General features: G+C 44.6%; 1 protein-coding gene across 4 annotated transcripts; it reads right to left on the bottom strand.

Annotated features, from left to right (window-relative positions):
- Positions 1-34,233: 34,233 nt before the first annotated feature.
- On the bottom strand, positions 34,234-108,104 carry LOC121003834 (V-type proton ATPase 116 kDa subunit a3-like). Of its 4 annotated transcripts, none has more exons than XM_040435751.1 (20): positions 107,985-108,104; positions 107,415-107,550; positions 104,439-104,517; positions 104,133-104,362; positions 97,069-97,154; positions 88,108-88,234; positions 87,244-87,326; positions 87,050-87,143; positions 78,861-79,067; positions 77,168-77,318; positions 76,368-76,507; positions 76,133-76,290; positions 75,959-76,049; positions 67,850-67,968; positions 67,088-67,301; positions 65,541-65,666; positions 58,773-58,868; positions 57,238-57,355; positions 56,848-57,019; positions 34,234-34,412 (listed from the first exon to the last, which is right to left on the bottom strand). In XM_040435751.1, the coding sequence occupies exons 2-20, from the start codon at positions 107,529-107,531 to the stop codon at positions 34,337-34,339; spliced, it is 2,484 nt and encodes an 827-aa protein (XP_040291685.1). In that variant the 5' UTR covers positions 107,532-107,550; positions 107,985-108,104; the 3' UTR covers positions 34,234-34,336. The 4 variants fall into 4 exon arrangements, with proteins under 4 accessions (XP_040291685.1, XP_040291687.1, XP_040291684.1 ...); XM_040435753.1 differs by having other exon boundaries at positions 107,415-107,539; positions 107,966-108,010; XM_040435750.1 differs by lacking the exon at positions 107,985-108,104 and adding an exon at positions 107,645-107,678 and having other exon boundaries at positions 107,415-107,539.
- Positions 108,105-144,179: the final 36,075 nt, after the last annotated feature.

The raw sequence follows: 144,179 nt of genomic DNA, 5'->3' as shown, positions 1-144,179 counted from the left end.
TATCTTGCAGAGGGATGCAGCACTCTTAAAATTGCAAAGCTTCTGAAGCGTGATCATCGAACAATCAAGCGTTTCATTCAAAATAGTCAACAGGGTCGCAAGAAGCATGTGGAAAAACCAAGGCGCAAAATAACTGCCCATGAACTGAGAAAAGTCAAGCGTGCAGCTGCCAAGATGCCACTTGCCACCAGTTTGGCCATATTTCAGAGCTGCAACATCACTGGAGTGCCCAAAAGCACAAGGTGTGCAATACTCAGAGAAATGGCCAAGGTAAGAAAGGCTGAAAGACGACCACCACTGAACAAGACACACAAGCTGAAACATCAAGACTGGGCCAAGAAATATCTCAAGACTGATTTTTCTAAGGTTTTATGGACTGATGAAATGAGAGTGAGTCTTGATGGGCCAGATGGATGGGCCCGTGGCTGGATTGGTAAAGGGCAGAGAGCTCCAGTCCGACTCAGACGCCAGCAAGGTGGAGGTGGAGTACTGGTTTGGGCTGGTATCATCAAAGATGAGCTTGTGGGGCCTTTTCGGGTTGAGGATGGAGTCAAGCTCAACTCCCAGTCCTACTGCCAGTTTCTGGAAGACACCTTCTTCAAGCAGTGGTACAGGAAGAAGTCTGCATCCTTCAAGAAAAACATGATTTTCATGCAGGACAATGCTCCATCACACGCGTCCAAGTACTCCACAGCGTGGCTGGCAATAAAGGGTATAAAAGAAGAAAATCTAATGACATGGCCTCCTTGTTCACCTGATCTGAACCCCATTGAGAACCTGTGGTCCATCATCAAATGTGAGATTTACAAGGAGGGAAAACAGTACACCTCTCTGAACAGTGTCTGGGAGGCTGTGGTTGCTGCTGCACGCAATGTTGATGGTGAACAGATCAAAACACTGACAGAATCCATGGATGGCAGGCTTTTGAGTGTCCTTGCAAAGAAAGGTGGCTATATTGGTCACTGATTTGTTTTTGTTTTGTTTTTGAATGTCAGAAATGTATATTTGTGAATGTTGAGATGTTATATTGGTTTCACTGGTAAAAATAAATAATTGAAATGGGTATATATTTGTTTTTTGTTAAGTTGCCTAATAATTATGCACAGTAATAGTCACCTGCACACACAGATATCCCCCTAAAATAGCTAAAACTAAAAACAAACTAAAAACTACTTCCAAAAATATTCAGCTTTGATATTAATGAGTTTTTTAAGTTCATTGAGAACATGGTTGTTGTTCAATAATAAAATTAATACCTCAAAAATACAACTTGCCTAATAATTCTGCACTCCCTGTATACATAACAAACAAGTGTGAAACAACTGAAAATATGTCATATTCTAGGTTCTACAAAGTAGCCACCTTTTGCTTTGATTACTGCTTTGCACACTATTGGCATTCTCTTGATGAGCATCAAAAGGTAGTCCCCTGAAATGGTCTTCAAACAGTCTTAAAGGAGTTCCCAGAGATGCTTAGCACTTGTTGGCCCTTTTGCCTTCACTCAGCGGTCCAGCTCACCCCAAACCATCTCGATTGGGTTCAGGTCCGGTGACTGTGGAGGCCAGGTCATCTGGCGCAGCACCCCATCACTCTCCTTCATGGTCAAATAGCCCTTACTTTCAAAGTTTTCCCAATTTTTCGGCTGACTGACTGACCTTCATTTCTTAAAGTAATGATGGCCACTCGTTTTTCTTTACTTAGCTGCTTTTTTCTTGCCATAATACAAATTCTAACAGTCTATTCAGTAGGACTATCAGCTGTGTATCCACCTGACTTCTCCTCAATGCCACTGATGTTCCCGCCCACATTTATAAGGCAAGAAATCCCACTTATTAAACCTGACAGGGCACACCTGTGAAGTGAAAACCATTTCAGGGGACTACCTCTTGAAGCTCATCAAGAGAATGCCAAGAGTGTGCAAAGCAGTAATCAAAGCAAAAGGTGGCTACTTTGAAGAACCTAGAATATGACATATTTTCAGTTGTTTCACACTTGTTTGTTATGTATATAATTCCACATGTGTTAATTCATAGTTTTGATGCCTTTAGTGTGAATCTACAATTTTCATAGTCATCAAAATAAAGAAAACTCTTTAAATGAGAAGGTGTGTCCAAACCTTTGGTCTGTACTGTAGGTAATTAAAAGTGTCAGGAAAAGACCTTCTTCAACGATTTATATTAAGAAGGTCAAGCAGGTCATGAGAACGTATTATTAGATATTTAATTTTAATGCTTAAAAGTTGTGATGTTCATCTGCAGTACTGCAGTGCCATCTGGAGGCAGATGGACAATATTATATTATTTCATTATTTGTTCTATACCATATTAGGAGTTAATATTACATCATGGTGTTATTAGCATGCGAATACACCCACTTTACATGATTGGGAATCCCTAATCTAAAGGGGATGATTCTTAGATAAGGGGGGGTAATAATTACTTGTGTGCGGAGTAGCAGAAGAGATGCAGAGAGCCAAAAATCCATATAGATCCAGGGATCCATATTAAGTCATAGATCCATCCATCCATTTATTCAATCAATCAAAAAGAAGAACTTTACCAGAAGAAATTTGGATTATTCTTTTTGGATTACTAGGAAAGTTCTTCAGAACTGATTCCATCTGAACTCTGTCTACCTTTGACCCGGTAACGTATATTTTGTTTACTACTCGTGATATTAATAAGATATTTCTCTCGGTATATAGCCAAGAGTTCCCATACTGTGGGAATACATAGTGTTAGGTGCCTCCATAATGCTGATTATTCTCTTAGCAAAGATGCATATTGTTAATGGAAGATCTGACATTATTTGAAAAGAGGACTAAACCCTTGGAAAGTTATTTTCCTTAGTCTGATTGCCGAGCTGAATATTTTATCATATTAATAATATCATATATTTTTGATTGGTCATAGGAAAACAGAGTCAAGGGATAACAGTTATTTTCCTGTATATCCGTATTTTATTGTTATAGCCTGTTTGATAACAGAAGATCCTAAGTTTCTCTTGGTATAGGAGTCTGTTTGTTAAAAGTAGAGGTGGGACGAATCCAATTTTTTTCGAATCCGAAAAGGTTCTCGAATATATCAAATCTTTCGAATCTCGAATCCTACGAATCCTGTACATAATTGTGTGAACGCACGGTGTAAGAAACAAAGTCAGACCGCGTCAGTTTGTCTGAACCTTCACCTCCCAGTCACGGTCGCACCCTATATGACCGCGATGACCCCTGCTATGACCCCTGCTCCTATCACTACAGAACATACAGGGTAATACAGCCCCATACCGCTTACATCCAGTGACGTCTCCTTTGATGTACAGTCGTGGCCAAAAGTTTTGAGAATGACAAAAATATTAGTTTTCACAAAGTTTGCTGCTAAACTGCTTTTAGATCTTTGTTTCAGTTGTTTCTGTGATGTAGTGAAATATAATTACACACACTTCATATGTTTCAAAGGCTTTTATCGACAATTACATGACATTTATGCAAAGAGTCAGTATTTGCAGTGTTGGCCCTTCATTTTCAGGACCTCTGTAGTTCGACTGGGCATGCTCTCAATCAACTTCTGGGCCAATTCCTGACTGATAGCAACCCATTCTTTCATAATCACTTCTTGGAGTTTGTCAGAATTAGTGTGTTTTTGTTTGTCCACCCGCCTCTTGAGGCTTGACCACAAGTTCTCATTGGGATTAAGATCTGGGGAGTTTCCAGGCCATGGACCCAAAATTTAAACGTTTTGGTCCCCGAGCCACTTAGTTATCACTTTTGCCTTATGACACTGTGCTCCATCGTGCTGGAAAATGCATTGTTCTTCACCAAACTGTTGTTGGATTGTTGGAAGAAGTTGCTGTTGGAGGGTGTTTTGGTACCATTCTTTATTCATGGCTGTGTTTTTGGGCAAAATTGTGAGGGAGCCCACTCCCTTGGATGAGAAGCAACCCCACACATGAATGGTCTCAGGATGCTTTACTGTTGGCATGACACAGGACTGATGGTAGCGCTCACCTTTTCTTCTCCGGACAAGCCTTTTTCCAGATGCCCCAAACAATTGGAAAGAGGCTTCATCGGAGAATATGACTTTGCCCCAGTCCTCAGCAGTCCATTCACCATACTTTCTGCAGAAGATCAATCTGTCCCTGATGTTTTTTTGGGAGAGAAGTGGCTTCTTTGCTGGCCTTCTTGACACCAGGCCATCTTCCAAAAGTCTTCTCCTCACTGTGCGTGTAGATGCGCTCACACCTGCCTGCTGCCATTCCTGAGCAAGCTCTGCACTGGTGGCACTCCGATCCCGCAGCTGAATCCTCTCTAGGAGACTATCCTGGCGCCTGCTGGACTTTCTTGGACGCCCTGAAGCCTTCTTAACAAGAATTGAACCTCTTCCCTTGAAGTTCTTGATGATCCTATAAATTGTTGATTGAGGTGCAATGTTAGTAGCCACAATATCCTTGCCTGTGAAGCCATTTTTATGCAACGCAATGATGGCTGCACGCGTTTCTTTGCAGGTCACCATGGTTAACAATGGAAGAACAATGATTTCAAGCATCACCCTCCTTTTAACATGTCAAGTCAGCCATTTTAACCCAATCAGCCTGGCATAATGATCTCCAGCCTTGTGCTCCTCAACATTCTCACCTGAGTTAACAAGACGATTACTGAAATGATCTCAGCAGGTCTTTTAATGACAGCAATGAAATGCAGTGGAAAGGTGTTTTTGGGATTAAGATAATTTTCATGGCAAAGAAGTACTATGCAATTCATCTGATCACTCTTCATAACATTCTGGAGTATATGCAAATTGCTATTATAAAAACTTAAGCAGCAACTTTTCCAATTTCCAATATTTATGTAATTCTCAAAACTTTTGGCCACGACTGTAGATGTTCTCTTTCCTCATCTTCTCCTTTCAGACCTTCAGACCAGACAACATTTTTTGGCCATTTTTCGTCTCTGCAGTTTGACAAAAAAAAATCTTAGTTTACTACTTTTCCATCATCCTCCCATTTTCTGGACAAATCATCCTAACACCCCCAATACTGTTCCGCTGTGCTCCCCAATACTATACTGCAGAAACAGATAATACCCCTGATAATACTAGTACCACACAGAGCCCCCCATATAAAATACCCCTTCTTTGTGGCCTCAGTAGATGCCCCCATAGTGCCCCCCAATACTGTGCCAATAAGAAGTGGCCCCACAGTGCCACCCAATAATGTGACAGTAAGTGTCCCTATAGATGCCCCCCTAATCATGTGCCAGTATCAAGTGCGGAGTGCCTCTCTCCTCCCCCCCATGTGCCGGTATCAGAGTGCCATCTCCCCCCATAATGTGCCAGTATCATAGTGCCATCTCCCCCCATAATGTGCCAGTATCATAGTGCCATCTCCCCCATAATGTGCCAGTATTATAGTGCCACCTCCCCCCATAATGTGCCAGTATCATAGTGCCATCTCCCTCCATAATGTGCCAGTATCATAGTGCCATCTCCCCTCATAATGTGCCAGTATCATAGTGCCTCCCCCCCCCAATGTGCCAGTAGTATCATAGTGCCTCTCACCTCTCCACCTGGCATCCACAGATCCCCCATCCTATAACAGTGCCATCCACAGACCCCCCACCCCATAACAGTGCCATCTACAGACCCCCCCACCCCATAACAGTGCCATCCACAGACCCCCCCACCCCATAACAGTGCCATCCACGGATCCCCCCATAACAGTGCCATCCACAGACCTCCCCCCCACCCCTTAACAGTGTAATCCACAGACCCCCCATTGCCGCTCCAGTACAGTTATAAAATGTGTAATTCTATTAATAATGATTCATGCTGCCCCCTCTGTAGTATAACATTCAATATATCCTACTTACAGGGCTACTGATATCGTAATGCAGGCCGGCCGGGCAGACGAGCGGCAGAGTGACTGACTGACGTCACATGCCTGCGCCGCCTACTTTATGAATGAAGCAGGCGGCGCAGGCAGGTGACGTCAGTCAGTCACTCTGCCGCTCGTCTGCCCGGCCAGCCTGCATTACGATATCAGTAGCCGTGTAAGTAGGATATATTGAATGTTATACTACAGAGGGGGCAGCATGAATCATTATTAATAGAATTACACATTTTATAACTGTACTGGAGCGGAGGGGCCGGAGCACAGTGAACGCACCGGCCCCCAGCTCCTCCTCCCAGTCCCTCCCACCGGGATTCGTCGGATTCGTATCAGGTAAATTACGTCGGGATCAGAGTCCACGAATCCCACGAATCCAGCAAGATTCGAGGGATTTTGTGGATTCGACGAATCCCCCGTCCCATCTCCAGTTAAAAGAATGACACTGGTTGTCATAAATCACTAAATCATACTCTGCTGATCAGAAAAGGGTGTGTTAACACCACCGTGTGGTACATTTTGGGCATTATTTTGTAATTTCATCATTTGTTTTGCAATTGTATTGTTTTTATATTCTTTGTTTTTATAATAAACGATTATATATTTTTGCATATACAATTGTCCCTTTGTTTCACTGCTTGCACAAATCAAATTAAGATACTTGATAAAAAGAACTTAGAGGCGTGTTTATGTCTGCCTGAAGGATAATATCATAATATCATTTGATTTATTTTTTTTTATCCTCTCTTTTATATGAAGATTCTTTCATATAGAAGATATATGACAATACCCAGAGAGTGGAGAGACCCAGAAAAAAGATCGCCCGTAACTAATTCCTTCAAAAGAAAATACACTTTCTCAGAGTCTGACTCTAATCTGTGGGATAGAACACTTAAAGTAGATGCCCCAGTGACATGTATTTCTAAAAGAACTCCCCCCCCCCCGTTTGAAGACACGGGTCTCCTAAGAGATCCTATGGATAAAAAAAATTGGAAAATTTATTGAAAATATCATGGGAAACAAATACTACCATGTTACGTCCCAGCATAGCATCTACTTGTACAGCTAGAACATTGTCTGTCTGGCTAGACCAATTATAGGAACACCAAGGGTTTGGCTTTGTCTCACATGTTAGCTCTCGTTGGAATGGAAAAGAACTGTACAAGAAAGATGGTTTGCATCTTTCTCTCAAGGGAACAAATGTCCTCAGTGAATAGTTCAAAGTATTTTCTAAGGAGCATTTAAACTAGGAAAGGGGGGCAAAAGAGTGATAATCCAGCAGTCCGACTGCCCCCCGGAACAATGCCAGAAGATGCCAGTAGCACATAGGTTAAGAAATGACAAGCTCAGAGTCTTTTCTACAAATGCTCGCAGTTTAGGGAATAAGATCAATGAACTTGAGTCTATAATGGCATCTGAGAATATAGATTTAGTGTCTGTTACTGAGACATGGTTCAATGAGATTAATTAATGGGATATAACAATACCAGGGTTCTCTCTATATATACAAAAGACAGAGAAGGCAAGAAAGGGGGAGGGGTGGCCTTGTATGTGAAAGAAAGCATAAAATCTAACTTAATACAAGTTAACGAGACCAATTTAGAGTCAGTTTGGGTTACGTTGCTGCTTGATAATCATAAGGTAACTCGTGTAGGTGTGATATATAGACCACCTAGCCAAGTCAAAGAATTAGATGATCTACTAGTTGAGGAAATAGCTAAAATTACATTGAAAGGGAAAACCAAAATAGCTAGTTCTGCCAGGAGTACAGATATTCTAAATTCCCTACTGGGATTATCTTCACAGCAAGTAGTGGAGGAGCCAACCCGGAAGAAGACCATTTTAGATTTAGTATTTACAAATGGGAATTTGGTATCCGATATTACTGTAGGGGAAAGCTTGGGATCTAGTGATCACCAGTCAGTGTGGTTTACTATAAGTACAGTGAGTTGGTCACACCACACAAAAAGTTTTAGATTTTAGAAAAACTGACTTTTCTAAAATTAGATTAGTGGTATACGAGTCCCTATCAGATTGGAACAGTTTCAATGGAGTCCAGGAGAAATGGGACTACTTAAAAGTGGCACTATTGAAAGCAACAGATAATTGCATTAGGCTTGTCAGTAAAAGCAAAAAAAGGAAGAGACCACTGTGGTACTCAGCAGAAGCGGACAAAATCATTAAAAACAAAAAGATAGCATTTAGTAATTATAAAAAAATAAATAAAAAAAATATGATGACAGGCAAATTTATAAGATTAGGCAGAGAGATGGCAAGCAAGTTATAAGAGCTTCTAAAGCACAGGCAGAAGAGAAATTAGCTCAGTCAGTGAAAAAGGGCGATAAGACATTCTTCAGATACATAAATGAAAAAAGGAAACTAAAACAAGGAATTACCAAATTAAAAACAAAAGAAGGAAGGTATATGGAAGAAGATAAAGAACTAGCTGACTGCCTCAATGAATACTTCTGTTCAGTTTTTACAAAAGGAAAATGAAGGAAAAGGAGCTCAGTTAGGAAGGAAGACTAATGAATCTTTTGATACATGTGTATTTACAGAGGAAGAGGTTCCAAGTCAGCTGTCTAAAATCAATACAAATAAGTCACAGGGGCCTGATGGGATACACCCAAAGCTATTTAAAGAGCTTAGTGGTGAACTAGCAAAACCATTAACAGATTTATTTAACCAATTACTGGTAACAGGAGTCGTCCCAAAAGATTGGAAATTAGCAAATGTTGTGCCCATTCACAAGAAAGGTAGTAGGGAGGAATCGGTCAACTATAGGCCAGTAAGCCTGACATCAATAGTGGGGAAATTAATGCAAACCATACTTAAGGAGAGGATTGTGGAACATCTAAAATTCCATGGATTGAAAGATAAAAAACAGCATGGGTTTACTTAAGGGAGATCATGTCAAACTAATCTTATTGATTTTTTTGATTGGGTGACTAAAATAATAGATGGCAGAGGTGCAGTAGACATCGCTTATGTAGACTTTAGTAAGGCTTTTGATACTGTCCCACATGGAAGGCTTATCAATAAATTGCAGTCTTTGTGCTTGGACTCCCATATTGTTGAATGGATTAGGCAGTGGCTAAGGGACAGACAACAGAGGGGTGTAGTCAATGGAGTATATTCAGACCAAGGTCTTGTTACCAGTGGGGTACCTCAGGGATATGTTCTGGGACCCATATTGTTTCATATCTTTATCAGCGAAATTACAGAAGGCCTCGACGGTAAGGTGCGTCTTTTTGCTGATGAGACAAAGATTTGTAAAAGGGTTGATGTTCCTGGAGGGATGCACCAAATGGAAAAGGATTTAGGAAAACTAGAGGAATGGTCAAAAATCTGGCAACTAAAATTTCATGTTGATAAGTGCAAGATAATGCACCTGGGGTGTAAAAACCCAAGAGCAGAATATAAAATCAATGATACAGTCCTAACCTCAGTATGGGAGGAAAGGGATTTAAGGGTCATTATTTCAGAAGACTTAAAAGGTAGGCAGACAATGTCATAGAGTAGCAGGAAATGCTAGCAGAATGCTTGGGTGTATAGGGAGAGGCATTAACAGTAGAAAGAGGGAGGTGCTCATGCCGCTCTACAGAGCACTAGTGAGACCTAATTTGGAGTATTGGAGACCATATCTCCAGAAGGATATTGATACTTTGGAGAGAGTTCAGAGAAGAGCTACTAAACTGGTACATGGATTGCAGAATAAAACTTACCAGGAAAGATTAAAGGACCTTTACATGTATAGCTTGGAAGAAAGACGAGATAGAGGGGATATGATAGAAACTTTTAAATACATAAAGGGAATCAACAAGGTAAAAGAGGAGAAAATATTTAAAAGAAGAAAAACGGCTACAAGAGGACATAGTTTTAAATTCGTGGGGCAAAGGTTTAAAAGTAATATCAGGAAGTATTACTTTACTGAGAGAGTAGTGGATGCATGGAACAGCCTTCCTGCAGAAGTGGTAGCTGCAATTACAGTGAAGGAGTTTAAGCATGCATGGGGTAGGCATAATGCCATCCTTCAGATAAGATAGGGCCAGGGGCTATTCATAGTATTCAGTATATTGGGCAGACTAGATGGGCCAAATGGTTCTTATCTGCCAACACATTCTATGTTACTATCAGAGCCTCCCCATGGGTGGTAAATACTCTAGTCTTAGACCTTGTTTTAGAGTTTCTATCTTATCCCCCAGACCGATTCTTGGTAAACAAAAAATTGCCTCAGAAGATAAAGCAAGCCTGTCTGGAATCAGAGTTACTATCCCTGGTACACAAAAATGTAATCCAGCCAGTTCCAAAAGATCAACAGGAAAAAGGGTATTATTCTCCAGTATTCCTTATACAAAAACCGAATGGATCATTCCATTTAATAATACATTTAAAGTCCTTAAACAAGTCTATAATCTACAAAAAATTCAAGATGGAATCAATAAAATCAACAATAAATGTTCTCCCACAGGACTGCTTTATGGCGACCATAGATCTTCAGGATGCATACTATCACGTCCCAATATACTACCACCACCAAAAATTTCGGAGAATTGCTGTCTTCATAAAGGATCAACTATGCAATTTCCAATTCACAGCCCTCCCATTCGGGCTCTCTTCTGCCCCAAGAGTATTCTCAAAAATGATGTCAGAGGTAACAAAATACCTACACTTACAGGGGATCCAAATCATCCCATATTTGGATGACTTCCTGATTGCCTCACCATCACAGAAAATCCTAGTCCCACCTTTCCCCAAATCCAAAGATGTTTCACCACCTTGGGTTGGGTGATAAATTTAAAAAAGTCAGACTTTGTTCCAGACCAGAGAAAAATCTTTTTAGGAGTACTCCTAGACTCCGGTCATCTGATGTCTTTTCTTCCCCTAGAAAAACAGAAATGTCTTCTTCAGAAAATTTATCAATTCTGCAGCCAGAAGACCTCCTCCAAAAGGAACATAATGACCATCCTAGGTCTCCTGACCGCCACAACCCCGTCAGTCAGATGGGCCCAAAGCCACACCAGGATCCTCCAATCGTTCCTTCCTATCCTCCTGGGACAGCACTAACTCTATGCTGGACAAACGTGTCTTCATTCCCAGGTCAGTAAAGAAATCCCTGATGTGGTGGAGAATACAAAACAAATCTGCATACGGGGGTGTATTGGCATCAAGAAAGACAGATGATTGTCACCACGGATGCCAGCAGGTCAGGGTGGGGGGTCACTCAGAAGGGAGAATAGTTCAAGGTACTTGGGGAGAAGACATGAAAGATGCTTCATCCAACCCAAGGGAACTTACAGCCATTTACCATGTCGTCGTCTCCCTTCATACTCCATCTCCAAAAGACATAAAGGTATTCTCAGACAATACCACGGCAGTCGCCTATTTAAACAAGCAGGGAGGAACCAGAAGTCGTTCTTTAGCAGCTGTGGCAAGAGACATCTTTCTTTGGGCGGAGAAAAACCTCACATCTCTATCAGCAATACATGTCAGAGGAGAAGAAAAAAATAGAATAGCCGATTTCCTCAGTCACCAGACATTAAAAGAAGGAGAATGGTTTCTGAATCACCAGATTTTTCAACAGATCTGCAAAAGATGGGGAGTTCCAGACTTAGACCTTTTTGCCACGAAAAACAACAGACAGACTATGAGGTTTTGCTCCCTGTCCCAACAGGATCAGCCACTATGGGTGGATGCGCTTTCCCAGCCATGGCCGAAGTCCCTTCTTTATGCATTCCCTCCCTTCAGTTTGATCCGAAAGTCACTGATGCAGATAGAGGAGGAAAGGGCCGAGGTAATATTTATTGCTCCCTTCTGGCCAAGAAGATCGTGGTTTCCACTCCTACTCAGACTATCGGCAGGAATATTCTGGACTCTCCCGTCATCACCAGACCTTCTCCGGCAAGGGCCGATACATCATCCCAAAGTAAGGTTTCCTCAGAAATTCCAAAAATTATTTTTTCTTACAGGAAGGACTGGATAAAGGCCTACGACCTGCAACACTTAAGGTACAGGTATTAGCCCTAAGCGCATTTTTAGACATAAAGCTTGCTGATTCTCCATTAAACACTTTTTGAAAAGTGCTATGAGAAGTATGCCCATCTCCCAGTCGATGGTTCCACCTTGGGATCTTAACCTGGTTCTTTCGGTCCTGATGGAACCTCCGTTTGAACCCGTTGAAAAGCTTTCTCTGGTTTAAACTGATGATCTAGTCCTCTGGATAGATCATCAGCATCTGATCGGCGGGGGTCCGACACCCGAGACCCCCGTCGATCAGCTGTTTGAGAAGGCAGCGGTGCTCCAGCAGCGCCGCGGCCTTCTCACTGTTTACATCAGGCTCAGTGACGTCACGACTAGTATCACTGGCCTGGGCGCGGCTAAGCTCCGTTCCCTTGAATGGAGCTTAGCCCCGCCCAGGCCAGTTGACACAAGTCGTGACGTCACTCGGCCAGCGGTAAACAGTGAGAAGGCCGCGGCGCTGCTGGAGCGCCGCTGTCTTCTCAAACAGCTGATCGGTAGAGATGTCCCGAACTATTCGCCGGAGAATAGTTCCCGGCGAACATAGCTTGTTCGCATTCGCAGCGGCGGGCGAACATATGCGATGTTCGGTCCGCCCCTATACGTCATCATTGAGCAAACTTTGACCCTGTACCTCACAGTCAGCAGACACATTCCAGCCAATCAGCATACCCTCCCAGACCCTCCCACCTCCTACCAAATATACAGGACAGCATCCATTTTAGGGACAGCATCCATCTTAGATTCATTCTGAAGCTGCAGTGTCACAAATTTGACTAAGTTGTAATCGCAATGCGATTAATACGGGTTATATTTTTTAAAATTTTTTATTTTTTTTCTCTCTTTAGGACTAGTTTTTTTTAATAGCGTTTATTTAACACTTTTCAAGTTAATACAACAATCCCAAAGGGAAAAAAACAATTCTGCATGACAGTCACACACGTAAGCAAGACCAGACAATTCCATCAATGTCATAATGTACGACAGTAAGAGACATAAATGTATTTAATTACAGAAACATCACTGTTGTCGCAAAAAAGGAAGGAAACAGAGGTCTGCACTCACTTACTCACATCCGCACACACAAACACACACTTGGGTGACGCAGTCCCAACCAGTAATGGGCCTCAAACCGTACCCTCCGCCTGCACCCATATACCCCAAATTTTGTCAAATCGATCAGGGATCCCTCTCGCTTCATAAGTCAATTTGTACATCTGAAGATCTTTGTTAATAAGTTGCACCCATTGGTTTACCGTGGGACACTTGGGAGGCTTCCAGTTCAATAGTATGTTCTTCCTACGATAGAACATTAAAAGTCGTAGCAATATTCTACTATACTTGGATGGAGTCGCATCAGCAACTAGCCCCATAACACAAACTATAGGATCACAGATCCCTGGTAGACCCAGCTTAACATTAATGAAATTACACACCCCCTTCCAGTATATTTGTAAAGTCGGACATAACCAAACCATGTGAAAAAAGGATCCGCTATCACCTCCACACCTGTCGCACCCAGGACTCGGTATCTGTCGCATCTGATATAGACGCACCGGGGTCAGATATACCCTATGCATCCATTTGACCTGAATGAGTTGATCTCGAGAGCTCAGGACAGACCTCCTCCACCCCAGACGCCATTCCTCCAAATGAGAGTCCTCCAACTCTGGGATATCCGCCGACCATCTAACAAATGATCGCTGGATAGGAGACTCCTGCATCTTAATGATTTCACCATAAAAGGAAGAAATTGGTTTATATGATTGTTCCCTCCTAGCTACTGATTCTAGAGGACCACACTCCAAGCCCAGGGTCAAGGAGTGGAACTGTTTATCACAACCGTGTCTCAGTTGGAGGAACCGGTAAAAACTCGTCCGAGGTAACAGGAAGTCCGACCGCAAACTCCCAAAGGAGCGAAAGACCCCATCCTGGAATAGCTGCGTCAAGTACTTAAGCCCCTTCCTAGGCCAAAATTCGAAATCTGGCAAGTGTAAAAGCTCAGGGAGATGCTTGTTACGCCATAGTGGGATATACGGAGACCAGATGTCCCCTGCTTGAGTATCCATATGTGTATTCACAAACCTCGCCCAAGCTTCTATAACCGTCACCATAGTCTCTGTGTATCTCCCACCAACCAGAACTCCACCTCCCCTATAAACCAAGTTCGTTAGAGCTTCATATGAACCAACTAGCGCAGCCTCCAGCACCACCGCCGGATTATTGGGATCTGCTCTAATCCACCAGGAAGCATAGATCAGGCGTGTCGCTATATAGTAAACATATAAGTCAGGAAGTTGCAAACCTCCCTGTGAGTAGGAGGCTTTCAACGTCTTCCTTGCTATCCTAGGGACCCGGTGGCACCATAAGAATCGGGACATAACTTTATCTAAGACATCAAAATGGGACTTCGGGACCCTCACTGGAGCCGCTCTATATTCATATAATAGTTTTGGTAGCAACACCATTTTAAAGATGTTAATCCTGCCTATTAAGGTCAAGGGGAGATTTTCCCAGGCTTCTAACTTGCGTGTGACATATTCCATAGTGGGTCTCAGATTCAGATGGCAGAATTGCCGAGGGTCTCTATGTATGTGAGTCCCCAAATAAAGAAAGCTATCTACCACCTTCAAGGGGGATACCGGAGAGATATCTATCCCTTCCTCTATGTCCACCATACATAGACTGGATTTAGCCCAGTTCACTCACAATCCTGAATACCTCCCATATCCATTCACCACATCTAGCAGGGTTTCTAAGGAAGGGCCAGGGTCAGCTAAGTACACCAACAGGTCGTCCGCGTACAGCGATACCTTCTCTTGTATCCCAGCTATCGTCCACCCCTCTATCAAGGAGCTATTATTAATCAATTGAGTAAGAGGTTCCATTATCAGAGCGAACAACAACGGGGACAGGGGACAACCCTGCCTTGTACCTCTGTATAACCTAAATGGCCGGGAAAGAAAGCCATTTACTCTGATGCGTGCTGTAGGCGCCCGATACAATAATTGGACCCATTGAATGAAGGAGGGAGGGAAGCTAAGGCGGGACATTGTCTCCCAAATAAAATGCCACTCTACCGAGTCAAAGGCTTTCTCATTATCGAGAGATGCCAGGACCCTTGAACCCGCATTATCATGCCTGACCTGCAAGTTCGTAAATAATCTCCTAAGGTTGAAATCAGTTGTCTTTCCAGGCATAAAGCCAGATTGGTCAGGGTCAATAATGGATAAGACTACCCTACTAAGTCTCTTGGCCAAGATTTTAGCTAAGATTTTGGCGTCAGTATTCAGTAGGGAAATAGGTCTATATGACGCACAGTGGTCCGGAGACTTCCCAGTTTTATGAATTACCACAATGGTAGCCTCTCCAAAAGGATAAAGGCAACCCACCGGAGTCATATGCGTAATTAAAAAGTTTCAGTAGACGTGTAGAGTGCAACTCAACATCTAATCTGTACCATTCGACTGGGAACCCATCCGGACCAGGTGACTTCCCTACTGCCATATCTCCAATCGCAGCTTTAATTTCTTCTACATCAATAGCTGCCTCCAAAAACTTACTATCCGCCCTTGCCAATGGTGTGAGGGGGATGGTCTGAAGGAAAGATCGGATCTCATCCGGGGACACCCCAATTTTGGAGCTATACAGGTCCGCATAAAATTGAACAAATTGCTCACATATGCCTTTCGGTCGGTATACCCTTGAGCCATCCCCACAGGTAATGTGTGGGACCACCGTCTGAGGCGACTCAGTCCTAGCCAGGAACGCCAAAGCACTCCCATTCTTATCCCCATCAGCAAATATTACACGCCTTTGATACAATAACTTCTTCTGGGTATATTCTGTTAGGTGTAAACTAAGTTTCTCTGAGCCTCATCCCATAATCTACGGCCCTCTCCATCCGGATTTGTAATAAAAGCCTGCTCTTTCTCTACCACCTCCCCCTCTAACTTAGTCCTAGTAGCACTCATCTCCTTCCTATTGTCACAACTAGACAGCTGAGAAGCTCTGACAGGAGCTTTCCAGATCCTCCTCCTTGAGTTTCTTTGTTTTGGTTAAGTTCCTCATCTCGTTAGTCTATCTCAGCTGTCATGCAGTTGGACTGATTGCTTCCCTTTAAGTTCCTCCCCAGGATGCATTAGGTTGCGGCTTATACAACTTCCTGGAGTGTGTGTGCATGCTGTTTCTATTCCCCAGTCCTCTGCAAGATAAGTGCTGTTCCTTTATTTGTGATTTTCTGTCTGCTGGATTTTCAGGTGACCCTGACTCCCTCTGTGTCTTGTGTAGGGAGCCGGTGGTCGTGTCCCCTCACTATTGTAGGGTCTTCAGGTATTAGATAGCCGAGGTACGTGGATATGCGCCCATCCACCTTTGGGGTGTTCGCATAGGCTGAGCAATTAGGGAGAGTGGCAGGTCTCATGTAGGGGTCTCCCTTTTGTTCCTTAGTTGTGGATCCAGTGAGTCATTAATTGTATTGCATTGTCTTGTTTCCTGTACACCATCCGCGACATTATAAGCCGCCAAAACAGTCTCAAGCATGGATCCGGTTTCACTTTTGGCTGAGCGCTTCCAGGGTCTTTCATTGGAGGTAGCTGATCTCCGTAAGACTTTTTCTCAGTTTCAAGTGATCGGTTCAGTTTGCGTTCATGGAGTTTGTTCTGAGCCTAAGATCTCGCTCCCGGATACGTTCTCCGGGGGTAGTGAGTATTTTGTGCGTTTTAGAGAGGCTTGCAAACTCCATTTTCGCCTTCTTCCCCATTCCTCTGGTGATGAAGAACGGAGGGTGGGGATCATTATATCGCTGCTCGGGGGTAACGCTCAATCCTGGGCCTTTTCGCTGCCGGAGGGGGCACGGCCCCTCCGTTCAGTGGATGAATTCTTTTTAGCCCTGGGTCAGATATATGATGATCCGGATCGTATTGCTCTGGCTGAGTCTAGACTACGTCTGTTATGCCAGGGTAAACAATCCGCAGAGATATACTGCTCAGAATTTTGGAGATGGGCAGCTGATACTGGTTGGAATGATGCTGCACTCCGAAGTCAATTTTGCCATGGTCTTTCAGAGGGATTGAAAGATGCATTTGCCTTTCATGAGAGACCTACCTCCTTGGATTCTGCTATGTCTCAGGCCGTTCGTATTGACAGGCGTCTTAGAGAGAGAGGAGAGATCTCTCCTTCCTGTCATAAGTGAGATAAACAAAAAAGCAACACCCAACTTCCCCGTCAGTGCACGTCACAAATGTGGGCGTGGCCTAGCGACCCGTCCTAACGTATCACCTCCCTCTGCCGCTCTCTATTTATATCCATCACTGGGGCATAATTCACACTCCAGTGACTATGTTTGTTGTCACCAATATAGTAGGTATTATCTTAAACTCATGCTCGTTTACATGTATATTAACTCCGCCCATAGCCCCGCCCCCCCAGCGCTTCTATTACTGAGTAAAAGCCCAACTTCCCCCTCAGTGTTGCGTCACAAATGTGGGCGTGGCCTAGCGACCCGTCCTGACGCATCACCTCCCCCTGCTGCTCTGTGTTTTCATCCATCACTGGTACATATTTTCCACTCCAGTGATTACCGGACGTCCTTGTGAAGTGTCTCTAAGTTTGCTTTTACTTATATAGTAACGATTATTTTAATTCATGTTTGTTTATATGCACATTAACTCCGCCCATAGCCCCGCCCCCTAAATCGAGGTTAGGCGCCAAAAACAAGTGTATAAATAAATGTTTACTGTCCTGTATTGTATGATTGTCCTGAGGAAGAGGGTCCAATTCCCTCGAAACGCGTAGACCAATAAATACTTTTTTATTCACCTTCTGCGTTATATATCCAGCCGAGCAGCGCCCAAGGAGCAAATACTATTTGCAGTTCCAGTTTTTTCTTCCTTTTTTGTTTATCTCACTTCGCTTTCGCATTTAATTTTTAAATGCGCCCTGGAACCTAGGCTGCAGCAAGGCACCCCTGGCCGCTGGTCCATTTTCCAGCAAGGCTCGTCAAAGGCGTTGTGACTCTTCACAACAGACTCTGGTAAGCGCATTACTTTTTTCATTACTGTAATCGTTTTATACCTTACTACACATTTGGCGCTGCCTCTCTCTTCTCCCCTCCCTTTTACGTTTTTTTCCTTCCTGTCATACTCAGTCCCGGGACAGTGCAGCGGTCTCTTTCTGTGCGCAGGGGTCTCAGTCGCTGTCAGCCCCTTCTGAGCAGGAGCCCATGCAGCTGGGGTTGATTGCCTCTGACAATAGAAGATTCAGCCCGCATGGGAGGGTTTGTTTTTGTTGTGGAGGTATAAATCATTTGGCAAATGTTTGTCCCTCTAGGAGATTCAGGCAGTCTTCTGGGAGTAATAAAGAAACAAAAAGGAAAAAATCTTTTAAAAATGTTCCGTCTGTTACTATTGGCAAGGTTGAGGCGGAAATTGAAGGTTTTCCGTTTGCTTGTAGTTCCCGTTTTGTCCTGCCTGCTAGGGTGGCGCTAGAGAGCAAGAGCATTTTTTGTGAGATTTTTGTGGATAGTGGAGCAGCTGTCAATCTCATTGATAATCAATTTGCAATAACTCATGGTTTCCAGGTATGCACTTTGGGAAAGGATATTCCTGTTTTTGCTATTGATTCCGCTCCACTTTCTCAGAAATCATTAAAGGGCATAGTTCACAATATTCGTTTAATTGTGAGTGATGCTCATGTTGAGGATGTGTCATGTTTCGTCCTTAGCGGTTTGCCTACTCCTCTAGTGTTGGGGCTACCCTGGCTCACTAAACATAACCCCACCATTGATTGGCAAGCTAGGCAAATAAATGGTTGGAGTGACTTTTGCAGAGAGAATTGCCTCATGACATCTGTTTCTGAGATTTCTACTAAGACTGTACCACCTTTCCTCTCTGAATTTTCGGATGTCTTCTCTGAGAGTGGAGTTCAGGATTTGCCCCCGTACAGGGAGTACGATTGCCCTATTAACCTCATCCCAGGCGCCAAACTGCCTAAATCTCGTTTATACAATCTTTCCCAACCTGAGAGGGTCGCTATGCGTGCTTATATCTCTGAGAGTCTGAGAAAAGGACACATACGACCCTCGAAGTCACCTGTTGCCGCTGGTTTTTTCTTTGTTAAGAAAAAAGATGGTTCTTTAAGACCTTGTCTGGATTTCAGGGAGCTGAACAGTATCACTATTCGTGACCCTTATCCGCTTCCTCTGATCCCGGACCTGTTTAACCAGGTTGTTGGGGCTAAAGTCTTTTCCAAATTAGACCTAAGAGGGGCATACAACCTGGTCAGGGTCAGAGAAGGAGACGAATGGAAGACGGCTTTCAATACCCCTGAGGGCCATTTTGAGAATTTGGTTATGCCTTTTGGTTTGATGAATGCCCCAGCCATTTTTCAGCATTTCGTGAACAGCATTTTTTATCATTTAATGGGAAAATTTGTATTAGTGTATTTGGATGACATTTTGATTTTTTCTCCTGATTTCAAGACTCATAAGGAACACTTACGTCAGGTCTTGCTCATCCTGCGGGAGAATAAATTATACGCGAAACTGGAAAAATGTGTGTTTGCGGTTCCAGAAATTAAATTTCTGGGGTTTCTTCTCTCCGCTTCTGGTTTTCGCATGGACCCCGAGAAGGTCCGCGCTGTGCTTGAGTGGGAGCTTCCTGAGAATCAGAAGGCGCTGATGCGTTTTTTGGGCTTTGCCAATTATTACAGGAAATTTATTTTGAATTATTCCTCTGTTGTTAAACCACTCACTGATATGACCAGAAAGGGGGTAGATTTTTCTTCCTGGTCGGTAGAGGCGCGTAAGGCCTTTTCTAATATCAAGGAGAGTTTTGCTTCCGCTCCCATCCTGGTACAACCTGATATTTCGTTACCCTTCATAGTTGAGGTTGATGCTTCTGAGGTAGGGGTGGGTGCGGTCTTGTCTCAGGGTTCCTCTCCTGCCAAATGGCAACCGTGTGCCTTTTTCTCAAAGAAACTCTCCTCCGCAGAGAGAAATTATGATGTGGGAAATAGGGAATTATTGGCCATCAAGTTGGCTTTTGAGGAATGGCGCCATTGGCTAGAGGGAGCCAGACACCCTATTACCGTGTTTACTAACCATAAAAATCTGGCCTACTTGGAGTCAGCCAAGCGTCTGAACCCGAGACAGGCCAGATGGTCTTTGTTCTTTTCAAGGTTTAATTTTGTTGTCACGTTCCGCTCTGGGGTTAAGAATGTGGAGGCAGATGCCCTGTCACGTTGTTTTCCGGGAGGTGGGAATTTTGAAGACCCGGGTCCCATTTTGGCTGAAGGTGTGGTGGTCTCTGCTCTTTTTCCTGAATTGGAGGCAGAGGTGCAGGCAGCCCAGTCAGAGGCTCCTGATCTTTGTCCTCCTGGGAGGTTGTTTGTGCCTCTCGCTTTGAGACACAAGATTTTTAAGGAACACCACGATACGGTCCTTGCTGGGCACCCGGGGGCAAGAGCCACACTGGATCTCATTGCTCGGAGATTCTGGTGGCCTGCGCTTCGTAAGTCGGTTGAGGGTTTTGTGGCAGCTTGCGAGACTTGCGCTCGTGCCAAAGTCCCTCATTCACGGCCATCAGGTCCTCTCCTTCCCTTACCCATTCCTTCCCGTCCTTGGACACATCTGTCCATGGACTTCATAACGGACTTGCCTCGTTCCTCGGGGAAGACTGTGATTCTGGTGGTGGTGGACCGTTTTAGCAAAATGGTGCATTTCATCCCTTTTCCTGGTTTGCCCAATGCTAAGACGCTGGCGCAGGCATTTATTGACCACATTGTCAAATTGCATGGTATTCCTTCAGACATAGTCTCTGATAGGGGCATGCAGTTTGTTTCCAGATTCTGGAAGGCTTTCTGTTCTCGCTTGGGGGTTCGGTTGTCATTCTCTTCCGCTTTCCACCCGCAGTCGAATGGCCAGACAGAGCGCGTCAATCAGAATCTGGAGACATATCTGCGCTGTTTTGTGGCGGAGAATACGGAGGATTGGTCTTTGATAAGTCACCATTTTTTGGTGCATATGGGTTTCATCCGCAGTTTGGGACTTTCTCGGGAGAGGGGTCTTCTGGTTTACCTGATGAGGACAGATTCTCCTCGTCTTTGTCATCTATTTGGCAAAAGATTCAGGATAATCTAAAGACCATGAGTGAGAGATATAAGCGTGTGGCAGATAAGAGACGTGTGCCTGGTCCGGACCTGAATGTTGGTGATCTGGTGTGGTTGTCTACCAAGAATATCAAATTGAAGGTTCCCTCCTGGAAGTTGGGTCCTAGGTTTATTGGGCCTTACAAGATCCTGTCTGTCATCAATCCTGTTGCCTACCGTCTTGATCTTCCTCAGACTTGGAAGATCCATAATGTTTTTCATAAGTCCTTATTGAAACCTTATGTTCAACCTATTGTACCCTCGCCTTTGCCTCCTCCTCCGATTATGGTTGATGGAAATCTTGAATTTCAGGTCTCTAGGATTGTGGATTCTCGTCTTGTCCGCGGTTCCCTCCAGTACCTCGTTCATTGGGAGGGTTATGGTCCTGAGGAGAGGATGTGGGTCCCAGTGATGGACATTAAGGCCACTCGTCTCATCAGGGCTTTCCATAGGTCCCATCCTGAGAAGGTGGGCCCTGAGTGTCCGGAGTCCACTCGTAGAGGGAGGGGTACTGTCACAACTAGACAGCTGAGAAGCTCTGACAGGAGCTTTCCAGATCCTCCTCCTTGAGTTTCTTTGTTTTGGTTAAGTTCCTCATCTCGTTAGTCTATCTCAGCTGTCATGCAGTTGGACTGATTGCTTCCCTTTAAGTTCCTCCCCAGGATGCATTAGGTTGCGGCTTATACAACTTCCTGGAGTGTGTGTGCATGCTGTTTCTATTCCCCAGTCCTCTGCAAGATAAGTGCTGTTCCTTTATTTGTGATTTTCTGTCTGCTGGATTTTCAGGTGACCCTGACTCCCTCCGTGTCTTGTGTAGGGAGCCGGTGGTCGTGTCCCCTCACTATTGTAGGGTCTTCAGGTATTAGATAGCCGAGGTACGTGGATATGCGCCCATCCACCTTTGGGGTGTTCGCATAGGCTGAGCAATTAGGGAGAGTGGCAGGTCTCATGTAGGGGTCTCCCTTTTGTTCCTTAGTTGTGGATCCAGTGAGTCATTAATTGTATTGCATTGTCTTGTTTCCTGTACACCATCCGCGACACCTATACGTAGCTATCGCTTGAATCAGAGTACCCCTCATCACAACTTTGAAGGCTTCCCACTCTATCAACGGGTTAGTTGAGCCCTCATTGAAGTCCCAATAGTCCTTCATACCTTGCTGTACAGCCCAAACAACAGGCAGGACCTCCAGCCATTTACTATTGAGTCTCCATATTCTCTCAGCCGGTGCCAGGGGTTGTTTCAGAATTACTAATAGAGGGGCATGGTCAGAGATACCTCGTGGCAAGTAGTCAGCCACCACCAGAGAGGGCAATAGATCTCTACTAAGGAATACTAAGTCTATCCGTGAGAGCGTAACGTGTGAAGCAGAGTAACAGGAATATTGGCGTAATCCCGAATGCAAGTACCTCCAACCCTCCGTTAAATCGAATACATCAGCCCAGGAGCTTAACGCCTCATTATGGGTATCACTAGGGCGAAGTCGATCCAACGACCGGTCCAGAGTCGCGTTGTAATCCCCAAATGCAATCAGAGGCACCGGGGGCATAGATGCTACTTTTCTCATAATCTCATCCAGTATTTCCCTCCGAAAGGAGGGGGGGACATAAAGACCCACCACAAGGTAGTCAATGCCCCTGACTGCAACGTGGAGAATCACAAAACGCCCCATCGTATCAGTATGCACAGAATATGATCGGAAGGGAAGGGACTTTGCCACCAGAATTGACACACCTCTGGCCCTAGAATTATATACAGCGTGGTATGCTGAACCTACCCAGGGTCTCTTTAACGCTAAAAGCTTCCGCCCCTGCAAATGTGTCTCCTGCAATATCAGAACGTCAGGATTGTGATTTCGCAGAAAATTAAAGACCAGAGATCGTTTAATTTTGTCATTGAGACCCCTGACATTCCAGGAGACAAACCGACAGACCGACATCATGGCGGCTTGTTAAGACAATAACCCCAGAAGCAACTGCACCACCCAAGCCATACACTCACACATTCATACCAACTTCCAAAGTTTAGAGCAAGAGCTCCTAAATATGCCCGTAACCTCAGGCAATACCCCCCACCCTGCCCAGATGACCCCAACTTATCCAAGCCTAAAAGCCCTCCCCCCATTTGCCTCGTTAGTAGAAAAAGGGGAACGGAGAACCCGTTCTTAACCCCACTGCTCTAGGTAAACCTAAAACTGAACCTATGCAGCAGGTTACCACAACCATCACACATTCAGCTCCGTTGATATTACGATCATCTGAAACATATGATGAGACACCCAAAACATCAGATATGTAGCACTCCTGCCTCTTCAGGGGTAGCGAAGAACTTCACCTGCTCTCCCTCCTGCACTCTGAGCCGTGCCAGATACATCATGGCATAGACAAGTCCCTTCTCTCTTAGCCGGGTTCTCACCGCCGTGAACTGCCTACGTTGCTTCTGCACTTCTGTAGAAAAGTCTGGGTAGAAGGAGATCCGGGTGTTGTCAAAATGAATGTCCTTTAGTCGGCGAGCTGCTGCCAGAATAGCATCTCGGTCTCTGTAATTTAGGACCTTAAAGATAAAAGGACGAGATGGGGCTCCAGGAGGCAGGGGACGAGTGGGGATCCTGTGAGCACGTTCCACTGCAAAAGTCCCTGATAGATTTATAGGATCAAAGACTTGTTTTATAAGACGTTCCACAAACTCTTCAGGAGAGGGCCCTTCTGCTCTTTCAGGTAAACCCATAATGCGGATGTTGTTCCGTCTGTTACGGTTCTCGGCGTCTTCTACCTTCGCCATCAGAGTCTTGACTTGATTCTGCAGAGCATTTATCGCAGAGTCATCACTCTGTCCTCCACATCACTCACCCTCCTTTCCACCTCAGTTGTTCTCTCTCTAATCTTATCAATATCATGTCTGAGGAGAGTAAGATCAGCCTGGACATGGTCAATTTTGACCGTAAGCGCCGTCTGGCAGTTAGTGATGGCCGCCATAAATTTTGCAAGGTCCACTTCTGGGCGCTCAGAGGAGGTCCCGACCTCTCGATCCTCTGTCTGGCTCATATTGTCCAGCATTAGTTTAGGTGGATTAGCTGGCCCTGAGGTGCCCGTTTTCCGGCCCATAAGGTGATCTCCCTTCCACCAGTAGTAGGAGTACTGGCCCTTTAAACAGCACCCTCACACAGGGGCAACAGGTTAGCAGTCGCACCACTCTCTATATAGATTCTTTTCCTGGAGTCAGGATGTACTTGCCCTACAACTCAGTTGAGCCGCAGTTTCAACCCAATACAATTGTCAGATGGGTCAGATGGATGTAGACAGGAGAGCCAAGATCCCGCGCCAGTCCTGGAGCATGAAGATGACTGTTCCCAGCGTCACAGGTAAGATGGCGCCCGCACCGCCAGACACGTGGGGGACTTCAAACCGGCAGTCCAGCAGGGAGAGAGCTGGGGGGCCACACCGATCTGCAGCTCCAGGCCCCACCCGACCACCACTACCGGTGAGTAAGATATTCGTGCGTCCCCACCTCTCCCGCTCTCACTGAGGGGTCCGCCGTGCAGGATAACGCTCCGCTCACAGGCCTCGCTCAAAAAGATCCAGCAGACAGCGACCGCAGCAGCCACAGAGCAGAAACTCCGGTTACCGGTAAACCGTGAGTTGCGGATCACATAGGGGTGTTTCTATCAGGCCAAATGCTCAGACAATCAGGATACTGCAGGATAATGTCGGAGCTGAAACAACTTGCGTCCTCACACCATGACGGCTAGGCCACGCCAATACGGGTTATATTAATCGCATTGCGAATTCAACTTAGAGCTGGGTTCCTAATGGTTGTATTGCTAGAATATAACGAAGATTGAGAATATAGTGCTATATCCGTTATATTTGTCAATTCTAGCAATACAATCATTAAGAACTCAAATCTAAGTTGTAATCGTAATGCGATTAATACAGGTTATATTAATCGCATTGCGAATTCAACTTAGAGCTGGGTTCCTAATGGTTACAGTGGCGTTGCTATGGCTGGTGTCACCCGGTGCGGTAGAAAATGGTGTCACCCCCGCCCCCCCCCCCCCGAAGCCATAATAAAGAGATAAAAGAGAGAAAAAAAGAAGTCACTAAGTCAGTTCCAATCAGATATCTGCATAGACCCAGAGTCTTGGTCTATGTGCAGATATCTGATTGGAGCTGACTTCTTATTTTCTCTTTTGCACAAAAACGTTTAAACTATATTCCTTAGTAAAAAGGACCAGTCCACACCATGTGGGTATATATTTATGAGGGCCGCCCTGAGCAAAGATTAGTAAATGTGGCTGGGTGGCCCCAGCCCACAGTTCAACCCAACCCCTTATGTCTCCTGGCCTGGGGCCGTCTCTATAATAATCCACAGTAATTTATGAATGGGGTTAGGTTATTAACTTATTATTGGGGTATTATTAAAATAATTTGGTCTATAAAGTCAGAGCCGCTCTACCTACCTCCTCCTCCCGGCACCAGAGACTCCTGCAGGGCAGCTGCCGCGGCGCCCCACCACTCACCAGGCTGCAGTGAGTCACACCCCCGTCCCCCTTTACCACATGACGGCGCGACCAATACAACCATTATGAACTCAGACCTAAGTTGTAATCGCAATGCGATTAATACAGGTTATATTAATCGCATTGTGAATTCAACTTAGATCTGAGTTCCTAATGGTTGTATTGCTAGAATATAACGAAGATTGAGAATATAGTGCTAGAATAGTTATATTCGGAATCGTCAATTCTAGCAATACAACCATTATGAACTCAGATCTAAGTTGTAATCCCAATGCGATTAATACAGGTTATATTAATCGCATTGCGAATTCAACTTACCACACTCTGCGTCAACTACGTAATTTTCCATGGGAGTTTTGCCATGGATCCCCCTCCGGCATGCCACAGTCCAGGTGTTAGTCCCCTTGAAACAACTTTTCCATCACTATTGTGGCCAGAAAGAGTCCCTGTGGGTTTTAAAATTCGCCTGTCTATTGAAGTCTATGGCGGTTCGCCCGTTCGCAAACATTTGCGAAAATTCGCGTTCGCCGTTCGCGAACGGAAAATTTTATGTTCGCAAAATCTCTACTGATCGGCGGGGGTCCCAGGTGTCGGACCCTAGCCAATCAGATGCTGATGATCTATCCAGAGGATAGATTATCAGTTTAAACAAAGTGCCGAACCCTTTAAATTTCTCACCTTGATGACGGTTTTTCTAGTAGCTATTACAACTGCCAGAAGAGTGGGGGAGATGCAAGCTTTTTCCTGCAAACCTCCATATCTGGTAGTTCTAGAAGATCGCATTGTACTCAGACACTGCCCTTCTTTTCTTCCAAAGGTCATTTCCAGGTTTCACTGCGAACAAGAGGTCTCATTACCTTCTTTCTGCTCATCTCCATCCTCAGAAAAGGAAAACAAGTACCATAATCTGGACGTCAGAAGAATCGTTTTATCCTACCTTGATGCTACCAGTACCTTCAGGCGATCTGATCAACTCTTCCTCCAGTACCAGGGTCCTAACAAAGGACGAGCAGCCAGAAAATCCTCCATTGCAAGGGATAAGAAATTTAATTAGCTCTGCCTATATTCAAAAGGATCTTGTTCCTCCTGCCAGTATAAGGGCTCACTCTACTAGAGCGATATCATCCTCGTGGCTGGAATCTGCATCCGTCTCTTTGGATCAAATTTGCAAGGCAGCCACATGGGCCAACCCTATGACTTTCTTCGATCATTATAACTTAGATATCCATCACAAAAAAGAATTGTCCTTTGGCCATAGAGTTCTTTCAGCTGCTGTCCCCCCCTAGAATGACTACTTTGTCAATCCTCCTGTGAGTGCTGTTGTGGAGGCTTGACGGTAATTGGTTTTTCCAATAGCCCCCACAATGGCACTGGGATTTCCTACCCTTTTATTCTTGTTGTTATATAATGATGTAATTGTTTTTGGTTAATACATATTTTTTTCTTGCATCACTTCCATGTCCTCTCTTATTGACTGAATAGGGAAGGGGAGGAGGCCTTTTAAATCTTGGGCTTCTACGTAGTTTCCTGTCCTGGGGGTGGGGACAGCCTCCTGTGAGAGTGCCGTTGTGGAGGCTATTGGAAAAACTAATTACCGGTAAGAGTAATTATCTCTTTTTCTTCTATGTTTCTAATCGAAAGGGTCCATCGGATTCCCGGAAGGCAGCCTAGGGCACTACTGGCAAAGATGTTTGCCTCTTGTGACAAAGATATGATCTTAAAGTGAGCACGGGAGTGTTTCTGCATGGGAAACTTTGTGGTAGATTATGTACTTTAGCTTTTATTTATATTCCCCCTCCCTTCTCTTTTGATGTACTCGTTTTCCTAATTTTCATGGAGAAGTGGCCAGACTGCCTGACCCTAGTAAATGGGGACTTCAATTGTGTTATTAATCCCAAGATTGATCGGATCAAGCATCCGGTTACCTGAGGGTATTATTACTGTAAATCAGGAAAAAAATAAAAGGGAGCTTTTGTAGATCACTTTTTGGAAATATATAGAACTAGTAATGATAGCATGGATGATAAGATTGAGTCCTACTTGAACTCCATCAAATTTCCGGCTCTCACTGAAGTACAGAGGAACTCCCTTGATGTAGGCTGCATTGAAGGCCTGTTCTGGAAACTCCTCTCCTGGTTCAGATGGCCTCCCCTATGAGATCTATCGCAAATATGGTGATGTGACACTCCCAAATTTACTGAGTGTAATTGATAACTCTTTGGAGGAGGGTATATTACCTGACTCAATGGGTGAAGCAGTAATCGTATTAATATTAAAAAAGGGAAAGGATCCATTAGATATAGAGTCCTACAGACCGATATCGCTCCTAAATACAGATGTTAAACTTCTTGCAAAAATGTTGGCTATTAGGCTCTCTAAAGTTATTTCTTCGGTCATTCACCCTGATCAGAATGAGTTCATCCCTAACAAAGTTACCCATCATAATCTCCATCGTCTCTTTACAAATATACAGTCCCCTGGGGGGGATTCCCGCTCCATCCTGTCCTTGGATGCCTATAAGGTGTTCGACAGGGTGGAGTGGAAATTCCTTTGGAAGGTGTTAGAAAGCATGGGATTTGGACCTAGATTTATTGGCATGGTTAGGCTTTTATATAGCTCTCCTACTGCGAGATTGAACTTAATGGTAGCTTGTCCCCTAGTTTTTTGTTGTCTAGAGGCACCTGTCAAGGTTGTCCCCTGTCACCCTTATTATTTGAAATTTACATTGAGCATTTAGTATTAGACAAGAAATAATTATTTAAGGTTTTCGAGTATCGGGACCAGAGGATCAGTGGCGTCTCTAGCTTTAAAATTGTGGGGGGGCACACTGGGGGCCAGGACAAAAGTAGGGGGGGCAGCTATAACAACGATACATTTACACAAGTATGCTTAGAAATGCTGCTATACTTTACCCAATACCCAAAACTGCAACAGGGAAGAAAAGTCCTGCTGTCTGTGGTTAAAAAAAAAAAAAAAAAAAACAATCACTCAGATTTCAACATGTCCTAGTTGCCTGTTGATGACACTTTTATAGGGAGGGGGATCTGTGGATGACACTGCTATGGGGGGGGGGGATCTGTGGATGACACTGATGGAGGGGGATCTGTGAATGACACATACCGTATATAGCATCTTACGCTATATGTGTCATCCACAGATCCACCCCATGACCGTGTCATCCCCATTTCCCCGTCCATAACAGTGTCATCCACAGATCCCCATTTCCCCGTTCATAACAGTGTCATCCACAGATCCCCCTCCCTATAACAGTGTCATCCACAGTTCCCCCTCCCTATAACCGTGCCATCCACAGATCCCCCTACCTATAACAGTGTCATCCACAGATCCCCCTCCCTGCCGCTCACAGGAGTGTACATTTGACATTTCTAAACTGTCCATATCCTGCAGCAACTTTAACTTTAAATCAGGATTCAGCCGCCGCTCATCTTTACTAGTACCTTAACCATACACAACTCAGCTAGCTTCGGTAACAGGGCCAGGCTACAGCCTACAGGCACTGCCTGTTAGTTGTTACCGAGCGAGTGTTGATTTCTGCAGGTCTGAGGATACGGATTACAGTTTAGAAGAAATGTACACTCCTGTGAGCGGTCCAGTGGAGGATCCAGAGCCTGGTCTCGGGAGGGGCACTTCCAGATTATTTTCTGTCCGCCACCACAAAACAATAGTGCTTACAGAACAGACTACACAGTGTAGAGGTATACTGTATATTGTGTGGCACAGTGTATGCTATATGTGTATAACAAACATATTTCACATGAAAACTTACAGTTACTTGGCTTGGCCCTTGGGGATCTCGGACACCACTTCAACACTTGGCTGGGGGGCTCGGTGGAGCCGATGTTGTGTTTTATCCTAATGAGAAAGATTTCATAATAAAGATTTGGAGAAGGGGCAGAGGGATAGCAGAGCAGGGAGAGGCTGGTGCTGCTACTAGGAGGTTCATACCATGGGGAGTAATAAAGCCCACCATTATGCCCCCCCAGTAGAAATAATTCTCCTTATAATGTGACAGTGCAAAAAATACCCCCTTGTAATGCCTCCAGTTGAGCTAATGTCCCCATAATGTGCCAGTATAAAATACCCCTATATAGTGCCCCAATAAATGCCCCATAGTACTCCTCTCCCCCCTTCCTCCTAGTGCCCCCGTTGATGACTCCATAGTACTCCTATGCTACTGTACAGAGCCCCCATATAAAATACCCCTTCTTTGTGGCCTCAGTAGATGCCCCTATAGTGCCCACCAATAACGTGCCAGTAACAAGTGCCCCCAATCACGTGCCAGTAACAAGAGCCCCCATCACGTGCCATTAACCAGAGCCCCCATCACGTGCCAGGAACAAGAGCCCCCATCACGTGCCAGTAATAAGAGCACCTCAATGTGCCAGTAACAAGAGCCCCCCCCCATCATGTGCCGGTAACAAGAGCCCCCCATCATGTGCCAGTAATAAGCCCCCCCATCATGTGCCAGTAAGAAGAGCCATCATGTGCCAATAACAAGAGCCCCCCCCCATGTGCCAGTAAGAGCCCCCCATCATGTGCCAGCCCAGTGACAAGAGCTTAGAGCCCCCCCAATGTGCCAGTAACAAGAGACCCCCATGTGCCAGTAATAAGTGCCCCCCATCATGTGCCAGTAACAAGAGCCCCCCCATGTGCCAGTAACAAGAGCCCCCTTCATGTGCCAGTAACAAGAGCTCCCCATGTGACAGTGAGAGCCCCCATCATGTGCCAGCCCAGTAACAAGAGCTTAGAGCCCCCCTATGTGCCAGTAACAAGAGCCCCCCAATGTGCCAGTAACAAGAGCCCCCCCATGTGCCAGTAACAAGAGCCCCCCCATGTGCCAGTAATAAGTGCCCCCCCCATGTGCCAGTAACAAGAGCCCCCCCCCATGTGCCAGTAACAAGAGCCCCCCATGTGCCAGTAACAAGAGCCCCCCCATGTGCCAGTAAGAGCCCCCATCATGTGCCAGCCCAGTAACAAGATCTTAGAGCCCCCCAATGTGCCAGTAACAAGAGCCCCCCCATGTGCCAGTAATAAGTGCCCCCTTATCATGTGCCAGTAACAAGAGCCCCCCCCCATCATGTGCCAGCCCAGTAACAAGAGCTTAGAGCCCCTCCAATGTGCCAGTAACAAGAGCCCCCCCATGTGCCAGTAATAAGTGCCCCCTTATCATGTGCCAGTAACAAGAGCCCCCCCCCCATCATGTGCCAGCCCAGTAACAAGAGCTTAGAGCCCCCCCCCCAATGTGCCAGTAACAAGAGCCCCCCCATGTGCCAGTAATAAGTGCCCCCTTATCATGTGCCAGTAACAAGAGCCCCCCCCATCATGTGCCAGCCCAGTAACAAGAGCTTAGAGCCCCCCCCCCCAATGTGCCAGTAACAAGAGCCCCCCTAAAGTGCCTGTAAAACTATTGAAAAAAGAAATAAAAAGCATTATTATATTATTACCTCCATGTCAGCGATGCGATGCAGACCTCTTCCGGCCTGTGTCCCGCGCTGTATGGCTCAGGCGGCGCGATGACGTCATCGTGCCGCCTGCGCCGGCCTCTGATAGGCTGCAGGCACTAGGCCGGCAGCCTATCAGAGGAAGGGGAAGGGACACGCCTCTCCCTCCCCTGCCCCGCCGCACTAGAACAGATCAGATGACTATGGAGATGAGCGCAATGGAAGCGCTCATCTCCCTGTGCCCGGCTGCGGCCGCTAAGTTGGGGGGGCACAGCGTGATGTAGGGGGGGCCGTGGCCCCCTCTGGCCCCCCCTTGGCGACGCCACTGCAGAGGATCGGATCTCCTTATACGCGGATGATGTATTATTCTACATGAATAAAACCAACACTACTCTCCCAAGAGTTATCCATTTGGTAAACTTTTTTGGTGATGTCTCTGGTCTAGATATTAATTGGGCAAAAACCACCCTTATGCTATTAGATAACTTAGTATTTGAGTGAGGTCCCTCTCACTATGTTAAAGGTAGTTGAAACAGTAGAATATCTTGGCATGATGATATCACCCAGCGTTGAGGATTATGCTCAGCTTAATATGATATTATTGATAAGCAAGTCTAGATAAAAAAAATTGCAATATGGTCGCGATTATTTTTAACCAGATCCTGACAGAATTTCTTTAATTAAGATGGTGGTTTTGCCCCAACTTCTTTATGTTCTCAGGAATTCCCCGGTTTGGATTGAGGACAAGTTTTATAAATTTCTTGAGAGGATGATGAACGACCTGTTTTGGGGAAGAAAGCGAGTGAGGTGGAAATTAGTGCATATACCATTGGAACAGCGGAGGATTGAATCTTCCCTAATTCAAGGGTTATTTTATAGCTGGGCAGTTATTGTTATTTTGTCATTGGGAGGAAAGTCCTTTGTGTAAAGCTTTAATAAATTGTTCAACCTTTGATAGCATGTTCACACTTCTGGAATCTGGGTGATTGATTAATGTTGAAAAAGAGTATAGAGTAACTGGGAAGTTATTTTCTAGAGCCTGGACAACTATCAGAGGATGGATGGGGATAAAAGGGTCTCTTCAGTGCACTCCTCTTTGGCACAATTTATTTTTACAGGAGATAGATAAATTACTAGGTGATAGATTCTGGCAAAAAAAGCAATATTATTTATCTTTCACAAGTGGTGAAGCACGGAGATGTACTTCCTCTTTCGCGTTTGGCACTATTGGGGAACTTAGGTAATCTAAGTTGGTTTCGGTACTGTCAGGTACGTTCAGCCCTTTTAAGAGTTAAGCAGGTTTCACTTTTAGAGATAGATACTTCTTCACTTCTGAATGTTGCGTTTGGAACCTCTGGTTATAGGGGTAAGATCTCCCAATTATCCAAATTATTAATTAAGACACTTTTCCTTAATGTTCTTTCACCGGGTCAGAGGGCTTAGGAAAATGATTGTCCGGTAGTCACATCATTGGTGTGGGGAAATAAATTCATACAATGACTCAATTTAATATTACACATAGAGTCTATATCACTCCGACTTGGCTCAATAAATGTGGTTTACGAGAATCCTCAATCTGCCCTCGGTGTGGATCACATGGGGCAGACTTCATGCACATCCTTGGGTCGTGTCCAGATTTAGACTACTTTCACACTGGCGTTTTGGCTTTCCGTTTGCGAGATCTGTTTAGGGCTCTCACAAGCGCTCCAAAACTGATTAGTTTGGCACTAATGCATTCTGAATGGAAAAGGATCTGCTCACAATGCATCAGTTTGCCTCTGTTCCATCTCCATTCCGCTTTTGTGTCCGTCTGACGAAACTGAGCCAAACAGATCTGTTCTGACACACAATGTAAGTCAATGGGGACGGATCTGTTTTCTATGACACAATAGAAAACAGATCCGTCCTCCATTGAGTTTCAATGGTGTTCAGGACAGATCAGTCTTGGCTATGTTGAAGATAATACAAATGGATCTGTTCTTAACGGATGCAGACGTTTGTATTATCTGAACAGATCCATCTGTGCAGATCCATGATGGATCCGCACCAAACGAGAGTGTGAAAGTAGCCTTAAAAGTATAATGGGACTCAATTTGTAATTGTAGGAGCTCTAAAGAAAAATGGTTCAAGATATGGGTAGATTGGAAATGGTAGGTTCCCTCCTTTGAGACTTTTCCCCCCTTTCCTTACCCTCTCCATTTATTTATTTTTACAATTTTTATTAAAAAAAGAATTATCTTTATCCAATAATGGTAAATACCCAGCAATTTTCTTTCAAGGAGTATAACAATTGTTCTTACACCTTTGTGTATATATGTGATCCTCTGTGTTGCATGTGATAATATATACATTGGCAGTATCAGAAAATCATTGAAAGTTTAACTTTTAGCTAACACTTTTCCTGTTGGCTGTGATGGCCCAGTTTACAAGACAGTGTAGTGAAAAATCTCACTGTATGGGTCCATTCACATGTCCGTATGTGTTTTGCGGACCGCACATCGCCCGCACTCTCATAGAAAATGCCTTTTCTTGTCTGCAATTGCAGACAAGAATAGGACATATTCAATTTTTTTGCGGAACGGAAGTGCAGATCCGCAAATGCGGACAGCACATTCCGGCCCCAATGAAAATGAATGGGTCCGGACCTATTTCGCAAAATTGCGGAATGGATGCGGACGTGTGAATGGACCCTAAATTGTTGGTGCTACTGTGCAAAATCATCTTTATGTGTGGTGTGTCAGGTTTGTTTTTCCTTGACCCTCTTTATGCTCTACAACATTGACTTTTATATGTTACATAGAGAGTACTGGCTTAACTGGGTGAGAGGCCCAAGTCAAGATTTGGGGGGTACTATCTCTCCTTGGAGAGAGAGCACTTTAATCGGCATGAGGAGACTTTTAGGCCATACATGCTCCTCTGGGGTCAAACATTGACTAATAGGATAGCTGCCTTACATCTTGTGGCATTAGAGGAAGAGCTTATTAAGAGCTCATTTGCAAACCTTTTTTCCCCAGATTTCTAGAGGAGCATGTATGGCCTATAAGGCTCCTCACGCCGATTAAGGCGCGCTCTTGCCCCAAGAAGAGATAGTACCCCCCAAATAGTATAATGTAGACATGATGCTGGGCAGTAACAATTGTTGTGTTGCCAAAGAAGCAGAGATGTGCAATTACAGCATGATATCTAATGCACATCATAAAAGGCTACAATGCAATGCTTAAAATAAGTTTATTTTGCGCAGCAGACTACATAGAAGAATTCCCCAATTCACTAATTCCCTTTGGTCAGAAGTGTATAGAGTCTTTGGAAGTCTTAGAAGAGCATCTCAAAGCAGAACGGAGTAAACTTGTACCCACTGCCAGTGTAGAATTTGTTCTGGAACTCCACCCTGCAGAAGACACAATTTTTTCATTTTTAAGTTCTTTGTTATAAAATAATTGTATAACTGATAATACAGAATCACACACATGTATGAATAATAAAACAAGGGAAAAAAGACAAACATAATGAGTACTACAAATACAGTATTTTGAAATAAAAATGCCAGGCTGCCATGTCCAAATATATCTTATCCATTTACTAATGGAGAAACAACATCCATTCAGGTTGTGAAACATCTCTGCAGCTAAACCATTTTTATGTATGTCTCATTACATCAAGGTAGCCTCGTTTGTGTGGCTCCCTACTGTAATTTGGCTCAGGGCAACCACCGCCACCCAGCAACCCATAAACACCCCTGCTGTCAGGGTAATGCAGTACCCCAGAACAGGGGGTATCTGCAAATGGTTTGTTATTTAATGTTATGCAATATTATGCTATGTATTGTCATGTTATTTATTATGACCAACATAACTGTGTATGGATGGCACACCCAGGGTTAATAATCCTGGCTCAGCCCTTTGCAGGAGATTGAGTGGGGATCCCAGTCCACTCTCAGCTAAGTTAGTTTGTTTAGACTAGAGTTCAGAGATGAAGAAAGCTGTGCCTTATGCTCCCTCTTCTTAGGCCCAGAAAGCACTTCAAGATCCACAGAGAGAAAATAAAGAATGAGGAAAATTTTTAATCTGCATGGCCAAGCATTGGAGTCAGCAAGGTAACCTGCTATTACAGCCATTCTTTTCCACTGTGGGGGACACTGTTAAGACACCCTTAACACCTGGACGGATACTGGCCAGATGTGCCTCCAAGACCCTGTATCCTGCAGGACATGAAGTAGTGGAATTAAATCGTTCATCCCGTAGTCCTGGCGACTGACAAATAACGTGGCCTCCTCAAAGGGCCTGAGCAAACGGCAGGTGTCACGCATGAGCTGCCACTGGCTGACATCAAAGTTACACAGGGGACTACTCCTGTCCACTTGGATCATCAGGAAATTGTTTATGGCCTTTCTCTGTTCGTACAGTCGGTCCAACATATGGAGGGTAGAATTCCAATGGTTGGAAACGTCACATATCAGCCTATGTTGGGGGATACTGTTCTGCCACTGCATGCAACATTTCCTGGCCATTTTTAGGATGTCTTGCAGATGGGTGAAGACTTCAGGAACTGCTTGACAACCAGATTGAACACGTGTGCCATGCAGGACGCATGGCTCAGCCATCCTTGACGAAGCGCCGATACCATGTCTCTCCTGTTGTCGTCACAATGGTTCCGATTTTTAGTTGTCGCGGAGAAAGCCAGGATTCGATTTCTTGCTGAATGACACAGAGCAGTTCCTCCCCTGTGTGACTCCATTCGCCCAGGCAAACCAGGTGCAGAACAGCGTGAGAGCGATGAGAGGGGTCACACATGGCTTGCATACACTACATGCCTTCAACATAATTGTTGGATCTGTACATGAAAATAATGTATTTGGTGTAAATCGCAAGAGGGGCATTGCTGGAGACATTGACTTCATAAGAGATACAGAGCAGCGGAGTTTACTTTGAAATTTAAGATTTCAACACTGCGTAATTTTGGACCATACCACAAAAGGAGGAGTGCATTCACTCATACTTTTTCCGAAAAAAAAGCCAATGTCACAGAAAGAATTTCACCACTAAGTACGTCGGTCTATACTGCAATAGGAGGTTACATTCACCCATACATTTTCCAAAAAAGAGCCAGTGTCACAGAAAGAATTTCACCACTTAGGGTACTTTCACACTTGCGTTAGAGGATTCCAGCAGGCAGTTCCGTTGCCGGAAGTGCCTGCCGGATCCGGAAATCTGTATGCAAACGGATAGCATTTGTTTTCGGATCTGGATGTGGATCCGTCTGACAAATACATTGAAATACCGGATCTGTCTCTCCGGTGTCATCTAGAAAAACGGATCCGGTATTTATTTTTTTCACATTTTTAAAAGGTCTGCGCATGTGCAGACCCAGAAACCGGATCCGGCATGTGTTCCGGAATTTGGGCCGGAGAAAATACTGCAGCATGCTGCGGTATTTTCTCCGGCCACATACCGTAAGAGGGACTGAACTGAAGACATTCTGATGCATACTGAATGGTAAGCATCCTGATGCATACTGAATGCATTAGGATAAAACTAAAACATTTTTTTCCAGTATTGAGCCCCTGTGACGGAACTCAATACCGGAAAACTTTAACGCTAGTGTGAAAGTACCCTAAGTAAGTCGTTCCATACCGCAAAAGGAGGTGTACATTCACCCATACATTTTGCGAAAAAGAGCCAGTGTCACATAACAAATTTCATTGCAAAAAGGGCTTTACCACATAACTGCACCGCTGAACGACAAGTAGGCCCTTAATTGAGAGTGGTCGCACATGGCTTGCATACAATACATGCCTCCCACATAACTTTTAGATCTCTACATGAAAATAATGTATTTACTGTAAATAACAAGAGGGGCATTGCTGGAGACATTGACTTCACAAGAGATACAGAGCAGCGGAGTTCAGCCACCTCTATTTGCTTCCCGCTGTTTATTGCTCCTGAATTAAAATTGGGGCAACCAGCTTCAGCTTCCTCTGATGTGTATGCCTATGGACAGGGGCGTACACAAAAATCATTGGGCCCCATAGCAAGAGTCAGAATTGGGCCCCCTAACTCTGCCCATTACCCACCCCTGGCCCTGGCCCCTCCGCTGCCACACCCATTTGCTAATAAGTAAAGAAATACAATGTATAAATAACCTTTTAAAACTGTTACGGATAGATTTATTATTTTTTTTTTTAATAGAGGGAACCGCATTCCTCCGCCTTCACTCACAGGTGCCGCGATTGATCGTGGCACCTGGGGGGTTAAATGATGGGGGCTGTGCACTGTCCAGAGACATTTACATCCTGTGACTGATATCAGCCACTCCTCTTATAACGCTCCAGCACAGATATAACTTCCAGAGACATTACATCCTGTGTGACTGATATCAGCCGCTCCTCTTATAACGCTCCAGTGCTTATATAACCTCCAGAGACATTACCGTACATCATATGTGACTGATATCAGCTGCTCCTCTTATAACGCTCCAGCAATGATATAACCTCCAGAGACATTACATCATATGCAGGGGCGTAGCTAAAAGCTTATGGGCCCTAGTGCAAGAGTTTAGCTTGGGCCCCCCTTCCCTCAGTGCTCTGTGGCCAGGGGTAGGGGAGCACGTAGCCTTCCTGCTGCCTGAGGCAAACATTGAAAGGGCACCCCCTCATGCCAAATTCTTGACCTAACCCCTTCCCTCCAGCCAGAGGTGTAAATTGACCAGCATGCACTTTCTATAATGCCAGTGTCTTATGTGGCACAAGGGTCTTTGGGCCCTTCAGGCGTCTGGGCCCGGTAGCGACTGCTACCTCTGCACCGCCTATAGCTACGCCCCTGATCATATGTGACTGATACCAGCCACTCCTCTTATAACACTCCAGCACTGATCTAACCTCCAGAGACATTACATCATATGTGACTGTTATCAGCCGCTCCTCTTACAACGCTCCAGCGCTGATATACAGTCAGGTCCATAAATATTGATACATCGACACAATTCTAACATTTTTGGTTCTGTACACCACCACAATGGATTTGAAAAGAAACAAACAAGATGTGCTTTAACTGCAGACTGTCAGCTTTGATTTGAGGGTAGTTATATCCAAATCAGGTGAACGGTGTAGGAATTCCAACAGTTTGCATATGTGCCTCCCACTTGTTAAGGGGCCAAAAGTAATGGGACAGAATAATAATCATAAATCAAACTTTCACTTTTTAATACTTGGTTGCAAATCCTTTGCAGTCAATTACAGCCTGAAGTCTGGAACGCATAGACATCACCAGATGCTGGGTTTCATCCCTGGTGATGCTCTGCCAGGCCTCTACTGCAACGGTCTTCAGTTCCTGCTTGTTCTTGGGGCATTTTCCCTTCAGTTTTGTCTTCAGCAAGTGAAATGCATGCTCAATCGGATTCAGGTCAGGTGACTGACTTGACCATTGCATAACATTCCACTTCTTTCCCTTAAAAAACTCTTTGGTTGCTTTTGCAGTATGCTTTGGGTCATTATCCATCTGCACTGTGAAGCGCCGTCCAATGAGTTCTGAAGCATTTGGCTGAATATGAGCAGATAATATTGCCCGAAACACTTCAGAATTCATCCTGCTGCTTTTGTCAGCAGTCACATCATCAATAAATACAAGAGAGCCAGTTCCATTTGCAGCCATACATGCCCACGCCATGACACTACCACGACCATGCTTTACTGATGAGGTGGTATGCTTAGGATCATGAGCAGTTCCTTTCCTTCTCCATACTCTTCTCTTCCCATCACTCTGGTACAAGTTGATCTTGGTCTCATCTGTCCATAGGATGTTGTAAAGGCTTTTTTAGATGTCGTTTGGCAAACTCTAATCTGGCCTTCCTGTTTTTGAGGCTCACCAATGGTTTACATCTTGTGGTGAACCCTCTGTATTCACTCTGGTGAGGTCTTCTCTTGATTGTTGACGTTGACACACATACACCTACCTCCTGGAGAGTATTCTTGATCTGGCCAACGGTTGTGAAGAAGGTTTTCTTCACCAGGGAAAGAATTCATCGCTCATCCACCACAGTTGTTTTCCGTGGTCTTCCAGGTCTTTTGGTGTTGCTGAGCTCACCGGTGCGTTCCTTCTTTTTAAGAATGTTCCAAACAGCTGTTTTGGCCACACCCACTGTTTTTGCTATCTCTCTGAAGGGTTTGTTTTGTTTTTTCAGCCTAATGATGGCTTGCTTCACTGATAGTGACAGCTCTTTGGATCTCATCTTGAGAGTTGACAGCAACAGAATCCAAATGCAAATAGCACACTTGAAATTAACTCTGGACCTTTTATCTGCTCATTGTAATGAGGGGATAACACATACCTGGGCATGGAACAGCTGAGAAGCCAATTGTCCCATTACTTTTGGTCCCTCAATAAGTGGGAGTCACATATGCAAACTGTTGTAATTCCTACACCGTTCACCTGATTTGGATGTAAATAACCTCAAATTAAAGCTGACAGTCTGCAGTTAAAGCAAATCTTGTTCATTTCATTTCAAATCCATTGTGGTGGTGTATAGAGCCCAAAATGTTAGAATTGTGTCGATGTCCTAATATTTATGGACCTGACTGTATCTTCCAGAGATATTACATCATATGTGACTGATATCGGCCGCTCCTCTTATAACGCTCCAGTGCTGACATAACCTCCAGAGACAATACATCATACATAGGGGGATGAGGGCTGGGAAAATTTGAAATGCCACTGATGGGGGAGGAAGTCACTGGGAGACATAACTTCTTGCTCTGTATGAAGTATAGGTTAGATAGTCAGTGGGCAGAGGTCTGAGAGGCTGGAACAACAGGGGGACACAAGATGTGCAGGGGCAGCAGTTTCAGGACTCTAACTTCCCTTCCACAGTAACTTACCCCAGTGCTGCTGTGTAGGTGGACCAGTGAGGGACTGAACTTTATACTGGAGGCACAGTGACACCGGAGGTCAGAAATTGCAGAGTCTCCATATCTCCTGCTGCTGCCTAGGCTCCTCTGGCTCCGCCCCATCCTCACACATAAAGGAATATCACACTGCAGCGAGGAGGGGGGTCTGTCTGCTCATGTTGGGTCGATGAAGTTTACTTTGGAGAAAGAAACAAGCCCTGCAAGGTACTGTGCTGTCCCTTTCAGCACAGTAAAACTAAATGCAGTCCAGCAGCAGAGAATAGAGGGTGGTGGTAGCTGGGAGCAGGCCCTTGCTTCCATGCACTCTGGGCCCCCCCTCCCACGGGCCCCATAGCAGCTGCGTGGTCTGCCTATATTGGCAGTACGCCACTGCCTACGGAGTCCTTTTGTTATGGCTTTGCACAGGGAGGAAGATTGTTACGCACAATTCTAATGAAACTCCTGATCTCTAGAAACTGGACTTAGACTCCAAGGAAGCGGCTCTCCTGTCATGTCTTGTGTGCTGTGGAGATTGAATGCAGATGGAGCAGATAAAAACACATGAATGTTTTCAACTTAGTGAAGCTGCTTGATTTAATTGTGAATAGATGGTAAAGGGAAAGTCTGCTGGTGTGTTGTCATCATCGTTTTCATTATGTTTACTGCAGGACCCACGACAACATAATTCGCGCCATATCGCAAAAGGAGATATACAATCACCCATCAATTTTCCAGAATAAAAATTGGTTGAAAAAAAAAATTTCACCAAAGAAAGGATAATGGAATTCGGTTCATACAGAAGAAAGTCTACTATCACCCATGAATTTTCCGAAAAAAAGGCAGTTTCACATAAAAAAAAAATCACCCCTACGTAATTCGGTCTATACCGCTAAAGGAGTTGTACAATCACCCATCTATTTTCCAGAAGAAAACATGGTTGAAATTAAAAATTTCACCAATGAACGGATATTGGAATTCGGTTCATACAGAAGAAAGTCTACTATCACCCAGCAAAAAAAAGCCTGCTTCACATAAAAAATTTCACCACTACGTAATTCGATCCATCCCGAGTAAAGTGCTTCACCGCATATAACTGCGTATTTCGCCAGTAATAAATAACAGAATGGGCTGTAAAATATCTCACTGCACCGCTGAACGGCAAAGATATTTTCCCTTTTTCCACTAATACACGCAAAAAAGGGCTTTAAAACAGATAAGTGCACAGCTGAGCGGCAAATATGTTTTACTTTTGCCACTAATACATGACAAAAAAAGAGCTGTAATTTTTCGCACTTCACCACACAATGGCTAATAAACCCTTTGTTCCTATTACCCAGGCTGTCATCTCCCCGACTGAACCCTGTTCAACAGAAATGCAGTGGAATGATTCCTCCCTATCCTTTCCCTACACCATGAATAGTCTTTCCCTGTACTTGTAAATCATTTTTTTTTTTAGCACAATGACTATTTTGTTATCACTGTCCCTAGCGCCTGCAGACACGTCTCTCCCTGCACCAAGTACGCTGGTGAATGGCAGAATCTAAGATGGCTGCCGTATTTATACGGCTGTGACAACACAGGGCTGGCTGGCTGGCTGCTGACTGGCTGCATGCATGTCAGTATGGGTGATCCCACCTTCCCAGACTTCCTTTCTCCATGTCCTCACACTTGCAGCTGCCATTTTAGGAAAAAATGTGATTCATTACTATGAAGCGCAAGGAAATTTGCATTCGGTGCGAATCGAATTTTTCCTGAAACTCGTAACGAATTCCACTTCATCAGCTTCGATTCGCTCATCTGTATTCTCTACAGATACCCATTACACACTGCACTAATAGTGATAGCAATTATCACTAGAGAGAAATATCAAATTTACTCATCGTCCTCACCAGCACCTAGGATTTTACTCCCTCTATGCCTATGGGACAAAACATAGTAAAGCAGCACATAAACAGTTTATCAGAACAGACCACATCTATAAAACCCCACCCAACCCACAGAACAGTGTGAAAGTGTCTTTCCTGCAGCAAGTTACTTTTTTTCTCTCTATTTAATGTTAGAGTCTCCATCGCATTTTGCAGAAGGGATGTGTGCTTAATTACAATGGTAGGCTATTTGCTGGTATCTCCAAGCATAGAGCCTGGAGGGTTTGGCTCATGCCCAACTCATAAAATTCTACTGCTGGTATCGGGATTCACGTAGTCACCTCTTCTGGGTACATTGGGGCTGAGTTTTGCCCACATATCGACTTGCAAGTTTAGTTTCTGCGTTTTGGGGTATGGACAGGGTGTGCGGCTTATTCGTCGTGTTGGCTTTGTGGTTAATACGTTTCCCATTGGTCTTTTCAATGTGGGTGGGGAGGTTGAGTCTATTTAAAGGGGTTGTCTCACTTTAGCAAATGGCAATTATCATGTAGAAAAAGTTAACACAAGTAACTTACTAATGTATTGTGATTGTCCATATTTCCTCCTTTGCTGGCTATTCATTTGTCCATTGCATTATACACATGCATTCCAGGGTTTATGACCACTGATGCAGAACAGATAAGAGGTGGCCGGAAGCTGCTGTGCATGTCTATGCGTGCTCCCGCAGTTCCTGCCACAAGAGACACTGGCACTTTTTCCTATAGTGTGCAAGCGTGGACAACTCTGCTGGATTGCAGCGGTGGCCATAATCCCTAGAAATGAGCAATGTATATTGTGATCGAGAAATTTATCAGCAAAGAAGCCAATATGGAAAATCCCAATAAATTAGTAAATGCTTTGTATTTTCTTTATCTATATGATAAATGCCATTTGCAGTAGCCAAGTTATATGAGACAACCCCTTTAACTTCCTTTGAGTTTGGCTTTGATAAGACTCCCCTGACTTTAAAGTGTTTCTCATTTTGCTGTTTCTCATTAGTTGGAACCATGATAGTTTCATCTTTAACCTGCCTATATGATATTCTATTTTATAGCGGTCCAAACTATCCTCAGTGATATCTGGTAAAAGGAGAAAATCTAGTCACAGATTGTGCAGCTTGCATGAACAGCCCTTTCCTGATGATGTCCCAGATCACTTCTCTGCAAATTGCTGTCCTCCTCAGGATTATCCTCCCCAGGAAAATTCAAGGAACTTCTTAAAATGGTTTAAAAAGTTGCATAATTAAAATCAGATTAATCTTTTGGAAGTTGATTCTTCTAAAGTACCCAAAAGTGGAAAGCAGTGTCTGTTCTACTTTCCTACAATCTCTAAAAAAAAAATAAAAAAAAATAAAGTGTTTCCTTCCTATCTGGATGTGAATAAAAACTTCAAGAAAAATAAAGAACTGATCTGGGCCCACGCTTCAAATGTATTTATCGACTGGAAGAAAAAACAAAAAGTGGATCTTGCAGTAGCCAAGTTAGTGAGAAAAACTTTTCCTGCAGATGATGCCTGGTTACATTGAAATCCAATAGATAGAATAGCAGACATCACTTTGAAAAGAGCCTTCTCTACCGCGGCCAGCATCTGTAAGGCTTAGTCAGCTGCCAGATGAGATCGCTGCAGGCACTTCCAAAGAACAGCCATTATCCATAGTTATGCCCATGAAAGACTCTGAATTTTATCTCTGTTTACTAACTCCTGGTTTAAGAACAGTTTTCTCGCTTTACCATTTGAGCCAGGTCATCTATTTCGCAAACAGGATTCTGAGATCTTGAAATCTTTGCATGAGAAAAAATATCAGTCCTTTCCTGCAACCTCTAAATGCAAGCCATATTATTCTAAGAACACCAGAGGATATTCCCTGAAAAGATTCAAAAGGCCCTTTAGTTCCTTAGGCAGAAGAGACCAACAATACAAAAAGCAGAATGACACCAGTCTGAGAAAAATCCACTTCATCTGCTACAAAGTATAAGTTCTTATGCCAGAAGTTCAAATCCTACTGTGGGTGCCAGAATGAAGCTTTTTTACCCAGTGTGGCCAACCTGTACCACAGATCAGTGGATCCTCAGCACCATTCACCTCCCTTCCTCTATCAAGATATATTGTCACCCCAGACAGAAATGCACAAATAGCTTCTCCGCTGGATGAATTTCTTCTCAAAGGAGCTCTAGAGGTGTTGCCCATCAGCTAACAGAAAGAAAGTTTCTATAGTCTTCCCAGTCCTCAAACCAGATGGAAAAGTCCTTGCTGGAGAAATCAGGATTTGAGGGCAGTTACAGCCATTCTTCAAAGAGGGACATCATGGCAAATTTGGACTTGAAAAAACTTTTATTTCCATGTATCTATTCCTCCAGATCACATAAAATTCATCAGAGTTGCTGATCTTCAAAGAGAGCATATCCGTCATCTGCAGTTTAAAGCTCTTCCATTTGGCCTTACCTCAGCCCCCTGGGTCATCCTATATATAGGTTAGATAGATCTAAAAGGATTTATGCAAATCCCTATTTAGACAATTGGTTCCTGAAAGCTCTGAATCAAGTAACTTTTACTCCACACAACCATTAATGTATGGAAGCCGCTGTTTTTTTTATGATCAAGTATCCAAAGTCAAGCTGAATACCAGTCAACCGAATTTTTTTTCTCGGTCTCATTCTGGACTCGATTGCCATGAAGTAGTTTCTTCCCTGGGAGAAGGTTCTCCAACTCAAGTATCCAGTACAACTAATCCATCATCCTTGAGTCTCCATCAGATTTATTATGAAACTGCTGGCTTACATGACCGTGGTTATAGATGCGGTTCCGTGCCCAAACAACCATATCAGACCTTTTCAAACTTCTCTACTCTGAGCTTGGGACAAGAGGAAAGATCACCTCAAAGTCCTCATCCCTCTACCAATGAGGAAAGCCACATCTTGGTGGATTTCAGGACTCAATCTGTCCCGGGGAGTCCACAAAAACCTCCTGATAACAACCAATGTTTCGGCTTATGGGTGGGATGACCTTTGTAAGGACCACTAGTTCTAGGGAATCTGGTCTCAGGAAGAGAAACATCTCTCCTCAAACATTCAAGACCTCAGAGCCATAACATTTGCTCTCTGCCCCTTTAAAGACACATTGAATGGAATGTATGTCAAAGTCCAGTAAGACAACATGGTCTCTGTGGTTTATATAAATAAAGAAGGGGCACCAGTAGTCCCCAATTGCAGCAAGTATGTGCCCTGATTTTGAAGTGGGCAGAACTTATTAGCAGGAATTTTTGCAGTTCATGTAAGAGGAGTGAACAATTTGTCAGCTGATTTTTTGAGCAGGCAAACTCTTACCAGGAGAATGGGAACTGAATCCCAGGGTATTTCAGACCCTAGACAGCAGGTAGGGCCTGCCAACCTTGGATATAATGGTGACCAGACTGAACTACAAACTTCCATTTTTGTTAGTTTTGCTCCCTGTTCAAGACAGACCACCCCAAAGCCCTGGATGCCTTCTCTGTTCATTTTCTTTGGACAGGCAACCTAATATATATTATAATATTTTTCGCCCTATTTGACGCACTATTTTCACCCCAAAGTGGAAGGAAAACGTCAGTGCATCTCATGGGGTGAATACTAATGAGCGCTTCCATTATAAAAGAGTCATTAGTACAGAAGGACTCACCACTTCGCACAGTGTGAGGAAGTCGGCAAGCTCTGTGACCTTACCCTGTGCGAAGTCGGGTCACAGCACAGCATGACAGGAAAATTGCTGGATCTAAGTAGCAGCGGGCAACTGAAGCAGGATTGGGGAGTTGATTTATTTTTGTTTATCAGATCTGAGGTCTAATTAAAGAGGACCTTATTGGTATATTACATATTTTTTATATATGTATTTTATACAATATTGACATATGGCCATTATATGGATCTAACATTGGAGGACATTTAATGAGCAAACAATCATAGTTACAGCCAGATAATATTTACATCTCCTAGGTGATGTATAGAGGCAAGATAAGATCCTTTTTGTTTAAATCAAATCCAGAGCAGTTTCTGTTTACGGTAAAGGTGACTATTGTCATCTAGGGTGTAAACAGAGGTGGCCGGACAAGAATTTTTCCTCTACATTTAAAGTTATACAACTGCCACCATTCAAATAGGATTAGACAATCAACCTAACAGAATATCAGTTTAGTTTAAAACAGCCAATAGACTTATGATTAGGGTTTTTATTTTATACTAGTCAATTAGATGTCCTCCACATGTTAGTCAATAGGTAAAAAGGTATAACAAAGATGGTTATGAAATTAAAGAGGACCTTTCATGGGTCCAGACTTTGTTAACTAAGTAGCAGGACATGTAGAGAGGCGCCCAGGGATCTCTCTACACTTATTATATCTGGACGCTGCTCCGTTGACCAGCTATGGCCCCCATTACCGTCTCCCGCGCTGTATGCTAATTACTACTATCGGAACACAAGGGAGGAGACATCATCTTTTCTCCCTGGGCGTTCCTTCTCCCTGGTTGTAGCGCTGTCAAATCGCAGCGCAGAGCATCACAGCCAGGGAGAAGGTGAGATATATTAGTAAGTGCAGGGAGATCCCTGGGCGCCACTCTACATGTCCTCCTTTATTAGTTAACCAGACCCATGAAAGGTCCTCTTTAAATGATGAGAATGGACTGAGAGGCATTTTTTGTTTAATCAAGTACCTTTACAGGGTATCCTCCTCTGATGCTGCCATCCGCTGTGCTGTGCCCCCCTACAGTTTTCGCATCCAGTATGTTAATACTGACAGTCAGTAAAGGGAAGAATAGACTCCAGGGTTTCTCAGTGGGCATCTCCTCACTGGCTGTGCCACGGTCCAATCACAGCGTAGTGTGTCACAGCCAGGGAGAAAAAAAAAGCTCTCCTTCTCCCTGGATGTGACACGCTCCTCTGTGATTGGACCATGAGGGTCTTATTAATATGGGGGTCTTATTAACCCCTTCACAACTGCGATATGGCTATATACGTGCCATTTGCACATACACCGTGCAGATAGCACATATATAAACATTATGGCAGCCAAGCGCTGTAAATAATTGGTGATACATAATTGGTAACGCCATGTCCGTAATGACCTGATCTATAAAATGATCATGGTACTAATCCTGCATGGCGAATGCTGTAAAAAAATAAAAAGAAGCAAATAATGAGCCCCCACTTAGCTCAGCAAGGAAATAAAAAAAGCTATGGCCCTTAAAATCTATTTCAGCAAATCTTATGTTAGAAAATGCAGATGCCACTCATTTCGGTTTGAATTTTGTCATCTGCTCATACCATATTCAGGAGAAAATGGGTAACAAATTATGGGGTGCATTTGCTCCTGTTATCCCTTGTTAAAGTGAAAAATTTGGGCTTAAGCGACTTTTGCTTGTAAACAATTCAGGATTACACTTACAGGTAATTGTTTTTTCCATGAGCCCATGACAGCACCCTTGAGAGACCGCCTCCATCCAGGACAGGAACTTCCGTGGAGAGCTTTTAGAAGGGGCCTTGCCCCTGTAACACCAGTTAATTGCGATAAACTTTTAATATAATATATTATATATATATATATATATATATATATTTTTTTTTTTTTTAAATTACCCTATTGCTTGAGAAAGACCGCATTGAGACGGTTGAAACGTTGCACAGAGGGGAATAAAGGATCCACTTTTTACGTCTATTGGAGTGCTGCCTCATCTTTGGAAACTATACTTATTCATAGCCGTCTAAGCCTGCGGCTGAGAGGACTTGCACCCACTGTTTTGGGTCTTGTGCTGCTGAGCTTCTTTTTTGGTTTATATATATATATATATATATATATATATATATATATATATATTTTATATATATATTTTTTTAATTACCCTATTAAATCATAGGGCTGGAATAAATCCCGGGTGTGGTCATGAGCTCATGGAAAAACGATTACTGTTAAGTGTAATGAATTGCCCCTAAGCCCATGACAGCACCCTTGAGAGAAGGCTAGAATAGTAACTTAGTCTAAGTGGGGGACAACTGCTTGACTTTTATTCCAAAGGATAAAAGGTCATTAGAGTTGAAATCTCATCTACAGTGCTGTTAAAAGTTAAATGGGGACTTCCAGGTGACCCCAAGATTTTCTATATAGAAGCAGCAGCCTTTTCTGCCCAGGAGGTAGAGACGGATCTCATTGAATGGGCTCCAAATCCCAAGGGTGGAGACTCACTCGTTGAAGAATAAGCTAATGAAATAGCCCCCACTAACCATCTGGCCTAGAGGAAACTTCATCACACTTATTTTTCCCTCTGTACTGCACAAACAGGCGAGAAGACTTTCTCCACTGATTGGTAACCTTTAAATATTCTGAAAGGAATCTTTTAACGTCTAGACAATGAAGCCTCCTTTATTTCAAATTTTTTGGGGACTGACACAAGGAAGGAATGACAATGTCTTGGGACTGATAGAACAGGCAAACCACCTTGGGAAGAAATGCAGGATCAGGTTTAATGAGAACTCTATCCTTCAGGATGTTAGTATAATGAGGAGAGGAGAAAAAGCAAAGATCTCACCAATAGTGTTGAGCGAACTTGTGTTTTAAGTTCGGCGTCTAAAGTTCGGGTTATCAAAGAATCGCGTTGTGGATTCCGCTACCACGGACCATAACGGAATTTAGAATCCATAACGCGATTCTTCGATAACCCGAACCCGAACTTTAGACGCCGAACTTAACACACAAGTTCGCTCAACACTACTCACCAACCCTTCTGGCTGAGGTGATAAAATGAGAAAAGCGGTTTTAAAAGACAAAATCCTAATAGGCAAGTCCTGCAGAGGTTCAAAAAGCGGCTCCATCATCCTTGACAGGACTAAATTAAGATCCCACAGGGGAACTGAAATCCTAAAAAGAAGCTTAATTATACTGACTGCTCTAAAAAAAAAAAAAAACATCTTATCCATGGATGGTTGCAATAGGGGAGTCAAAGAAGATGGTTAGGGCAAAAATCTATACGTTAAGAGTACTAGGTCTTAGGTTCTTCCTGCCGGAAATCTGGAATCCTAGACATAGGAGGAGGACTTAGAGGATCAACTAAGACACTAGAGAATTTTAGAAAAGCTTTACAAACCCGAAGATAGATAGACGAGGTTACAGTTTTTTCTGCAGGACAAAAAGGTAGAAATTACTTATCACGATAAACCTCTTTGCTTTAAGATTTCCCTCTGAAATATCAGGCCGCTAGGTGAAGGTTTTTCACTTCCGGATGAAAAAACAGGGCCCTGGTCGAAAGGATCCAAGTCTGAAAGAGACAGCTTTCTCAGCCAAGTGAACCAGGTTCTCCTTGGCCAAAAGGGGGCGATTAAAATAAGCCTTGTCCGTTCCTGCCTCAACTTCCGCAATACTCTTGGAAGAAGTCTTGGAGGTGGAAAAGCACATCCTTGGGGTTTAGGGAAAAGAAAAGTTCGCATTTTCTCTTCTGTCGAAAAGGTCTTCCTGAGGACAACCCCAAAGACGGATTAGGCTAGATTCACATGAACGTATTTGGTTTCCGTGCCCGTTCCGTTTCTTTTGTGGACTGGATGAGGACCCATTCATTTCAATGGTCAGCAAAAAATGCGGAGAGTACACCGTGTCCTGTCTGCATCAGTATCTCCGTTGCGTAGCCCCGCAAAAAATATGTCCTATTTTTGTCCATTTTACTGACAAGGATAGGCATTGTTAGAATGGATCCGCAAAAAAACTGATGCAATACGGATGCCAAAAGGACATCATCCGTATTTTTTGTAAATAGCCTGGGAGCTTGTGAGATTCCAAATGGAAGCGCCCGGGATTGTAGATGAAGAATCTGACCCTCTATACATACTGCCACCCTCAGAATACTTCTGAAAATTAACATGAATTGGGACATGATAGTAAGAGTCCTTTATTTCTATTGTGGCCATTACACAGTCCTTGAAAATATGTTTTATTGTTGTCTGAATGGATTCTATCTTGAATTTTATATATTTGAGATACTGATTTAAGTCTCAAGTTTATGATCATCCGGTATGACCCGTCTGGTTTGGGCACGAGAAAAAGAAAGAAGTTAAACCCCTTTCCTTTCTCGGAGTCTGGGACTGGAACTAAAACCTCTTTCCTTAACAGGGAAAAAAGGTTCTTCTTTTAAGGGCTCATACACACAAACGTATTTTCTTTCCGTGTCCGTTCCATTCTTTTTGCGGACCAAACGGGTCCGCAAAAAAAATCTGAAGTTACTCCTTGTGCATTCTGTTTCCGTATTTCCGTTCCGCAAAAAAATAGAACATGTCCTATTATTGTCTGCATTATGGACAAGGATAGTACTGTTCGATTAGGGGCTAGCTGTTCCGTTCTGCAAAAGGAATGCAAACTGACATCATACGTATTTTTTGCAGATTCGTTTTTTGCGGACCGCAAAATACATACAGTCGTGTGCATCAGCCCTAAAGCAGAGTTTTTCCACAGAATTTGGAGTTCTGAAATTCAGAAAATTTCCAGTGGAGGGGAGACAAACTCTAGGCGAAAACCTTCTTTTGTGATACCTCTTATCCAAGGGCTTGCGACAATTGGTGCGGATTTGCATGCACATTTTACTAAGTGAATGGAGAAAATCCGGTCAGAAAAAAAAAAAAAAAAATTGACATGCTGCAGATTTTAAAATACTCACCGCAGGTCAAAATCCGCGCAGAAAAAAAATCTGCATCGTGTGCATTGAGAATTTAAAATTCTCATAGAATACAATGTATATGACCTACAGTGCGGATTTTCCGCATGCAAATCAGCACACAATCCTGATCGTGTGCATTTAGCCTAAAGGTTCTGTTGAAATCTTTCCTGTTTCTATGAAAAAACTGCTGGAAACAGGAAAACCTTTTTTTTAATCATCTGAGGCTTTTTCTAAGAGGTCATCCAGGACTGACTCAAAGAGAGTCTCCCTGACAAGGGATAGGACAAAGCTTGTTCTTGGATCCAGTGTCACCTAACCAACCCTTAAGCTAAATAGCCCTTCTAGCAGAGTTTGAAAGAGCATCTAATCTGGTGTTTAATCTAATTGCATACGCCAATGCATCAGATATAAAGTATACCTCTTTAAAGATAGTAGGAAAAACTGCTAGAAGCTGATCTCTGGAGGTTTTATTCTGGATATGGGTTTCTAATTCCTGTAACCACAGCTTTAAAAACCTAGCTGTAGAAGTTTTGGCTAAATTTGGCTTAAAAGCCTGGGTAGAGGCTTCCCAAAACTTCTTAAGGTGGACCTCTGCCCGGATATCCATGGGATCTTCTAACGTGCCTATATCCTCAATCGGATGACCTCTTTGAAATTTTTGCTACTGGGGCATCCAGCTTAGGTGGTCGCCCTCATTTAAAGGATATGTCCTCTTAAGGCCTCATGCACACGAACGTATTTTCATTCCATGACCGTATAGGGAACCATTAATTTCAATGGGTCCGCAAAAAACAGAAGGTACTCAGTTTGCATTCCATTTCCGTATGTCCATATTTCAATTCCGCAAAAAAATAAATGTCCTATTATTGTTCGCATTACGGACAAGGATAGGACGGTTCTATTAGGGGCCAGCTGTTCCCTTCCGCAAAATACGGAATGCACACGGATGTCATCCGTATTTTTTACAGATCTGTTTTTTGCGGCCTGCAAAATACATACAGTTGTGTGCATGAGGCCTAACACTTCTTGGAATAAAATTAAAAAAAAACATTATCAGGTTTTTTCCACTCCTTTTGAATTAAATATTTTCATTTAAGGGAAAAACTCTTGACTTTTTATGTCCCAAGTCCCCAAACATTATGTCTTTGTTGGATTTTTGTTCCCTAGACTTATCCATTTTCATAGTGGCTCTAATCGCTTTGAGCAGAGAATCCGTATCTTCAGGAGAAAATAATGGTCTACCCGTGGATGAGCTTGAATCATCTAGGATATCTCCCTTCACATTCTCGTCCAAAGATTCAGAATCCATAATCACAGAGTGCCCCTGCTTGCCCATAGACGTGGAAGGTAGGTACTTTTTAAAAGCTTTAATTGAATCAGAGACTTTGGATTTAACAACGTCCTTGATACTCTGAAGTAGGGATGGGGATTCCTCCTCCAACACCTTGTCAACAAAATGCTGACATAACATTTTGGACCAGGAAGGAGCGAGTTGTACCCCCTTACCCCACCAGGACTAACGGTCTTCCAGCATGACCCTCCTGGACATCAGCGCGCTGATTACCTTCCTCCACCATACTTCCAGACAGGGAGAGGGAAGACTCCAGAAGGCACGCTTAGGCTGGCTGGGCTCCTTCTGGCAAAGCTCCAAGCCGGGTCCCTGCCAGCGTTCCCATGCGGCCTAACCAGAAGGAGCAATCAGCCCTTCACTTCTGGAACGCGTTCCACCCGGAACCACCTGCATTCCAAATGCAGGAAGTCACTTATCGCGCAACCCCCCTCGCCTAACAGTATAGTACGGGCAGGCAGGGGATGAGTGAGAAAAGGCCCCGGACCTCCTCAATCACCACAAGGAAGATCCGGCGTGCCAGCACCACTTCACAGTAATGCCAAGACTGCCTAGGAACGCAAGCCTGACACAAGTCCAGGACGCAGAAGAAGTGCCCCAGACTTCGCAAGCGGCTCATAGTGGAGTCTTATGCCGCACCAGGTAACCACCACCAAGGAAAAAATATAGGGGGTCCTGCAGCCTTATATACAGCTCTCCACAGTAGTGCCTTATCCCATAGGACAGGAAACAGGAACTGATGTTACAGAGGCAGGGCCCCTCCTTAAAGCTCTCCATGGAAGTTCCTGTTTCTTGTCCTGGATGGAGGCGGTCTTTCAAGGGTGCTGTCATGGGTGTAGGGGAATATCCGAGTCATGTCTCAAGGCCTATTTATAGGGTCGAACATTGACTTATAGGATAGCTGCCTTACATCTGGTGGAATTAGAGGCAGAGCTCGTTAAGAGCTCATTTGCATCCCTTTCTTCCTCTAAATATTATGAAACACCTGTGAGGTCAAAGTGGTCAGTAAACCCCTCAATAAAATTATTTGGGTGTGTAGTTTCCAAAATGGGGTCACTGTTTGGGGGTTTCCACTGTAGGGGTGCCTTAGTGTGCATTCAAATAGGACAACACCCATAAGCCATTCCAGCAAAATTTGCTCTCCCAAAAACCATATATTGCTCTTTTCCTTCTGAACGCTGCCATGTGCCCATACAGCTGTTTACAAACATAAATGGGGTGTTTTTGTAAAGTGCAGAATCAGGGTAATCAATATTGAGGTTTGTTTTGCTGATAAAACCTTACTGTGTTATAGGAAACATTTGATTAAAATAAAAAATCTGCACAAAAACTGAAAATTGTAAATTTCACCTTCATGTTCCTTTAATTATTGCGGAACACCTAAAGTGTTAACATAGTTTGTAAAACCAGTTTTGAATAATTTGAGGGGTGCAGTTTCTAAAATGGGGTCATTAATAGGTGGTTTCTATTATGTAAGTACCTCAAAGTGACTTCAGAACTGAATTGGTCTTTGAAAAAGTCGGTTTATAGAATCTTTATAGAAAATTTGAAAAATTGCTTCTTAAATTCTAAGCCTTCTAACGTCCTAAAAAAATAAAATTTAATTTTAAAAATGATGCCAACAAAGTAGACATATAGGGAATCTTAAGTAAAAACTATCTAATGAGGTGTCACAGTCTTTAATGCGTAGAAATTCAAAATATTGAAAATTGCATTTTTTTTTAAAAAATTCTGTACATTTTTGATTTTTTTATAATCCAAAAGGTAAAACATATCGACCCAAATTTACCCCTAACATAAAGTACAAGATGTCAAGCGAAAATATTCTCAGAATAGCACAGATAAATAAAAGCATTCCAAAGTTATTCGAACATAAAGTGACACGTGTCAGATTTGGAAAATTAGGCCTGTTCACTAAAGGTGAAAAATGGCTTGGTGTTGAAAGGGTTAACATTGGGGGTCTGAACTGAGGTGTGATTAACATTGGGGGTCTGATGAAAAAAAAATATATCTTATTTTCCTCCTCTAAAACCTAGGTGTGTCTTATGGGCAGGTGCATCTTATAGGGCAGTGATGGTGAACCTTTTAGAGACCGAGTGCCCAAAATGCAACCCAAAACCCACTTATTTATTGCAATTTAACTTAAATTTTCCTTGTACTTTATTATTTAGCTATAATATCCTGCCTACATTCAATGCGCTGCCTGTGCGGTTCATAGTGTGCCCTGTGCTGATAAATGGCAGGAAACACCACTGTTATAGGATTCAAAATATGGTGTGTGAAGATGTACACACACACACACACACACACACTGAGAAAAATAAGTATTTGATACACTGGTGATTTTGCAAGTCTGTGGAGAGGTCTGTAATTTTTATTGTAGGTACACTTCAACTGAGAGAGACGGAATCAAAAAAATCCAGGAATTCCCATTGTATGATTTTTAAATATTTAATTTGCATTTTATTGCAGGAAATAAGTATTTAATCACCTACCAACCAGCAAGAATTCTGACTCTCACAGACCTGTTAGTTTTTCTTTAAGAAGCCCTCCTACTCGGCACTCATTAATTGCACCTGTTTGAACTTGTTACCTGTCCACACACTCGAATCTCTCCACCATGGCCAAGACCAAAGAGCTGTCTACAGACACCAGGGAGAAAACTCTAGACCTGCACAAGGCTGGGATGGGCTACAGGAAAATAGGCAAGCAGCTTGGTGAGAAGGCAACAACTGTTGGCGCAATTATTTAGTCCTATCAGATAGAAGCCATGATAGCTCGTGCGTAACTATTTTCTCTGAATTCCTGACCGCTCAAACAGTTAAGCAAAATTCTTGATAACAAATGAGTGTTTATGAGCTGTCAGGAATTCAGATATTAGGTCTACACATGAGATGTGAGGGGTACTAAAGGGAGTCTATGTGAACTGAAAACTACTCTGCAAATACACATAGATCGACATGTGTACAGAGAAAAGGGCTGGAAATTTTTTAATAAAGACCAATTGAAAAAAATGTTTTGCAATGCCAAATGAGTAGAATGCAATAATATAAAAAAAATGCTCCCAAATGGTGTCCATAGCCTTTAAGGACACAGCCAGTTTTGTTCTTTTCCTCCCTGTGTCACGACCATGGTTATGGTCATGACTCCTGATCCGCATGCGGTTGCCTGCGGTTTGGTTTTTGTCAATCACATGGTGAGGGCGGCTGGATTGTTGCCTCACATGTGGTTGCCGCTGGCAACATGTTTGTGCTTGGCAGCTTGCTGCAATCTGCATGCGGTTACACCTGGCAACCTGTCTTTGTAGGTGTGCCGTTTTTATATGTTTGGTGTGCACGAAGTTTGGGTGTGTGCACTGTGATAGTTTCCCTTCACTTGTGGCTGCCCGAGGTAACGTGTTGTATTCTGTACATGTGGTGGCAGTGTCTCGGCCTTCTGGCTGACTCCCAGGACACGGTTGCCACGCATGTCGTTGCCTGCGGTAACAGCTGCAGTGTGATAAGGGTTTGTACACTTCGTGGCTGTTTTCCCTTGCCTGGTCTAGGAAGGGTTAACTCCCTTCTGTGTGTGTGAACACTGGGTGTGTCTGTGTGGGTGTTACTACTTGGGCCTATATAGCCTCTGCTGAGAGCAGTAGTCAGAGGGGTACTTCAGCCATGGTCTGCTGGAGTCATCCTCCTACTTTCATACCACCTGCCAGCGAGGGCCACCCTTATGGTCAGAAACAAATGTTGTTATGTGATGTTAAGTTTATGTTTATGTGGTGTCTGTTATTAGTGCAGCTATGGTTCTGGCTTCCTGTGTGTTTATGTGTGCTGTATCCTTTTATGTCTGTGTGTGGACTTCAGCACTTGTGTCCAGGGATCCAGTCAGTGTGTCTGTGGCAGGTAGGGGTGGAAGTCTTTCACTCTCCTGCCATATCCATAGTCTGTTTATATCCCCTTGCAGCTCGGACAGTTTAGACTCCTGTTTCTCCGCATCCAGGAGGAACAGGTGGTCTACCCAGCTCCTAGTTCAGGGATCGGCGGAGGGTGAGTAGGGATCCGAGGTTCCTGAGCATGAGCCCTCCTACCTTCAAGGTCGGCTCATGCAGCTAGGAGTCAGGGTCAGATTAGGGAAGCTCTAGGAGGTGACCTACTCCCTTATTCTGTTGTCCTGGCCAAGCAGCGACTAACATCTCGTGCCATCGCACGGCTGAGGGTTTTCCCCATCCTCAGCCGTGACACCCTGCCTTTCAAATATCATATATTGGAAAATGGGAGAAATAATCCTTGGGGGCGAATCAGAAAAAAATAACATTTACGCCCATTTTTTTGGTTTTGTATTTACTGCATTCACTGCGCACATGACAATCTTCTTCTTCGGTTCAGTATGATTATAGCGATAATAAAAACTATTTGGTTTGTTTTACTGCTTCTTAAAAGGATAACATTTAAAAAAACACAACAACATTCTTTGTATCGTCACATTCTGACACCCATAACTTATTTATATTTTATTTACAGAGCTGTTTGAGGGATTGTTTTTTTGCTGGGTTACGTATGACTTTTTGATCACTATTCAATTTTATTTTTTTTTGGTTGGAGGGGGTAATCAAAAATTGAAAAGCAGGCTGCAGCAGTCAAATGTTGTCTACATGACATTACCACTGCAGTTGGGGGAAACAGAACCCTTCTGGGAGAAGCGGAGCAGCGTTGCAAGATCAGTCAGGCAAGTAATCATCTATTCTTTGTCACAAGACTATCTCCAGATAACTAAATCAGGGCTATCAACTATCTGTAAATTCCTGGACCATCTGTATGATGGAGAAAGGCACAAACCTTTTTCAACTGTGAATCCAAATGGAAAGCCTGCTGCTCATATAATGCACACAAAATCAGGCAGACAGCAGAATTCTGATCACACCTTCTGATGTGTAGACTATAGCATCAGATGTTTACAAATCTTGATACCCTCTTTTCACCATGTTTTATGTTGATTTTAATCTAAAAATAATGTAAAAATAAATAGTTTTTATATAAACCACTTACCAATGCAGACGGAGCGCATGAAGAAATGCTGAGAGGCCTTCCATGACCAGCAAGATGGCAACAGTCAGCACAGCAAAAAAGGCAAAGATGGGTACAAGAAGGACACTCCCCTTGAAGGTTAACACAGACAATCCAATATTCATCACCATATTCCACAGAACTTCGGACAACTCTGCCAGATAGAAATAGGGACATAACATGCTGCACATATTAAGATCTTTTATGCAATGAAATTAGTAGTTTGACCCTTCTATATTTTTCAGGTTAACAATCAAAATTTGCTAGAAAATATGCCCATTTCAATACAAAAACAACCATTTATGGAATCTGACCTGCAGTCACTAGATGTCATAATAAGATTTCATTTTATGAAGGTTGGGAAATACTCACGTGCATGAGCCAGGCTGAGTGCCCACAGTCGTAGGTAGGATGCTGTATTGGAGATGCACCCCAGGCAGTACTCTATGGTATGAATCATCTGATGCATAAAAACCTCCCCTGCATCAAACTAAGAAATGAGGAAACAAAAGAAACAATGGATATTAAAGGGCTGTCTCACTTCAGCAAATTACATTTATAATGTAGAGAAAGTTAATACAAGGCACTTACTAATGTATTGTGATTGTCCATATTACTTCCTTTGCTGGCTAGACAACATTTTTCCATCACATTATACACTGCTTGTTTCCATGGTTATGGCCACTCTGCAATCCAGCAGCCATGGCCATGTTTCTACAATATAGGAAAAGGCGCCAGCCTCTCTGGCTTCTGGGACCAAAGGAGTACACATAGTCCAGTACTTTTTTCTATAGTGTGCGAACACGACCACCACTGCTGGACTGCAGCGAGGTCGTAACCATGGAAACTACCAGTGTCTAATGTGATGGAAAAATTTATCTAGCCAGGAAAAAGCACCATATAGACAATCACAATATATTAGGAAGTGCCTTGTATTAACTTTGTCTATATGATAAATGCCATTTGCTGAAGTGAGACAACCCCTTTAGGAATTACGTGAGCTCGTTCTAAATAGCACTGAAATGTACATATTCAGATGAAGTTATGTTATGCAACGGAAGTAGGAAAACAATGTATGTACATAGTGCTGTAAACAATTACTAAACCTATAACAACCAGATTCCACCTACAGGTTTTTCTATGAAATGTTGCATGTTATATGATAAAGTTTGTGCATTGTTAAAACACTTCTCATAAGTGGGAGGGCAGTATTAAATCACAGAAATTTTTTGTGCAAGAGTGTTGTGCGCAAAAATGTGTGACTTTTCTATGGAGGAAAAAAGCATAGAGGGCTTCATAAAGTCCCCCAGTGCTTTTACAATTCACATTAAAAAAGGATGCGATTGTTCTTTTATGCTATACTATGTGAGGAAATAATAGGATAGAAGATGAAATGCTGAGCTTAAAGAGGACCTTTCATGGTTTTTACTTATTCTAGATAGATACTTTTACTGATGCTGCCACCCTGCCTATTTTTTTAAAACATCGCTCCTGCACCTCGCTGTGCCCCCCTGTAGTTTGGGCGTAATTTGTGAAAAAACAGCGGGGCGCAGGAGAGAGATATTTAAGAAAAACAGGCAGGGCGGCAGCAAGTAAAGGTATTTATCTAGAACAGACATGCTCAACCTGCGGCCCTCCAGCTGTTGCAAAACTACAACTCCCAGCATGCCCGAACAGCCTACAGCTATCAGCCTTTAGCAGGGCATTGTGGGAGTTGTAGTTTTACAACAGTTGGAGCACCGCAAGTTGAGCATGCCTAATCTAGAATAAGTAAAAACCATTAAAAGGTCCTCTTTAATGTCCGATTTTTTTTTTTAAGTTTGATTTAGCATTTTCATGTTACAAGCTGTTTGAAAGGACAGTTTTTCAGCTACAGCACAACTAAAATAAATAAGGTTAAAAGGCACCTTTTTGCCATCATGTGTCCCTTTTTCCTGCTCATGTTCTGAATGTCCTATATACTGCTCATCATCTCCTGCCAGTAGGCCCCTTCTTTCAACATCCTGGAATACATACAAAAGCTAAAATATTATGACAAAAATTTAATGATGGAACTCCGTTGCTACTACATGTTTTTTATGGCCCTTCCTTTCAGCCAGGGATTTAAAACAAAATCTCACACTTTCTGTATACAACTGATCATAGTATGAAAAGGACCAAATACTGTACTGCATTAGTCCATTTGATGTCCAGAAAGCAAACATCTACATCTTTTTCCATTTATATATTGGCATAGGCTTGTTTCACATTTGCGTTTGTCAATCCGGCAGGCTGTTAACTATAATGGGGTCACATGGTGATTCGGCCACGATCCGCCAAATATGCAGAGAATCGGCGAGAAAAATAACACTTCTGCATGACCGATTACCAGCATTCTGTGCCGGAACAGGCTGTTGGCAGTGTGAAACAAGCCTTGGAGAGAGTAGTTTATATTTTCCTTAAAATTGCCTAAACCTCAGTAGTATGATAGTAATCAAGGCCAGAAACAGTTGGGGTAATGTATCAAACTGGTATAAAGTAGAACTAGCTTAGCTGACCATAGCAACCAATCAGATTCAACCTTTCATTTTAAACAGCTCCTTTGGAAAATGAAAGGTGGAATCTGATTGGTTGCTATGGGCAACTAAGCCAGTTCTACTTTACACCAGTTTGATAAATTACCCCAAGTGTTCTTAATCCAAAAGTAGTATCAGAAAAAGGCTATTGATGTTCATTTTATCTATATCAGAGAAGGTCACTTACACACATTTTCTCGTGCAAAAGAGCAGAATAGACAAAAATATGGCATTGTGTATCATTTTCTAGTAGCGGGGGCAGCTGTACTCCTTTCACTATAATGAGGGCCAGCGGAGATCGAGCCGCAACCCAGCAAAAATGCTGCACACAGCAGTTTTCGTCCGGCCGCTCCTCGACATATTTGCCAGGTTGCGGCTGGATCTCTGTCCACCCCAATTATAGTGAATGTGGCCAGACGGAATGCTGCTTGCCTGATCAGTTTCATTCAAGTTTGAAACAAGTCTTAGGGTCCATTCACACGTCCGCAAAATGGGCCCGCATCCGTTCCACAATTTAGCGGAACAGGTGCGGACCCATGGGGATAGCACACAGTTGCGCGGCCCCACAAAAAAATAGAACATGTCCTATTCTTGTCCGCAGCCACGGACATGGCGGTGTCCGTGTTTTGCGGATCCGCAATTTGCAAATGCAAAACAGTTGCGGACGTGTGAATGGACCCTTAGAGAGATACTGAGCTTGGACCCAAAAATAACTGTTTGTGTTGAGTCTCCTCTCACTGTGCTGATCGGTGTATATCTCAGCAAATTTGAAATACCAGGTGAAAGGAGACTGTAATCTTTACAGAATTAAAGAAGAACTACTCTGACAGTAAGAAATACTTTTATTTGTAAAGTCCTACAAACATTCTTTGCACAGCCATAAACTACTCTAGGCAAAAAGTAACAAATAATTTAGAGAAATCTCCCACCTCAGAAAATCTTACTTTCCTGAGGTGAAGGCCTTAGATGCTGTCTTGGCTTCCTAGTGAACCATGACACCTTTAGTGTGTATCTATAGTGGAATCATGACCCTCAAAGTCACCTGTACAGTATAAACAATCCATCAGCTCAATTTTACAGGATTCCGTAGATGGAGATTTGACTTATGCAAACGAATAGAAGCATAAAAGCACATAGCATGTTCTGGAGGATGCAAACCAGGAGAAACCCCAAGATCTCCTCAGTGCTGTACCTCATGTAGATAAAATCTTTGAAACTAAACAATGCAAACAGGTAAAAAAAATATATATAATTACTCTCAGGAAACCATGTAGAAGCACAATTTAAAAGGCCTACTCCCCTTACCCGCTTCAGTTATTGACAAAGAACATGAAAGTAAAGCATAAATCATGTATAATTAAATCATTTCAGACTTGTCTATGCCATAAGGTCCCTACCTGTAGCAAGGGCATGCCCCACTGCCCCATCTGCTCTAGTGGACCAGACACAAAGTGTAACTGTTGTTTTGGTTTAAAAAGTCTTTTAAAAGTTACTAAGCGTTACCAAGGAGAGTTTGTCTTCAGTCTTTAGTGTATTACTGAGAACTAAAGATGCCTGTGTGTAACAATTCAGATACATAGAGCGATGGGCAGTGATGGCTAGGGCACACATCCATAGTCAGGGACTAAGGCAGTGAAAAGAGGCGGCAGGTAACCTCTGCATATTAAACGCAGGCGTCTTCTGCAGACAGAACAGAGATTCTCCTTAGCTTTGCTAAGAAGACTCTTGACACCCTATTTTCTAGTAGAAAGAAACATCTTTCCCTAATAAAGTACATTACAAAAATGCTTAAAAGGGGTTATCCCATGACTAATGCAAAAAAAATGAAAGTCAGAGATCATATAGTGCCTGACAATCTCTTTATAACAAAGCTAGAACCAGCTCTGTACCTAATATGTATCCAGAGATCCAACATTCATTGCTCTGCTAGAGTTATATCAAGCTGACAGCTCAAGGGGAGTGTCTTTTCTGCTGCAGCTAACAGGGGCGTGTCCATGCTCTCCCTATCACAGCTCAGGAGGCAGTTAAAGGATGAAACTGAGCATGTGCGGCCATCTCAGTGAGCAGGACAAAGAAATAAGAAAAGAAAAAAACAGCAGGTGGCGCTGTACAGATGAATGTGAAAAAAGGGGTAGTAACGTTTTAAAACCTAACTTTTAATAGGATAGTTATGAATCCCAACTGGGAAGTGGACCCCTACCTGACAAACAAAACACAGACACAGAAGAACAGGGGACCTGGTGTGGCAGGTCACCCGATGGTCAAATAGACGAACACGTCCCAGGATGGAACGGGACGCGAGTAGTGTGACCAGTAAGCGTAAACAAAATAACAATAATAATGAAGACCGTGGCATGTGCCGTGGTCTATAAACATGCCAAGGAGGCAAAAATAAGGGTAGGTCTTACCAGTAAATGGGCAAGAGGACCGGCCGGTCCAATGCCCTTAAGGGAGGTATTCTCACATATGGATGCGTCCCCCAGTGGTGGTCACTTTGTGCAGGAGGGCCACAGGGAAGAAACTGTCCCTGGTGTTGCCCTACTTGGCCTAAAACTGCCCTAAATTGCCTGCTAATACGGGGTCCGATCCCCGCAAGGGGTGGCCCCGTCCGGAACCTAGCCCTAAAAACAATGACCCTAAATAGCCCTGTGAGGACAGGGGAGAGGGCCCTGTGGGGCTCCAATGGCCTAGGTCAGCCAATGAGAAAGAGGGAGGGGGATTAAACGCTAGTGTGGATGGATGTACAATATCTCATACACTAGTGTAAATGGATACTCTATGTCCCTACGCGTTTCGTTGGAGAGTATAAAGATGCTATATGTATCCTATGATGAAGGAACTAAAAGGTAATTGCCTATAGCAAACCCCACAACTCATCAGGGGACAGGGGTAGAGGGTACAGTATGCCTCCCCACTCGCAACCTATCTGTATGGTCAAAACAGAAATGGGGGAGGGGAGGGAGGGAATACGAGAGTACCAAGGTGGCGCAGACTTTAGCGGGACTAGATAGTCCTAGATGACCCAGAATCCTACAAAGTGAAAGAAACACATACAAAGTAGTACAATCAGTCTGGGGCGCACATTACCTGAATACAGTTGCATAGCATGGCACTACAATGGCATGTTGGATGGAGTTACTCACTGTTTGGCGTGAGGGTCATGTGACTTCTCCTCATGCGATGCAGCACTACAGATACAGGTGCCGATCGTCTGACAGCGCAGAAAGGCGCGCTGAGGGATTTAAATGTGAGGTGGAGAGGTACTGGGCGCATGCACGGTGGGCGCAGCCGACGCTCACGTGCCTAGATAGGTGTCACGTGACGCGGACGAGCGCGTCCTTGGATGCGCATGCGCAGGTGATAGAGCCGGCAGCCGCAGCGTAGCGCAGACTCACCACGTCACGCCGTCCCATACGAGTCATGTGATGGGGGCGTGACCGTGGCGGATCGCTGCAGTAGCTGTCCAGCGGTAGGTATGGGAGCGGCTGCTATATGTGATAGTCCAGCCCCTGCAACAACATACGTACCGATGCTGGGGGGAGGAAAATAACAATCCTCTCCAGCATGGGACCAAGAGAGGGGACTTATTTGGCAGTCCGGTGACGGGTATAAATAGAAATAATAGCAATGTAAGCTACACAGGCGTTCCACTATACACTAAGGTAGGGAACTGTCGGCAAATAGCCGCTACAGGTTGGAAATAAAACAATCAAGGAGGGGGCATAGCTAAAGTGTGTCGTCCGCCTGCGAATATAATGATATGGCGCAGAGTGGCCCACAGATAGAGCTGATCTGCACCGGGAGGAATCAGCCCATAATGTATCGGACATATGTGGGGACACCAATGGAGGCCAATTTATAAACAAACAATGAGCATGATGGAGATGATAGGGGGTAAACTCCAAAAGCATGTAATCACAATAGGAGGGAAGAGAAGGATACAAACAATATATACATGGTACGCACAGCAGATAGCCGCTCTTAAAGAAACTGTGTACTAGTAATGTATATAGTGAGCTGACCTATAGGGGAGGTCACAGGAAGCAGCCATATTGTAATTGGTCGTTCAGGCCGAGGGGTTGGGTGGTCTTTAGTTTAAAAATCCACCAGCACTCTCTCTGGAGGATCTTTTTGTCCCAGTCTCCCCCTCGTGGTGGCTTCCTGATGTGCTCTAGGCCTATGAATGTTATGACGGACAAACGTCCGTCGTGGGCAGAGTGGACATGTCGTGCTACTGGGGTATCCCTGTTGTTGCGGATATCCCCCATATGTTCACCCATGTGTACCCGTAATTCCCTACGGGTCTTACCCACATATCTCATGCCGCACTCACAGTTTATAAGGTAAATAACCCCCGTGGTGCGACAGTTGATGAAATCACGGATATGGTGGGTAAAGCCCGTGGGATTCGCTGGCAGGGACTTACACTGTGTGATGAATTTACAGAAGGTACAGCGGCCACACTTGAAACAACCACGGACTGGACTATGCAGCCACGTACTTTTCTTCGGGGGATTATAGTGGCTGTGAACGAATCGATCTCGTAAATTGGTCCCTCTCCTAAAGGTAACTGACGGGTGGAGGCTAACTGCGTCGGCCAGGTCTGGGTCCATCAAGAGGGTGCCCCAGTTCCGTCCGAGAATTTCCTTAATTTTAGCTGCAGCAGTGTCAAATGTGCCTATGACCCTTAGTACATTAGGGCGCTCAATTTTCTGGTCCCCGGTCAGATGTAACAGTCTGGTGCGTGTCGTCTGTTGTGCTCGCTGGTAGGCCTGTCTAAGGGTGTTGTCTGGGTATCCCTGTGCTAGGAAGCGTTCTCTTAGTTCACCCGCCTGCCGTGTGAATTCCCGCTGGTCAGAGCAGTTGCGTTTGAGCCGTAGGTATTGGCCCACAGGAATCCCCCGCTTCAGAGGGACAGGATGGCAGCTGTCCCAGCGAAGCAGAGAATTGGTGGAGCTCTCTTTGCGGTATATGGTGGTCTGTAGGCCCCCTTTAGTGTCTCTAGATATACATAGGTCAAGAAAGGGGAGATTATTCCGTACAATGGATGAAGTAAATCTGAGATTAATGCTGTTATGATTTAACTCCTCCACCAACCTACCGAAGTCGTCCTCTGAGCCACTCCACAAGATGAAAATGTCATCTATGTAGCGAGCCCAGAGGACGATGAACTCCGTGTACCACCCAGGCACATCACCAAAGACAGTGGTCTCCTCCCACCAGCCCAGGAGCAGGTTAGCATACGATGGTGCGCAGGAACTGCCCATCGCAGTGCCCCTGAGCTGGTGGTAGATGCGTCCGTCAAAAAGGAAGTAATTGCTCGTAAGCACAAAGCTCAGGAGATGGAGAATCAGCTCATTGTGCGCAGCAAACTGTAAACCTCTAGCCCTCAGATAGTGTGCAGTGGCTGTAAGACCCTTGTCGTGGGGGATGGAGGAATACAGGGCCTCAACGTCGATGGATGCCAAAAACCAGCCAGGTTCGAGGTTGAGGTGCTCGAGTTTCGAGAGTAGGTCACCTGTATCCCTCACATACGATGGAAGGGACTGCATGAATGGCCCCAATATGCGATCCACGTAAATCCTGCAGTTTTGCGGGAGACTGCCTACCCCTGACACTATGGGCCGGCCCTTAAGGGGCAAGGTACCCTTGTGGACCTTGGGTAGGCCGTAAAATGTGGCCATTATGGGATGCGCCGGGTAGAGATATTCAAATTCCTCACCACTAATGAGTCTATCTGTTTTAGCTTTAGATAGGATCTCCCTTAGCTCCTGCTGAAATCTGGGGGTCGGGTCTGATGTTAATATCTCGTAGCCTTGTTTGTCTCTGAGTAGCGTGAGACACATGTCTCGATAGGCCAAGGTGTCCAGTATGACCACATTACCCCGCTGTACAGATACATTTTATTGAATAACAGTGGCTATGCAAAATTTTTTATTATATGAAATTACAAAAGGATTCAGATCCAGGTGCTGGTTTGAAAACTGTAGAATATTTTTCATGGGACAACCCCTTTAACATCCGAGTCTTTGCACAATATTATGACAGTTAACAGTTAAGAAAGCCTTGTACTAAAGGAGCGTTCATTACAAATAGCATGCTTATCATACCATACCATACCTGTCCCCCATGCCTCTGGTTGTTTTTCTTTTTGCGGTGTTGAATATAGAGACAGATTGGGTCTCCCAGGAGAAGAACTGGAACACACAGTAGAGCTATAACCACCAGCACCATCTGAACAATTTGCTGTAAAATTTATATATTTTTGAGGATTTAGAATTACAAGAAGAAACAGGTTTTCAAGATAGAATATAATTCCATAAATAAGGGGGGGGGGAGACCTTTTATAGAGTAGGAGTGTATAAACTGGGCTATTTCACATACACTGTAACAGTATCCGTGTTTCAAGTCCGTTCGAAAAACTATAAATCATTGGACTTAAACAAAAAAAACAGGATAAATATAAAAAGAAGTCAGTAGTTACTTACTGATTTGCAGGCTTGAAGTTGAATGTCTTTACTGCTGCTTTGTTAATTCCCCGTTTTTGCCCGATGAAGTTCTTGCGGCTGATTTCCTTTCAGTGTCAGCGTCTCTCCTGGTCCTGTCTTCAGCTTTCCTCGTGGTACGTGCGTTACCCCGGCCGGTAGTTCGCGCGTACACTTGGAAGAAGTGCTTGGTTGTTGTCCTGGAAACCTAACGCGGCCACGTTAGGTTTCCAGGACAACAACCAAGCACTGCTTCCAAGTGTACGCGCGAACTACCGGCCGGGGTTACGCACGTACCACGAGGAAAGCTGAAGACAGGAACAGGAGAGACGCTGACACTGAAAGGAAATCAGCCGCAAGAACTTCATCGGGCAAAAACGGGGAATTAACAAAGCAGCAGTAAAGACATTCAACTTCAAGCCTGCAAATCAGTAAGTAACTACTGACTTCTTTTTATATTTATCCTGTTTTTTTTGTTTAAGTCCAATGATTTATAGTTTTTCGAACGGACTTGAAACACGGATACTGTTACAGTGTATGTGAAATAGCCCAGTTTATACACTCCTACTCTATAAAAGGTCTCCCCCCCCCCCCCCCTTTTTTTTTTCTGATACACTCCGTTGTTCTAAACGGAAACAAAGTCAGCGCGGGTTCATTTATATCTCTCTTTAGCTTGTTCTAGTATTCAGGGTTTTTTTGGCAATTATCCCCTCACTAGAACCCTGCAGCGACACACCTCTCTGTATCTGTATTACAGTATTGGTGACTTTCCACCGCCCCCTAAAAAAATCAGACGGCAGCGCGAGTATCTATACTAAGACTGTTTATAATTCCATAAATGCTACTAAGCTTCACCACTCCTTGCTCAGAAAGCACTGCAGTTTCAATATATTATATCACTACACAAGCAAAATAAAAGACAAATTTTAATGATCAATTTGGGCATTGGGAAATGGCTTCAAGTCACAGAATTCTATTTCAATATATTAACTACTCTAATATTCCATCATTAATTATGGACTCCAGAAACTGATTTTAACCCCTAACAATTTAGTACATTGGCGGTGACCTAAAGATACAGTTCACTGGTGTTTTACAGAATTACCATAATACATGCCTATTTGCCAAAACTATAGAAGGTATGGTAGAGGTCATGCCCATAGCTGTGTAGGTTAAACTCACTTGTCCATGGTATAGATCTCTGTTGGTTTCATTCTTGGTGAACAGGAACATGTCAATAAAATGAATGAGAAGACTCGGTGCACTCTGAGCCTCTGTTATATCAAAGGCAAACCATTTGTAGAAAATCATGAATACCAAATACCCAAAGAGGCAGAGGAGGAACAGGAGCTCAGGCACAGACACCACAAAAATGCGATACTTCTGTTTGAAGTGACTGTAAGAGAGCAGACAAACCAAGATTTATTCATTAACCAAGACCCCTCAGAAGTCACTGGTTTGTGGAGACACACTTGACATCCGTTCTCAATAACCTAGCCTGTGCTTAAGGGAATCTGTCACCACAATTTTGGACTATTATCTGCTGTACTACATGAATAGTACTGCAGATAAGAAGTCCAGATTGCTGTTTTATTTTCCTACTTCTCTTCATTCCCCCCCCCACCCCCCACTGTCAGGATTTAAAGCTACGCTGAAATAAATCATCTGGACTGTGTATTTCAGCACAGCTTTGATTGCTGATAGAGGTGGAATGGGGAAGGGGGGGGCTCAGTAGGAAAATTTTAAATTGTGTTCTAAAATCCTTGAATGCCATACTAGACATGTATTACTGCAGATAATAGTCCAGAATTGTGGTGGCAGATTCCCTTTAGTGATACACTTCTCAACAGATTTCATGTGATGGTCGCAGTGATCTCATGTTTCTTTATACATATCAAGTACCACTTATTTGGATTCCAAGGTGGGATGGGGAGTAATGCTTACATGTAGTTGAAGATGCTTAAACAGACTCCAAAGGACATGTGACAAACCCCCAAAATGACAGACATTTTCATTTTAAAGGAGTTTAAAAAAGTGAGGCGGTTTGAGGCAAGACTCCAGATCTGAAATAAATTTAATTAAAACACCATTAATTATTATATACATCTAAAAATTGATGTTTTACTATACAAAAAAATGTTTTACTACAAAATTAATTTGTATGTCAAGTGTCACGCAGTCCAGAATTAAATAAAAATATTGTACAGTATCTTTCTGAAAACTATCAAGCTGATCATATTGTAAAAAGGAGCTATTGATCATATACCGTAGGTTTGCCTAAACACTTTTCAGCTGTACTTGGCTACGATGGCTAAAGAAACTATGTATGGTACTATGTATGCATTTTAATGGACGAACACAATCCTTTACAGCAGAGAACTGTGCCCCTCACCTTCCTTTATCAGTACAACCCACTGCACTCAGGAATGTAACAAGGGGCTATCAAAACCAGACAATGATAGTAGTGAAATCTAGGATATACTGTTTTAGCTTATAAAAGAGTGCCAAATATTTCTCCCACTAAATTAATTTAAAAGTAGAAAATTTTGTTATGAGGTTTAATAGATTCTCAGATCAATATTTTATTTCTGATTGGAATACCAGACCTCTCTGTGTTGTAGGTCATTTCATGGTCCTTTAAAAGGCCATCTAAATAAATAGAAAACTCCAGCATAATGTAGCATCAAGATTTCAGACGTTTATTGCATAGGCGGCTGTACAACTCTTGTGACGTTCCCTCAAAGTGCAGTTAGCACATACTTCTTTACTTGGAGCATCTTCCATCATCTTCCAAACTTCTTAGAGCGGCACCAGTTTGAAAAAGGCCACACTGGACGAAAAGTCACAAGAGTTGTACAGCCACCTACCTAATAAACGTTTGAAATCTCGATGCTACATTGTGCTGGAGTTTTCTATTTATTTGTCTGACGGGGTGGTAACCCGACTCCAAGCAAAAGCGGAGTGCCACAAAGTTTCTTTAAATGGCCATCTGTCAGAAGATTTGTACCTATGAAACTGGCTGACCTGTTGCATGTGCGCTTGGCAGCTGAAGGCATCTGTGTTGGTCCCATGTTCATATATACCCATATTACTGAGAAAAATTATGTGTAATATATGCAAGTGAGTCTCTAGGAGCAACAAGGGTATTGCCATTACACTTAGAGGCTCTACTCTCTCTGCAACAACAGTTTGGAGGGGGTCCAACTCTCGGCACCTCCACCGATCAGCTGTTCGAAGAGACCGCTGCCCTCTGTGAGCACCCTGGCCTCTAGGCCAGTGATGTCACCATACATCAGTCACGTGGCCTAGACGGATCTCAGTCCAATTCAATTGTGTGGGGCTGAGCTGCGATACCAAGCACAGCCACTATACAATGTACAGCACTGTGCTTGGTAAGCTGTGAAGAGATCACAACACTCACTGGAGCCCCGGTAAGTGCAGCAGCCTCTTCAAACAGCTGATAGCAGGGGTATTGGGTGTCAGACCCCAGATGATCTGATATTGATGACCTATCTTGATCAATATCAGATTCCAAGATAACTAATTTAAGCGTCTTGAGTCTGTATTTGTTTAGATGTGTGGATCTACGTGAATTTAGGGGGTCTGTATTTTGGGGTCGGGAGTCTATATATATTTTGAAATCTGTTTTTATTCTGGCGTTTTATTACAGGGATCTGTATACAAGGGTCTAGTCCAAGGTATGCATTTATTCTGTGGTCTATATTTAGTGGGTCTGGCCTGAGGTTTGTAGTATTTTTGGAGGTCTGTATTTATGTTGGGATCGGTTTTGATTCTAGGATCTAGTCTGAAGTACGGAGTACAGTAGGTTTTTGTTTTGGGTTTTGTATTTTGTATTTATTCAGGTGTCTGGTGTCTGTATTTATTTAGGAGGTCTTATCTGGGGGGCTGTATTCAGGGGTCAATTTTTTTTAGAGTACCGTTGGATGGATAGTCTATTACATGCCATCACCTTATAAGATGGGAAAACCCCATTGAGGTACTGTAGATAATATAGATAACTGCTTTTGCAGATAAAGGTGCAAGTTTTTGAACGTGCCATATATATCAATAGAAACTGCGGGTAAAATTTTAACCGTTTTAGGCTTCATTCACACTACCATGTCCATACTGTATTTCCGTCCGCAAACAACTGATTAGCAAAATATAGATACCTTCCGTGTGGTTTCCATATTTTTCTCACTCTTATCATTAGAAATAGAATAGAAAGAACTGTTGTCTGTAATACACACAGCATTATGACGTGTTCTAGAATGTGAAGATTGGCTATTACGCAACTGAAGGAGAAAACATGGATACCTGGCACACACCAAGCTTGCATATCAAGAGACAGTACATTTTCAGGCTTGTCAGATAGAGCATCTAGCGACAGCACAATCACTCTGCCTATTAAAAGGAGGGTAATCTTGGTGCTTGGTGAACACTGGAACTGCATAGGCATGACCAAAACAGCATCTAATGATGGTGCAATTACTCCACCTATTAGAGGGTGTAAGGTTTGTGGAGATGTCAAATACAAGATCAAATAATTACACAATTACACCTCCATTAAAAGGGGAAATTGGGCTGCTTACAGTAAATTGGAACTGAGCCAGCTTGTCAGATATGTCATCTAGCGACAGCAATATTACACAACCTAACGATGGGCACCAGTGATGGTCAGTTCGCAGTGTTCGCCAGCGAACACATGCGGGCTGCCATCTTTAGTAAGGTAGACTCACGCGTCCGGCGGTGCACAGGTAAGCCCTTACCTGTGCCTGTTCCGATCTAAAATCAAATGCGGTCACCGGGAGCAGGCAGTTCCGAGAACAGCCCGATGAAGGCCCCCGGCAGCTGTTCTCGGAACTGCCTGCTCCCGGTGACCGCATTTGATTTCAGACTGGCTCTGGCACAGGCTTACCTGTGCATCGCCGGACGGGTGTGTCTACCTTACTAAAGATGGCAGCCCGCATGTGTTCGCTGGTGAACACTGCGAACTGACCATCACTGATGGGCACATCTGAGCCGGGTAAGCTTGGCAGATATTGCAGTAAGCAAACATGGCAGTAATCTGTACAATAAATTTGGAAAATATGCTGTGAAGATTTTAAAATTAATCTTACCAGAAGACAACTTTGTGTCGCCGGGGAAGGAAGCCCAAGCAGGAACAGAATAGCGGATATGGAATACAAAACGCTCATTTCAAGTAGGTTGCAAGTGACAGCCCCTAGAGGGGGGCAGGACAGGAGAGGATCCAGGTACGATGCTGGACTAGAGCCCGGCACCGCACCCAATGCTGCGTAGAAGCGCTAGACATAAGGCATGGTAGGCTGCGCCCTCAATTAATCGCAGAGGCATAGAGGAAGTTGCCATGACACCAGCCCTGCATTAGAATCAGAAGAAAGGGCGCAAAGGAGCCTAAGAAGTTCCTCTGTGGACTATGGAAAGGACTGGAGAGGGGGAGAAGCTATGAAGGAAGCCACCAGTACGGCATACATATTAGGACATCCTCAGACATCATCCACAACTCCCTCCTCCGTCAGGCAAAACTCCATCAGTCATCCTCCCTCAGACCAAACTCCCTCCTCTGTCAGGCTAAACTCCCTCCTCCATCAGCCCAAACTCCCTCCTCTCTCATCAAAAACTCCCTCCTCCTTTAGACGTCAGCCAAAAATCCCTCCCCCCAACTCAAAACTCCCTCGTCCCTCAGACGTCAGTCAAAGAATATTTCCTCCATCAGCCCTCAGCCCAAACTTCATCAGCTGTCAGGGGTCAGACATCAGGTGACAGCCCTCAGCCTAAACTCCATCAGCCGTAGTAATAGAATGTAAAATATTTTTACAGCAAGCGCTGGGACCACATAACATTGTGTTCACACATTATGTATATATATTATGGACACTAATATCAGGCACCAGTACTGGATACAAGTTTCCTTGGTGTATAATGGAGGCACGCCGTGTTTAGCCGCTGACATACACGTGCTTCTCTCCATCACACGTTACATCAGCAGCCGCTAGAGACTAATTTGCCTACAAGTGAATGAGATTCCTTTCCTAACAGCAGATGGCTCTATAGTTCAGGAGTTAGAGTGCTGGTCTTGTAAACCAGGGGTTGAGAGTTCAAATCTTGCTGGCACCTTCACAATTATTATTTTTTTGTCTGTTAATATTTGTACTATTACTTATTCCGTTTAGTAAGCAAAGAACATTTTAGCGCAATTTATCATATGAAATATGCTTTCCATTATCATATAAATATGACAGGTCTGCTTACACATAATTCAGGATAGATAGAGAGATGAATGATAAATGAGATGATGGGGGTAGATTTATGATGGGTGGATGATGGCATATGTGTCATGATTTGGTTCTTTTACTGTGCTGGGGGCACAAATCAATGCAACTTTGGTTTCACGTACAAGCAAGCAATAGTACAAATATTAACAGACAAAAAAAAAAAAGTGTGAAGGTGCCAACAAGAACTCGCGATCCCTGGTTTACAAGACCAGCACTCTAACTCCTGAACTATAGAGCCATCTGCTGTTAGGAAAGGAATCTCATTCACTTGTAGGCAAACCAGTCTCTAGCGGCTGCTGATTTAACATGTGCTGGAGAGAAGCCCAAGTATGTCAGTGGCTGAACACGGCTTGCCTCCATTATACAAAGAAACTTTTATCTGGTATTAGTGCCTGGTATTAGTGTCCATATAATTTATATATATATATATATATATATATATATATATATATATATACACACACACCTAAAGAATTATTAGGAACACCATACTAATACGGTGTTGGACCCCCTTTTGCCTTCAGAACTGCCTTAATTCTACATGGCATTGATTCAACAAGGTGCTGATAGCATTCTTTAGAAATGTTGGCCCATATTGATAGGATAGCATCTTGCAGTTGGAGATTTGAGGGATGCACATCCAGGGCACGAAGCTCCCGTTCCACCACATCCCAAAGATGCTCTATTGGGTTGAGATCTGGTGACTGTGGGGGCCATTTTAGTACAGTGAACTCATTGTCATGTTCAAGAAACCAATTTGAAATGATTCGAGCTTTGTGACATGGTGCATTATCCTGCTGGAAGTAGCCATCAGAGGATGGATACATGGTGGTCATGAAGGGATGGACATAGTCAGAAACAATGCTCAGGTAGCCCGTGGCATTTAAACGATGACTAATTGGCACTAAGGGGCCTAAAGTGTGCCCAGAAAACATCCCCCACACCATTACACCACCACCACCAGCCTGCACAGTGGTAACAAGGCATGATGGATACATGATCTCATTCTGTTTACGCCATTTGAATGTCTCAACAGAAATAGAGACTCATCAAACCAGGCAACATTTTTCCAGTCTTCAACTGTCATGACCGACGTGACGTCGGTCATGACAGTTGAGGAAAACAGGGAAAGCCCTGCCCAAGGGAGAGGGAAAGGTGGTGACCCCCTAACTCACCTTGCGGCTGGCACCTGACTGCCCTGACGTCCCTAGATGGGTTCCTCACCCGTGCGGCGATCACGTGCCTAATCCCTGGCTTTCCCTAATATGAGCCCTAGATAGTGAACGGGCCGGTGGGATCGCTAGTCCGCACCACTATCACTAAGAGGGAAACACCAGGGAGAGGACAGACAAAACAGACAAACACATACACCAAGGTGGGCGACCACAATAGACCAAAAAGGTCCAACAGGGATCCGGAGGGTAGCGTTCTGGACCAACTACCAGAGAACGCAGCAACACCGCTCCAGAAGGTCAGAATATAAGGAGGTCTGGGAGTGCTGGACAAGGAACAGCTGAGGAGAAGGAGCTACGGATCCCTGAGTGAGCCAAAAGGGTTTGCAAAGCAAACCCAGAAAGCTACCATAAGGAAAACAGCCCTATCTTAAATAGAGCGTGCAGCCAACCGCTGCGACTTCCTGACCCCGGGTATAACGGAGTCAGGCATGGTTCTCGATACCCTCGTGACATCAACAGTCCAATTTTGGTGAGCTCGTGCAAATTGTAGCCTCTTTTTCCTATTTGTAGTGGAGATGAGTGGTACCCGGTGGGGTCTTCTGCTGTTGTAGCCCATCCGCCTCAAGGTTGTGCGTGTTGTGGCTTCACAAATGCTTTGCTGCATACCTCAGTTGTAACGAGTGGTTATTTCAGTCAACGTTGCTCTTCTATCAGCTTGAATCAGTCGGCCCATTCTTCTTTGACCTCTAGCATCCACAAGGCATTTTTGCCCACAGGACTGCCGCATACTGGATGTTTTTCCCTTTTCATACCATTCTTTGTAAACCCTAGAAATGATTGTGCGTGAAAATCCCAGTAACTGAGCAGATTGTAAAAAATACTCAGACCGGCCCGTCTGGCACCAACAACCATGCCACGCTGAAAATTGCTTAAATCACCTTTCTTTCCCATTCTGACATTCAGTTTGGAGTTCAGGAGATTGTCTTGACCAGGACCACCCCCCTAATTGCATTGAAGCAACTGCCATGTGATTGATTGACTAGATAATTGCATTAATGAGAAATAGAACAGGTGTTCCTAATAATTCTTTAGGTGAGTGTATATATTATATATTTTACATTCTATTACTACGGCTGATGGAGTTTAGGCTGAGGAATGACAACTGATGTTTGACCCCTGACGGCTGACACCTGACGACTGATGGAGTTTGGGCTGAAGGCTGATGGAGGAGGTATTTTTTGACTGACGTCTGAGGGAGGAGGGAGTTTGGGCTGATGGAGGAGGGAGTTTGGGCTGACGGAGGATGGAGTTTTGCCTGATGGAGGAGGGAGTTGTGGATGATATCTGAGGATGTCCTAATATGTATGCCGTACACCAGACATGCAGCCCCGTAGGATTTGGTCGATTTAATATTCTGAGGCAGAAGCAGGAGCTTTGCGGAGTAGATCCAAAGCCTCAGTTTCGGACCTAGGTAAAAGGCGAGAAACCGGAAGGGGTAAGGGAGCCTCCTCCTGGGCTAGGCATGTGGTATTAGGGTGGGAAAATGTGGCTGGAACAGGATGCCTGATATGTGGCCTGGGGGGCCACAAAGCTGCTGCCTCTATTAGTTTATTAAGCCGTGGCAGGAGTGGGGCAGTAAGGGAGTTCGGGAAGAAGAGGTGGGGGTTGTATACTTACCCCTCAGAAGTCTTCTGCCCCAAATGCAGGTGGGTCACCCTCTTAACCATGCTTTCCCTTGATGATTGAAGCTACACTGGAATAAAGAGGACTTGAAGGAAATGGGATGCATTCCCTTCCCTGGTAGGTTACGGCAGATTTTGTGGCCTGCCATACCTCCTTGCCTTCTGGAGATACGGAATGAGCAGTGGGTTTGGGGACCCTCTGGTCTCCCTTTCTCATCACTAATGTAACAGGGAATTCCTGCCTCCTGTTAGAAAAATAGTTGTAAACCTGCAAACAGCCATGTCTGCCTCTGGTCAGCTCAGTGTCTGCAGGAGGGGTATAGATGACAGGAGGAGCTAACGCTTTCTGCTTAGTGCCCCCTACTAGTGACAGCAGCTATTCCTATGGTTTTCTGTGTCCCCCAATGACACAAGGGAGAATTACAGATGTGTGCATTGCCCAATAGAAATGAGCAGGTCAGTGTGCCAGTTGTAAAAAATGTGGATAGCACACGGATGAAAAATACAATTGTGTACATGAGGCTTTATACATACTAATACCGAATGAAGTCATAAAAATCATATAATGGTCCCTGAACTCAGAATCTCCCCTAAATGCTATGCTTCAGACCGATAGCTTTTCAAGGTAACAGATAGTTGGATTCTGCAATCATATTCCCGTTCATCTGTCTTTTACTTCCTGTTAATATACATTTAATCGGTTATCAAGGAGAAGTGAACAGCAATGGATGGAGATCCCATAGAGACACATGGGTCTGCGTAGGAGCTGAGGACACAAAATGTTAGGGCATTTTCAAGACCATTTGTTGCTTTATTTTATAAGCACTGCAGCAACATAAAATTGGTTTGCAAATATGCAGCTACTGTATATGAAAAAAGATACAACGGAGATTTTCTTACCGGATCAATGCCAAAAGGGTATACTGCTGTGAAGACATTGGTAATGTTGGGATCTAGTGGAGCAGGCGTGGATGTAGACAAGAACGCACGTCTGTTATTTAAAGAAATAGTTATAAAAAAAATTATAATTGTGCAGGCTTTTGAATATGTACAGATAGCAAACAGCCTACTTACGTCCAGTTCTTTTCTTTTGCCATTGCAGCAACACTCCAGCCTGATGGAAAAATCACAGTTGCTCGGCTGAAACACTCATTGTACACAAAACCTGTGTATACAGATAACAGTCCCATCAATAGGACCAGGTAACGACCACCAAAGCACATGGAAAAAATCTGTAAAGATCATGAAATGACAGATTAGGGGTCTTCTTTACAAGACTGCACCACCTTCCAATGTTGCTTCGTCATACCTCATTCTCTGAGTTTTTAAGTTTTGGGTTGTCCTCACCAAGAACCAACCAAAGAGCAAATAGGGACATGAGAAGTCCATGGCCTACATCTCCAAACATCACCGCAAACAGGAATGGGAATGTTATAATTGTGTAGAGGGCTGAAATAAGATGAAGAGGAACCTTATTGGTACAAATAAAGTAACTGGCAGTCAACAAAAACATAGGGGGTCATTTATGACCAGATATATGCCACTTGTGTCATATACGGTATATCTGGCGTACATTCTGTCACACACCACAATGCGGCAGAATCTGTGACTTCTTCCCCGCTCACACTAGGTCTAAAAAAGTGGGCGTGGCGTGGGCAGGGAAGGGCCAGCATGGAAAATGGTCTAAATATAAGACAGCAAGGAAACTGTCTTACATTTAGAATCGGCGCTCAATGCGCCAAAGTTATGAAGAGGCTGGCGCCTCTATATAACTTTGGAGATCCACTGCCAGCTATAGGGCTTATTAAGACCAGCGTCTAAAATGCCGGTCTTGATAAAAGTGGCCCATAGGGCTTATTCATAATGTGAATTGACCTACTGACCATAATGGGTCAGTGTTCAGTCTATCTTTTCTACACTTACAGACCTGGAAATTGGCCATCTGAAAATGGATTTGAGTAGAGATTACTACATTTTCAATGTGAGAATGTGAGCAGTCTCAGACTTTATCTCTACAGAGTTCACTTCAAATCAGTCAGCTGAAATCTATAAATAAAACAACCCTTCGTAAAACCTCTAAATCTATTCATTGAAGTACAGTATACTCACCAGGGTTAACTTCTTGGTAACTGGCTACGCCGTACGCATCCACAATTCCTTGAAATCCAGAAGTGAACTTGTTGGTGCGAATTAAAGTAGGAGGACTGACAGAACAGGGAATCCGTTGACAAAATGATTCTCCACCCCCGCCACTGTGCACCTAGAAAAGCATTCTTTGTGTCATCAACTTATACGTAAAACATTGAGAGCAAGTGCCGAGATACTGGAATCTGGCCAAGGGTTCAGGTATTTCAATGTCACATAAAAGTGAGATGCCGAAAAACACTAATGCAAATTGATTTTTTTTTCCAACAAAAAAGGCTCAGCAGAATAATACTGTTATGATTTAATATATATATAATATGTGTCCCAACCAGACAAATCCTTCTCAAAAGTAAGTTGTGGGTCCACCAGCTGAAACATAAGCTGCTGGTGGTAACTGCTGCAAGGAGAAATGTAGCTTTAACACAAATTGGATGAGAATGGCATACGTAGCCACGACTGACCATGTTCTGCACAGAGGTCGCTGCTTTATAGTATCTTTCCTCCCTAGCTAAAAGAGTGAGGAAAAATAGGTTTTCTGTGCAGGGGTTGTTTGAGTTGGATAGCACCATGAAATCTGCGGAAGCATTGCATTTTTAGCCAAAGAAAGACAAACAACTGTATAGATGTCTGTGTCCTGCACCCATGTGACTGTCCCATTCTTCCAAACTGGAATTGTAAAAATTCAAGTACACGCTGCAGATACTAGTGCTTCTGAATAAATTATTATGCTCCCGGAGTCAAAACCATAATCACAAATTCCCCAAGGGGAGTAAGAAGGGAGCAAAAACATAACCTTTACTTGCATTCATTTAAAAAAGAACATAGCATCACAGTCAGTAGACAATATACATATATATTATTCAAAAATGAAATCAGAACGACCTTAACATATCAGATATACCCCTAAACAGTAGGCCCAACATGGGTTAGAATGTCAGGTCGGGTACCTTGGTATAGTCGCTGGGTAGTTCAATCAATTTCCCTAGTTATCCCTATGCAAGGGGAGGGGGCATTACTGATGTAACCCTACCTGTCTATACAGAGTACTTGCCCCGCACCGTTGGAGCAGCTGTATACACCCCAGGTGCAGCTGCCAGGGTGCATACAGCTGCTTCACCGGTGCTCCCCGGTCACTTAGTGGGGTGCACCGTTACAAAGGGACCACTGATGTTCCAATGATTTGTCCTTTTGGTCCACTGACCTAAGGATGTATTTTCACCTTATTGGATTACCTCCCATGATAAGAAATAATTTGAAAGGTGACACGTCTGGAACTATCCTTTAGGGCACAATAGGGATGCCGTCCAATCCTAGGGTCAGGTATCCGTAGGGTTACATCAGCAATGCCCCCTCCCCTTGCATAGGGAGGGGGCATTCCCCTACTGTGTCTGCACACCAAACTACCCAGCGACTATACCAAGGTACCCGACCTGTCATTCTGAGCCCTAACCCACGTTGGGCCTACTGTTTAGGGGTATACCTGATTTGGTAAGGTTGTTCCGATTTCATTTTTGAATAATATATATGTATATTGTCTACTGACTGTGGTCTTATGTTCTTATGACTGGAGGAGTCATACTAACTTTTAAAAGTTTTGGGTGGAGGAGTGCTCTAAGAAATATACATTTTCAGTTTGTTGTTGATAATATGTTCTCACCGATGCTTGAGCCAATGCTCCCTGGAGCATGGGCAGATCGGACACTGGACACCACACTTCACCTATCAGGCATCGTTCCCGCACACTGCATAAGTTCAGAATCTGATAGATATGCTTCATTTTCCTCACACAGACTCTCCAGGGATGCAAGGCTAAAGCAGCTCGATTCAGCACTTGCGTCAGGAACCCCTCAGTTTGGGACAGCACCTGTGGTGGAACATTAGATGCCAAGTATTTATATTTTCAGTGCATTCAGTTTTTAGTTGGTATTGAAAACATCAGCTTGTAGAACATTCCACATTACCATTCTGCAGTTGAATGTTAAATGCCAAAAAGGGAACATTGTGCCCTCTACCAAAAAGATGTGCAGAGACCCATCAGTGTCATCATTAGACTGGGAGCTTGAATGCCCCTATATTCTATTTAAAGGGGGTCCGTCACCTCTCCTGACAGGTCTGTTTTAGTAACTACTTGCATTCTTCATGTAGATTTATGCCAGCACAAATCTAATATTAGACGCAAAAATCTACTACTTCCGGTACCAGCACATTTTGAATCAGCAGGTCACAATCTCTCGCAACTTAAATATCAAGTAATTGAACAGGTGACACCAAGTAGGAGGGGAGGTGACCGAATCAAACTGTTAAAAAAGAGGGAAGCATACTGGATCCATACACTTGACAGCCTGGAACCCAAAGGATTAAATAGGGACTATGAAATTCACAGCCTTATCTGAATTATCAATTATTATGCACGGTTACACAATAGTAGGTATCACGTTATGATACCCAGCAGTCAGCATCCAATATGCCTTCCCTTTACCTAACATACGACACTTTTTATTCCGGCTTTTCACTATATCCACAGACCCTCCTATGATAAGTCCATCTGGGTTTTATATACCTCTATATTATATATCTATATATGTATATCTATATATGTGGTAGCATGTGGAAATGCAATTTCCACCACAATCTCATGTATTCTGTTGTTCCTTTTTAGATGAATTAGTCACACTGCCCTTCACATTGTTGGGTCATCCATAGTATCCTTTTTCACGTTATGGTATGTTACTTGTATATATCTTATGTCTATATGTCCGTACGTCATATGCTCATATCATCTATCTATATTGATGTTTCTTATGTCCTTATATTTTACCTTCCCACTATACCCTTCTCCTATGTACGCCTGTCTTTGTCCAATTATACCCTCTAATTCTTTACTTTCCCTTTGTACCAGTTATTGAGATTCCGTACGTTCCAGATATCCCTTATATTTCTGATGGGGCTTAGAGCGAGGCTTAATACGCACAAATACTGTCTGCGCATGCGCAACGCTAACATCTCAAGCGAGGCTTGAGGTGCATCGATGTCACATACACCGGATCTCATCCAGAAACAGAAGCGAGGCTTGACACGCACTGGAACCTAGTGCGCATGCGCTATGTCCCTTACTACCGGACGCGCTCCCTTAAATAAGGGCGCGCGTCCTGAACTACAGAGGCGCATCCCAGACAGTGCGATTGCACATTTACACAGACGCCTATATCCTGGATATCTACCCCAAAGCGGCAGAAGGTAGGACATAATCCAACTGTATAGTGTTAACTATGTATACCTTTTTATAGGCGGATGACAATACAATCTTTCCTGTATACCTAGTACATATGACTAATAGCCAAACTAGATATACTATGCATCCTCATTACCCCATTTCCTGCCCTGCTCTCTCCCTCTTCCCCCCTCCCAAATCCCTCTCATTTATTCATGGATCCGCTGCCAGCTGGATTTACCTCTAGTAGTTCCATATACTTGTGTTCCATTTTAACATAGGGATATCTTACCTGAGTTCTGCCTAAACCATTTTATCATGATAATGTATGCTCTCCACTCCTGTAACACTGCTGATGCTCACGGATTATTTAAGTACACTATGGACTTCTGTTTACATGAACATTATACCCCTTAACATGCTCTCATTGGAGATGGGACCGGATCACAGTACCTGCACCAAGGATATGTCCGGCCACTGACCGACAGGTGGACAAGATTACAGAACCCTCTGGACCTCAATTATTGCTTTATATATCTATATATGTATATCTATATATGTGGTAGCATGTGGAAATGCAATTTCCACCACAATCTCATGTATTCTGTTGTTCCTTTTTAGATGAATTAGTCACACTGCCCTTCACATTGTTGGGTCATCCATAGTATCCTTTTTCACGTTATGGTATGTTACTTGTATATGGCAAGTGTCTTATTCCATGTCACTTGCCATGGCACACTATACAAATATTTATATATAAGATGTGATTATATTATTCATTTTATTTTTTCTTTCTTTTCCTTTTTGCTGTAGTCTGATGAAGGCCAATGTATGGCCGAAACGTCATGAATTGTACACAGCCGCAAATGTTTATTAAAAGATTCCTTTTTTGCAATGCTATTGCTGGAGTTCTTATACACAATGTAAGTCAATGGGGACAGATCAGTTTTCAATGACACAATCTGGCACGATAGAAAACGGATCCGTCCTCCATTGACTTTCAATGGTGTTTAAAACTGATCCGTCTTGGCTATGTTAAAGATAATACAAACGGATCCGTTCTGAACGGATGCAGACGGTTGTATTATCTGAACGGATCCGCACCAAACTCGAGTGTAAAAGTAGCCTAACCTGAAAACACATCTCTTCAGGAAAGCCTACCACCTGCAATTAGCATGCTGCCACCACACAGCCAGATGAGCGGCTTTTACCTTCACCTACTGTGTCTTTCTTTAGTAGATTGTAAGCTCTCGCAGGCAGGGTCCTCTTCCCCTCTGGACCAGTCTGTTACTAAAGGTCATGCACATTGTAAATGTATACCCCATATTAGATGTACGGCAGCATGAAATTAATGGCGTTTTCAAATAATAATAATGCTTGTTGTTTTTTTGCATATTCACCACCAAAAAAACTATCAAAAAGTGTTATGTACCCCAAAATATACCAATGAAAACTACAAGTTGTCCCACAAAAAAACTAGATTTTTGTACTCACCGTAAAATCTGTTTTACGTTTATTGGGGGACACAGGCATTGACCATGGGTATAGCTGTTGCCACTAGGAGGCAGACACTAAGCACACAAAGTGTAAGCTCCTCCCTCCAGCTATATCCCTTCCTGCAGGGACCAAGCTAATCAGTTTAGTGCAAAAGCAGTAGGAGAAGCCAGACATAAGAAAATCACATTATGTGCAAACCCAGGACCACACAGGCCCGTAAAGGCCCATAAACAAGAAATCGGGTCGGAGCTGTGTCCCCCCCAATGAACGGAAGAGAAACAGATTTTACGGTAAGTACAAAAATCTAGTTTTCTCATCTGTCTCATTGGGGGACACAGGCATTGACCATGGGACGTTCCAGAGCAGTCCCTGGGAGTGGGCTTAACTACAACCCCCCTGCCAATCAGAGAACAGCTGTTTGCAAAACTCTACGCCCCAAAGAAGCGTCAGAAGATGCAAAGGTGTGCACCCTGTAAAACTTAGAAAAAGTATGCCGCCTTGCACACCTGAAGGGCCGAAGCCCCGTGATGCATCACCCAAGAGGCTCCCACTGCCTGAGCCGAAAGATGCCACATTCCGGTTCTTCTGTAGGAAGCAATGGGTCCGGAGCCGAGCCACTTGATGGCGGCGCAGTACACGCAAAGCAGAAGGAGTCTGACTGAGGGGATGGAAATTTTGCACGACATGATGCGCAGGCAAAATGATGCACCAACGGGACCGCCTGCCTCGGGACCTGGGGCCTGGGTTCAGACATAATAACACCCCTGTCACCCCAATGAGGCAAATGGGAAGATTAGGTCCTGCAAGAAGGGACAAACAACACTTGCAGCCTGTGTCCCTCCAAACGCCAGTCAGACCCTCATTTCACGCCAGGAGCTTTAAAAATCCTGCCGCTGACGTGGGGGCGGGAAGAACACAAGCCCCCCCTCAAAAAAAATGCTGCCAGCTCCAGTGCCCGTCCACCCTTCCAGTCCACGCCCCCATTCAGGCCACGCCCCCGTCACCGTAGGGAAGCCTACAGTCGCAGGCCGCACAGAAACCGGGGCCTCGAATAATAATAGACCTGGCTGCCCCAGAACCAAGCCGTCGCGCCGACATAGGAAATGGTGCTTCATCAGGACAACCCCGCCCCCTCCTCTCCCAATGTGCTCCAGAGGACGCCATCAGTGTACAAAGTAGCAGCGTCCCAGTTATGTTAACCCTTAAAGGAGATTGCTGCCCAAGTCACACATGGGGGAGGAGGGAATACTGGCCGGGGTCGTGGACGGGGTCCCGGAGGGGGCCACTGAGAGGGGCACTGGAGGTGGTACTGAAGGGAGGATGGAGGGGAGCACTGCTCCTACTCACCTGTCCGACATCTTCTGCCCCAGATTCCAGACGGATCACAACCTTCGGTGTGCGGCCCCTTGGTGAGGGACGCTACACCGGAACAGGGGGGACTTTTGCTGGGGTGGCCGTGGTGATGTGCTTTCTGGCAGGAGACAGAGGTTGATACAGGGACTTCTGGTCTTACTTTTCTTCTAGAGAGCGGGAACGAGCAGGAATTTTGGTGACCCCCTGGTCTCCAGTCTCCTACGTGGGAGTGCAGGAAGTTTTTACCCAGACTGCCTGAAGCTTCCCGCTAGAAAAAAAGAGCAACAAAATGAGTAAATCAGCAGACCTGCAACGCAGGAAGGTGTGCCTCCTACAGACACTAAGCTAAAAACTGATTAGCTTGGTCCCTGCAGGAAGGGATATAGCTGAAGAGGGAGGAGCTTACACTTTGTGTGCTTAGTGTCCAACTCCTAGCGGCAACAGCTATACCCATGGTCAATGCCTGTGTCCCCCAATGAGACGGATAAGAAATCAAGCCTCTACACGTGTAGAATCAAAAATAAAAAAGGTTATGAGTCTTAGGATGAGGCGATAAAAATATATTATTTTTTTTAAATGAACAAAAATTGCAAAATTTACAACTTCAAAATTGTGATATTGCATTTTTTTTCCTATCCCTCCAGAAGGAATTAATAAAAGGTTAACCAGTAAGTTATATATACCCCAAAATGGTGCCATTAAAAACTACAACTTGTCCCACAAAAAGACTACATTGACAGAAACAAAGTTATAACTCTTGGAATCAGACAATCAAAAAATGAACAAAATCGGTTGGTGACTAAGCTCCAAAATGCATACGGGAGAGGAGGCTAAAGAAGTCCTAGTTGCTAAAATAGAAATGTAAGGAGGGGCGACAGTGCTCAAAGCAATACGGAGGGAACAGGGGCGGATTAAATGCATGATAGGCCCGGGGCTGTCTACCAAACTCGGGGCCTCCCCCACCCTCCATTTTAGTTTTAGGTTTTTTTCTGTATGAAGAGCCACAGTAAGCGCCACAGTCTCTTCCTAGGCCATATGACATCGTTCACATGGTCTAGGTGCAGCTCTGTCCCATCTGATTGGGGCTGAGCTGCAATACCAAGCACAGTGCTATCAAATGGACAGCGCTGTGCTTGGTAAGGAGCAAAGAGGTTGCGGCGCAAATTGGGACATCCCGGTCTCCTCAAACAGCTGATTGGCGGGGTACCAGGAGTCTGACCCCCACCATCTCATAACTCTCTGAGTACAGATGTCATAGATGTTACCTGCAGTCCTATGTAACACCCCACATAACACAGTTAACTATTGTGTTAGGTAGGGTGTTACATAGGACTGCATGGAACATCTACTACATTATCTGCACACAGAAAGTTATCACTGTTATCTGGGCTGTTACATAGGACTGCAGGTGACAAATTAAAATTTTAGTTGCCAAATTTAAAATACATATGATTATGATAAAAAAAATAAAAAATACTTGGAGGAGATGAGACGCAGGTCACAGTAGTGAGCCAGCTCTACATATAGGGGAATACAGCAACACATACCTCTTACATCCAGTGCTTCTCTTTCCTCTTCTCCTCAGTTTGAACCAGAACGCCATGACAAATTCTTTCCATCGCATCTCGTCTCTACAGAGTTTGTTACACAGACACGTTAGATTTCTCATAATTGGGGTCATTTATCAACCTGGTGTAAAGTAGAACTGCCTTAGGTGCCCATAGTTATCAATCAGATTCCACCTTTCATTTTCCAAAGGAGCTGTCAAAAATGAAAGGTGGAATCTGTTGCTATGGGTAACTAACCGATTTCTACTTTACACCAGTTTGATAAAGTACCCCAAAGGTCCCTATAGTGTCTACAGCAGTTATAATGTCCCCTAGAGTGCCCCAGTAATAACACCCTATATTGTGCTTCAAGTAATAATGCCTGTATAGTGTCCCCAAAAATAACGTCCCCCAATAACAACGCCCCCACACTACCCCAATATAATTTTCCCTACACTACCCCATATAGTAATTTCCCGCCACTGCTCCATACAGTACTTTCTTCCACACTGCCTCCCATGTAGTAATTCCCCCCACACTGTTCACCATGTAGTAGTTTTCCCCCACAAAGTAATTTGCCCCCCACACTGCCCCCCATTAAGTAATTTGCCGCGACACTGCCATCAATGAAGTAATTTTCCCCATGGAAACATTTCCCCCCCACTGTCCCTGTAGTGATATGTCCTCCTCTGCCCCCCAAAGTTGGCACACACACACAAAAACAAACAACAAAAAAAGAAAAAAAAGAAAAGGCTAATACTTACCCGTGTCCGGAATGGTGAGGCAGGCGCACGTACATCAAAGCCCTGCGCGCGCCCACATATAGGCGCACGATGACGTCATCATGCACGCCGAGTCGGGCCTTTACCACCACATAGGCCTCAGGCCTACTAGGTGATAAGTGGCGGGGCAGGGAACTATGTGCTCCTGTGCCCCCCACTATGTGAGCGTTCGGGTCAGTGTTGGGCTTCCTCCGCGATGCCGGTGCTGCCGACCCGAACGCCCCTATTATAATCCGCCACTGGGAGGGAAGGCTTGCTTTATTCTATTGCCATCCAGAGATTGCAAACAATATGAAAAAGAGCTGTGAAGAGGGAGAATAGTCATCTGCCCCAAAGCCATAAGTGGACTCATAAGGGATCGGAATATAAAAGGAAGGACTTCTACTTGTTCCTGCTGGATCAATTTCTGGTTCCATGCGTAAAACCATCTATGCAAGTTCACAAAAAGCGTAAAAAGGGGATTCCGCTAATCACATTTCAGAACCAATGCTCAAAACTGCAGTGAACAGGAACAGTGCTGTGTAGTTCTGGCAGAGACCTCCACCGCCGGAGCTGCTCTCAACAACTGTCGGACCCAGACGATCAGATATTAATAGCCTATCGAGATGCTGGGCCATCAATATTAATATCACAAAAAAAAAAAAACACTTAATATATTTGCCTGGTAAACAATAACTTTGGTAAGGTTATTACATTTTAAAAGTCATTTTTTTCATGGAATCTTGTGTTGTTGTTGTTGCTTGGTCCTTTATTTCTTAAGCAAGAATTGAATTGTTCCCACATATAAGCTTTATCTGCAGCCCACTTTTCAACAAAACGCAAAATGGCAGACAAGAAAGCTTTGTTGAGCTATGTAACAAACCTTACAATTTAAGGGTCCATTCACACGTCCGTTTTTTCTTTCCTGATCTGTTCCGTTTTATGCGGAACAGATCTGGACCAGTTCTGTACCCATTCATTTTCAATGGGTCCTGGAAAAAAGTCGGACAGCACAATGTGTGCTGTCCGTTTCCGTTGTTCCGTTCCGCATGTCAGAAAAAATATAAAACTTGTCCTATTCTTTTCCGCAAAAATCGGATCCTGGACCAATACAAAGTCAATGGATCCGCAAAAAACGGAAGACATTCGTATGTCATTACGTATGTCATCCGTTTTATGCGGATTCCGTTCCTGGAAATTAAATGGCACCTGAGGTAACACATAACTAGACTTTTATTCCCTTTTTTTTTTCAATTTTTTTTCAAAGAAATCCAAACAACTTTATTTGCTTATTGAAATTTATACATGTTTCCGTTTTTTGTGGATCCGCAAAAAACGCATGACATACGGAAACATTTTCAGGAACAACGGATCCGCAAAAAACGGACCGAAAATCGGGATATAGAAAAATACCGACGTGTGAATGTAGCCTAATTGTGGTTTGGTCATTTTCATAATTATAGGATTGACCTCTCACCTTTTGCATGTCTTGGATCCGCACCAAGAGATCTTTCAGTGTTTCAAGCCTGGCTGTTTCGTCTTCTGCGTAGGGATAAATGTGACAGTGAAAACTAGGAAAGAGAAAAAAAAAAAAGATGGGAAACACACAACATGGTAGGAAACTTGCATATAGGAACCTGGAAAGGTTTTGTTTTGTAAGGGCACACTCACCAGTTTGCAATTTTTTTAATCTTCTCTCCTATTCTTTCCCCCCAGTAGGAAATTAAGAATATAATCTGTGTTACACTCTCCCCCTGTATATAAAAAAAAATAAAGAGCAGTTTTTAGTTGCATGCATTTCTAGTTACTCTGCATATATGCTGCTATACCTTCCTTCCAGGGGCGTAGCTATAGGGGGTGCAGAGGTAGCAGTCGCTACTGGCCCCAGGAGCCTGAGGGGCCCAAAGACCCTTGCGGTGCTTTAAAAGACACCGGTATTATAGAAAGTGCATGCTAGTCAAGTTACACCTCTGGCTGGAGGGAAGGGGTAAGGTCAAAAATTTGTTATGGGGAGGGGGTAGTGTGCCATTTCAATTTTTGCCTCAGGCAGCAGAAACGCTATGTACTTCCCTGCCCCTGGCCACAAAGCACTGAGGGAAGGGGGGCCCAAGCTGAACTCTTTCACCGGGGCCCATGAGCCTTTAGCTACGCCCCTGCTTCCTTCTCAATTATAAATTCAATTATTAGCAATATAAATGATCATCACATACGTATCTGAGAATAGCTATAAAACAGTAATTAAACCTTAACCAAAGCCTGATCAATGATAACAGCTCATTATGGCATTGCTCTTGTAAATTACTGTCATTTACATACCATGCAAACTACCATAACATATATGGCCACCTAATGATGTATCACATTCTACTACTTAGTTATGACTGCGTCCTCAGCCATAGATAAGTTGACCTTTACACCTCATCTACTACTATTGATGTCCATTGGTGCCCATGAATATTCTAATATACCTGGTACAGGCTTTACCGTTTTTTTTATACACTGTATAATAGAATGGTAATCTTAACAACAACTCACTGTTACAAGGTCCTCCATAGGTTCAGACATCTCCACAAAGTTCACAATAAGGTATCCTCGGCAGGCTCGCCATAACAGACGTTCAAAGGAATTCATTCGCCATGGGTGAATGACCCCTGCCATAAAACTGAATTCAAATGTTGAAGTAAGAATAAAATATTATAATAACATATTCTAATAACTTATTCTTATAAGTCCATGACATCAGTAATACAATCTCCAAATTTAACCAATCTACATGAGCAGATTGTTTATTAAGTATATGATTGACCATTGGAACCTTTTATTGTAATCCTTAATGGGAACCAGGATTATGATACCTGATGGCAGCATAAAGTAGAGACATATCCTTATTATAGAAGTGTCCCTTACTGGTAGTTTCCATGAAATCACACTGCTCTCCCCATTGTCCCACAGCTGACTAACCACTTTCGCTTTATGCTATACATAGGGAAATAGCAGACAATCAGCAGGTGCTGGGTGGCCGTAGCCAGCCACTCATGAATAACCTAACGTATGATTTTAAGGAAAGCACTTTTAACCAGCAAGCAAACTAGAGATAGACTTGGCAGCATAAACTTGGTAACCGATTCCTTTTAACCTTTTCTGAACCAACCATAGAATGTATGCATCAAGGCGGTACACGTTTATCTTAGAAATGGAAGATGCATGCTAACTGTGCAATTGCATGAGCAGGGTTCCTAGCCGTCCTTGACAGTCCCCCACCCACCCACCCACCATAGAGAAGGCAGAGGCTGTTTTCTTCACTGTTCCTGCCTTCACCATCGCTGAATAGACAGCGCACAATGAACATTTTGTATACAGATCAGTCAATAGCAATGCCCTTTTTTTGCTCCTATCCCAGCGATCATGTGATTAGCAAATTTCAGTTAACCGCACAAGATTCTGGGAGTTACCAGACCCAGCTCGGCAGTGCATGTCAGGAAGCTGTATTCTTCTTGTAACTAGGGCTAACATATCAGCCCCAGTTACAGAAGAAATCAGTAATAAAACAAAACAAAATATTAAAATGCCCCCCAAAATTGTTGTATGACATTATGGGGGTCAAATAATGTAAAATAAAATATTGCAAAATAAAATTAAGACAAAATAGATGTAAAAATGCCCCCAGTAGACCACAGCTTTTACTGTATAATGCAGACTTAAACATGTTATGCACATTTTGCATCAGTTTTAACACCTTCTGTCTGAAATCCGTTATTTTAGACGGGGAAAAAAAGTCCTGCATGGCTAAAATGGATGCAAAATGTGCATAACTGATGCTCAAAATACAGGTTCTGTTTCTGTGGGGTTTTTTTCAGTTCTTCTGACAGATCAGAAGAACAGAAAACTAAACGGTAATGTGCACCTGGCCTTAGTTACACTGTGTTTAAAAAAAAAAAAAAAGACTTTCAAAGTCACATCTAAGTGGACTGGTCTTGAAATGGTAATTCTACCTAGTGGCACACTTGGGATGGAGGGGTGATGGTTCTGGTTAAGCTTTGGTTATGTCCACTTGCAGAGCTGCTTTGGGGACAAGGGGGCCATACTACATTACTGTGCTTCGGCGTTTGTCTTTAAAGTGCTGAGATTTACTAGCAGCTGTGTAGCCTGAGGGCATCTCTCACACAGGATGGCTCCATTACAATCTTTTGTAGAGCAGAAACTTCGCTATACAATAGATAGAACGATGTAACCCTGCTCCCTGTTTCTGTTAGGCTGCTCAGCCATGATGGCATATAGTAATGATGCAATTCTGCTTATTATCTACTGGCCATGCTTTACAATTCCCGGCAAACCCCTTTAATTCTAGCGACACTGCTGTACAGGCTGCCTCCTTGCTCCTCTTCAATGTAGTGTTGTACATAGAGCAAAACACAGGTGGTGGGCATAAGCTGTCATGCACGGGACCAGAAAATCATTTTCTTGTGATGCTTCACAGGGCAAGAAGCACTTTTTTATTAGTTTGGTTTTACCAACTGTCTCTCAGACTAAGGCCTCTTTCACACTGGCGTGTGCAGCCCGTTGCCATATTGCAGACTGCATTTGCGGATCCGTAATACATGGGTGGTGTTCCGTGGGCATTCTGCATCCACAGATGCGGACCTATTCACTTGAATGGGTCCGCAAATCCGGAGATGCGGAATGGTGCGGAACGGAACCACAGAACAGAACCCTACGGAAGCACTACGGAGTGCTTCCGTGGGGTTTCGTCCCGTACTTCCGTTCCGCAATAAGATAGAACATGTCCTATCTTTTAGCGGAACGGCCGGATCGTGGACCCATTCAAGTGAATGGGTCCGCGATCCACTGCGGCTGCCCCACGGACTGTTCTCTTGTATTGCAAGCCACAGTAAAATTTGCAGAAGATATTATATATACACACACACACACACACAATCTAAATTATTATTATTATTTTTTTTATTCCCCCCCCCCCCCCCCCCCCTCCTTCTAGGGGGAGTAAAACTGGGAGAGTTACTTGTTGAGAGGGATTTGGGCGTATTAGTAGATCATAAACTAAAAAAACAGAATGCAATGCAAGTCGGCTGCCTCTAAGGCTAACAGAATTTTGCCTTGTATTAAAAGAGGTATGGACTCGCGGGACAGGGGTGTAATATTGCCACTATACAAAGCTTTGGTACGGCCTCATCTGTAATACACAGTACAGTTCTGGGCACTAGTCCATAAAAAGGATGCCCTGGAGTTAGAAAAAGTGCAAAGGAGAGCAACTAAACTCATAGAGGGCCTGGAATATCTTCGCTATGAGCTGAATTTGTTTAGTCTTGAAAAAAATATGTCTAAAAGGGGAACATGATTAACCTGTACAAATATATTAACAGACTATACAAAAAATATTGAGAGAAGCTATTCTGTGTTAAACCCCCTAAAAAAACATGGGGCCACTTCCTACACCTGGAGAAAAAAAGATTCAGTCATAAGAGGCGACAAGCATTCTTTACAGTAAGGGGTGTGAATCTCTGGAATGGCCTGCCACAGGAGCTGGTCACAGCAAATACAGTACTGTATCACAGGTGACAGGTCACCGCTGCATCCAGTGATGTGCTGCTATTGTTACCATGTGACTGCTGCAGCCAAGCATGGAACAGACAATGCAGTAGTTGTGTGTTTGGCTGTTTAGGGAGAGTAATAATAGTGGTAGTAATAGTGGTAGTGTAGGGGTAATGGAAGTGGCAGTAGAGGGATTAGCAGCAGGGAGTAGCAGCTCTGGCAGTAGCAGCCACGGCATGGAACATGATGGTAGAAAAGCAGACAATGGCATGATGGGGCACCATAAGCAATAGTAGATTTGTGTTGTGGCCTCAGCCAGAGGTGTGTGAGAATCTTCATGGATTCATGCCTCGTTTATTTTGACAAAAGTGATGTCTCAATATTCCAATTTGGCAGCCCAGAAGTCCATGGGGTCAGGGAACACAGAATGCACTAAAGAAACGCCAGAGTCCAGGTAGGACTGAACCTAGATGTTCAAACAGTATGTTTCCGTACAATGATTTGCGTCAGCTTGTCGTGGCACATGAAAAAATTGCTCCATCAAGTTGATGATACTGAGCTAGCTGTTGCGGCTGCTTCTGCTTGTGGTAACAGAGACGTGGAGATGGGCCTAGTGGACAGACATGCGGGCGTCAGGTGTCTGCTCACCAAAATCTGTGGCAAGCTGTAATAAAAGTAATTTGTCCTTCCTTTTGGCAACAGGAAAACATTTCTCCATTTTGCTTTCATAGTAAGGGTCTAAAAGCATCGCTATCCGGTAATCAAGTGGATGTTACCTGGCTACTGCAAAGGAGACTGGGAGAAAGAGGACACTCTTGTCGTGCTAGGTGGCGACTCCTATTTTCCCACAGTAGGGCTTCTTTCACACGGGCGTCATGTTTTTGGCCCGGATAAGATCCAGGTGAGTTGCGGGAAAATGCGCGATTGCAAAATATTGTAATGTGTTTTGCACGCGCGTGAGAAAAAATCGGCATGTTTGGTACCCAAACCCCAACCTGGTCTTCTTCACAGAAGTTCGGGTTCAGGTTAGGTATTGTGTAGATTGCTATTATTTTCCCTCATAACATGGTTATAGGGCTGGAGGGGTTAAAAAAATAAATAAATTTAACTCACCTTAATCCACTTGCTCGCGCAGCCCGGCTTCTCTTCTGTCTTCTTCTTTGAGGAATAGGACCTTTGATGACATCACTGCACTCATCACATGGTCCGTCACATGATCCATCACCATGGTGATGGATCATGTGACGGACCATGTGATGACCACAGTGACGTCACCACAGGTCCTTTTCCTGTGCACAGCAAAGATGAAGACAGAAGAGAAGCCGGGCTGCGTGAGCAAGTGGATTAAGGAGAGTTAAATTATTATTATTATTATTTTTTTAACCACTCCAGCCCTATTGTACTATGCATTCTATATTAAGAATGCTATTATTTTCCCTTATAACCATGTTATAAGGGAAAATAATAATGATCGGGTCCCCATCCCGATCGTCTCCTAGCAACAGTGCATGAAAATCGCACCGCATCCGCACTTGCTTGCGGATGCTTGCGATTTTTACGCAGCCCCATTCACTTCTATGGGGCCTGCGTTGCGTGGAAAACGCACAAAGAGGAGCATGCTTCGATTTTCACGCGACACACAAGTGATGCGTGAAAATCACTGCTCATGTGCACAGCCCCATAGAAATGAATGGGTCCGGATTCAGTACGGGTGCAATGCGTTCACCTCACGCATTGCACCAGCACGGAAATCTCGCCCATGTGAAAGGGGCCTAACTGGTGATGCCACCATGCTGTGGTGCCTATGTTTTTGCTTCAACGCCCACGGCTTATTTTCAGCCTGAAGATCTTGCACACGGCAATGCTTTTTGTCTTCCGGCACTGTGGAGTAAAACTACCAGACGGGAAATATTCGCACATTTCACACACCGTTAGTGGCAGCCAAGCTTGGCTTAGGACTGGCACATTTTGAGACTGCACCGACAGTGTCGGTGGCATCACTAGAGATGAGCAAACTTCTCAAAAATTTCATTCGGTCGGTTTGTTGAATTTTCCAAAGATTTGATTCGATCTGAATTTATTTGAGATGAATTGAGTTAAAAAACTGTCATTGCCTGGCGGCTGAGAGCCTGCATAGTAGTGTAGAACACTGTGCATTGCAGAAACATGTATAGGGAACCTGCTGTGCTAGGGAAACAGTACTGTGAGTCAGTATGACACGTAGATGACAGACGTCACTCTTAGAATCACTTCACACTTCACTTATTTGATCAGTTACGGGTCCAAAACTGACTAAATAACTCAAGTGTGAACTCAGCCTTACAGGTCAGTGTAAGAAAAAGAAAGAAAAAGCGCACTCCTTTTACACCGTCAGCTGATTCCACAGAACCTGTTCTGTTACACACTGAAACAAGTAGTGTCACCATGACCAAGTGGTGAGGTGGCAAAAGCATGAGGAGTCAACACAGTGGCTCAGTCAGAGTGAGCCATGCTGATCGTCCTCCGGCGGCATGAGGAAAAGTTCCCACACTGCCAAGTATGGCAACACAGTGGCCCAGTCACAGAGCGATGAGGGTGGGAATCGCATGAGGAATTGCATGAGTCATCAACATAGTGGCCCAGTCACAGAGTGTTGAGGTGGCAGCAGCATGAGGAGACCACAGGGTGTTACTCTGTGTGCATTCTGTTTCCGAATGTCCGTTCAGCAAAAGAATAGAACATGTCCTATTATTGTCCATATTATGGACAAGGATAGAACTGTTCGATTAGGGGCCAGCTGTTCCATTCCACTAAATACAGAATGCACAGGGACGACATCCGTATTTTTTGAGAATCCGTCTTTTGCGGTGCGCAAAATACATAAACAGTCGTGTGCATGAGCCCTTAGGGTTACGATTAATAGGGTCAGTATTACGGTTCCCGTTATTAGGGTTTGTATTACAGTTAGGATTCCGGATTAGGATTAGTAACAAGGTTAGGGTCAGTATTATGGTTAGGCTCTGTATTAGGATTAGGGTTATTACTACAGTTAGGGTCAGTATTAAGGTAAGGGGTCAATATTACAGTTTGGATCAGTATTAAGGCCAGGAGTCCATTTTCAGGCACATAAACAGAAAAGGGAAGGACAGTCTCAACTAACCTGTCCCAGAGGGGTCCCACGACGATCATGCAGCGATGCAGACAGGCCTCTTCTGGCAGGTCTGCTCTGGTGTAACGTCGCAGGAAGTGTGATGACATCAACTACATCACAGAGAAGCGCCCAGAATGGAGGAACAGGAAACCAATCGTTTACTTCTTCTGCTGGAGCTGCTCAATTGTATTTGCGTCCAGTGGACGCAGATACAATTGAGTGCAGAAGCTCCAAAAATAAGGTGAATTCACCTGGTTCCTGGGGTCATTTTTGGACTGGGGTGCCTAGGGCCCACCAGAAGAACTGATTCTGGGGCCCACCCTATAGCTACATGGAAATATTAGGGTCCATCATGTCACACTGGACATAAATGCTGTAGATTTGCTGCACACAAGTATATGGTGGCAGGACCACAGCGTTTACGTGCCAGCAAAGTGGATATGATTTTAAAGGGGTCTCAGCCACATGTTACAAACAAAATTCACTTCAGTTGTGGATTTTAATTCAGTGCCATGATTTTCTGTGGATTGTACTGCTGCAAATTTACAAAATGACAGACCCTCACCTGTTCTTTTGTCAGGACTTCACACACATGAAGACTGCACCCCACAGAACTGTATTGTGCATAGTCATATATCAATATGGTAGGCTGGGAATCAGCAACCTCCGGAGCTCCAACTGTTCTGAAACTACAGCTCCCAGAATTCTCCTTTTACATCTATGGGAGTTACAATAACAGTTGAGTACATGTGTATGCTAGGAGTTGTAGTTTCACAGCAGCTGGAGTGCTGAAGGCAGTGGCATAGCTAAAGGCTCATGGGCCCTGGTGCAAGAGTACAGCTTGGGCCCCCCCTTCCCTCAGTGCTTTATGGCCAGGGGCAAGGGAACACATACCCTTTGCGGTGCCTGAGGCAAAAATTTAAACGGCAACATCTACCCCCCATGCCAAGTTTTTGACCTAACCCCTTCTCTTCAGCCAGAGGAGTGACTTGACCAGTATGTACTTTGTAAAATAGCGGAGTCTACTTAAGCGGCACAGGACTCTTTGGACTCCCTCAGGCTCCTAGGGCCCGGTGGCGACTGCTACCTCTGCACCTCCTATAGCTATACCTTTGGCAGAAGGTTGCTGAGTGCTATTGTAGGCCATCAATACTGATCATGGGGGTCTGAACTCTCCTAGCAATCAGAACAGTGATGCCAAGGATGCTTCGCATTTCTGCAAGTCATGCACCCTGATTTTTGGTCATACAGACACAATGGGGGACATTTACTGATTGTTTTATGCCACATATTATATATATATATATATATATATATATATATATATATATATATATATATATATATATAAAGTCACTAATTATGGCGCATATTAAGCTCCTTGGTACTTTTCTGGAGCAACATCCACCACGCAGAGCGGATTAACCCCATAGATGCTGCGGGTGATTAGGCACCATGGCATCTAGGGGGTTAACAGGGCAGCAGAGTTGATGATGATATAATGATAATCCTAGTACAATTCACTCCTCAAAAAGAGGGCATCATCTATTAGATTAATAATCTTATCCTATGCATTCGGCACAATACTAAGTTTTCACTGCCACAGCGCCATCTATTGGAATGATAAACTTGATCCTGTGTTAGCTGTTGGAAATGTGGAGAAGCACAGAGCCCTCTAGTGGAAATACAGAGTCACTGTCTGTTCAGTCAGGAATTAAATAACAATATTTTGCATGCTGCACCACACCCACTGCTGCTCATTTAAATGAATCTGAATGTTAGTACAACATTAAAATGAAAATTCAAATGGACTTCTTTTCCATTTGAGTTTTGGCAGGGAAAATGCCTGCAAGAAATGAAATTTAAATCTCAATCTACCATTTTCAGCTTCTACATGGTGTTTTCATTTGATTTATGATTTTGACATGAAAAACCCACTATAGGAAGAGGAGAATTAATTGACAAAATGAAGATTTAAAATGAAAAAGGCTAATTATTTTTACATTAATTTTTGGCACTTATGACCCACACTGGGGTTGGAAAAGAAAATTCAAATGGAAAAATTTAATTTTCTTTTTAATTTTGGCTTGCATTTTGCAGACACTAGATAAAATTAAAACGTTATTTTAATTATAATTTTAGGTTTTTCAATTTCATTTTAATTTTGGCGGGTTTTACCTCCCATATCTATGTAGCTACAGTTTTATAATCATTAATAGGGCAGTGGGCATGACATATGTTTGCCTCTGAGGCCAGATATAAAGCATACAATAAACCTGAGAAAAACAACACACTATTAGGAAACCACAAAAACCCAGGTTAAACACATTCCCACCAGTGACTTGATCAGCATGTTGTACTTTCTCTGTGGTAGAAAATGAACACATTTTGAAGAGACGTCAGGCAACAGTCAAAGCCCAGATTTTGCGCTCCAGTTGTACTGTGTAGTTATATATATGCAAATGCTGTACAGTGTAATATTATAGATAAGGGTGCTAACTAAATAAATAATCAACATCATGGGGGACAGGATTTTCAGATTACAGCTTCTACGTCTAGGTATTGTTGTTATGACACCATCTGTTGACTTCCTCTCTAAATGTCAACCTAATTTGTGTGTCACTAGTTAACAGACATGCTCAGTAGCTCAACCCTACTTCTCCAGTCCCCTTGGACATGGGTATTGTGCTGTCCAAGCAAGAAGAATAAATGCACTAGAATCAAATGTCACTGGCACTCAACACATGTATGACAGAATGAATATTTTTTTCTTCAGCGCTTGTAATATCTGAGAGAATTATGAGGACCCAATAACTTACCTAACTCGGAGGTCATGTCTGGAGGCTATTGTAGGGTCAATTAAAGGGTCAGTATCAGCTCGTTCTCTCCATGACTCAGACTCTGGCTATAGAAAAACAAAGATTACTAGTCACATTACCATTACACATCAGAGTGTTTAACCGTGTAAAGAGACAATCACCGGCTGACAGCCATATACCGTACTTTACATATTATCCTTTAATTGCCACATATTATATGATACTGTATATTAACTAGTGGAAAGGGCATGGAGGCAAAATTATCTAATAGAAGGAGATTAGAAGATAACCATCTCAATTAGTTCGTAACCCACAAAGTTGAGGATTACAAAATACTATAAATGTGTGCAGTGGTTGATGTTGGAAGCAAAGTGATCACAGAGAAGATGGGTAGGCAGCTGTGAAAAGGCCAGTTCTGAGTAATTAAACTCTTTGAATGTGGAGTATATCTGAAAAGAAGCAAAAATAAAACATCTAGTTAGTTCTTTTCAGGAGAAATCCCATGACGCACATAGGAAGAGGTGATGTGTCAGGAGGAATAGAGAGGGTGCACCACAGACCTTGAAGGAAAAAAAAAGCAAAATAAAATAAAATAAAAATGTGAGTGGCTACCGGGAGTGCTTAGGTGGTCAGGTGGGTCGAATAAAGAAAATTTAAGAGGTTGTCCAGCTTAAATAAAACCTCCTTGTAAATGGTCTACAGGAACACACAGCATAAATCGGCAGTGGCTGCTACACGGGATCGCGGTACAACCCAGATAAACCCCTTAAGAATTAAATGAATTTCAATTGCTGTCTCCCTCATTATTATTAACCGCTTGCCGTCATACTAACGCCGAAAGGCGTGAAAGCGGCGGCTCTCTCAGGTCACACTAACGGCGAAAGGCATCATCTCGTGAGACCCGAGATTTCCTGTGAACGCGCGCTCACAGGAGCGCGCATTCACAGGATCGGGCAGTTCAGAAGTTAATCTACAGCCTGCCGGCAGCGATCATTGGCTGGCAAGCTGTAGATTTTTAAAAGATCCAATGAAAGGAGGTATGTCAGACGCTATTTACAAAATAGCCTCTGATATACCTGCTACCTGGTCCTCTGGTGGTCCCTTTTGCTTGGATCGACCACCAGAGGACACAGGCAGCTCTGTAAGTAGCACCAATCACCACACATACACTACACCCCCCCCCCTGTCACTTATTAACCCCTGATCACCCATATTAGACTCCCTGATCACCCCCCTGTCATTGATCACCCCCCTGTAAGAGTCCCTCATCACCGCCAGGTAGTTAGCTACTTGCTAGGTAGTTAGTGCCCAGCCCACCGCAGTCACTGATTAGTCGCTGATTAGCGTCATCGCTGTCGCTAATCAGCATTAGTACTATATAGTATCTGTAAGTGATCAAGACTGATCGCAATCAGATCTATATAAGTACATTAGGGTCACCTTAGGCTCTACAAAAAACGCAGTGTTCGCCCGATCAGGCCTGATCTTGTGCGCACACTTGCGTTCAGTCCGCCCCACCGCAGTGACGGAATAATTTTTTTCTGATCACTGCAAAAACACTGTAAAATCGATGCGCCGCTATAAAGATCACTTTTAAGCTTTTTGGATCTTTATTAGCGATCGCAGCTTTACTTTGCAAGCACTCCTTTTTACTAGGTAGGTTTGCTCTTTTTCCTGGGTAGTCTCAGAGGAATACCCCCTAAATTTAGTGAGCCCAAAATGTCAAACAAGGGGTATTCCGCTGAAGAGGCCTACAGGATTCTGGCCGTGATGGATGAAAGCGATGGGGATGCCTCATCCGCTGAATCCAGTGGTTCAGAATATGAACCTGTAGACAGCAGTGGCACTCTAACCGCTAGCGAAGATGACGAGGTTGAGGTCCCTGCTACGGTCAGGCGTACCCGATCCCATGTCAGTGTTCTGCATACCCTGCATGATGAGCCTCATTTGCAGCAGAGTGGTGCTAGCGCTGATCTTTTTTATGGTGCGGCATACACCAGCAGCGCAGCACACCCTGGACCTTCTACCAGCACTGCCGTATTCCCTGGTGAAGTGGCGAGCACCAGAAGGGCAGTTCAAGCTGGTACGGTGGCACGTGCAGTAACTCCCCTGTCGCAGCCACCACGTTCACAGGCCTGTAGAGCCCTTAGACTCCCAGAGGTGCTGGCAAATCCTAATTGGCACTCCCCTGCTTCCGCCGCACCCGTATTGCCCCCTTTCACCGCCCAGTCTGGAGTTCGCGTGGAGACAGCTCATTTAGGATCAGCCCTCAAGTTTTTTTGAGCTGTTCTTCACCACGGATCTCTATGACTTAGTTGTGGCAGAAACCAACCGCTACGCCACAGACTATATAACCGCCAATCCGGAAAGCTACTATGCCCAGCCTTTCCGGTGGAAACCAGTCACAGTTTCCGAATTTAAATTTATTTTGGGCCTTATCCTCAGCATGGGTCTAACAAAAAAAAATGTATTGCGGTCCTATTGGTCTAAAGACCCAATACATTACATGCCCATGTTCTCTGCTGCTATGTCCAGGGCACGTATTGAGGTCATTATGTGCTTTATGCATTTCGCTGACAATAAAACCTGTCATCCAAGAGGCCACCCTGCTTATGACCGGCTCCACAAAATTCGGCCCCTCATAGACCATTTGTCATCCAGATTTGCAGATGCGTATACCCCCAATCAGAACATCTGCATAGACGAGTCCCTAGTACATTTTACCGGGCGCCTTGGCATCAAACAGTACATCCCCAACAAGCGCGCCCGGTATGGGGTCAAACTGTATAAGCTCTGTGAATGGGCCACAGGCTATACATATCGTTTTAGGGTCTATGAGGGAAAAGACTCAAAACTGGAGCCGGTCGGATGTCTTGACTACCTGGGGAGCAGTGACTTGGTGTCACCCTTACTCCACAAGGGGTACCACTTATACGTGGACAATTTTTACTCAAGCGTGGCCCTCTTTCGGCACTTACATCTAGTCGGAATTCAATGCTGTGGAACTGCGCGACCTAGTCGCCGGGGCTTCCCCTAACGGCTCGTTAATACCCGACTTGCACGGGGGGAGAGGGCTGCCTTGTGTGACCAAGAACTGCTCGCGGTGAAGTGGAGGGACAAGAGGGACGTTTACCTTCTGTTCACCATTCACGCAGACACGACTGTCCAAATTGAAAGGGCAACTGGAGTCATTGTGAAACCCCTCTCTGTCCACGACTATAACCTTCACATGGGAGGGGTGGACTTCAATGACCAGATGTTGGCTCCCTATTTAGTGTCCCGCCGCACCAGACGCTGGTATAAGAAGGTGTCTACAGTAAGGCTGGGAGAACAGGATCCTTCCTAAAATTCCAGGAAGAGATTATTTCGGAAATCCTGTATCCAGGAGGGTCCGTGCCCCAAGTCTCTGATGTAGTGAGCCGGCTACATGGCAGACACTTCCCGAGTGTCTATCCTGGTACCCCAACTCAACGTTCCCCAAGAAAAAGATGTTGTGTCTGTAGCAGGGCTGGACTAAGGCGTGACACCACCTTTTTTTGTCCTGACTAGCCTGCCCTATGCATAGGGGAGTGTTTCCGCAAGTACCACACACAGGTACACTATTAGTATAGGGATTGCGTCACACAGGACAGGCACACAGGGGTCTTAGGGCCCTTTCACACAGAGCTGCCACAAACCTCTCTTTCACCTGGGACAAAGTGCATAATGTACTTCGCCACATCTCTGGGCAATTTGCACATTCTACCATGGGGAAGGAGAGGTTTGTCCTCTAAAGGTAAAAAAAAAAAATATATATATATATCACAGGTAAGCAAAAATGTTAATGTTCTGTTTCAAAAGTTCAATAAAGTATATAAAAGTTAATGTTCTGTTCAAATGTTATATACAGTTAATGTTAATAAAATTTATTGCGTTGCGGCCTGTTTTTTGTTTTTTTTTACCTTCTAGGTGGACCAAGCGATCAACCAGCTGCAGCACTGATGTGCATTCTGACAGAAGCATTGCGCTGCTGTCAGATTACACAAAAGTCGGTGTATGCGGCGATGCAAGACGAGATTTCTCCTCTGCAGTAAAAAAAAGATACGTTTGCCGAGGCTTATGAGCTGCTTTGGCAAACATTTTGTATAAAAAAAATAATAATAATTCCGCCAATGATTTATTCATCCACATCGATTGATGTGAATGGAGAAATCGGGTTTGCCAGGGCATACGAGCTGAGTGGGTTTGGATATTGGGCGGAGCTCCTATGTCCTGGCAGACGCCTTTCCCCTCCTTTTTTTTTTTGCACATTTTTTGGCAGAGATTTTTTCATCCACATTGATCGATGCGAATGAAGAAATCTGTGCCGTTCATTTTTTCTTTCAGCCCAGAGGCTGAACGGAAAAATATATCTCATTACCCGTATGCTCAATATAAGGAGAATAGCAGAAACTCCTAATGCTGGCCATACATGTAATGATTGTGGAGACCCTCAAATGCCAGGGCAGTACAAACACCCCACAAATGACCCCATTTTGGAAAGAAGACACCGCAAGGTATTCACTGAGGGGCATATCGAGTCCATGAAAGATTGAACTTTTTGTCACAAGTTAGCGGAAAGGGAGACTTTGTGAGAAAAAAATAAAATAAAAATTTCCCCTAACTTGTTGCAAAAAAAGAAAATCTTCTATGAACTCGCCATCATGCCCCTCACGGAATACCTTGGGGTGTCTTCTTTCCAAAATGGGGTCACATGTGGGGTATTTATACTGCCCGGGCATTTTAGGGGCCCTAAAGCGTGAGAAGAAGTCTGGAATCCAAATGTCTAAAAATGCCCTCCTAAAAGGTAGTCATTGGAATTTGGGTCCCTTTACGCACCTAGGCTGCAACAAAGTGTCACACATGTGGTATCGCCGTACTCAGGAGTAGTAGAGCAATGTGTTTTGGGGTGTATTTTTACATATACCCATATTGTGTGTGAGAAATAACTCTGTAAATTGCCAACTTTGTATAAAAAAAATGGGAAAAGTTGTCAATTTACAGAGATATTTCTCACACACAGTATGGGTATATGTAAAAATACACCCCAAAACACATTGCCCTACTTTTCTGAGTACGACAATACCACATGTGTGACAATTTTTTGCAGGCTAGGTGCGCAAAGGGGCCCAAATTCCAATGAGTGCCTTTAGGATTTCACAGGGCATTTTTTACGCATTTGGATTCCAGACTTCTCACGCTTTAGGTCCCCTAAAATGCCAGGGCAGTATAAATACCCCACAAGTGACCCCATTTTGGAAAGAAGACACTCCAAGGTATTTTGTGAGGGGCATGGCGAGTTCATGTAAAATTGTATTTTTTGTCATAAGTTTGTGGAATATGAGACTTTGTAAGAAAAAATCATTTTCCGCTAACTTGTGCCAAAAAAAAATATATTCTAGGAACTCGCGATGCCCGTCACGGAATACCTTGGAGTGTCTTCTTTCCAAAATGGGGTCACTTGTGGGGTATTTATACTGCCCTGGCATTTTAGGGGCCATAAAGCGTGAGAAGTAGTTTGGAATCCAATGCGTAAAAAATGCCCTGTGAAATCCTAAAGGTACTCATTGGAATTTGGGCCCCTTTGTGCACCTAGGCTGCAAAAAAGTGTCACACATGTAGTATCTCCATACTCAGGAGAAGTAGGGCAATGTGTTTTGGGGTGTCTTTTTACATCTACCCATGCTGGGTGAGAGAAATATCTCTGTAAATTGGCAACTTTGTATAAAAAAAAAAATGGGAAAAGTTGTCAATTTACAGAGATATTTCTCTCACCCAGCATGGGTATATGTAAAAATACACCCCAAAACACATTGCCCTACTTCTCCTGAGTACGGCGATACCACGTGTGACACTTTTTTGCAGCTTAGGTGCGTAAAGGTACCTTTAGGCTTTACAGGGTTGCTCACAATTTAGCCCCGCCCAAAATGCAAGAACAGTAAACACACCCCACAAATGACCCCATTTCGGAAAGTAGACACTCCAAGGTATTCACTGAGGGGCATAGTGAGTCCATGGGAGATTTTTTTTTTTTTTGCCAGAAGTTAGCAGAAATGGAAACTTTTTTTTTTCTCAGAAAGTGTCATTTTCCGCTAACTTGTGAAAAAAAATGAAATCATACATGAACTCACCATGCCCCTCCGCGAATACTTTGGGGTGTCTTCTTTCTAAAATGGGGTCATTTGGGGGGTATTTATACTATCCTGGTATTCTAGCACCTCAAGAAACATGACAAATGCGGAAATTCACATTTTTGTACCATAGTTTGTAAACGCTATACCTTTTGCGCAAACCAATAAATATACACTTATTGGATTTTTTTTTTATCAAAGACATGTAGCACAATAAATTCTGACACAAACTTGTATAGAAATGTAATTATATTTGAACAATTTAACCAGGGAAAGTTAAAAATACACTTTTTTTGAGAAAATTGCGGCCTATTTTGATTCATATCGGAAAAATGAAAAATCTTAGCAGCAATCGAAGACCACCAAAAGAAAGCTGTATTTGTGAGAAGAAAAGGAGGTAAAATTCATTTGGGTGCCAAGTTGCATGACCGAGCAATAAACCGTTAAAATTGTTTAGTGCCGATTTGTAAAAAAGGGCCTGGTCATTAGGGGGGTATAAACCTGTGGTCCTTAAGTGGTTAAAGGGGCTTTCCAGTAAAAAATATTTTTTATTAAGTCCCTGCAGCCCGCCCCCTTGAAACAGTAGATTAGTACTTATCTGCTCCAAGGTTCTCTGCACTACCTCCATCTTCCGGTCTCCGTGCTGTGGGCATTGTCACATGCATTCAGAGGTGAAGCCAGTCATTGGCTGCAGCATGGAATGTGACCATCCCCACAACCAAACGGATGTAAACAGCACGGGTACAAGAAGATGGAGAACCAAAGCAAGGTGGAGCTGGCATGTATGAAACTTCTGTGTCGGGGGCATGCCATGAGCACTTGATAATTTTTTATTTTTTTTTACCAGAAACTACTTTGAGTTATTCTGAAGTTCTCCCAGAGGTAAAATTACAATATGATACATGGAGCGCTCACCAGTGGCCCTGTGAACCTCTGACTTTCTCGTAGTATATTGGCAAACTCTCGCAGCTCACGCAGACGTTCCCGCAGAGTCTGTCTGTTGCCCGAGACCTCTCTTAGCTCTTTGGCCAGTTGCTCAGATTCCTCTTGTATTCTCAGTGCATCTTTGGGTAAAGGGGCAGGTGGAGATGCTGAGGAAACCGGTATCTTCATGCCAGCTTTGCGCAGTTCCTGTTCTAGGTACCCTGAAATGAAAAATAAAGTCATGAGTTATTATGTCACAAAGTCATGTGAAATCACTTCACAGTCCTAGAAACTCACCAAAAGTCGTCTCCATGTCATCACAACGTCTGATCTCTGACACATAGCGACGCTGGAAAGCGTTAACATTCTGATTGAGCTGAAATTTGAAGACAGATAGAATAATGAAATCTGACCCCATTATTTTATCCAGAACCTGTTATTCTGTGTTATCTGGACACTTTACCCACCAATTTTCTCATGCTGTGACCAACTGTTGGCATCTTTTTTAGGCTACTTTCACACTGGCGTTTTTTACCGATCAGTCATGGATCTGCAAAAACGCTTCCGTTACAATAATACAACTGCATGCATCCGTCATGAACGGATCCGGTTGTATTATCTTTAACATTGCTAAGAGGGATCAATCATGAGCTCCATTGAAAGTCAATGGGGGACGGATCAGTTTTCTATTGTGTCAGATTGTGTCAGAAAACAGATCCGTCCCCATTGACTTACATTGTATGCCAGGACGTTTGGCTCTTCTTTGTCAGGCGGACAGCAAAATGCTGTCCCCAATGCACGGGCAATGTCCGTGCGGCGGCTGGGATGGATCGAGACCCATTCAACTTGAATGGGTACGTGATCCGTCTGCACCGCAACAAAATAGAACATGTACAGAAACACCACGGGAGCACTCCGTAGTGCTTCCATGGGGTTCCGTGCCTCCGTTCCGCACAGCAGCTCCGGATTGCGGACCCATTCAAGGGAATTTGCGGGCCGCAATACGGCCACGGCAAGGCAACAGCCGTGTGAAAGAGGCCTTAAAGAGGTTATGCAGGAATTGATAATGATGGACTATCCTCAGGATCAGCTGTTTCAGGGAGCCACTGGCTCCCGGCAGCTTTCCAAGCACAGCGCCGTACATTGTATAGTGGCTGTGCTTGGTATTGCAGCTCAGCCCCATTCACTTGGATAAGGCCGAGCTGCAGCGAGGCCATGTGACCAATGTATGGCTCATGGAGCACCAGCCTCTTTTAACAGCTGATCGTGGGGGCCCTATGTTTCGGCCGCCGCTATTCTGATATTGATGACCTAGATAGGTCATCAATATAAATTCCCGGAAAACCCCTTTAACTTTTTATGCTGCCTTATCAAATGCAGCTGTGTCTTCAGTGGTGGCCTGCCCCTCCTACTTGTCTCTTTGTTCCCTAACTCATCTTATAACACTGCTTCTGTCACATACCATATCATCAAAATAATAATACTCTAAAATACTCTGTGTTGCTGCTGCATAACAAAATTCCTTATATTACTAAGGCCTCTTGCACACGACCGTATGGCCTTTTCAGTACTTTGCGGTCCGCAGAAAATACGGATGGCGTCCGTGTGCATTCCATTTTTTGCAGAACAGAACAGCTGGCCCCTGATAGAACAGTACTATCCTTGTCCGTTATGGGGACAATAATAGGACATGTTCTATCTTTGAACGGAACGGAAAAATGGAAATACGGGAACGGAAGACATACCGAGTACCTTCAGTTTTTTTTGCGGATCCATTGAAATTAATGGTTCCGCATACGGTCCGTATAGCGAACGCAAAAAAAACAGAACAAAAAAAAGTGCAAGAGGCCAAAGGCCAAGGCTACACAGCAATCTTGGCTTTGACACCCATTGCATGACCAAAAATAGTTGTCCAGTGCAGCAACTAAACTGAATGGGGTTGCAGTGCAAGTTGAAAGTTGTCGCAAAAAAAAAATAAAAAAAAAAATCCAACACTACTGGATTTATTGTTTTCTTTGGTCCTTCTATGCCTTCGTCTTTCTTCTCCTAATGACCCTTCTCTATCACCTTCAGTGACACATATCGTACTCTGCCCTCCCGCCACACAGGATCAGCAAATTGATCTTCTGAAACACTCTGTGTTACTGTGATCAGTGGTTTCCTGCCGTCCATGATTGTTATTAGCAGTGCTTCACTAGGAAGCTCCCAGTCCATTTTGTTGCAAATTATAGAACATGTCCCATTCTTGTCTGTTTAGTAGACAAGAATAGTAGTTTTCTTGTAATGAGAGTGAGAAAAAGTGGATTTTACACAGAAGGTGTCCGTATTTTGTGGGTTGCACATGGAAGGTTTGCGGACCACAATATGGACATAGTCATATGCATAAGGCCTAAATGATAGAAATCTGCCATACAAAACGTAGGTTCTCAATGAATGGAACAGTTACCATAAATGGATATTTTTTTTCTTTTCAAACGTGGCAAGTTTTTCTGTTCAGTCATGACTGAGCTCACCTGAGAACTGCGTGGAGTCCCAGAGCCTACAATGGTGCTTACTGGCGTTTAGCAAAAGAAAAACAAAAACACATATGAATATACCCCTAAGGCCTCTTTCACAAGAACGATACGAATTGTGCCAGGATTTGTTCAGGAAAAAACATATCGTTTTGCACGGAAGTTCAATAATTTTTTTGCTGCGATTGCATATAGTGTGTGTGTTCTTCCATCCGGATTGCATGTATTTTTCATGAGCATGAGAAAAAGCTGAAGCATAACAATCTCCTAGTAACCATCAGCGAAAAATGCGCTGCATTTGGATGCCTTCCGTTTTTTCACACAAGCCCCATTTATTTCTATTGGGCTAGAGCTGCATGAAAAACGCTAAATATAGAACATGCTTTGATTTTTCATGAACATAAAGATGATGCATGAAAAATAACACACAGTTGAAATGAATAGGTCAGGTTTCAGGCCACAGTATATGGCGTTCACTAGATCGTGTGAAAGAGGCCTGAGGGGAAGTTGTGCTCGGTGTGTAAAAGCTTCAGTGCACCATATATCCAAAATACTATACCTCAGATCACTGTAACGCGGTGTTCAGTCTGGGAAATGCAGCCATGCAGTGCGTTTCCCAGACTGAACACAGTCATGTGAAATTAACCTGACATGGGAAACACCAGTCTTTAGCAAATGACCCCCACTGACTACAGGCAGGAACATGAGGTAGGTAGGAAGGAGACAGGAAGAGTCAGTACACATGATACAAAATACTTACATCTCGAAACTCTACCAAGCCAAGCTCACCCAGCTCGCTTACACATTGGTATTCACAACCAGACTGAAGAAATAGCTGAGCCAGGCACATCTCCTCCCCTCGGAAAAGAGAGCCCATCTTTGCATCTGCAAAAGTCATTCAAATATAGAAGCACTAGTAAATAATACTGAGCAGACAATGAGATGATATGCTTCATCTTTTACATAGAATAATATGACATTATTACACACCAGGTATATCATCCTCCATTACTAGACAGAGATGCTACACAATTAGTGCAAAGCTATGTATAGACAAGTCTGAATAAGCAGCTGGAAATGGTTATGTAGCTTCAAAGCCTAGGGGAGAGCCAATAAGTAGTGACCCAGTCCTCAAGCTAACTGGGTTTCCACATTCAGGTTTTTTGGAAGCCAAAAGCAGGAATCTTCTCGTTTTGCATCCACTCCTGGCATCCAAAAAAACGACACAAAAAACCTGAATATGGAAAGGCACCGTTTTGTGCTGCAGCTGTACCCACAGTAATCCAAAGTAAGAAAACAACAATACTATACCACAGAACTGCTACTGAGCTGGAGTTGTGAGATTGGCACAGCAGCACAACTTCCTCAATGCTGCGTCCTGCCCTGTAGGTGGAGACCAGGGAGGTAAAGTGTGTCATTGGTTTATCAGACAGAAAGGGGAGCATTCCCAGAATGGGCTGAAACCAAATGAGGAAGCTCTGTGGTTGGGAAATTTTCAGAGTCACGAGTTGCATTCAGGACTGGGAGGAGGGGTGGCTGACTCTGGCTTTTAGTGGCCATACAACTCTGAAACCATGCCTGATGATAGCTGGGAACCACATTTTGCTGACCGAGTCAGAATAGGTGGAAAAAAGTAACAGAACTTTGAAGGGATAATTTATCAGTCCTGCTTTTAAAAAGTCACAAGATGGGCATTTACTAAAGAATGGCATTTCACGTGCCAGTTACAGTAAAAAGATCGCTGGTGAAGGCAATTTATTAAGACATGAGCGCCTGTTAATAAATTTGTTGCATCTGTAAAGTCCATGTGCTAGAAACTGAACTGATGTAGGTTTCATATGTAATTTACATCTGGCATAAGCATATTAAATGTGTCAGACTGTGGTGGACCTGCCATTTCTGCTACACTATGCCCATAAATCCCAACCGCCTCTAATCCAGCGGGAAAGCCCCTAGCTGTCCCAGGCAGTCAGCCAGAAGTCCTGCTATGTTCAGAACTCCTTGTTGCCACAGGGAGCAAGCATAGCAGTTGCTGTGGAGCCCAAAAACGAAGGCTTCTTGCGCGGCCGTGCCCATATTGTTGCCCGGAAGCAGCGGGTCCGCAATATACGGGCATCAGCCCCTGTGCACATCGTATCACAGATGCAGACCCATTCACTTTGAATGGGTCCACAATCCGAGAGATACAGGAAGCCCACAGAAACACTATGGAGTGCTTCCATGGGTTTTCTGTCCGTGCCTCTGCACCGCAAAATTGTATGCACTACTTTTTTGCGGTGCGGACCCTATTCAAATGAATGGGTCCACATCCGCAGACAGCAGCCACACGGTTGGTGCCTGTGATTGAGGACCGCAATTTGCGTCTAGCACACGTGCATGAGGCTCGTGTACATGAGGCCTGCGGCTGAATTTACACTTGAGTTATTTGATCAGTTATTTCCCAGTTATTTCCATCAGTTAGTGCTCATTCAGATGGCCGTATGTTTTTTGCTGTCCGCAAAAATGCGGATCCGTTTTTGTGGACAGTTCAGCAGGTCACAAAAAAACTGGTTGCATTCCGCATTTTTGCGGACCCTTAGACTTCAATGGGGCCACATCCTGATTTTCACGGACAATTATAGGACATGTTTTATTTGTTTTGCGTGGCCATGGAATGGGAGCAAAGATGTGGACAGCACACTGAAGTGAATGAGTCCACATCTAATCCACAAAATTGCGGACCAGATGCGGAAAGAAACATACCGCCATCTGAATGAGCCCTTATTCTGAGCCAAAACCAGTACTGAAGCTGACTCAGGGCTCATTCACACGACCATATGAATGGGTCCGCATCTGTTCTGCAATTTTGCGGAACGGTTGCGGACCCATTCATTTAAATGGGGCCGCAAAAGATGCGGACAGCACACTGTGTGCTGTCCGCATTTGTTGTTCCATTCCGCTGCACCGCAAAAAATGTAGAGCATGTCTTATTCTAGTCTGCAATCGCGGACATGAATAGGCATTTCTATAATGGGTCGCACGTTCCGTTGCGCAAATTGCAGAACACACGGGCAGCATCCGTGTTTTGCGTATCCGCAATTTGTGGACAACAAAACATGGCGCAGTTGTGTGAATGCGCCATCAGAGGTAAGGTGTAATGGAAAGATCTGCACCTGTTCTGTGGTTTTGACCCACACCTGGTTTTGGCTCATAATAAGGGTACTTTCACACTTGCGGCAGAGTGATCCGGCAAGCAGTTCCGTTGCCGGAATGCCTGCCGGATCCATCAACACGTATGCCAACTGATGGCATTTGTAAGACAGATCAGGATCCTGATCCGTCTTACAAATGCATTGAAATGCTGTATCCGTCTTTCCTGTGTCATCCGGTAGAACGGACTCGGCATTTATTTTTTTTCACCTTTTTTTCGGTCTGCGCATGACGGATCCGGTATTCTGGTATTTTGAATGCTGGATCCAGAACTAATACATTCCTATGGAAAAAAAATGGCGGATCAGGCATTCTGGCAGTTTTTTTGGCCGGAGATAAAACCGTAGCATGCTGCAGTTTTATCTCTGTCCTGATCAGTCAAAAAGACTGAACTGAAGACATCCTGATGCAGACTGAATGGATTGCTCTCCATTCAGAATGCATTAGGATAAAACTGATCAGTTCTGTTCCGGTATAGAGCCCCTAGGACGGAACTCTATGCCGGAAAAGAAAAAAGATGTGAAAGTACCCTAACTCATGGAAATAGCTGACCAAATAGCTGAAGTGTGAACTCAAACTTTAGCTCATGCACACGTATTTTCTTTCCGTGTCCGTTCCTTTTTTTTTGCAGACTGTATGCGGAACCATTCATTGCAATAGGTCTGCAAAAAACGGTAGTTACTCCGTGTACATTCCATTTCCATATTTCCATTCTGCTAAAAAATAGAACATGTCCTATTACTGTCCGCATTATATGGTCCCTGAGATTTTCCATTTTTGTGTTTTTGTTTTTTACTCCCCGCCTTCCCATAGTCCTAACTTTTTTATTTTTCCATTCACATAGCCTTATGAAGGCTTATTTTTGGTGGGACAAGTTGTACTTTCTAATGGCACCATTTACGGTTGCATACCATGTAGGCTTATTTTTGGTGGGACAAGTTGTACTTTCTGATGGCACCATTTACGGTTGCATACCATGTAGGCTTATTTTTGGTGGGACAAGTTGTACTTTCTGATAGCACCATTTACGGTTGCAAACCATGTAGTAGGAAGTGCGAAAAAAATTCCAAATGGGGTAGAATTGTGAAAAAACGCAATTCTGATAAAAGTTTTTATATTTTTTTTACACTGTACACTATGCGGTAAAATTGACCTGTTATCTTCATTCTCCTGGTCAGTACGGTTACAACGATACCACACTTGTATAATTATTTTTCGTTTTAATACTGAAAAAAAATTAAACCTTTGAGGAAATTTTTGTATTTTTTTATATAACCATATTCTGACCCCTATAACCTTTTGGTAGTTATGTGTATGGGGCTATGTGAGGGCTATTTTTTTTCGTGACGATCTGTTCTTTTCAGTGATAGCAATTTGAAGTGTGTGCGACTTTTTGATCACTTTTTATTAAAAAAAATTTGGGTAGTTGAAGCGACAAAAAATGGCAAATTGGCTGTTTTTATTTTTTTACCCGTTACACCATTTGCCTTATGCTATTAATATTGTTATAATTTTTATTGCATGGGCATTTTTGCACGCAGCAATGCCCATGATGTTTCTTTTTATTATTAAGTATTTTTATTTTATTTTAACCGCTTGCCGCCACGCTAACGCCGAAAGGCGTCATCGCGGCGGCTCCCCCAGGCTACACTAACGCCAATTGGCGTCATCTCGCGTGAGCCGAGATTTCCTGTAAACGCGCGCACACAGGCGCGCGCGCTCACAGGAACGGAAGGTAAAAGAGTTGATCTCCAGCCTGCCAGCGGCGATCGTTCGCTGGCAGGCTGGAGATGTGTTTTTTTTAACCCCTAACAGGTATATTAGACGCTGTTTTGATAACAGCGTCTAATATACCTGCTACCTGGTCCTCTGGTGGTCCCCTTTGTTTGGATCGACCACCAGAGGACACAGGTAGCTCAGTAAAGTAGCACCAAGCACCACTACACTACACTACACCCCCCCCCCCGTCACTTATTAACCCCTTATTAGCCCCTGATCACCCCTGATCACCCCATATAGACTCCCTGATCACCCCCCTGTCATTGATTACCCCCCTGTCATTGATCACACCGCTGTAAAGCTCCATTCAGACGTCCGCATGATTTTTACGGATCCACTGATAGATGGATCGGATCCGCAAAACGCACACGGACGTCTGAATGGAGCCTTACAGGGGCGTGATCAATGACTGTGGTGATCACCCCATGTAGACTCCCTCATCACCCCCCTGTCATTGATCACACCCCTGTAAAGTTCCATTCAGACGTCCGCATGATTTTTACGGATCCACTGATAGATGGATCGGATCCGCAAAACGCACACGGACATCTGAATGGAGCCTTACAGGGGCGTGATCAATGACTGTGGTGATCACCCCATATAGACTCCCTCATCACCCCCCTGTCATTGATCACACCCCTGTAAAGCTCCATTCAGACGTCCGCATGATTTTTACGGATCCACTGATAGATGGATCGGATCCGCAAAACGCATACGGACGTCTGAATGGAGCCTTACAGGGGCGTGATCAATGACTGTGGTGATCACCCCATATAGACTCCCTCATCACCCCCCTGTCATTGATCACACCCCTGTAAAGCTCCATTCAGACGTCCGCATAATTTTTACGGATCCACTGATAGATGGATCGGATCCGCAAAACGCACACGGACGTCTGAATGGAGCCTTACAGGGGCGTGATAAATGACTGTGGTGATCACCCCATATAGACTCCCTGATCACCCCCCTGTCATTGATTACCCCCCTGTCATTGATCACACCCCTGTAAAGCTCCATTCAGACGTCCGCATGATTTTTACGGATCCACTGATAGATGGATCGGATCCTCAAAACGCATACGGACGTCTGAATGGAGCCTTACAGGGGCGTGATCAATGATTGTGGTGATCACCCCATATAGACTCCCTCATCACCCCCCTGTCATTGATCACACCCCTGTAAAGCTCCATTCAGACGTCCGCATGATTTTTACGGATCCACTGATAGATGGATCGGATCCGCAAAACACATACGGACATCTGAATGGAGCCTTATAGGGGGGTGATCAATGACAGGGGGGTGATCACCCCATATAGACTCCTTGATCACCCCCCTGTCATTGATCACCCCCCCTGTCATTGATCACCCCCCTGTCATTGATTACCTGTCACGGAACCATGAACCAGACGTACAACAAGAGATAAGTGAAAATAAGAAGGCTTTATTGAAAATAAAGCTGTAAAGCAAAAGTCCAAACGGATGGTGAAACCGAGCAGAGTCTTTGCGAAGCCAGAGGTCAGGAACCAGAAGGGTAGTCAGACGAAGCCAGGATCAGGAACCAGCAGGGTAGTCAGACGAAGCCAGGATCAGGAACCAGCAGGGTAGTCAGACGAAGCCAGGATCAGGAACCAGAAGCAGCAGCAGTCTTAGAAGCATGTGAACACAAGAGGACCAAGCAAGGAACTGAAGCCACAGACCTCCTATATATATGAGCTAGGCATCCAGCTCCTCCCAGGGGAAGGAGGAGCCGCAGGGTGGAAGGCTACAAGAAACCCAGGACCCAAGATGGCCGCCAGCACATGTCAAACGAAGGAGAGCAGCAAGCAGGTAAGACCATGACAGTACCTCCCCCTCAAGGGCCCCTCCTCCGCGGAGCACAAAACGGTTTCTGAGGGAAGCGTGCGTGGAAGGCTCGGAGCAAGGCAGGAGCATGGACATCTGCGGAGGGAACCCAGGAACGCTCCTCTGGACCATAACCACGCCAATGGACCAAAAACTGCAACCGACCGCGGACCAGGCGTGAGTCCAGGATATTGCTCACCTCATATTCCTCACGATTGCCCACTTGGACCGGACGAGGCCGAGGAACCGAGGAAGTGAAACGATTACACACCAGTGGCTTCAACAGGGAGACATGAAACACGTTGGAGATCCGCATGCCAGGAGGAAGCGCAAGGGCATAGGCTACCGGGTTTACCCTGCGAAGCACTCGGAAGGGACCAACAAAGCGAGGCGCCAGCTTGGGAGTGGGCACTCGAAGGTTGAGGTTGCGGGTGGACAACCATACACGGTCTCCGACCTGGTAGGAAGGAGCAGGCGCTCGTCTGCGATCAGCCTGGAATCTCTGGCGCTGCGCAGAGACCTCAAGGGACTTCTGGATCTGTACCCAAGAAGCACGTAGGACGGAAAGGTGATCCTCCACAGCCGGAATATCCTGGGGAGAGAATACCTCCGGTAACACGGCAGGTTGGAACCCATAATTGGCCATGAAGGGAGATGTCCCAGAGGAAGAGTTCACCGCCGTGTTCCTGGCAAACTCAGCCCAAGGCAGGAGGTCAACCCAATTGTCTTGGTGATCGGAGACATAGCAACGAAGGAATTGCTCCAAGGCCTGATTGGATCGTTCTGCGGCCCCATTGGACTGAGGGTGGTAGGCCGAGGAGAAGGAGAGATGAATCCCCAACTGGGAGCAAAAGGCGCGCCAGAACCTGGACACAAACTGACTCCCCCGATCCGACACAATCTCCTTAGGCAAACCGTGCAACCGGAAGACCTCCCTGGCAAAAATCGTGGCCAACTCTTGTGCAGAGGGTAACTTCTTGAGAGGAACACAGTGGCACATTTTGGAAAACCGATCCACAATCATGAGAATGACCGTATGGCCTCGGGATGCAGGGAGGTCCACAATGAAATCCATCCCCAGGTGTGACCATGGGCGCTCCCCGGTGGCTATGGGTTGCAGAAGGCCCAACGGAAGGTGCCGAGGGGACTTACTCTGGGCACAAACGGAGCATGCCGCTACATATGCGGCGATGTCGGAACGTAGGGAAGGCCACCAGAACAGACGTGAAACAGCCCAGGACAGCTGATTCTTTCCAGGATGCCCCGCGGTCTTGGAGTTATGGTAGGTTCGCAACAACCGAGTGCGCAACTCCTCAGGCACAAAACATCTGCCGTTGGGTCTCCCAGAGGGAGCACCAGATTGAGCCGCCAAAATCTGCTCACCCAGGGGAGAGGTCAGGCTGGTGCGAATGGCGGCCAGGATCTGATTCGGAGGTATGACCGAAGTCGGAATCGACTCCTCCCTGGACAGCTCGGAGTACTGCCGTGATAAGGCATCCGCCCTGATGTTCTTGGAACCGGGTAGGTAGGAGACCACGTAATTAAAACGTGACAAGAACAGAGCCCATCTGGCCTGACGTGGTGTCAATCTCTTGGCCTCAGAAAGGTAGGTCAGATTCTTGTGGTCCGTCAGGATGAGAACCGGAACCACCGAACCCTCGAGCAAGTGCCTCCATTCTTTAAGGGCCTGCACGATGGCCAATAACTCCCTGTCACCAATCTGATAGTTGCACTCCGCGGAAGACAGTTTCCGGGAGTAAAACCCACAAGGAAGCAGAGGACCCTCTGGTGTTCTACGCTGAGACAGAAGGGCGCCTACTCCCGTCTCAGACGCGTCCACCTCGAGGACAAAGGACAACCCAGGGTTGGGATGCGACAGAATCGGAGCCGACACAAAGGCGGACTTTAGGGCCTCAAAAGCTCGGATGGCCTCGAGCGGCCAGACCTGGGAATTACTGCCCTTCCTGGTCAGATCCGTGAGAGGCTTGGCCAGCATGGAAAAGTCCCTGATGAACTTCCGATAATAATTGGCGAAGCCCAAAAAGCGCTGCAGGGAACGAAGACCACTGGGCTGGGGCCACTGTAAGACAGCCGAAACCTTCTCAGGATCCATGGAGAACCCCTCAGCGGAAATGATGTAACCTAAGAAGGTTACCTGGGATCGGTGAAATTCGCATTTCTCAAGCTTACCGAACAGCTTGTTCTCTCGTAACCGTTGCAACACTCGTCTGACATCCAGAATGTGGGCCTCCATGGATTCAGAATATACCAAGATGTCATCCAAATAGACTACCACACACTGCTGCAACAGGTCACGGAAAACATCGTTGATGAATTCCTGAAAGACTGCGGGCGCATTGCACAACCCAAAGGGCATAACCAAGGATTCGTAATGACCGGTCCTGGTGTTAAACGCGGTCTTCCACTCATCGCCCGCCTTGATCCTCACCAGGTTATATGCCGCCCTCAGGTCGAGTTTGGTAAAGACCGTGGCCCCTTTAAGGCGATCGAACAGCTCGGAAATCAAGGGTATCGGGTAAGCGTTCTTGATCGTGATGCGATTGAGACCCCTGTAATCGATGCAAGGCCTCAACTCACCGCCCTTCTTTTTCACAAAGAAAAATCCAGCCCCTGCCGGGGACGAAGATTTGCGAATGTGTCCGCGTGAAAGCGCCTCCCTCACGTACTCCTCCATGGCCTCATTCTCCGCTACCGACAGTGGATAGACTTTGCCACGAGGAGGAACGGCACCAGATTGTAACTCTATGGCACAATCGTATGGGCGGTGCGGAGGTAGGGCAACCGCGCGCACCTTATCGAATACATCCCGGTACTCCTCGTATTCAGGAGGCAACAGAGAGTCCGAGGAAGTACACAGCAACTTGACAGACCCATGGATGCAACTAGCCCCACACTGCGGTGACCACGAGAGGATCTCGACCGATCTCCAATCGAAAGTCGGATTATGCTTCTGGAGCCAGGGGTACCCCAAGACCACCGAGTAGTGTGGAGACGAAATAACCTGGAGGCAGACCGACTCTCTGTGAACGGCACCAATGGCTATCCCCACTGGAAGGGTCTCATGAGTCACGTGTGGCGGCAGAAGGGGTCTGCCGTCTATCGCCTCAAGAGCCAGTGGGGAACCTCGAGCCTGCAGAGGAATGGAATTGGCGGCAGCGAACGCACTATCAATGAACAAACCACCAGCACCCGAGTCCACCAATGCCTGGGTCGTCACCGAGCCCCCGACCCAGGAGAGGACAACAGTGATCAGTGGTTTGTCAACACGGGAAACCGGGGACGAGGAGACTCCACCCAAGATCTGCCCCCGACAGGATCTCAGGGTACGAGCGTTTCCCGGACGGTTCGGACATGCCAACCGAAAATGCCCACCGAGACCACAGTACATGCATCGGCCCTCGCGTCTCCGGAGTGCCCTCTCCCCCTCGGACAGGCGAGCAAACCCCAGCTGCATGGGTTCACCCCCAGACAAGTCATCCCCAGGAGGCGTGGGAGGAGAGGGAGGCACGGGTGGGACAGCAAACGTAGGCACCAATCTGTTAGAAGACCTCCGCAGGTTCTCCTTAAAGGAAGGTCTCTCCCTGAGTCTGGTGTCAATCAAAATCAGAAAAGAAATAAGAGACTCGAGCTCAACTGGTAGGTCCTTAGCTGCAACCTCATCCTTCAAGGCATCCGAGAGACCATGAGAGAAAGCAGCGACCAGAGCCTCATTATTCCAGCCCACCTCTGCTGCCAGGGTACGAAACTCAATGGCGTATTCAGCTACGGATCGTGAACCCTGTCTGATGGACATAAGGAGCTTCGCAGCAGAGGCAGCACGAGCCGGCACATCGAATACCTTCCGAAGAGAAGCAACAAAACCGGAAAACTCGGCAACCACCGGATTGTTGTTCTCCCATAAAGGGCTGGCCCAGGCCAAGGCCTTGTCCGAGAGCAGCGAGATCAAGAAGCCCACCTTTGATCTCTCAGTAGGAAAGGCATGTGGCAGCAACTCGAAATAAATGCCCACCTGGTTAAGGAAACCTCGGCACTGAGTTGGCTCTCCCCCAAAGCGCTGTGGAAGAGGGGCAGAACCGGTCATACCCCGAAACACCGCAGGCGCAACAACAGGTGTCGGGGTAGACTCTGGCGCAACAACCGGAGCGGCAGTAGGAGCGAGCCCAGGAGCGACAACCGGCCCATCGGCAACGGGAGCGAAATGAGCCGTGCGTTCAAGCAGGGTTTGCAACGCCACAGCGAACCGACCCAACAGGTGATCCTGCTGATCAAGTCTGGCAACCAGCGTGGGTAGCGAGGATGGCCCTGTACCGTCAGAATTCATGGCTTGGTCCTAATGTCACGGAACCATGAACCAGACGTACAACAAGAGATAAGTGAAAATAAGAAGGCTTTATTGAAAATAAAGCTGTAAAGCAAAAGTCCAAACGGATGGTGAAACCGAGCAGAGTCTTTGCGAAGCCAGAGGTCAGGAACCAGAAGGGTAGTCAGACGAAGCCAGGATCAGGAACCAGCAGGGTAGTCAGACGAAGCCAGGATCAGGAACCAGCAGGGTAGTCAGACGAAGCCAGGATCAGGAACCAGAAGCAGCAGCAGTCTTAGAAGCATGTGAACACAAGAGGACCAAGCAAGGAACTGAAGCCACAGACCTCCTATATATATGAGCTAGGCATCCAGCTCCTCCCAGGGGAAGGAGGAGCCGCAGGGTGGAAGGCTACAAGAAACCCAGGACCCAAGATGGCCGCCAGCACATGTCAAACGAAGGAGAGCAGCAAGCAGGTAAGACCATGACATTACCCCCCTGTCATTGATCACACCCCTGCAAAGCTCCATTCAGACGTCCGCATGATTTTTACGGATCCACTGATAGATGGATCGGATCCGCAAAACGCATACGGACGTCTGAATGGAGACTTACAGGGGCGTGATCAATGACTGTGGTGATCACCCCATATAGACTCCCTGATCACCCCCCTGTCATTGATTACCCCCCTGTCATTGATCACTCCCCCTGTCAGGCTGCATTCAGATGTCCGTATGATTTTTACAGATCCACGGATACATGGATCGGATCCGCAAAACACATACGGACATCTGAATGGAGCCTTATAGGGGGGTGATCAATGACAGGGGGGTGATCACCCCATATAGACTCCCTGATCACCCCCCCTGTCATTGATCACCCCCCCTGTCATTGATCACCCCCCTATCATTGATCACCCCCCTGTCATTAATCACCCCCCTGTCATTAATCACCCCCCTGTCAGGCTCCATTCAGACATTTTTTTGGCCCAAGTTAGCGGAAATTTTTTTTTTTTTCTTACAAAGTCTCATATTCCACTAACTTGTGTCAAAAAATTAAATCTCACATGAACTCACCATACCCCTCACGGAATCCAAATGCGTAAAATTTTTTAGACATTTATATTCCAGACTTCTTCTCACGCTTTAGGGCCCCTAGAATGCCAGGGCAGTATAAATACCCCACATGTGACCCCATTTCGGAAAGAAGACACCCCCAGGTATTCCGTGAGGGGCATATTGAGTCTATGAAAGATTGAAATTTTTGTCCCAAGTTAGCGGAAAGGGAGACTTTGTGAGAAAAAAATAAAAAATATAAATTTCCGCTAACTTGTGCCAAAAAAAAATAATTTCTATGAACTCGCCATGCCCCTCATTGAATACCTTGGAATGTCTTCTTTCCAAAATGGGGTCACATGTGGGGTATTTATACTGCCCTGGCATTCTAGGGGCCCCAAAGCGTGAGAAGAAGTCTGGTATCCAAATGTCTAAAAATGCCCTCCTAAAAGGAATTTGGGCACCTTTGCGCATCTAGGCTGCAAAAAAAGTGTCACACATCTGGTATCGCCGTACTCAGGAGAAGTTGGGGAATGTGTTTTGGGGTGTCATTTTACATATACCCATGCTGGGTGAGAGAAATATCTTGGTCAAATGCCAACTTTGTATAAAAAAATGGGAAAAGTTGTCTTTTGCCAAGATATTTCTCTCACCCAGCATGGGTATATGTAAAATTATACCCCAAAACACATTCCCCAACTTCTCCTGAATACGGCGATACCACATGTGTGACACTTTTTTGCAGCCTAGGTGGGCAAAGGGGCCCATATTCCAAAGAGCACCTTTAGTATTTCACAGGTCATTTACCTACTTACCACACATTAGGGCCCCTGGAAAATGCCAGGGCAGTATAACTACCCCACAAGTGACCCCATTTTGGAAAGAAGACACCCCAAGGTATTCCGTGAGGGGCATGGGGAGTTCCTAGAATTTTTTATTTTTTGTCACAAGTTAGTGGAAAATGATGATTTTATTACTTTTTTTTTTCTTACAAAGTCTCATATTCCACTAACTTGTGACAAAAAATAAAAACTTCCACGAACTCACTATGCCCATCAGCGAATACCTTGGGGTGTCTTCTTTCCAAAATGGGGTCACTTGTGGGGTAGTTATACTGCCCTGGCATTCTAGGGGCCCAAATGTGTGGTAAGGAGTTTGAAATCAAATTCTGTAAAAAATGACCAGTGAAATCCGAAAGGTGCTCTTTGGAATATGGGCCCCTTTGCCCACCTAGGCTGCAAAAAAGTGTCACACATCTGGTATCTCCGTATTCAGGAGAAGTTGGGGAATGTGTTTTGGGGTGTCATTTTACATATACCCATGCTGTGTGAGAGAAATATCTTGGCAAAAGACAACTTTTACAATTTTTTTATACAAAGTTGTCTTTTGCCAAGATATTTCTCTCACCTAGCATGGGTATATGTGAAATGACACCCCAAAACACATTCCCCAACTTCTCCTGAATACGGAGATACCACATGTGTGGCACTTTTTTGCAGCCTAGGTGGGCAAAGGGGCCCATATTCCAAAGAGCACCTTTCGGATTTCGCTGGCCATTTTTTACAGAATTTGATTTCAAACTCCTTACCACACATTTGGGCCCCTAGAATGCCAGGGCAGTATAACTACCCCACAAGTGACCCCATTTTGGAAAGAAGACATCCCAAGGTATTCGCTGATGGGCATAGTGAGTTCATGGAAGTTTTTATTTTTTGTCACAAGTTAGTGGAAAATGATGATTTTTTATTTTTTATTTTTTTCTTACAAAGTCTCATATTCCACTAACTTGTGACAAAAAATAAAAACTTCCATGAACTCACTATGCCCATCAGCGAATACCTTGGGGTGTCTTCTTTCCAAAATGGGGTCACTTGTGGGGTAGTTATACTGCCCTGGCATTCTAGGGGCCCAAATGTGTGGTAAGGAGTTTGAAATCAAATTCTGTAAAAAATGACCAGTGAAATCCGAAAGGTGCTCTTTGGAATATGGGTCCTTTTGCCCACCTAGGCTGCAAAAAAGTGTCACACATGTGGTATCTCCGTATTCAGGAGAAGTTGGGGAATGTGTTTTGGGGTGTCATTTTACCTATTCCCATGCTGGGTGAGAGAAATATCTTGGCAAAAGACAACTTTTACCATTTTTTTATACAAAGTTGTCTTTTGCCAAGATATTTCTCTCACCCAGCATGGGTATATGTAAAATGACACCCCAAAATACATTCCCCAACTTCTCCTGAATACGGAGATACCACATGTGTGACACTTTTTTGCAGCCTAGGTGGGCAAAGGGGCCCACATTCCAAAGAGCACCTTTCGGATTTCACCAGCCATTTTTTACAGAATTTGATTTCAAACTCCTTACCACACATTTGGGCCCCTAGAATGCCAGGGCAGTATAACTACCCCACAAGTGACCCCATTTTGGAAAGAAGACATCCCAAGGTATTCGCTGATGGGCATAGTGAGTTCATGGAAGCTTTTATTTTTTGTCAGAAGTTAGTGGAATATGAGACTTTGTAAGAAAAAATAAAAAATAAATCATCATTTTCCGCTAACTTGTGACAAAAAATAAAAAGTTCTATGAACTCACTATGCCCATCAGCGAATACCTTAGGGTGTCTACTTTCCGAAATGGGGTCATTTGTGGGGTGTTTGTACTGTCTGGGCATTGTAGAACCTCAGGAAACATGACAGGTGCTCAGAAAGTCAGCTGCTTCAAAAAGCGGAAATTCACATTTTTGTACCATAGTTTGTAAACGCTATAACTTTTACCCAAACCATTTTTTTTTTACCCAAACATTTTTTTTTTTATCAAAGACATGTAGAACAATAAATTTAGAGCAAAATTTATATATGGATCTCGTTTTTTTTGCAAAATTTTACAACTGAAAGTGAAAAATGTCATTTTTTTGCAAAAAAATCATTAAATTTCGATTAATAACAAAAAAAGTAAAAATGTCAGCAGCAATGAAATACCACCAAATGAAAGCTCTATTAGTGAGAAGAAAAGGAGGTAAAATTCATTTGGGTGGTAAGTTGCATGACCGAGCAATAAACCGCTAAAGTTGTGGAGTGCCGATTTGTAAAAAAGGGCCTGGTCTTTAGCCACCTCAGCCCCCAGTGCTTAAACACCCTGAAAGACCAGGCCACTTTTTACACTTCTGACCTACACTACTTTCACCGTTTATTGCTCGGTCATGCAACTTACCACCCAAATGAATTTTACCTCCTTTTCTTCTCACTAATAGAGCTTTCATTTGGTGGTATTTCATTGCTGCTGACATTTTTACTTTTTTTGTTATTAATCGAAATTTTACGATTTTTTTGCAAAAAAATGACATTTTTCACTTTCAGTTGTAAAATTTTGCAAAAAAAACGACATCCATATAGAAATTTTGCTCTAAATTTATTGTTCTACATGTCTTTGATAAAAAAAAAAATGTTTGGGTTAAAAAAAAATGGTTTGGGTAAAAGTTATAGCGTTTACAAACTATGGTACAAAAATGTGAATTTCCGCTTTTTGAAGCAGCTCTGACTTTCGGAGCACCTGTCATGTTTCCTGAGGTTCTACAATGCCCAGACAGTACAAACACCCCACAAATGACCCCATTTCGGAAAGTACACACCCTAAGGTATTCGCTGATGGGCATAGTGAGTTCATAGAACTTTTTATTTTTTGTCACAAGTTAGTGGAAAATGATGATTTTTTTTTTTTTCTTACAAAGTCTTATATTCCACTAACTTGTGACAAAAAATAAAAACTTCTATGAACTCACTATGCCCATCACGAAATACCTTGGGGTCTCTTCTTTCCAAAATGGGGTCACTTGTGGGGTAGTTATACTGCCCTGGCATTCTAGGGGCCCAAATGTGTGGTAAGGAGTTTGAAATCAAATTCTGTAAAAAATGACCTGTGAAATCCGAAAGGTGCTCTTTGGAATATGGGCCCCTTTGACCACCTAGGCTGCAAAAAAGTGTCACACATCTGGTATCTCCGTACTCAGGAGAAGGTGCGGAATGTGTTTTGGGGTGTCTTTTTACATATACCCATGCTGGGTGAGATAAATATCTTGGTCAAATGCCAACTTTGTATAAAAAAATGGGAAAAGTTGTCTTTTGCCAAGATATTTCTCTCACCCAGCATGGGTATATGTAAAATGACACCCCAAAACACATTCCCCACCTTCTCCTGAGTACGGAAATACCAGATGTGTGACACTTTTTTGCAGCCTAGGTGGGCAAAGGGGCCCATATTCCAAAGAGCACCTTTCGGATTTCACAGGTCATTTTTTACAGAATTTGATTTCAAACTCCTTACCACACATTTGGGCCCCTAGAATGCCAGGGCAGTATAACTACCCCACAAGTGACCCCATTTTGGAAAGAAGAGACCCCAAGGTATTCGCTGATGGGCATAGTGACTTCATGGAAGTTTTTATTTTTTGTCACAAGTTAGTGGAATATGAGACTTTGTATGAAAAAAAAAAAAAAAAATCATCATTTTCCACTAACTTGTGACAAAAAATAAAAAATTCTAGGAACTCGCCATGCCCCTCACGGAATACCTTGGGGTGTCTTCTTTCCAAAATGGGGTCACTTGTGGGGTAGTTATACTGCCCTGGCATTTTCCAGGGGCCCTAATGTGTGGTAAGTAGGTAAATGACCTGTGAAATCCTAAAGGTGCTCTTTGGAATATGGGCCCCTTTGCCCACCTAGGCTGCAAAAAAGTGTCACACATGTGGTATCGCCGTATTCAGGAGAAGTTGGGGAATGTGTTTTGGGGTGTCATTTTACATATACCCATGCTGGGTGAGAGAAATATCTTGGCAAAAGACAACTTTTCCCATTTTTTTATACAAAGTTGGCATTTGACCAAGATATTTCTCTCACCCAGCATGGGTATATGTAAAATGACACCCCAAAACACATTCCCCAACTTCTCCTGAATACGGAGATACCAGATGTGTGACACTTTTTTGCAGCCTAGATGCGCAAAGGTGCCCAAATTCCTTTTAGGAGGGCATTTTTAGACATTTGGATACCAGACTTCTTCTCACGCTTTGGGGCCCCTAGAATGCCAGGGCAGTGTAAATACCCCACATGTGACCCCATTTTGGAAAGAAGACACCCCAAGGTATTCAATGAGAGGCATGGCGAGTTCATAGAATTTATTTTTTTTGGCACAAGTTAGCGGAAATTGATATTTTTAATTTTTTTCTCACAAAGTCTCCCGTTCCGCTAACTTAGGACAAAAATTTCAATCTTTCATGGACTCAATATGCCCCTCACGGAATACCTGGGGGTGTCTTCTTTCCGAAATGGGGTCACATGTGGGGTATTTATACTGCCCTGGCATTCTAGGGGCCCTAAAGCGTGAGAAGAAGTCTGGAATATAAATGTCTAAAAAATTTTACGCATTTGGTTTCCGTGAGGGGTATGGTGAGTTCATGTGAGATATTATTTTTTGACACAAGTTAGTGGAATATGAGACTTTGTAAGAAAAAAAAAAAAAAATTCCGCTAACTTGGGCCAAAAAAATGTCTGAATGGAGCCTTACAGGGGGGTGATCAATGACAGGGGGGGTGATCAATGACAGGGGGGTGATCAGGGAGTCTATATGGGGTGATCAATGACAGGGGGGTGATCAGAGAGTCTATATGGGGTGATCACCACAGTCATTGATCACGCCCCTGTAAGGCTTCATTCAGACGTCCGTATGCGTTTTGCGGATCCGATCCATGTATCAGTGGATCCGTAAAAATCATGCGGACATCTGAATGGAGCTTTACAGGGGGTTGATCAATGACAGGGGTGTAATCAATGACAGGGGGGTGATCAGGGAGTCTATATGGGGTGATAACCACAGTCATTGATCATGCCCCTGTAAGGCTTCATTCAGACGTCCGGATGCGTTTTGCGGATCGGATCCATCTATCAGTGCATCCGTAAAAATCATGCGGACATCTGAATGGAGCTTTACAGGGGGTTGATCAATGACAGGGGTGTAATCAATGACAGGGGGGTGATCAGGGAGTCTATATGGGGTGATCACCACAGTCATTGATCATGCCCCTGTAAGGCTTCATTCAGACGTCCGGATGCGTTTTGCGGATCCGATCCATCTATCAGTGCATCCGTAAAAATCATGCGGGCATCTGAATGGAGCTTTACAGGGGGTTGATCAATGACAGGGGTGTAATCAATGACAGGGGGGTGATCAGGGAGTCTATATGGGGTGATAACCACAGTCATTGATCATGCCCCTGTAAGGCTTCATTCAGACGTCCGGATGCGTTTTGCGGATCGGATCCATCTATCAGTGCATCCGTAAAAATCATGCGGGCATCTGAATGGAGCTTTACAGGGGGTTGATCAATGACAGGGGTGTAATTAATGACAGGGGGGTGATCAGGGAGTCTATATGGGGTGATCACCACAGTCATTGATCATGCCCCTGTAAGGCTTCATTCAGACGTCCGGATGCGTTTTGCGGATCCGATCCATCTATCAGTGCATCCGTAAAAATCATGCGGACATCTGAATGGAGCTTTACAGGGGGGTAATCAATGACAGGGGTGTAATCAATGACAGGGGGGTGATCAGGGAGTCTATATGGGGTGATAACCACAGTCATTGATCATGCCCCTGTAAGGCTTCATTCAGACGTCCGGATGCGTTTTGCGGATCGGATCCATCTATCAGTGCATCCGTAAAAATCATGCGGACATCTGAATGGAGCTTTACAGGGGGTTGATCAATGACAGGGGTGTAATCAATGACAGGGGGGTGATCAGGGAGTCTATATGGGGTGATCACCACAGTCATTGATCATGCCCCTGTAAGGCTTCATTCAGACGTCCGGATGCGTTTTGCGGATCCGATCCATCTATCAGTGCATCCGTAAAAATCATGCGGACATCTGAATGGAGCTTTACAGGGGGGTAATCAATGACAGGGGGGGTGATCACCACAGTCATTGATCATGCCCCTGTAAGGCTTCATTCAGACGTCCGTATGCGTTTTGCGGATCGGATCCATCTATCAGTGCATCCGTAAAAATCATGCGGACATCTGAATGGAGCTTTACAGGGGGGTAATCAATGACAGGGGGGTAATCAATGACAGGGGGGTTATCAGGGAGTCTATATGGGGTGATCACCACAGTCATTGATCACTCCCCTGTAAGGCTCCATTCAGACGTCCGTATGATTTTTACGGATCCGATCAGTCTATCAGTGGATCCGTAAAAATCATGCGGACATCTGAATGGAGCTTTACAGAGGGGTGATCAATGACAGGGGTGTAATCAATGACAGGGGGGTGATCAGGGAGTCTATATGGGGTGATCACCACAGTCATTGATCACTCCCCTGTAAGGCTGCATTCAGACGTCCGTATGATTTTTACGGATCCGATCAGTCTATCAGTGGATCCGTAAAAATCATGCGGACATCTGAATGGAGCTTTACAGGGGGGTGATCAATGACAGGGGGGTGATCAGGGAGTCTATATGGGGTGATCACCACAGTCATTGATCACTCCCCTGTAAGGCTGCATTCAGACGTCCGTATGATTTTTACGGATCCGATCAGTCTATCAGTGGATCCGTAAAAATCATGCGGACATCTGAATGGAGCTTTACAGGGGGGTGATCAATGACAGGGGGGTAATCAATGACAGGGGGGTGATCAGGGAGTCTATATGGGGTGATCAGGGGTGATCAAGGGTGAATAAGGGGTTAATAAGTGACAGGGGGGGGGTGTAGTGTAGTGGTGCTTGGTGCAACATATTACTGAGCTACCTGTGTCCTCTGGTGGTCGATCCAAACAAAGGGGACCACCAGAGGACCAGGTAGCAGGTATATTAGACGCTGTTATCAAAACAGCGTCTAATATACCTGTTAGGGGTTAAAAAAAATCACATCTCCAGCCTGCCAGCGAACGATCGCCGCTGGCAGGCTGGAGATCCACTCGCTTACCTTCCGATCCTGTGAACGCGCGCGCCTGTGTGCGCGCGTTCACAGGAAATCTCGCGTCTCGCGAGAGGACGCACCGGCGCGTCAACCCAGAACAACAGGACCGCCGCAAAGACGCAATCCTGCGTACGGCGGTCCTGGGGTGGTTAGGGGGGTATAAACCTGTGGTCCTTAAGTGGTTAAGGAAAGGGAGGTGACTTGAACTTTTTTTATTTTTTTATATTTGTAAAAACTTTTTATTTAATTTTTTTACTTCTTTTTAAGTCACCTTGGGTGAAAATAACTGGCAATCATTAGATTGCCCATTTTCTTTATTGATGGCTATATCGTCATCATTGAAGACTTCATTTGCACTATACCAATACAATGCTTTCACCTAGTGGCCTGTATTGATATAGCCATCTAATAGGCTCTGAAGCCTGCTTGAGGCTTGAGCCTATTAGAGCAGTGTAACAGGTTCCCCGATCTCAGCGCGACTTCCGCTTCCAGACTGCGCAGATGCTGTGGTCACATTTGACCACGGCATCTGAAAGGGAAAATGTATGCGATCAGTCTCATGGCTGATCGCATACATGTGCCGCGAGTCTCTGCTATTTAAAATAGCAGAAACCCGGAGGTTATGATGCCCGCTGCACGTGCGAGCGGGCGCCATGTTTGGAGACCAGACCTCCATCGTACATGTACAGCGGGAGTCCTTAAGGGGTTAAGGACCCATGCCGTACATTTACTGCGCTGGTGGACATGACTTAAAGGGGTTGTCCCACCTAGCAATTTCATACTCACCTGCTGCGAGCTGCGCTGTTCACTTCCTGGTTTCCGGCTTGTGAGGCTGGGCGGGCTTAGTGAGCTTGATTGAAGGCTTGTCCTGGCCGGGCCACGCATCGATGTCTTGAACGTGCATGTCGCCGTGCATGCGCCATGGTGACTTCTTCCTGACCAGTATAGTACAGAGCCGCGAACATGCACACTGCCGCGCATGCGCAATGCGTGAGTATAGTACAGAGCTGCGCTGCATACAGAGCATACGGTACTCTAATCGGCCAGGAAGAAGTCACCATTGCGCCTGCGCGGCGGCGTGCGCGTTCGCAGCTCTGTACTATACTGGCCACGAAGAAGTCACCATGGCGCATGCATGGCCCGACCGGGGGAAGAAAATGTTTTCACACAGGCGCGGCCCACAAGCGGTGGCCATATCTAGTGGATACCAGAAGACAACAGTGGGGTAGGATTGAAAGATTTTTTCCAAGACAGGTAGAATTTGCTAAACGAACATACAGTAATTACAAAAATGCTCATAGGCACTTCTAGAATAAATTTAAATAGGATCAATGAGATGGGATAACCTCTTTAAGGACCAGCGCCGTACATGTATGGGGGACTGATCGGGCGGGTGCAGGTGCTGCGCCCAGCCGATCAGCAGCAAGGGTCTGGCAGTCACTGATAGCCACCCCTGAAAACACTGATGCTGACGCGGCACGTGCAATATCCTGCTTGGTCCAGGGTGGCCATCGGGTCCCCGCGCTGCTGTGATGGAGACCCGATGGCAGGGAAGGCAGCCCGATGCCTTTCTTAGGCATGGTGGCTGCCTTCCAAGAGAGCCTGTGAGATCCAGCGCCCTGGATTTCACAGGCAGGAAGCTGTAAGTGTATTACACTGTGTAATACACTTACAGCCAATGCATTACAATACAGAAGTATTGTAATGTATTGTAAAAGAGGATCAGACCCTCAGAAGTTGAAGTCCCAGAGTGGGACAAAAAACAAACAAACATTGTTTTCCATAATAAAAAAATTAATAATGTTTCAAGGAAAAAAACGAGAAAAAAAAACACACCTTTCCCAAAATAAAACATATAAAATAGTAAAAAAGAAAAAGAAAAGAAAAACATATATATTTTGCATTGCCGCGTCCGTAACGACTGGCTTTATAAAAATATCACATGACCTAACATCTCAGGTGAACACAGTCAAAAAAATAAAATTAAAACTGTGCTACAAAAAACATTTTTTTATCACCTTACATCACTAAAAGTACAACACCAAGCGATCAAAAAGGCGTATGCCCCCAAAATAGAACCAATCTAACCGTCTCCTTATCCCGCAAAAAATGAACCCCTACCTAAGACAATCTCCCAAAAAATATAAAAAAAACTATGGCTCTCAGACTATGGAGACACTAAAACATGATTTTTTTGGTTTCAAAAATACTTTTATTGTGTTAAATGTAAAAAAATAAAATAAAAGTACACATATTAGGTATCGCCGCGTCCGTAACAACCTGCTCTATAAAAATCAGGTGAACACCGTAAAAAAACAAAACAAAACGATTTACAAAAAGCCATTGTCACCTTACATCACAAAAAGTCTAATAGCAAATGATCAAAAAGTCATATGCACCCCAAAATAGTGCCAATCAAACCGTCATCTCATCCTGCAAAAATGATACCCTACCTAAGACAATCGGCCCAAAAATTTAAAAACTATGGCTCTCAGGCTATGGAGACACTAAAACATGATTTTTTTTTTTTCAAAATATATTATTGTGTAAAACTTAAATAATAAGGGGTGGTGCATCAGAGGGTCTTCAAATGTGACATGGCAACTTAAAATTATCCCAGTGAAATCTGCCCTCTAAAAACCATATGGCGTTCCTTTCGTTCTGCGCCCTGCCGTATCCCCATACAGCAGTTTACGATGGGGTGTTTCTGTAAACTATAGAATCAGGCTAATAAATATTAAGTTTTGTTTGGCTGTTAACCCTTGCTTTGTTATTGGAAAATATTGATTAAAATGGAAAATCTGCCCAAAAAGTGAAATTCTGAAATTTCATTTGCATTTTTCTTTAATTCTTGTGGAACATCTAAAGAGTTAAGACAGTTTGTAAAATCAATTTTGAATACCTTGAGGGGTGTAGTTTCTAAAATGGGGCCATTTATGGGTGGTTTCTATTATGTAAGCCTCACAAAGTGACTTCAGTCCTTAAAAAGTGGGTTTTGGGAATTTTCAAGATTTTCTTCTAAACTTCTAAAGCCTCTTTCACATGGGTTTCATAGATTTGGGCCGGATAAGATGCGGGTGCGTCGCGGGAAAATGGGCGATTTTTCCGCGCGAGTGCAAAACATTTTAATGCACGTTCGTGAGAAAAATTGACATGTTTGGTACACAAACCCGAACTTCTTCACAGGAGTTCGGGTTTGGGATCGGTATTGTGTAGATTGTATTATTTTCCCTTATAACATGGTTATAAGGGAAAATAATAGCATTCTTAATACAGAATGCTTAGTAAAATAGGGCTGGAGGGGTTAAAAAAATAAAATAAAAATTTAACTCACCTTAATCCACTTGTTCACACAGCCTAGCTTCTCTTCTTTCTTCAGGACCTGGGTAAAGGACCTTTGATGACATCACTGAGCTCATCACATGGTCCATCACATGATCCATCACCATGGTGATGGATCATTTGACGGACCATGTGATAAGCGCAGTGACGTCACCACAGGTCCTTTTCCTCCTGCACAGCAAAGAAGAAGAAAGAAGATAAGCCGGGCTGCGCGAACAAGTGGATTAAGGTGAGTTAAATTATTCTGTATTAAGAATGCTATTATTTTCCCTTATAACCATGTTATAAGGGAAAATAATAAAGATCGGGTCCCAATCCCGATCGTCACCTAGCAACCATGCGTGAAAATCGCACCGCATTCGCACTTGCTTGCGGATGCTTGCGATTTTCACACAGCCCCATTCACTTCTATGGGGCCTGCATTGCGTGAAAAACGCACAAAATAGAGCATGCTGCCATTTTCACGCAACGCACAAGTGATGTGTGAAAATCACCGCTCATGTGCACAGCCCCATGGAAATGAATGGGTCCGGATTCAGTGTGGGTGCAATGCGTTCACCTCACGCATTGCACCCGCGCGGAAATCTCGCCCGTGTGAAAGAGGCCTAAGCCTTCTAACGTCCCAAAAAAAGAAAATGTAATAAAAAAAAAAGATCCAAACATGAAGTAGACATATAGGAAATGTAAAGTAATAACTATTTGGGGGGCGTGGCCAACTGCCGACATGGACGGACGTGTCTGAGAGCAGCTCCGGCTCCCGCCATTGATCCTGACTAATTCTGCAGCTTGTAACCAAGCCTCTTCACCCAGAACCGGTGCCCAGGAGCCCTAGGAAGCCGAGCATCCCGATTATGGGTCCTAGCAAGGCGCAACAGGCGGCTGACCGCCTTAAAGAGTTCGCTCGCCAGGAGACACAAAATGGCGCCGCCGCCACTTCTTCTCCTCGTGCGCCACAGCCCAGAGGGCAGTCCGCGCAACTCTTGCCGACGGAGACTGAGGGGGAACCTGATCTTACCCTGCAATCTTCCCACAGTCAGCTAATGGCAGATATCATGGGGTGCCAGTCGTCCCTTACAGGCAAGATAGAGTCAGAGTAGACCTTGGCCTCCTGCGTCATGATGTTCAGCAGCTGAGAGAGCGGGTCCGGCATACTCAGGAGCGAGTATCTGAGCTGGAGGACTTAACCAGGCCCCTAACGGCTAGAGTATCTGCTGTTGAAGGCGCGGTTGAATTGTCGCGCCAGAAATGCGATGAACTCGAAAACCGTGCGAGGAGAAATAATATATGCATACTTGGCATGCCTGAGAGGGCGGAGGGATCTGACCCCTCTACATTTTTGGAAGGTTGGTTCAAATCTACGTTCCCTGATGCGACTTTCTCCATGGCCTTCGCAGTAGAGAGAGCCCATCGTGTCCCGGCCCGGATGCCCCCGCCTGGGGCCCCCCCTAGACCGCTCCTCGCCCGCATGCTTAATTGGCGAGACCGCAATTTCATATTGTCCAAAGCAAGATTGAAGCAAACCATCACCTTGGGATCAGCAAACATCTTCCTGTACCCAGATTTCTTGGCGGAATTGCAGAAGAAACGGGCTACATTTACCTCCATCAAGAAGCGCCTGCGAGATCTCAACTTGCAATACTCAATGGCCTACCCCGCCCGCCTAAGAGTCCTGGATGGAGGGAAATCGCATTTCTTCACTTCAACAACCCCAGGGAAGCCGAGGATTGGCTCTCCGTGAGACCCCGGAATTCGCCCCAGAGATGAGGTGACACTTATTTAAGCAGGGCTCTAAGTTGCTGTTTGGGTCCGGACATACCTTCCTTTTTTTTCTTTACTATGGGTTATTTGTTTTATTGGGACCACATGCAGCTGATGATCATCTGGACCAGCGGGGGTGAGAGGCCCGCGAAGTCTGCTAGGTCATTCTGTAGGTACTGTTTCAGCCGACTTATGTTAGAAGCAATCATACTTGTTTGGGGAGTCCGTTCTCTCACCTGCACTAGTTTGTTCCACCTCTACACTGTGCAGGTCCCCCACCTCTGTGGCCTCTGATACTGCCTGTTCAATTTTTGTTCTCTACCCAGTTTGTTGGGTTCTCATGTTGGGTTATCTGTTTCACTGTGTTTCTGTGACTTGGTGCACCATTTATTGCTGTGGTATACATCACTGTTGTAGCCTTATACTCTGTGACTATGGGTTTCCTGGATCCATCCTTCCATTCATTATACTCCAACACTCATGACTAATGTAACAGTTATGTCTTGGAACGTGCGCGGTCTGGGAGGCCCCAGGAAGCGTATGGCAATATTCGCACATGTCCGCAGGTATAATCCGCATATTCAATGCCTCCAGGAAACCCATCTTACAGCTGAAACAGGGAGTAGACTACATAAATCGTAGGCACAATGGGTGGCCAGTGCATTTGGTAGTTCTTATTCTAGAGGGGTGTCCATGCTTGTTCACCGTTCTGTTAGATGGGAGCTACATGAGGAATTGATTGACCCTGAGGGCAAATACATCTTTGTGTATGCACACATGAGCGGTGTTCCCTATGTTATACTAAACTTGTATATTCCTCCTCCTGCCAACCTCTCTGTCCTCCAGGCTGCAGCGGGTTTTGCAGCTCAATTCCTGTCGGCCAGGTTGCTGTGTTTGGGAGATCTCAATTTAGTGGTGGACGAGTCACTGGATAGGTTCCAGGCCACTCCCCGTAGTGGCATTGCCCGCATGAGTGACACATTACTTAAACGCTTTATTTCGGAGCTGGGGTGGCTGGATGTATGGAGGGAGAGAAATCCTACCAGTAGGGAGTTTTCTTGCTTCACGCCCTCCAGAGGGGCATTGTCCCGTATTGACTACTTGCTAAGTGATGTGCAAGCTTATTCAATGATCACCGATGTAAAGTATGGGCCTCAGGGACCGTCTGATCATGCGCCTGTTGTGGGAATGCTAGCTTCGACTGACCGGGTGTTGCGTTGTCACAGACTCCGCATTCACCCATTCTGGCTCTCCCTGATGATCATAAATGACCGCATACCGGATCAGTTGCGAATGTTTTTGGACCTGAACTAAAACGGAGATAGTGATATCCTCATCTTGTGGGATACCCTGAAAGCTTTCTTGAGAGGCAGCATTAAATCCTCTATTTCATATATCAAGAAGGCTGCGAGGCTTAAAGAGGAGGAGTTGGGTACACTTCGCTGGTCAGCCGAGCACAAATATGTTTCAGATCCCACGGAGGAGAACAGATTAGATTGGATGCTAAAGGGTAGACAATACATGCTATGTTTACAGGAAAAGAGTGACCGTAAGTTGCTCTTTCTCAGACAGCAGGCATTTGAACATGGTAACAAAACAGGGAAAGTATTGGCTCAGGTCGTGCGGCGCAATACTTGTGCTGTTCCTTTCATATTGAATTTCTGCACTGTATTATTTCTTGTTTTACCTATGTTGTTTAAGTCTATTGTTCTCTGCTGCCATCTGCTGGCCGGAATTTGTATGCTGCACGCCTCGTTCGTTGTCTATAAAGTTTTATCTCTGGGCGTGGTTTTAGCAGCCTTGGGCCTGGTCACTTCCTGTAGCCTTTTTCAGTGCTGCATTCCTTTGTGACTGGAGACACACACCTTGGCTTGTGAAGGCATCAGTTTTTGACCAGCAGTTGCCTCAGCAGTTAGCCTCAGGAAAGACATCCACATGACAGCATCTACTGCATTCCTGTATTGCATCACCGCATGTCACTGCTCTGGATCAAATAAACCCACTTTTGATTGCATCCTCATGTCTACGTCTGGATCCATCTAACCTGAGCATCTGCCGGTCCGGTCTGCTCCACTGCTTGGATACGAAGGTAGGCCAGTCACAAAGTCATTATCATTTACACCTTCATTCGCCTTCATGTGGGGACAGAACAGTCAAAAACTGCCTTAAAGCCTTATACCCCAGTAAATATCTGTCTGAATGTCCAATGCCCGGCTGCAGGTTCCCTCAGAGCCCAGTGCCACACTCAGGAACCTCCCCTGCAACAGGCCCACTCCCAGCAAATCTGCCCAGCAACAGTGCATGTCCCATAAGCCTAAGGGGAAGCACGGCGTGTCCGCAGTAGATATACTCTCACCTGGAAGTCCTCCACTACTCGCCAAGCCACTTTCTACATCCTATATTAACCCTTGCTCGCATGATATAAGAACTGTTCACGCACTCGGGGCCTCCCTCAAACCAAAACCCCGCAATTCACTCAAAACACTTTGGGAAACTCATCGGGGTGCCTCATCTGAGCCGCACTGCAATTTTCAGCCCCCAATTCAAAAGTTCATTTTCTTAAAGAGACAGCGCACCTTAAATCAAAATGGCCGAAAAGGACCTTGTACAGTTCCCCAGTGATGAAACAAAGCAAATGCAACCTGATACTGATCATTATGAAGAGCTGGAGGTAGAACCCACACTTCCAGCAGACCAAGTCACGCGACCAAGGCGCTCTCTCAAACCAACTATAAAGATCACAGAAAATTATCACACCAGGAAAGATGAGCTATGTGACAACCTGGAAGAGCTATGGGAACGAGTTTCCTCCCTCATATCAGGACTTAAGTCCTCCTCAGGCGATGCCACCAGCTTACAAGTTGCCGTCGGGCGGCTGAACGCAGCCCATGAAAGATACAAGAGACTGTCCACAAGGTATATAACCTTTCTAAAAGACTCTAATATTGAAGAAGCCCCGTCAGAATTGTGCAAGGCAGAATCAATAGACAGACAAAGAGACGCCATGGTGCTGGACGCTAAAGATAAAGTGGAACTCCGCATCTCTCATTTGCAAGAAACTAGATCACACAGATCGCATTCATCCAAACATTCCTCGCGGTCCTACAGATCATCATGCTCTAGAAGCTCCGCCCTGAGCGACAGATTACTAGAGGCCCGCATAAATGCAGAGCAATCCAAAGTGAGGCGTTCTTTCGTCGAAAAAGAAGTCCTTGCCAGGGCAGAAGCAGAGGCTCGAATAAAGATCCTTGAATCAGAGAGGGAAGAGGAAATCGCATTAGCAAAAGTAAGACTACTTGAGCAAGCATTGAGCCAAGGCCTTGATTCAGTCTGCTTACCACCAGAGGAGATAGACGATCCAGCTGATCACACCAGCGACTACATACTGAAACAGTTATCTGCACCACCCCCAGTGTGCAGTACTGTCCAAGCCAACAACACTGAAACCTCCAAGTCAGCTCTACCTGCAGTGGCAGCGATACCCACAGCACCCGAGCAATCCAATAACAGTTGCCCAGACGCGCCCTCTCAAGGACAGTTATTACAGCAAGATGGCTACCATGTGTTTCCTGGCCTACCTCCACAGCTCAAGCAGCAGTCATCAGAATCTACAGAGGCTAGACCACAGCTCAACCCTGCAGCAACATCATTCTACCCGGAAGCATCTCACCCTTTCACGCCACGCAACCTATACGCCCCAGGGGCATCACAAGTTGTCATGGCAACAAGCAGTGAGAAATCAGATATGTCTGAGTTTGCCAGGTTAATGGTGAGCAGAGAGCTAATTAACACCAGTCTCTCAAAATTTGATGACCGTGCGGAGAGCTACAGAGCCTGGAAGGCAACCTTCAAAGCCGCCATCGCCAACCTCAACCTAACTGCAGAGCAGGAGCTCGACCTCTTGATCAAATGGCTGGGCCCAGGCTCCACAAATCGCATCAAGAGCCTTAGAACTGTCTATGTGGGACAAGCAGAAGCAGGTCTCGCTGCAGCCTGGCAGAGACTCGAACGCACCTTTGGCAGTGCAGAAGCAATAGAGAAGGCACTATTCAGGAGACTGCAGAACGTCCCCAAGATCAGTCTCAAGGATGTCCATAAGCTTCAGGATTTAAGTGATTTGCTCATGGAACTGGAGCTCGCCAAAAGAGACCCTCGTCTGTCCGGGCTGTGCTACCTGGATACAGCCCATGGGGTGAACCCAATTGTCGTGAAGTTACCATACAGCCTGCAAGAGAAGTGGGCGGCATCAGTCTCAAGGTACAAAAGAGTGCATGACGTCACTTTTCCCCCATTCATTCATTTCTGTAGGTTCATTGATGAACAGTCCCAGATGAGGAATGACCCCAGCCTTGACTTCCTGGAGTTCAATACTACAGCCTCAGTGACACCATCATCAAGGTACGAAAGTATTGTACATAAACACAGAGACTTTAAGAGCAGCGTGAATGTTAGAAAGACTAACCTACCATCATCTGCAGTACCCACTGGTAGACCGTACACTACCTCATCAGGAGACAAGGCCTTCAATCGTGAATGTCCCATTCATAAAAAACCACACTCACTGAACAAATGCAGAGGATTTAGATCCAAAACAATACAGGAGCGCAAGAAAGTCCTCACCGAGCTTGGGGTATGCTTCAGGTGCTGCGCTTCATTGGAGCACATGGCTAAGGACTGTAAATCCATTATCAAGTGTGAGGAGTGTCATAGTGAAAGACATGCCTCAGCTATGCACCCAACTCCACTCACAAGGGATTCACCTGCTGCTGTCACCACCAGTCCTGCTCAAAGTCATGGCGGGGAGCCCCAGAACCACGCTAACACAGCCACTGCTGTTTCCTGCTCATGCTCGGACGTATGTGGGGAGGGCCAGAGTGAGAAATGTTGTGCCCGCATATGTCTAATCAAGGTCTACCCGGAGGGGATACCAGAAAAGGCAGTAAAAATGTATGCCATCATTGACGACCAAAGCAACCGCTCCCTAGCAGGACCTAAGTTCTTTGAAGCCTTTGGAATAAAGGGACCGTCAGAACCCTACATCTTAAACACCTGCTCGGGTCGCATAGAGACTAGCGGCAGGAGGGCACAAGGATTCATCGCTTGTTCCGTCAGTGGAAATACGGAAATACCTCTACCGACGCTGATCGAATGCGATCAAATACCCAACCATAGGGATGAAATTCCTACCCCGGAAGCTGCATTTCACCATCCACACCTAAGGCACCTAGCCAACGTTATCCCACCTATGGACAACAACGCCGAGATTCTACTCCTGCTTGGCAGAGACAATCTAAGGGTACACAAGGTGCGTCAACAGTGTAATGGTCCCGACTATGCACCATACGCCCAGAGACTGGACTTGGGATGGGTAGTCATAGGAAATGTATGCTTGGATCAACCAAAAATCCGCTCATTCAAAACGTACGTGCGTGGAGATGGACGCACAACTTGCATTAAGCCTTTCCCTCATCACTATGAGGTGAAAGAGAAGCCTCCAGACCTCATACAACCACCTGACGACTTTCCTCCCTTTGCCGACAACTTGGGAAGATTAGTCTTTCATACCAGCAAGGACGATGATAAAGTAGCTTTGTCAGTAGAGGACAGAGAATTTATCAAGATAATGGACAATGAGTTCCTTAAAGACGAAACCAATCACTGGGTTTCTCCATTACCCTTCCGAGCTACCAGGGTGAGACTCCCGAACAATAGGGAACAAGCTCTGTCTAGATTTAACTCTCTTCAGCGTACCATGAACAGTAAGCCTGAGATGAGAGAACACATCGTCGCCTTTATCGACAAAATATTCCGCAACAACCATGCAGAACCAGCTCCATCCTTAGGGAAGAACGACGAGTGCTGGTACTTGCCTTCATTTGGAGTGTATCACCCACGGAAACCTAATCAAATTAGGGTTGTTTTCGACTCAAGTGCCAAACATCGAGGTGTATCGCTTAATGATGTCCTTCTCACAGGTCCTAATCTGACGAATAACCTAGTTGGAGTGCTGATGAGGTTCAGAAAAGAGCTCGTTGCCATCACCGCTGACATTGAACAGATGTTCCACTGTTTCGTAGTCAGAGAGGACCACCAGAATTTCCTCAGGTTTCTGTGGTACAAGAATAACGACACCAACGCAGAGATGGCAGAATATCGTATGAGGGTACACGTATTTGGAAACAGCCCTTCACCTGCCGTGGCAACTTACGGCCTTCGGCGAACTGCATTAGAGGGAGAATCCGAGTACGGTAAAGACGCCAGAGACTTTGTAGAAAAGGACTTCTATGTAGACGATGGACTCAAATCACTACCGACTGAAGAAGCGGCTATCGATCTGCTCAAAAGGACTTAAAGTATGTTGTACCAAGCTAAACTTAGACTACACAAAATTGCTTCAAACAGCCTGGCCGTTATGAGGGCCTTCGAATCAGGCGATCATGCACCAGGATTCAAGGACATTAACTTGGGACTGGACAGTCCACCTGTGCAGAGGAGCTTGGGCCTCAGATGGGATCTCTCAGCCGACTCCTTCCGTTTTCAGATAAGTTGTGCAGACAAGCCATTCACAAAGCGAGGCGTCCTATCAGTGGTAAACAGCCTATTTGATCCGCTGGGATTTGTAGCGCCCATTACCATACATGGTAAATCTCTACTGAGACAGTTTTCTGAAACAGTTAAGGATTGGGATACCCCACTTCCCTCCGAGAAAGAGCAAAAATGGGAAGCCTGGAAGCGATCTTTGTGTGCCTTGGATGAGATCCACATCCCGAGATGCTATATGAAAACTTCACTTTCCTCTAGCATAAAGAAAGAACTCCACGTGTTCTCGGACGCCTCCACGGAGGCCATCGCAGCGGTTGCCTATCTGAAGGTGACAGAACCCAACAACCAAAATCACGTTGGATTCGTCTTTGGTAAGGCTAAGTTAGCCCCCAAGCCCGATCATACTATTCCCAGACTGGAACTTTGTGGGACTGTGTTGGCAGTGGAGATCGCGGATTTCATACAACAAGAACTGGGTGTCGACATAGCTGAAGTCCAGTATTACACCGACAGTAAGGTCGTTTTAGGTTACATCCACAATCGGACCAAGCGATTTTATGTGTACGTTAGTAACCGCATAGAGAGAATCAGGAGGTCCTCCAAACCTGAACAATGGCACTACGTACCATCCGAACTTAATCCAGCAGATCGCCTATGTCTATAGGTTCTTTTACTAACTCTACCTGGCTTACAGGTCCAGAGTTTCTGCTCGGAGAGGCAGACAAATGTGTACAGGAAGTTTTCAGCATCCAGGATCCGGATAATGATCCAGATATCCGCGCTGAAGTTAGTGCATTAGTCACTGGAACAAAGCAAACCGCCAGCTTCAGTTGTCAGCGCTTTGAACGTTTCTCCAGTTGGATGAGACCCATCGAGAACGTCCCTGATGGGTGAACAGGACTGTATCTAGCTTCGCAGATCTTCTCCATTCCAAGTTGGAAAACAGGACTATCTATGTTTGCATTCTAACATGTTTTCTTTTACAGGTTGTTTATATTTTATGGACATTCGTCATAGTGAAATCCCCAAAGTGAATTTCAGACGGGGAGTGTGCTGTTCCTTTCATATTGAATTTCTGCACTGTATTATTTCTTGTTTTACCTATGTTGTTTAAGTCTATTGTTCTCTGCTGCCATCTGCTGGCCGGAATTTGTATGCTGCACGCCTCGTTCGTTGTCTATAAAGTTCTATCTCTGGGCGTGGTTTTAGCAGCCTTGGGCCTGGTCACTTCCTGTAGCCTTTTTCAGTGCTGCATTCCTTTGTGACTGGAGACACACACCTCGGCTTGTGAAGGCATCAGTTTTTGACCAGCAGTTGCCTCAGCAGTTAGCCTCAGGAAAGACATCCACATGACAGCATCTACTGTATTCCATCACCATATGTCACTGCTCTGGATCAAATAAACCCACGTTTGATTGCATCCTCATGTCTACCTCTGGATCCATCTAACCTGAGCATCTGCCGGTCCGGTCTGCTCCACTGCTTGGATATGAAGGTAGGACAGTCACAAAGTCATTATCATTTACACCTTCATTCGCCTTCATGTGGGGACAGAACAATACTATGGCCCCTCATGTGCTTCGCATACAGGACGCAGGGGGTGCTGTGGTTGAAGATCCCAGTGGGATCTTTTTTTTTATCATATCTTTATTTTATTTTAACCAACAAAGTGAAATATAACAGTAACAGAGGGGCAACATGCCCCAAAAATCGAGGAGGCATACATATTCCAGTGGGATCTTGAATAGATTTAAAGAATTCTACAGCAAATTGTACACCTCGAGGTCCCAGTATACCCAGTGAGCTTGAAACATATCTTGGGGAGGTATCTAACCCTCAATTATCCCCTCTGGATAAGTGGCTTCTTGATGAGGAGATTACGCTTGAAGAGGTCATTGCAGCAATCTAAGGTCTGAATCTGGGGAAGTCCCCTGGCCCCAATGGCATTCCTCTCAAAGTATATTCTAAATATGCGGATGTCCTGGGACCTCAGCTGCTCGAGATGTATGTTGCTTCCCTAGAGAGAGGTCATCTCCCTGACTCATTATATGAAGCCTCTATTGTGATACTTTTGAAGCCTGATAAGAACCCATTAGAATGTGGATCTTATCGTCCAATTTCCCTTTTGAACCTCGATTATAAAATATTAACCAAGATTCTTGAAAATATATTGAACAAAGTAATCACCTCTATAGTGCACGAGGACCTATCCGGCTTCATACCAGGTCGCTCTACCTCTAGCAACATCAGGAGGACCCAGATAATTGCACAGGTTGGCTGCGCAGCTGGCAATCAATGGGCCTTGGCCGCGTTAGACATGGCCAAGGCAATTGATTCTATCGAATTCTATTCTTTCTGCTGCAGGTCCTAGAAAGATTTGGCTTCGGTCCACCCTTTGTTAATTGGATCCGGGTGCTATATCGTCAGCCTACAGCTAATATCTTAACTAACGGCTCCCTGTCCGCTACCTTTCCATTGAATCGCGGAACCCGGCAGGGGTGCCCTTTGTCCCCCCTATTATTTGCAGTGGCCATAGAACATCTAGCCATCAGGGTATGTCAGGATGCCATCTACATGGGGATATCCACGGGGGGCAGGGGGGACAGATTGGGGTTATACGCGGATGATCTCATATTGTATATGGATGAGGTGGAGACATCCCTGCCGAGTGCAATTAAGCTCATTGATCTCTTTGGCCATTTCTCGGGCCTACGCATTAATTGGTCCAAGTCGGCCCTCATGGTCCCCGAGTTGGCCTCCTATATATCACAATCTGATGGTGGTGGACCGTTTTAAGTACCTGGGCCCCATTATCAATAAAGACCCCGCTATGTCTAATCAGCTTAATATTGTCCCCATAGAGTCCTATGCTGCAGACAAGTTCAAGGTCTGGGCCACCCTGCCTTTATCCATAATGGGTAGATTGAATCTCATCAAAATGGTGTTCCTGCCCAAAGCACTATATTTGTTGGAACACGCCTGCGCCCCAGTTCCGAGATGCTTTTTTGATCGCCTACACTGTATTATCACAACTTTTGTGTGGGGTAAAGAAAGGAGGAAACTGGCTTTAACCACTTTACAGAGGGGTTGGCAGCAGGGAGGGGCAGCTTTGCCCGACCTGTTTTTATACTTCTTGGCGGGTCAGCTGAGATTTCTGACCACTTGAATCTCACAGTCGACTCTCCCGAACTCAGAGTTCTATTTAGGACACCATTTGCGGCTTTCCACCCTGTGGCCAGTTTTGGAAAACCTTCAGGCCATCACTGGCCGAGTACTACCTGCGCACAGGCTGGCTCATCAGGTTTGGAAAGCTGCAAAACTCCAACAATACCACGACCTCCCCGATGCTGTTACACTGTGGGACAATCCCATGTTCCAACACCTAATGCACTGTGAAGGGAGATCTGTATGGGAAAATTATGGTATTCTCACCCTGAGGGATTTATATGAAAACTGTATACTGTTTTCTTTTACTCGGCTTCAGGAGAAGGCAGGAGTCATACACTCTCATTTCTATAGATACTTGCAGTTGCGACATGCCTTACCTGCGCAATTCCACAACAACACACTGGCCATTTCTAAGTATCCGTTGATAGGCGTACTCAAAACCCAGGGGCCGAGGGGTATGATATCATCCCTATATACTCACCTTCTTGACTTTAAAATACGATCCAAACCTTTGTCGGTGGAAACCAGGTGGAAGGAGCGGATATCACAGCTCACTGATGAAGAATGGTCTGAGGCTTTAAGTGCCCCGTCTAGTGTTTCACCCTCCCTTAATAATAAGCTGATTCAGCTTTTTATACTCCACAGGAGTTATTTAACTCCAACCAGGTTGTACAAGATGGGCAGGATAGATCACACGAGATGCCACAGATGCGCTCAAGTTAATGCAGATTTTTTGCATCTTCTGTGGGATTGTCATTATATACAGTCCTTCTGGAAAGGGGTTGTGGACACTCTGTCCTCTATGATAGCTGATGTTGTACCATGTTGTCCCAAGGCGTGTCTTCTGGGTGTAGTGGAGAACGATAACCGTACACTATACGTATGCACCTTCCTGAGAGAAACCTTGTTCTTGGCCAGGAAGGTGTGGGGATCCGCTCTGGTACGCAGTGGTAGCGAGTGCAGTATAGAGCAACACAGACCGGTCTTGGTGTAAAACACGATGTTTTGTTTATTCACACGGTGCATACAAGTGAAAGACGGTGCAGTTCATAGGGAGGGTGGTCACACACAACAGCAAAATAATAGTTCAAACACAGCAAGTCCCTGCTGCAGGCTACTTGAGGCCTGTTTCAGTCACATAAAGCAAAGTCTATTTAAAGCCAGGAGTAATGTCACCTTTTTCTCCTTGGTGAAGTAAGTCCATGGGTCCTGCTTCTAGCCACAGGACACGGATCCCTCCTGGCTTCAGCTGCGGGTTCCTGCACACTCCTTTACAGGCCTCAGCACACAGCCCAGCTCACCTCCACTTCTTACTCTCACAGCCAGAGAACACAGAAGCTCCACATTGCGCACCCCACCCTTGTTGCTGGTCGGGTTTTAACCCTTCCCTGAAAAACCTGGCCTGGACCGTGGGGAGACAGGCACCCGCCCGCATATCTGCCTGCTCCCAGTAAGAGCCGGCCCGGATCCGCTGTGTTAACAGCATAACCGCTGCAAAATGCACTTTTCCGGCTCTTACTCCACCGGGGCCAGGACCCCCGGTGGCACGTACCTCCCGTCTACCACCACCCCAGGTACTCTCCTACAAAGGCCATAGCGCTTCGATGGATGGTGGACAGGCCAGTGGAAGGCACTAGTCAACCAAATATTACCCTTTGAAAAAATAATGTATAGCCATAGGAAATGCCCTCAAAAGATCTGGGGATCCTGGTACTCCTCTCCGATTACGGTGCTCATCTCATATGCACTCCGCTTAATACATGCATTATTGTATTTTCTATGTTGTGATGATGATTGCAATGATGGTTTCTGAAAAGACCGGTACATTAGGATGTGACACAGTATTTTGTCTCTACTTCTGTTTCATGCATGGGGGAAAAACTTGATTATGCTAGTCCTGATTGCTGCTATTATTTGGGTATTACATATGTCTGTATACTCATGTACTGTGATGTTATACTATGTGATCATGCACCAACCTTTGTTTGTTATATTTCAATAAAAAAGTAAAAAAAGAGTAAAGTAAAAAAAAAAAAAGTAATAACTATTTCTCGCCCAATTCCTTGGGGGACACAGGAAACCTTGGGTATAGCTCATCTCCATAGGAGGCGTGACACTAAGTGAAAGACTGTTAAGCCCCTCCTCCAGCAGCTATACCCTCAGCCTGGAGCGAGCGACTACCAGTTTTTTGCTTAGTGTCAAGGAGGCAAGACACTCTCTGCACTGCAGAGCTGTCTTTGCTAAAGATTTTATTTTTTCTCTTTTATTATTTTCAACTTTTTTTTTTTTTTTTCTTTTTTCAACAGGGACAACAGAGTCGCATTAGACCTCTCTGTTTTCCCGGGGTTGAGCTGCGCCAGTGCCGGTTATCCGCACTGCTGCCTCCCCCACAGAAGAAAAGGAGGACCAGGGCAGCCCAGCTCCCCTGCATCCCGCCAGCACAAGGGTCGCCCACCTGCAAGCCCCTCTCCAGCTCCCTGCCACTTCGGTGCCAGTGGCTGAAGGGGCGTCCCTGCTGGATGGACAGAGGGTGAAAACGTCGATGGTGAGGTGGCTG

This window comes from Bufo bufo, chromosome 6, assembly GCF_905171765.1.
Source record: "Bufo bufo chromosome 6, aBufBuf1.1, whole genome shotgun sequence".
Classification (NCBI taxonomy): Eukaryota; Metazoa; Chordata; class Amphibia; order Anura; family Bufonidae; genus Bufo; species Bufo bufo.
The sequence above is the reverse complement of the archived record's forward strand: the minus strand, read 5'-3'. Positions and strand labels throughout refer to the sequence as shown.

Excerpts from the sequence above, each read along its gene's own strand:
- LOC121003834 (XM_040435750.1), bottom strand. Across the intron at positions 104,363-104,438 it reads TGACATGGAGACGACTTTTG|GGTACCTAGAACAGGAACTG; the intron begins GTGAGTTTCTAG and ends TTTTCATTTCAG. Across the intron at positions 67,302-67,849 it reads TTAAGCATCTTCAACTACAT|TCACTTCAAACAGAAGTATC; the intron begins GTAAGCATTACT and ends GCTCTCTTACAG.